The 135,941-nt window shown below is 49.8% G+C and overlaps 2 protein-coding genes, 4 long non-coding RNA genes and 1 pseudogene across 33 annotated transcripts; 3 read left to right on the top strand and 4 right to left on the bottom strand.

Moving 5' to 3' along the window:
• Nucleotides 1-14,429: 14,429 nt before the first annotated feature.
• Nucleotides 14,430-51,056, bottom strand: Adgrb2 (adhesion G protein-coupled receptor B2). 12 transcript variants are annotated; one of them, XM_013074306.3, is made up of 31 exons: nt 50,926-51,056; nt 44,243-44,283; nt 43,131-43,941; nt 30,797-30,880; nt 30,339-30,503; nt 29,012-29,176; nt 28,235-28,399; nt 27,984-28,151; nt 27,809-27,910; nt 27,596-27,702; nt 26,604-26,798; nt 26,380-26,448; nt 26,192-26,300; nt 25,518-25,845; nt 25,124-25,229; nt 24,887-24,930; nt 24,503-24,629; nt 23,996-24,099; nt 23,799-23,901; nt 22,938-23,088; nt 22,675-22,744; nt 22,167-22,233; nt 21,929-22,014; nt 21,532-21,630; nt 19,293-19,464; nt 18,853-18,948; nt 18,504-18,543; nt 17,391-18,010; nt 15,741-15,776; nt 15,376-15,474; nt 14,430-14,913 (listed from the first exon to the last, which is right to left on the bottom strand). In XM_013074306.3, exons 3-31 carry the CDS (start codon nt 43,924-43,926, stop codon nt 14,728-14,730), a joined length of 4,659 nt encoding a protein of 1,552 aa, XP_012929760.2. In that variant the 5' UTR covers nt 43,927-43,941; nt 44,243-44,283; nt 50,926-51,056; the 3' UTR covers nt 14,430-14,727. The 12 variants fall into 12 exon arrangements, with proteins under 12 accessions (XP_012929760.2, XP_021118899.2, XP_021118901.2 ...); XM_021263240.2 differs by lacking the exon at nt 44,243-44,283 and having other exon boundaries at nt 50,926-51,036; XM_021263242.2 differs by lacking the exon at nt 44,243-44,283 and having other exon boundaries at nt 15,376-15,471; nt 50,926-51,036.
• LOC147827217 (uncharacterized) lies at nt 49,876-66,126 on the top strand. 8 transcript variants are annotated; one of them, XR_015452754.1, is made up of 4 exons: nt 49,876-50,130; nt 55,115-56,414; nt 59,777-60,422; nt 65,624-66,126. It is a non-coding gene; the product is annotated as an uncharacterized LOC147827217 (long non-coding RNA). The 8 variants fall into 8 exon arrangements; XR_015452753.1 differs by lacking the exon at nt 49,876-50,130 and adding an exon at nt 51,601-54,167; XR_015452752.1 differs by lacking the exon at nt 49,876-50,130 and having other exon boundaries at nt 51,604-56,414; nt 59,777-59,885; nt 60,303-60,422.
• LOC110350436 (uncharacterized) lies at nt 60,417-73,862 on the bottom strand. Its single transcript, XR_002397018.2, has 3 exons — nt 73,551-73,862; nt 72,759-72,878; nt 60,417-61,276 (listed from the first exon to the last, which is right to left on the bottom strand). It is a non-coding gene; the product is annotated as an uncharacterized LOC110350436 (long non-coding RNA).
• On the top strand, nt 67,676-71,583 carry LOC147827216 (uncharacterized). The gene is made up of 3 exons (XR_015452758.1): nt 67,676-67,892; nt 68,835-68,979; nt 69,870-71,583. It is a non-coding gene; the product is annotated as an uncharacterized LOC147827216 (long non-coding RNA).
• A 73-nt stretch (nt 73,863-73,935) lies between the features above and the next one.
• LOC110350437 (uncharacterized) lies at nt 73,936-81,648 on the top strand. Of its 3 annotated transcripts, XR_002397019.2 has the most exons (4): nt 73,939-74,320; nt 75,240-75,367; nt 76,216-76,391; nt 81,383-81,648. It is a non-coding gene; the product is annotated as an uncharacterized LOC110350437 (long non-coding RNA). The 3 variants fall into 3 exon arrangements; XR_002397022.2 differs by lacking the exon at nt 81,383-81,648 and having other exon boundaries at nt 73,936-74,320; XR_002397020.2 differs by lacking the exons at nt 73,939-74,320; nt 81,383-81,648 and adding an exon at nt 74,623-74,703.
• Spocd1 (SPOC domain containing 1) lies at nt 75,463-102,455 on the bottom strand. 8 transcript variants are annotated; one of them, XM_087215401.1, is made up of 16 exons: nt 102,338-102,455; nt 101,692-101,895; nt 100,532-101,358; nt 86,448-86,489; nt 85,408-85,581; nt 84,816-84,873; nt 84,380-84,470; nt 83,446-83,605; nt 83,213-83,329; nt 81,684-81,854; nt 79,201-79,312; nt 78,957-79,101; nt 78,517-78,652; nt 77,905-77,994; nt 77,450-77,636; nt 75,463-76,324 (listed from the first exon to the last, which is right to left on the bottom strand). In XM_087215401.1, exons 2-16 carry the CDS (start codon nt 101,855-101,857, stop codon nt 75,645-75,647), a joined length of 3,156 nt encoding a protein of 1,051 aa, XP_087071527.1. In that variant the 5' UTR covers nt 101,858-101,895; nt 102,338-102,455; the 3' UTR covers nt 75,463-75,644. The 8 variants fall into 8 exon arrangements, with proteins under 8 accessions (XP_087071527.1, XP_087071529.1, XP_087071530.1 ...); XM_087215403.1 differs by having other exon boundaries at nt 81,684-81,809; XM_087215404.1 differs by having other exon boundaries at nt 78,957-79,312; nt 81,684-81,809; nt 100,532-100,731; nt 101,233-101,358.
• Nucleotides 102,456-106,756: 4,301 nt separating this feature from the next.
• On the bottom strand, nt 106,757-107,794 carry LOC101706137 (tetraspanin-7 pseudogene; annotated as a pseudogene).
• Nucleotides 107,795-135,941: the final 28,147 nt, after the last annotated feature.

The raw sequence follows: 135,941 nt of genomic DNA, 5'->3' as shown, positions 1-135,941 counted from the left end.
ATCCTGCCATCAGCTCTTGCCAACTCTGTAATTTGGAGATATCACTTAACTCCTCCTCTGAAAACAGAGAGAACAGCCATATCTGTTACTCAGGGTCGCTGGGAGGATTCAAGGAGATAGCAACAAAGGAGAAGTCCTCTCTTGGTGGTGACACCTAGTGAATGCTCCTGCATGCTCACATCAGAATCCCCACCCCAGGCAACTGTCCCCTGCCCAGACAGAAGAAATTCCCAGAGGGCAGAGACTAATTTCTTCCTCTTTTCCTGATTCTTGGCCACTTTCCCTGGCCTGTGTCTCACGGAGCAGAGAGGACATCTCCAACTGGCACAGGAGGGGTCTTGAGATGTAGTCCTTGTCTGCCTGGGCATCCCCAGGGGCCTCTGCCCCTTAGCATGGAGTATAGGTGAGGCAGGCATGGAGGACACCCAGGCTGGCCTGACTCCCAGCTTTCCTCCAGGCCTGTCCCACCCTAAGGAGCCCAGCCTTTCAGGGCCAGTGTTGATTTCCCAAAGCCCTGGTGACATAGTTTGTATACCTTTACCCAAGCATCAACTCAAGTCAGTCGCCTTCTGCTGTGTGACCTTGAGCCTGACCTCAAGGACTCTCTGGGCCTTAATTTATTCACCTATATGATAGGTTAGGCGAACCTTTTAGAAGACCCGAGTGCCCAAACTGCACTTAGTTATTGCAAAATGCCAATGCTGCAATTAAACCTGAAGAGTGAGGTTTCAGTTTAGAAGAAACAATTGTTATCTGATTGATGCTCAGCTGCTGGGACGACTTGGCTTGTGTGCTGATAGGGAGGGCTCTGCATTCCTATGTGGCACTCATGTCATAGGTTTGCCACCACTGACCTATAAAAATCAAATAAGAGCACAAAACAGTGGCTACTGAGTTTGAATCCCACCTCTCCTATTTACAAACTGTGGACTTTTGACAAATTACTCCTGTTCTGGAGAGAGGTTCAATTTCCTTGTTGGTGAAGTGGAATTGTCCCTACCTCACAAGGGTGTAGTGGGGGTTAGTGAGAGGTTACATGCAAAGTGCTGAGTGTGGTTCCCAGAACTCCATAAATGCCAGCTATTCCAGACACACAGTAAGTGTGTATCACCCTCACCACACAATACACACATTCTCTTGGCTCTCTTCCCTCTTCCCCTCTCTCCCTCCAAGCATGTAACTTTGAGACTGTCTTCACCTTCCCTCCCATTTGGGGTAGCTCAAGGCACAAAAGGCCCTGCTTTTGTTACTATGTCTCCCAGAGCCTGTAACAGAGCCTAGGTGCTTTATAAGTCCTTGTAGCATGAATATGGAAGTGGGAGGCCAGCTCCTTCTGACGACAGATCCCTTCCCTGAGCTGCAAAGCAAGGAGTATCCAAATTAGGCTCAGGGACATGGGAGCAGACAGGAACTCTTAGATTCTTTCTTTGCATGCAAGAGCCTCAGACAGTTGGACTCGTAAATTCTCCAAATCCTGGAATCTCTGGGTGGAGAGAAGCTTTGGCTGCTGCTCAGCTCCACCTCCTCCCAGTAGTGCCCACGCCTGGACTAGAGAGGCCTGACAACCTGGCTACCCAGACAGGATGCGGGAGAGGGCTAGGGGAAGAGAACATCCAGGGTGCAAACCCAACTTCTTCACCAAGGCAGAATGTAAAGCCAAAGGTCAGAGAGAGTCTGATCCTGGCTCTGCTACTCCCTGGCTTTGTTCTCTGAAGCAATTCTTTCACCTTTGTGAGCCATCATTTCCATATCTGTATAATGGGTGATAATAATAAGGATTAATCATGTAAAATTGTCTTGAAGATTATATGAGACAATGCACGAGATTAAGCTACACCTATAGTAAATGCTCAAGGATGTTGATTTTTCTTAACATTAGTATTTGAGAGGGTTTGTAATTTACCAAGGACTGTTGCCTGAATCTCACATACACCCTCATCTCTCATATTTCCCCTTGCCTCCCCCCATTCCACTATCTATACTTCCGATTTCACGTAATTCCAAGAGGTCAATGACATTTCTGACATAATAGTTTTTTTTCTACAAAATGACCTAAATAATAGTATGTAAAAAAAATAAAACCAACTGGCTTATCCATCAGCCTTCACCATCCAAAAAAGACCTAATCCTGTTGTGTTTGGATGAAAGAAGACAGTGGCTGGAAGATAGGAAGAAAGAGCCTAGGACTGGGGACTTGGGTTCAAGGCCAAGGTCTGCCTCTATGCATTTGGCTTTAGGTGGCTCCTTGCTCTTTGGCAACAGGGGAAGGCTGAACTTGGGGACTCTTAAGCCTCTTCTATTCCCCAAGTCTAAGAGTCTTAAACCTGTAATGTCCCAAACATGTTCTCTCCTCATGCTGGGGAAAAGTGTGAGGTGCCAGACCTGTGTGAAGCCCAGGATGCCACCCCTTCTTCCCCCACTCAGGCCTCACAGTTCACCTGGAGCTCCAGATCCATCCAAGTTTCCCATGCCACCTCAGCTGGGCCCCTCCAGGAAGGGGAGCTCTTCACACCAGCCCATCCATCCTCTTCTGTACTGGGGAGGGGAGAAAAATAGCTGCCAGAGATAGTAACTGATTTGTTCAGCTGGGACTGAACTAGGCGTAACTCCCAATATGCCACCACTGTTTCTTGAAAAAAGTTATTGTAATCATCTAGATAATGCTAAGTATGTATAGTTACTCCCCTTTTACAGATGAACGAGCCATAACTGTGTCAGCCTCAACTCGAGCTCTTTACAAGAAGTAACAGGCCCTAAAAGAAGTTAAGCAAAGGGCCTGCTAAGAGACAGAGCTGGGTCTTGAATCCAGGACTATCACAGCACACTCTGTCCTGTGCTGGGTCCCCTTCCTATTTGGAACTCAGTTTTCTCATCTGTGGAATGGGGGTGGTAGTCTTTGCTCCAGAACCTCTAAAATACCAGTCAGGAGTTCTTGTCCAAATCTAGGTCCCCACCCAGCAGCCTGGTGAGCTCCAGCGGTAGAGATGGGCCGGTGCAGACGTGACCATCCTGCCCGGGCAGGAGCACCACCACCAGACACACAAAAACAACCAAATAAATCAGGTCAAGGAACTCCTAATCCTTCCCGGCTGTGGCTGTTACCGCTCACCCGGCCCGCGAGGCAAGCGCCGCAAAGTCGGCCAAGAGGCGCCAAGCGAAGGCTGGCCATGAAGGCGGCCTCGGCCCCCGTGGGGGAGCAGGGAAGGCCCTCCCGGCGGGGTGAGCGGTAGCAGCCACAGCCTCCCTGACCCACTGCGGGATGGTCGCGTTCCGAGCCTCTGCCTATTTTTAGAGCCGGCTCTGGGCTCCGGCGCAAAGCGGGAAGGAAAGGGGGCCCAGGAGGGCACAAACGGCTGGGCAGCTCCTCCCTCTTGGGGCCCAAGCCCTAGGGCCTAATAAAAAAGGACAGAAGCGTTGGGGTTGGGGGTGTCATCCTCCTGTTCAAAAGGCCTGGCGGGTCCAGAGAGCTGGGCACGGCTCCCGGAGAAACGACCTCTGTTAAGTGGGCCCGGCAGCCTCCCGACGGTTGGTGTGTCTGCCTAGGAGACGGCAGGCCAGGTCGAGCAAGGCAGCGGCAGCAGAACTGGCTGGGGTGGAAGAGCCCAGGGAGCTGCCAGGTTCTCTGGATCCCTACCCAGCCCGGCGGCCGGCCACGCCCCCAGCCTTACCCTGACCTTGCCCTCCACTGACCACGCCCACCACTGACCACGCCTCGGGCCCCACCCGACTCCAAATGCGTGCTTCCACCTACACGTAGGCTCCGCCTCCTATGTGGTCCCGCCCCGCCCTGGCCCGCCCTACATCCTGTCCCAAGGTCCAGGGAGGTGTGGATGCAAAGGGGTGGGACGCCCTTGAGAGGAATAATACCCTCTTCTCCTGCGTGGGGTCAGGGAAGAGCATCCGGGGTTAGGGGCGGGGGGAAGATGACAGTGGCGCGGTCACTGGAAGCCTCTAAGCTGCAGGAAGTATCTGCAGGAGCCAGGCAGTCTCCGAGGCCCAGAAGCAGCCTTATATGGGAGGGCACGGGGAAACACACGTGGGACTTGGCAGAGGTCTCTAGGCCGATGCCCCAACCACAGAGTTCTGGGGGCTGAGGCCACGGTCGTGGGGAGTGGGGACAGCTGGACACACAGCCTCGTGACGAGTTCAGGAAACTGTTTGCAGAGGCCCAAGTCGCGGCCCAGACTTATAGGGGTGAAGGGCGGAGGATGGGAGGCGGAGCCTGTTCTCCCGGCACCATCTAGTGGGAAGTTTAGGAATCGGCGAGCGCAGAGGTGGGGTGGGGGAGGGGCCCAGAACCCGGAATTCTTCCTCTCCCTGGGTGTCCCTCTGGCGCCTACAGACCACCCTTCTGCCCAGTGTATTCCATCTCCGGATATGCCCCACATAGAAATGGGGGCCGTTTTGACGTCTGCCCTCCTCCCCTCAGCTCCAAGTCCTGGCCCTCCTTATGCTTATCTCTGGAACCTGCCTTCTCTCCATCCCAGTCACTGATCCCTGAAGTACCTGCTCTCTCTGCCTCTAATTTTGCTCTCTTCCTCATCCATTCTTCACAGCCACATAGTGTTTCTAATACAAATCTGGTTGTGTCACTCCTTTGACTAAAATACTTTTGTGGCTCTCATGGCCCAGATAACCTCAGTACTTAGGAGTTTCCACCACCCAGCCACACCTCTTGAAGCCTTGGCATCACTCTCAAGGGCTCTTTCTGTATTCCATCCGGTCAGGGCAGTCCTCAATTTTCATCCTTTTCCCAGCCATCTTTGTCTTCAGGCAGGGTCTGGCAGGAACTCTTCTCCTTGGGTGGTCTGTCCTGTCCCCAAGGTGTGAATTAGGTTCCCTGTCTGAGCTCCCACCAGCCCCCAGTGCACACTTGCCCTCAAAGAGCAGCCACGGCCTGGATCTTTAACTGCCCAGTCACTCTAGAGACAGGGCAACTTATTGAGACAGGAATTGCTTTGCTCCCCTGTGTTTCCCCCTCCCGCTTCCAAGCTGGTAGCCAATGCCTTTGATTTTCCCAGCCTTGAGGAACTGCACTGAGCTGAACACAAAAGCTGCTTGAAGTCTGGTGGAGCATTCTGACTTTTGAAAAAGTAACCTTCTGCAAGCAACTGTGCTAGGTGTTCCCCAGAGATGAGGAGGACAGAGAAAGGAGAGATGGCAACTGGCACACAGGGGACAGAAGTGGGGGGTCCTATGTGCAATAGTGTCTTCCCTTGATGGGTGATGGGAGCCATGGGGATGGTGGTAATGTACCTGGGGAGCTGGAGCCCAGGCCCTGGGGGACTGGCTTGTTTTCCAAAGTAGCAGGGCAATGGCAGTCACTGAATCTCCAGAAACCACATGGACTAGGACAACGGGCATCTCTGTGTGACCAGTGTGACCAAGGACAAGGAGGCACCTCCTCCATGCTTAGGTGCAGGAGGGGCCGGTAGGTCCCGCACAAGTCTAGGGAGGAGGAGGGAGGGACTTGGTAATGACTGAGAGGCTTTTCTGCCAACTCATAGGAAAGGGCTTAGAGTGAGTCTGTTTGGAGTTGGTTTACAGAGCATAGAAACAGTATTCTTGTTTGCATGCCAAGATTCCTACCCGCTACACCTGTCTGTGTACATCCCCAATACAGAGCTGTAACCTGTGTGCCTCACTCAGAACTGGATCCTCAGGGCCCAGCATGGTGCCTGGCACATAGTAAGTACTTGCTCAGAATGGATTTGTTAAATTCACTTTTCCACACAGTAGCTACAGAAATCCTTCTAAAATTCAAATCTGCTTCAGTGGCTGCCCCGTAGCCCTTGGAATAGAGTAAAATCCACACCCCTCTCATGGCCCACAAGGCCCACAGGGGTCACAGCTCACCTCCCTCACAACCTCATCTCTGCAGCCCATCCTTGCATGCTCCTCTTCAGCCGAAGCACACTATTTGCAATTCCTCAGACTTGCCGGGCTGTTTCATGCCTCTATGCCTTTTTGTAGGTAGCACCTTGAGCCTGCAGTGCCCTTTCCCCTTTCTCTGTCTGCTAGCTTTCAATTAGTCTTCAAAGCTCAGGGCGTTTCCTTCTCTTAGTCTTGCCTGACACCCTCCCCCAAGGCAGAGGAGAGCCTTCTTGCCCTGGAGCCTGCTGCTTATGCCCATGGCTGTCTTTCTCTTCTCCAAGCCCCATTTCTTAGACCTTGGGCTTCTCTGCTATAGTGAGTCCCCAGTGCCCAGCATGCCAGGTATACTGTAGGTTCTCCGTAAGTGTTTACTGTTCACTGAGCTGTAGTCTGTTCCTCTGAGGACTCATGGTATAACCATGGTATAACCCTTCTGGGCCTCAGTTTTCCTCCCTGAACAATGAGGGCATAGAACTCAATGGTTTCTAAGAGCCCTTCCTTCCCTCAGGTCAGCTTGGAAGCAATGGCATATAAAGCCTAATTTCCTTCTGTGCCCACAGGCCCCCTGAAGGCAGAACATGTTCATGCTCAGACATGCAGCTGCATACATAGCACCATGCACAGCCGCTTGGGAGCAAGCCCCTGCCTAAACAGCTGCATATGACACTCAGACAAAAGTGTATGTGGCCTTCTGGATGCAGATACTCTGTTCTCCCAGCCCCCATCTTCAGTCAGCTATTGGCCTTGACAGTGAAAAATTCAGAAACAGTCAGGTCTGCCAGTCCAGCAGTAAGTTAATATTCAAGGAATGAGCCTTCTGTAATATGCATGCCCTGAGGCTGGTGTCCTCTGGGGCTCCCCGCTTCCCAGCCTGCATGAGCAAGGCCTTCCCACCCCAGGCATAGACAGACACGGTCTGCCTGAGGCAGGGTGCTGAGACCCAAACACTTAGCTCCAGTTGCTTCCTGGATGCTCCCCTCCCAGTGTCTCCTCATTCACTCATTCATCCATCCATTCATTCAGCAATATCTATCTATTAAGTTTTTGTCATGTGCCAGGCCACAGCATATGCATCAGTAAATATGACTCTCTTGTGCCCTCAGGGGCTCTCAATCCAGTGGGGGAGACTGATGATAAGCAGGAAATAGGTGGTATAATTTTAGATCCGGAAAAATAATAGTATAGAAGGATTGGGGCTGGGGATTTAGCTCAGTGGTTTTGCCACCTCCTGCGCAAGTGCAAGGACCCAAGTTCGATCCCCGGTACCAAAAAAAAAAAAAAATACTGTAGAAGGATTACGATGATGTGATTAAAAACAAAAAAACAATTCAGGGAGGGCAAGATGTAACCAAAGCCTTTCTAGAGTGCTTTGGAGCAATAATCAAAAAATGAACCAGCCAGGGATTTAGCTCAGTGGTCCTGGCGCCTGCCTCGCAAGCACAAGGTCCCGAGTTCGATCCCCAGTACAAAAAAAAAACACTTTGGGGCCGCCTGTCTTGAAAACGCAAGGACCCGAGTTCAATCCCCAGTACCAAAAAAAAAAAGATGAACCAGCAAAATAGAAAACCAGGAAAGCCTTTCAAGTAGACTACATAGCAAATGCAAAGGCCCTGGGATGGGAGAAACCATGAAATGTGTTCAAGGAGCAGACAGGAGGCCATGTAGCTGAAGCTGTCAGCACAGGGAGAGTGACAGGAGAGTCAGAGCAGTGGGCAGAGACCAGATTATGCCTGGCCTCTTGGGCTGTCTGAGGAGCCTTAATTTCAAAGAGTTTTTGGAAGTCCTGGAAGGATAATCCGTCCCTTGCTCCAGCTCCTCAGCCTTGGGATCCTTCTTAGAAACTATGTCATTGCTGACATTGCCAGGGCTTCATCCAAGGTCCAGCACAGATAGTGACTGCCTAATGACCAAGTCAGGTTCTCCTGGCTCAAGGCTTGACTTAGTGGCTCAGAGGGGGCTACTTGGGCCACCAATGAGTCCTTGTGCAGTTCAGGATGGGGGCAGCTGGGCCAGATGAATACATGTAGATGCCCTATCCAATGAAAGGGCCTGGGTGGGGTTCCTATATAGATTTATAATAGAAATTGTGCTATTCCATGAATCATCACACTTGAACATAGGCTGGAATGGAAATTACTTCTTTTTGAATATTCAATTGCAAACTTCTGGATAAGATTTTCTTTCTGCTGACATGTGTGTGCATATGTGTTGTTGTTGCCCTGTTGGTGTCCCAAAGTGGATGGCCCATTGGGTCAGCCACTGCTAAATGTAAGGGCTCACCCAGCTGTCCCCTCAGTGACGTGATGTTGGCCAGAGGGGCACAGCCCACTATTTGGTCCACAGAGCTGACAAGAGTAAAATGGAGCTAGCCCAGCCTGGAGACTGGCCCTGCCCTCTTACAGCCTCCTTTTCATTACCCACCTGGGATCTAAGTCTCTAAGCTGGACATTTCTCCCAACCCCCTTTCCAGGACCTAGAGATAGAGCTTCATCTCATCTCAGAGTCCTCCTGTGGGTTCCACAGACATATGGTGGGCACCAAGGGAGAAGGACCCAGAAGCTGATCCTATTCAGCCCGTGGACTCTGGGTTCTGGGATCTGTCCTCACTGCTGTCTTACAGTGGTGTATCGCACATATCCCATCCTTCCTGAACTCATTAAGCCCTCAATGACAACTGCTCTATGTATGGACCTGAAGCCCCCAGCTAGGAGAAAAGTTGACCTCCCTCCCCAGGGACAGAGCTCAGGAAACTCAGAAAAAACAGGTCAGTGATTTTCAGGGGGAATAGGAAGCTGGGTAGCTCAGGGCTATACCCCCACATGTGGGCCAGTTTTCCCAAGCCAAGCCCAGGCTGAGCTATGCTGCCACTGGGTTCTGGCATCCCATCCCACCCTCAAGGCATGCAGTTAGTGGGAAGTGACAAATGAGCCTGAGGAAGTGGGAGGGGGGCTGACGATCGATGGCATTAACATGGTGCCCAAATTAAATATTGACTTTCTTGGTTGACTTTAGGGATGCCTGGATTGATGGTGGAGTCTTGCAGTGCCACCACAGGAGACAGGGACACACCAACCTGGAGCAGGACCAGTGGGAAGCTGAGGCCTGGGGGGAGTGCCTGTCCTGCTCTTGCCCACTTAGGAGCTGGGTGGGTGGGTGGTTGCAGGGAGCCTGGGGTAATGTGCCTACATCTCCATCTTGCACCAGGCAGCTTCCTCAGGGAGTCCAGAGTATGCTCCTCCCATAAGTCCTGCAATAAGAATTTGCAGAGTACCCAACACTCCCCTTGGCCCCCCTCCAAGAACCGTGGCTGCCCTGCAGCCCCACAAATAAGCAGAACTGATCTCTGTGATGTTATCCACTCCTAGGTCTCAGGACCCTGCCTCTCAGGGTGGTGGGCTGGTTATTTTTTTGATTGTCATTATGTAGGATCTGGGGGAGGGGTAAGGATATCCTCTATAGCTAACTCACCTTCAGAGCCTACAGCAGGTCCTGAGTTTTTTTCTCCTCCTTTTCAAAGCTCCATCTTAAGAACTGTCTACATTACTTTCATTTCTTCACCTTCCACTCACTTGACAGCCCACTCCAACCTGGCTTCCTGCCACATCAACAACTCTAGCCAGAACTCTCCTGAGTTCCAGCCCTGTGTGTTCAACCACCTACTTTCTACTTGAAATCTTTCCTTGACTGTTTTAGAGTTAACATGTCTGAGGCCAAATTCTCAGTTGTCTTCCCCAAAGAAGGCACTGGTGTTCTTCAGTGCCCCTAAGCCAACAGCATGGTCACCCACCCATGTCGGTGAGAAAAAAGCCCAAGAGTCACCTCCTCTCCTATGCCAAGTCCATACCATGGCTGACAGCTCTACTTACTACACACATATAGACCCCCTTCCTCCATCATAGCACCCCTCTAAAGTCGCCTTCATGTGCTCTTTACTAGTCTCTCTGAGTCTACCCTCACTCTTCAGAGACCACCCAATCCATTTCACATCCACCTAGTCATTTTTTAATATATAAATCTCATCAAGCTAATCCTCCACTCAACACCCTCCCTTGGCTTCCTCTATGCTTAAAGGACAAAATCCTCAACAGAGTCTCCCTTACTCTGGACATTTAGCATGTGTCTTGAGGATCTGAGAAGGCGTAGTCTTTCTGGAGTAGGTGTCCATGAATGAGTAAAATAAAGAATGAGAGGCACAGGCTGGGGTACTAGAAAGTCCTGACTGTGGGCCCCATGAAACTGCCAAGGTGGGCATGAGGAAGCACAGAGGAAAACAAGTCCAGCAAGGCAGGAGTCAGCAGAGTCCTGCCCCGGGTCCTCCCTCAGCCCACCAGACCACCTAATTTCCTTTTAATTGGTACCTAATGGAAGTGAATGAAACCCAATTGAGTTTTAATGTGTGCTCAAGTGCCAGCCTCAATCTGCTTCCCTTCTCTCAGGGTCTGAGGCTTTCAGTTAGGAGAGACAGGTTGTGGAGGCAGGGGCAGGAGAGGAAACACATCCTTCCCCCAGCCCTGCTGAGACAAGCCGGACACCAACTCATAGGTATCCCCAGGACCTTCTCCTACTGCACCACACCTTCTCTGTGCCCACTTGTATTCTCAGAATATCTAGATTTCAGGCTTGGGACCTTGTGACTGTTATTCCTGAAATGTTAACTTCATTGGATTAAAAAATGCCTAGCAGATTAGTAGAGCATGACCCTGGGTGTCTGAGTGGGTCTTGGAGGTGTGGACTAGGGTGCTATGTATAATCCCGTGCCTGTTCCTCCTTGGCACTGTTCCCCCATTCTGCTTCCTGGCTGCCATGAACTAAGTAGCTTTGCTCCACCATATTCTTCCATGATGCCTTGGAGCCAGCCAGCCAGGGACTGAATCTCCTAAAATCATCCATTAGATTAAACCTTTCCTCCTTTAAGTTGTGGGTCTCAGCAAGGGGAAGGTGACTGATACAGAGCTCCTTTGAGCTGGCACTGTACTAAATCACTTCCTGGGACCCTCTCTGCGGTGCATTGAGACAGGTCATGTTGAGGTACTTCCTTTTATCAGAGGACATTGAAAAGACTTGCCCAAGGGAACCACTTTTGCTCTGCCTAGAGCTGTGCTGTCCAGTGTGGCAGCCACCAGCCACAGGTGAGCATGTGCAATGTGGTGAGAAAGAATTGAGATATGAGTGTACGGAACACATACGAGAGTTCAAGGACTTAGTACAAAAAAGGACTGTAAACTATTTAGTAATGTTTTATATTGATTATATGTCAAAATGAAAATTTTAATATATTGGGTTAAATCTATTATTAAAATTAATTTCAACTTTTAAAACTTTTAAAATGTCTAAATTTAAAAAAAAATTGTATATAGTTTATGTGGTATTTTTCGGACATCCCCTAGGGGTAAGGTAAGGATGGTCTGCTCCCTCAGGACCACACAGTCTAGAAGACAAGAGAGGCTGTTGCTGACCTTGGGTGCCATCTTGCCTCCTTATTTCCTGGAAGAGAAGCCCCACTCAGGACCCCGGACAGAGTCCATTTGCGGTTCCATTTGTAAGATCGCACTGAGGCCCCGGAAGGAATAACTGCAGGAGTCAATAACACCCACAAAATGTTTCTCAGCTTTTGGGGGAGGGGCACTAGGGAGTGTTGCTGGGGATCAAAGCTAGAGCCTCCCACTTGCTAGGCAAGTGTTTTGCCACTGAGATACATCCACAGCTGCCTAGCATGTACCAGGGGAGAGATGGGGTGGGGTGGAGGGACAGAGACAGAGAGAATGAATCATCTCAAGTCATGCTCTGAATACCTGGGTAGAGATTATCAATATTCCCACTTTGCAGATGAGGAAACCGAGGCTCAGAGAGACCTGTGTATTCTGTCCTCTCATTCAATAGAGGTCTGCTGAGACCTGCTCTATGTGGCCTGGCTGCATGCATACACAGGTAGACACAGGTGATAGCTATTCTGTGTCATCAGTGTGGCAGTGGCAGTGTGCACCAAGGCTGGTGAGGCCCCAGTGAGTGCTGACTGGTGGGCTGAGCAGGGCAGTGGCCCTGCCTGATCCTGCATTTTGGAAACACTTAGGCCACTGATGAAGGGCTGGTGAATGGAAGCTGAGAAAATAAGGACAATGAGGTTAGAAACTCAAGCTCAGGCAACTGGGTGTGGGGGTATACACCTGCAACCCCAGCACCCTGGGAGGCTGAGGGAGGATTACAAATTCAAGCTCAGCCTGGATAATTTAGTGACCCTCTCTCAAAAAAGGGAGGAGGAGCTGGGATGTAGTTCAGTGTGAAAGCCCTGAGTTCAATCCCTAGTATTGGGGTGGGGGGAAGAGGGAGAAGGAGAAGGAAAGGAAGAGGGGAATAAAGGAAGAAGAAAGAGAAAAAGAAATTCAAGCCCCAGGAACAAATGGCGGGTTGTTAGAAATTGGCCCAAATGGAAGGGCTATCAGGCCAATTCATTTTACAAATAAGGAAACCCAAGTCAGACAGGATCTAATCCTGGTTCAAGGTCAAAGAGCAAGTCTGGGCTGGGACTCTGGGGTCCCTAGGGGCACAGGCTCCACCCCAGGAAAGCTCGGTCTTAAAGTGGGGGGTCTTAAAGCTGTCAGAAGTGTCTGCTGGCAGGTGAGGTTGCTAATGGAGCAGAATCAACAAGGCAGACACCCAACTTCCTACTCAAACCAGATGCAAAGGAAGAAAGTACAAGAGGGGGAGGGCAATACCACTGCAGTTCAGCCCAGCCTGTGAAGTCCACGGCTGGGAAGGAGGGGCCAAGAGCATAGGGAAAGGCACTAAGAAATCCATTAGGTGGTGGCAGGGGTGTCTTGGAGATGTGAGCCCAGCTGGGACATGGAGTGGGATCTACTGGCACAAGGTCAGGGACTGGGCTTTGTTTGTGCAAGCCTATCACCCTCCTTCTAGGAAGGAGTCCATTTCTGAAGATCTGCTCCCCCTCCCTCACTGCAGGAGCTCCTGAAGGGGCTGCCAATCACAGTGCCTAGAGCCAATCAGAGGCCTTCTTTCTTAGGAGTTTTCTAATTGAATTCAAGAGGAAAGTTTCTTCCCCTCTGGAGACAATACTGAGTAATGGGTGCTGAGAGGAGGAAGCTTGGTGGGCCCAGGGGATGAGGAATCCTGCCTAAAAGAAGGAAGCCCACACACATAGTGAACTGGGAGGGGATGGACATCATCTGAGGTGGGCCAGCCCCACATGCACACAGCTTGTGCCTAAACAGGCTGGCATTGGATTCTGCCTCTTCCAGCCACATCCCAGTATAGTCAATTATAAGCTCTGGAAGTTTGGAAAGTCACATCCCCTCGCTGAGCCTCAATCTTCTCATTTGTAAAATGCAGGAGTCACAACACCTGTCTTCCAACATCACATGAAGTAGTGCTTTGTACAACTTAAATGCTGGAGCTTCCTGAGGGAAGGGAGGTGGAGGAGTCTCCAGAGCACTGAGGGCCAGGAGCACAGACCTGGGAGGACTCTGCTTACACACCACTTCTGGCCAAGGCCCACCTCAGACAGGATTCAAATGGGACTGACAGGAAGCCTGTGCCATCAAGGGCTGCAAAACTCTGGAGAGGCCTCCACCCCTCCTCCAGACCCCTCAAGAAGGCCACTAGCTGCTGACACTCCACTCCAGCCATCTGTCCCTTTTTCCTTGACCCTCATCCGGACTCCTACATCACCTAATCCCTCCCTCAGCCCTCCAAGTAACTGAGTTATACTTCAGAGTCCCTTGGACCCTGCTAACTGTGCCCTGCTCCAGGTGCTGTCCAACTTTAGAAGAGCCATGTCACCACACTGCAAGACATTTCCACATACTGTTCCTCTGCACCCTCTTCCTGGGTACTCAGGGCTGAGCAAGTGTCTACTCACTCAAGTGTGTAAGACTGTAATCCAGCAGTGAGTCTCCAGGCCCTGCCCTCTGGCCCCAAGCCACCCTGGCTCTTCAACCCCACACCTACTGGAAGCCAGCCAGCCTGAGGCTCCTCCACAACCAGCTACTGTAGCTCCTGCAGCCTTGAGGCTCATGTGTCAAGAAGCTGACCTGAAGCTCCACCTCCAGCAAGCCTGGGTTTAAGACCCAGCTCTGCCTGACTGTGGCCTTGAGAAAGACTCTATCTCCGGCCTCATTTTCCCAACCTACAAAATGGGCAACTGAACACCTCCCAGCAAGGCGTCGTGAGGGGCTGAGGGTCACGTGTGTAAAGCTCCTGGGATACACCTGACCCCTTGTGCCTCACAGCAACCCAGTCCAGGCAGTTCTGGCCTCTGTGCCCCAGTGAATGGCAGCCACAACCATGGCAGTAACAGGGGAAAGCCAGTCATAGAGTCCCAACCCATAACCCCAACCTTCTCACCCCAGCCCATAGCGGGTCACCCAGGGAGCCAGCAGCAAAGATGAGGTCAGAGTCCAGCCAGCTCCTCCCAGTCAGGGCTGGCCTGAACCCATCACACACTCTGATGAGACCAAGTGAGGTGAACTAAGGAGATAGAGGGACAGTCAGGTCCAAGGCCGGGCCTACACCTGGAGGAAACAAACAGCTCAGCAGCCAAATCCACAGAGTGAAGTTTATTCCCAACAAAGTTCCCCTTCCCCCTCCCCAGCCCAGGACAGGGACAGACAGGCTGGGGCAAAGATGGGGCTCCAGTGGCTGAGGGGCCTTTGAGAAACAAGGAGGTACCCTGGCCCCCAGGCTACACCATGTCTGGCTCTCCCAGCCTGGCTGAGTCCTCTGTGCCTCCTGCCCAGCCCTCGGGAGGGGGAGGGGGCGCTGGCTCCCGGGTAGTTCCAAAGTGAAGTGTGAAAATAGAGAGATATATATTTCTGTGCAGTGGGCAGTCCGGTGTGGCACTCACACCTCTGTCTGGAAGTCGCCATCTGGTGGTTCTGTGGGCTCCCAGGCTGCTGCCCGGTGCAGGGTCAGCCGTTCTCGGGGCTTGGGGGGCAGTGAGCCCAGTGTCATAGATTTGAAGGTGCTCCAGCTCTGATGCCGCCGATGCTGGGACAGGCTGGGACGCTCCCCGGGGCTGGGCTTCTCCTGTGGAGAAAGCAGGAAGAGCCCGTGGCAAGGGGCAGTATCTTCTTACCCACCCACTGTTCAGGACAAACTGAGGATACCCCCAGAAGGCCAGTGTTGCCCAAAGTTATGGAGCACTCAGGGGTCAAAGTAGAGTAGAGTTCAAGTGTAGATTTGCCTGGCTCTAGTTGGGCCTCCTGACCATGCACCCATAGCGCCTTCTCACACCCTGCATAGACCAGAAAGATTGCTTGCATCCATCATGGACAACCTTTGGCGAGGCAGGCTGAGGCTGCCCAGGCAGGGTGAGAGGGCATGAATCCCTTCAACTGCCCCACCCCAGCCCAGGGGGACTCATGCAGCCTGTGCTCCATTCTCTGCCCCACCCAAGGACACACTCCAGCACTTCTACTGTCACTGGGGCCACAGGTCAGAGGTGAAACCCTGAGCTTCAGGTAGGGGCAGCCACAGAGGAGCCCTCACCTTGGCTGCAGACTGGCTGTGGTAGCGGTCGAAAGTGTGGAATTTCTGGTTGAGTTCATGGTACAGCTCCGAGTGCCGCTTCCGGGTATGCATCACCTTCTAGGAGCCACTGGACATCAGTGGAGTGCTCCCTTGGGCCAGCACCAGGGACCCATCTCCACAGCTCCTGCCTGGACCACCCAGCAGCCTGGGCCCCACCTCCCAGCCTCTGGGACAAGGCTGGCTCTCTCTCTGCCCCAGAGCCCAAGCCTGGGCAGGAGGGAGCAGTGGGAAGATCCCACAGAAACCACAGAGTCCTGGGGTCAGAGCCTGCAGTGGCCCCTCCAGGTACAGATGCTCCATCCCCTAACACACACTGCACTCACCTCAAAGTCCAGGTCTGAATATCGAAGCTTCTTCCGCTGGGAGGCAGCAAGGAGGAGGCAATGAGCAGAGGAAAGCATTTTACCACAGGCATAAGGCCCTGCAAACAGCCTGGGCCCAACCACACAAACTCATAACTCCCTGCCCCAAACTGTGCCACTGCTTCGTGTGCTGCCCATTACAATTTTGAACGTCATCCTTGACCCCTCAAACAGCTGCCATAGTTATTGCTACCTCCCACACAAGGAGCTCAGCACTGGGCCCTCCCTCAGTGGCCCAACCACGGGCAGGTGTTCACAGAACAAACCCACCATGATGTTGAGTGCACCCCTCTCCAATGCCAGCGTTGTTTTTTCTGTCTTTGTTATGCCTTCCTGTTTTTGCCATCTGTGGCAGGAGCAGGCACCAAATGTTCAAGAAACATTTTAATATAAAAACTAAACTTGTGACCCCTTTAGCTGCTAACTTAAATTTCTTTGAGAAGAAGTTAGGGAGTAGGTTTCCTTTTTTTCCCCAGTCTTTTTTTTGGGGGGCGGGCATACTGACGATTGAATGAAGCCCTTATGCATGGTTGGCAAGCACTCTACCACTGAACTACATCCCCAGCCCTTTTTTATTTCTTCTAAATTTTGAGATAGAGTCTCATTAAGTTGCCCAAGCTGGCCTGGAACTCAAGACACTCCTGTCTCAGCCTCCCAAGTAGCTGGGATTACAGGTATACACAATCACACCAGCTCAGGGGAGAAGATTTCTATGACGAACATGACCAGCCAATGGTTTCTGAGCAACAATGCTAGCCCTTTTCCCTATCCACATCCCCCTCATTCTTCCAACTAGAGTTCTAAAATGTTCTATAGGCCACTACCCATGGGCCATGGGCCATGGGCAACTGCCACTTGTTTGTTCCCAGTGATTCTCTGCATGGAGCTGGCTGGAGGGACGGGAAAACATCAACAAAAAACACCTGAGAAGGGCTACAGAGGGGCTTACAATATCTCAGGAAGAGAGGGGCTATTACCACAGGCCATAGATAGTGCTTGAGGCTGACTTCAGGATTAATAATGACTGTAACACCCAATTTTCTAGCACTTCCTACTTGCTCCACACAGAAATAAATGCCTTATATCATTCAATTAATCCTTCCAACAATCTTACAAAGACACTACTGTTATCCTCGCTTTGCACACAAGGAAACTGAGCCACAGAGAGAGTAAGTGATTTACTCAGTATCTCACTGCCAGTCAGCAGTGTCCAGAATGGAACCTGGGGTCATGTGATGCAGAGGTCCAGACCTCTGTTCTGTGGCTTCTCTAACAATTTAGTACCTTACCAGAGCCACAGTCTCCTCAAACGAGGACTCACAGTTGCCCCAAAGTAGGCATGAAAGCAAGAGTGAGGGAACTGAGAACTACACTCCCTCTGCATGAAGTCCAAGCCCATCTAAGGGATTCAGATACCCCAGGATTTCCCTGGAGCAGCCACAAGCCCCCACAGAGGGGGAAACACGCAGCATATACACCCTGGTGACTTGGGCTCAAGATGCTGCCCTGCGGAGGTTGATGGCCGTCCCTTTCTTCCTAGCTGCAGCCTGTGACTTAGACATGGTCCAGGCACACAATAAGCAGACCCCCTCCCTGTGCCCTGCCCCTCACCTCCAGAGAGCCCAGCTTCATGGTAGAGCCAGGCACTGTGCGGGGCATGGTCCGGCTGCGCTCCCCTGGCTCGGGCACTTGGCGGGCACTGGGGGTTGGCGGTGGTGGTTGGAAAGTCATCCCATAGGGGTTCTGGAGAGACCCATAGGCAGGGCCCAGCCCCAGACCCGAGTGGTCCACAGACAGGAAGCTGGGGTAGCCTTCGGTGTGGGTCAGTGCCTTGGCAGCCCGCCGGGGGGTCCCCTCGGGCCGGGCCCTGGGGGCATCCTCACCCCCTCCGCCCCCACTGCCAGGCTGCAGGCTCATAGTCCGCCGGGGCAGCACCATGTAGTCCCCCTCGGAGCCAGCCTCGGTTGGCCGCAGCCACGTGAGGTCCAGCTGCCGCAAGCCACCCTCCCCACACATGTACACAGGGTTGGTCTCCTGCGGGGGGGGTGGCTCGCCCAGCCCTGGTGAGGCTGCCATGGGCACCAGGATGTTCCCAGGCAGCGGTGAGAAGCTGAGGCCACCCTCAGGACCCACAAGGCAGGACTTGGGCTCCTCGTCCTCGTCCAGGGACAGGCGGGATAGTGTGCCCGTGATGGTGGACGGGTTGCAAGTGTTGACCTCCTTGAACAGAACTGAGGACAGGAGTGGGAGGGATGAGTGAGCTCTGAGGAGAAACAGCCCCCAGACTCCCTTGCCTGGGCTGGGCAAGTACCAAATCTGCCCTAGCACAGGAAGGGAAACTAAGTCCTGGAGAGTTGCTTGGGTGGTTGGTACTCTCACACACCAGAGGGGATAAAAGACACCTGGTTCAGAGGCCCATGGGGAGGTAGAGCTCCCACAGGGGCCTAGTGCACATCCTGACCTCTACCCTACAGCCCAAGGCTGCCAAAGGGCCCTGTTCCTCCCACACCCTGGGCAGCACCTCCCCAGGAGACAGGACAGGAAGCTGCTCCCCAGATGTATACAGTAAGTGGCCTTCACATCCTTGACCCCACCTCAGGGCTGCCTGATGTCAAAGCTGGACTCCAGCAGCCATGCCCCCATCAGGGCCTCCCATGATGGGGCCTGGGCCCCCCTTCTTGCCCATCCCTGGAGCTGCTGTCAGCTCTATCCCAGCAGACTCACCTGTTTGACAGGCCAGATCCACATCCTTTTCAAAGTCTGACTATAGGCGGAGAGGCAGAGAGCAGATGGGCAGAGGGAAGATCAGTGTATCAGGGGAAGGGGAGCTCGGGTCCCCATCCCCAGCTCTGTTCAGTCTGCCCACCAGAGGTGCTTCCAGTAGCACGCTGCCCAACAAAGCCCAGCGGGGCAGGTGGGCAGACTGAATGGGGAAAGTTCTTGCCCAATGCCACCCCACTGTCAGTGTCTGAGTGTCAATCAAACCTGGTCTCTGCCCCATGCCCCTGTTTCAGGGAAGGTGAGTGGCTTAGGGCAGGAGGAGGGGGTGGGATAATTAGGCCTCCTTACTCACCAGGATCTGCAGCTGCCCATTCTTACATGAGTCAGGGGAGTCTTCACTCTCATCGGCCCGACACACACCCATCTGGCATTTTACCACATCCTGGACCTAGGAGCAGAGGGCACTTGCTGGGCCTCAGGTCACTGCAGGCCCCCAACTGCCACTGGTTGTGTCTCCCACCCTAGGAGCCCTGGCACACAGGCAGGTGTGAAGAAAAGACATGCATCCGGTCCCAGGGAAGATGATAACACTGGGCTGGGCTGAAGGGAAGAAAGGGCCCCAGGAGGCCAAGCCAAAGCTGCCCAGATGATCAGCGTCTGGCACCCTGGGCTGCCCAGCTGGAGCCGGAAGCAGCCTGGTCAGTCCTCAGTCCCCCTGGTCCACTCAGTGGGAGAAGCCAGAGGCCTGGCAGGGTATGATGGCCAGGCAGGGGTGGGAGAGGCCCAGCCCACCTCTCGGCGCAGGAAGCAGTGCACAGCGGTGATGACAAAGCCTTGTGCAGAGTTGAAGACAGCAAAGAGGGCCTGGAAGAGGACGGAGCGGCGGTCTGTCATGGCCAGGACAGCAGACATCCAGGTGAGCGCCAGAAGGGGCAGCACTACACAGGAGCTCCAGAGTGAGGCCCTGTGACAAGAGTGGCAGAGGGTCTCTCAGAGTGACACGCTAGGGGACAGGGTGGCAGGAGCCTAGGCCTCCACTTGACCTGGGGACTGGTAGGGCCCCAAATTCCAGGACCTCAGTAGTGTCCCCAAGTAGAGAGCCATGGAAACAGAGAACAGAACTGTGGGTCAGAGCAGGGGCCAGGAGAACTAAGAGAGACAATACAGTGGGACTGAGGCAGGGACAGAGGCAACATCAGGAGACAGAGACAGAGAAGGTGGGAAGGAAGAGGGGAGAGAAGCAGAGGCAGGTAGATGCAGGCATGAGGACTGTCAGCCCCAATTTCCCCAGAATCACCTGGGGAGCTTTGTGAAATACACAGGCCAGGGCTACATCCCCAGAGATTCTACTTGGGTAGGCTGAGAGAGGAGGAAAGAAAGAGGGACAGGGAGAGAGATGACAGCCATGGTGAGAGAGAGAGTATGAGACAGAGACACCCAGACAGAAAGATTAAACAGGCAGAGCACGAGGAGGATGCCAGGGCACAAATCCTTGGGGAGAAGATGGGGCCAGCACCGGCAAGGCAGAGGCTGTCCACCTGGGTCCCCTCGGAGGAGCTGCCTGGCTCCCAGCGGCTGCTCAGAGCCCTGGGCAGCAGGGTTATAGCTAATCTGGGGGTAAAAGCTGAGGTCAGGGCCAAGCCTACACACTCCAGCCTCTTTGCCAGGGGAGAGCAGAGAAAAAAGGGACAGGTCCTGGCTTCCCGGCTGCACCCCACACACACACCTGTTACAGACACGAGGGACAGGAGGGCTGCCTCGCCCTACTGGGCCGGTGCCATACCCGGCCTACCTCTGCCCACAGCACTCGGCAGGTGGGGGGAGTCAGGCACAGCTCCAGACAGGTCAGAGATAGCTGGGGAGGCCAAGGCAGAGAGATGGGCAGGGGGGCAAGACCTGTCCTAGGAAGAGTGACTCAGGGCTTTTCACCCCCGTAGGGAGCAGGCACAGTGGTCTCTGAAGCTCTTGGAGGTGGAGCTAAGATCAAGAGAGGGTCTAATCACAGTAATAAGAGCTACCATTGATTAGTCACCAATTCTGTGCCAGGCCCTATACTGAACACTTTACATACATTATTTCAAATTGTGATCAAAACAACTTCAATAAACAGGCCTGGGGGCTAGTATCTCGATTTACAGATGAGGAAACTGGAGTGTACCCAGCTGGGCAGAAAGAAAAGAGCTGGGACACAAACCCAGCTTGGCTGACTCCAAAGCCCAAGCCTTTAACTGCTGGTTCAGCAGACACGACAGGGAGGCAGATGGCAGGGCAAGGCAGGGGGAGGTCTCCACTCCTCAGAGCTCTGCAATGACAGTGCAGGAGGCCTCCAGGGGTCCCGGAGGTGTGCGAGATAAAACTGGACCTCCACTGCTCAGGGAGGCTCAGATGGACCTGCAGCCCTGGGGGCAGGGTGGGCCCGAGCTCTTGTGGATCCGTTCTACTCTTGCATGTCTCAGTTTTAAGATTCTTGGCTTCTGGGGGGTGGGAATGGGTTCCAGTGAAGTACTTGTCTTCCTCCATGACTCTGTCTCCAATTGATTTTAAGATTCAATGCCTCTGAATTCTAAGTCTCAGGATTCTATGACAGATGATAAGTCCATGATTCACTCATTCTAACAGTCTTAGCTTCTGATTGTCTTATTCTAAGATTCTATCATTCTAATTCTAAGGTTCCATAGCTCAAGAATTCGAAAGGCCTAAGTCTCTGAGCCTCTGTAGGTTGGTGTTGTGAGGAGGAGGAGGAGGAGTCTGTGGCTGTGCCTGGATAGAACATTAGCCAGGAGCAGGGGCAGGGGTGGGAGGGATGGGTGGGCGAAGGAACCCAGCACCTTGGGGAGACACAGACAGTCGCTCCCCATCGCTCTCTGCCACCTTATCCCGAGCCTTGGAAAGTGCATGGCAGTAGGAGGGCAGGCCAAGCCCTCCAAGGCACTGGGCTGATGATATCCCTCCCTCCTCCCACCCTGGGCACTGTCCCCCCATTCCTTTGCCCCAACCCACCCCCCACCGCCCCCCAGGGGACACGACTAACATGGCGTTCCTGGCCGAGGCTGAGCTGAGCAGGGGGCTGGGGACCGCTCCACACGCTGAGCAGGGGAGGAGCAGGCTGGCCCAGGGGCACCGCTCCGACCTCAGGGGCGGCACAGACATGGGAGAAGGGGGAAACACATGGGAAGCCGGGAGACAGGGGCAGAATGAGCCCCGAGAAGGGTGGGAGGGGAGGGCAGACGAGAGAGAGAGAGCTGGGTTAGGGTGGGTGAGGGGCTGCAGCTGAGCACTCCCGGTGCCCACCTTGCCTGCACCCTTGATGCACCAAGGTTGGGGAGCCCCAGTCTGCATCATCAAGCCCTGAGTCTCCAAGAGTGCCCTCAGCCCTCCCTCCCTGCACCATTTCCCAGAAAGGCCAAGTCCCAGAGGCCTTTCCTTACCCAGCCCTCTGCTTCTTGGATTTGTCAGAGATGCCATCACGTGCCATGAGCTTGTTGAAGACAATGATTCCGATGAGCATATTCACCTGGGGGGCCAGTGGAGTGGAGTGGGAGAAGACAGGATCATGAGGTGCCCTCATCATGAAACTCCCCAGTGGGAGCTAGAGGGCAGGGAGGAGGCAGAGGGATGGAATCCCTGGGGCCACATCCCTCCCAGAACCCTGAAAGGGGCACATACCAGGACAATGACAGCTGCAGGTCCCACAAAGGCATACAGCAGGCCACCTTCCAGGGAAAGCCAGCAGCTGGGGTAGGGGGAGAAAAAGGGGTGTCAGAAACCCAGCAGGCTCCTTCCCGCCCTCAGATACCACCCCTTGATCCCCAGGGCTGCCATGCCCACATCACTAATGGAGATCCAGCCTCAATGGGGTGAGATGGAGCCATTGGCCTTTGCTGAGCCTCAGTTTCCCCTCCAACGAAAGTCAAGAACATCAGGTCCAGCTCCTGGGGCTATCATAGGAATGAAATAGGCTGACCCGAGTTCAGTGTTCTTTGAGATTACCCAATCCCAGTAGCTTCTTTTTATAGCTGGGGAAACTGAGGCTCAGAGATAGAGAGGAACTTGCCCAAAGACCTACAACAGGTATAGACCAGGATCTCAGCCAGGATCTAAGTCCTAATGCCCAAGCCAAACCCTTAACAGACTCCCTCATCCTACCCCCACCTGCCACGGGAGGCCCACGTACTAGCTGGATGTACCATATCCTTTGGTGCGGGTAAAGCCAACAGACACAGCCACCACCAGGGCGGGCAGACCTGGGGGAGTGGGGGAGCAGGAGAGCCAAAGTGAGATGGCTGCCTGTGCTCAGGGACCCCTCATTCCTCTACCCATGAGTCTAGGTGACCCTGGTGCCCAGAGAGCTGGGCCTGCGCCAGGGCCAGAACAGAGCTCCCGGCTGCCCCTGCCCCACAAAGCCCAGCAGCAGAGTCCCGAACTGGTCCTGCTCACCCCAGCCCAGGCAGAGGAAGCGCTTGCGAACGAGGCGGGTGCGCATCCGCCCAATGACAGCCAGGTAGGACTGCCAGGCCTCAGTGAGTACCCAGCAAAATGAGGACAGAAAGAAGAAGTGCAGGAAGGCAGCCGTCATGGTACATACGCCCTGCAGGGACAGGGAACCAGAGGGAGTGGCCCTGAGCAGCCGCCAGGGCAGGAGGCACTGCTTCCCACATTGGCTGCTGGGCACTGTTGCGGACAGCCGCCTACCCGAGCGCCACCCCCAACAGAGCCCTGCCAGGCACCCCCGCCTTCCTGCACCCACACACAGCACGACACAGGCCTGGTGACACGCACACAGCACTTGGCATCCAGAGAGGCGGGTAGGCAGGCCACACACACACACACACACACACACACACACACACACACGGGGCTGACAGGGAGGGGATAGACAGGAGCACCTGCCACATCATGGCCAGGCAGGCCCCACACCTGGCACTCACAGTTCCAGCACTGTGCAAAGAAGGCCAAGGGGGCATGAGGGATACAGTCGCCTGGGTCATCCACAGGCAGATGGGAAAGGAGGCCTTGCAGATATGAGGAAACCCAAAGCCACCAGCCAACATGTGTGCACCTAAGTGCTCAGCTCACACACACGGTTCACTGCTGTACACAAACACTCATCACTGATTACACCTCCCTCCCCAATGCCCTCACGGATGCCCAAACACTACTTCCACATACCCTCTCCCCAGCGTGCAGCTGGACTGTACACACACACATCCACCCCTAGGACATCCCTACAAACACACCCACCCTCACCTGCACGCACCCTCCGCCCTCCCCTCGGCACCCCCCAGAGCCTGCACCTGCCTTGCTCAGCACCCTCGATTGGCCCACAAGGATCAGAATGTTGGAAGCCAGGATGGACAGGCAGAAGTTCAGCAGGATGATGGAGCGTTCAGATTTTATGAACCTGACAGGGCACAGTGGACAGGGGCAGAGGTGCTGGCTGCCTGCCTGACCTGCAGTAGCTGGCCACCTGCTGCCCTGCCCAACATCCAACCTACCTCCAGAAGGCAGCGTAGATGGCAAGCAGCGTGAGCAGGGCCATGCAGGATACGGCACAGCCAATCACCAGGGGGACCGAGGGGGCACCTGCCAGCTCCAGGGTCTGCAGGAGATGGGTTTCTGGGCAAGGGCACAGCAGGGTGCCCAGTCTCCCTGTCTGGTGTAGACTGGCATACCCAGGTATAGAGGGCACATGATATTATTCTCACATGAGCAAGACCAAGCCAGATCCCACAAGTGGGTGCATTTTTACTCCCAGTCACACACACTCTTCCACACACAACCAGGCACACACATGTGCACGCCCACACACAATGTCCTGCAGGCAGGTGTCCTGGGTATGAGTATCATCCCAGGGGCACAGGCTTCCATGTGCAATCCTGCAAGTATGCCTCCACCGAGGCATATTAAGGATCACTCGGATGCGCAGCAATAAAGTCACAGATGGCCCCTTGCAGCCCAGGGGCTTCCTCCCTTGCCCAGCCAGGCTCCTGTCTTCCACTCACCAGGTCCTTCGGCGGCTGGGCCAGGACAGCAAAGGTAGACAGGTGCTGACACTGGCAGCGGGTGTGGGCTGCCTGGGTCTCCAAGGTCTGGCAGCTCTCAGTGTCCCAGTCCCCCGAGCTGGCATCTCTTGGGTGGGGGAGAGGTGGTGTGAACCCTGAGCCCAACTCCACAGCCCCACCAGTGCTGGCCACTGTCCAGGGACAGGTGAAATCCTGGGCAAAGCCACATCCATGAGGGGTTAGGAGGGAGCACCAGGATGTGCTCTTGATCCCTCCAGACCAAGGATGGCACCAAGGAACCCTCTGGCCACCCAGGCAGAAGACTCTTCCTGATGAGGGTTCTAGGGCTGCACCCTTCCTCATCCCGAGCTGCCCCCAACTCACGCTCTGGAGTAGTCCCAGCTGGCACAGTGGGGATCTGTGGTGCCCTGGGGAACAGAAGACACGCGTGCAGTCTAGGGTGGGGAGCTCACCACCCATGACCACCACCATCCTGCCACAGCAGCTCTTATTCCCAGGTCAAGGTTCAGCCCAGAACTGAGGACAGACCATGTCTATCGGACACACCTCTGGCCACCTAGCTGGGGTAACCTCAGTGTCCCTGCCTGGGCCCCCACTCACATTGATGATGTAGGAGAGCTCCACTGTGATAAGGGGCTCAGCTGGAGGCTGGGTGGGGGGTCGCACAGTCACTGTCATCACCCGGGAGGTAACAGCTAGTGGAGGCCTGGGGGACAGGAAATGAGGTCAGCTCCTGCCAGCAGGTGTCCAGACCAATGAGAAACTCTGAAGCTGCTTTGGATGGGTGTTGAGAGCTATTAGGGCTTCAGGCCCATGGGAAGAGCTCAGTGTGGCCCTGGACTCTGGGTGAGGTCTAGAGTGCCAAGTCCTGGATGCCAGCACAGCCTGTGGGAACTGCATGGATGTCTTTGAGAAACAACCACGTCCAGAGCCAAGTGAAGGGTCCCCGAGGGTGCAGGGCAGCAGGTGCATCACTCTGCTCAGGTGGACCCACCTGGGAGGTGGCAGGATGAGGCCCAGGGTGCGGTAGAGCACAGCACCGATCACAAAGTATGAGGAGTCATCAGGGTCTGCTGGGAGGAGACGCTGGTGCGAGTGGCCCGGACCAGGGGGCACAGTTCCTGGGCCCCTTCCTTTGCCAGGGGTGCCTGCTGCCCCAGGTGCGGCTGGATTCCCTGGGGAGGAGAGGCTGAGCACCTCCTTGGGCAGGAAGAGGCGGTCCTCTGAGTGCCGCACCCAGTCCTTCATGCCCCTGCGGCCCCGCATGGGAAACGTGATGTCACTGGACACAGCCGAGATGGGCTCTCGCTGAATGCTGATCACTGCAGTGGGAGGAGGGTGGGCAGAGTGCACAAGAGACAGGCCACAGGGGATAGACCCAAGGGAAGAGACAGACATGGGGAACACCCAGCAGGGAAGGCAGACACAGACATCGAGGGTGAAATAAACACAGGGAGGGGCACACGTACCCAGAGCCAGACAATGCAGAGATGGAGGGAAAACATGTGGAGAGAAAGATACAAGCATGGAATTAAATGCGGGAAAGAAAGGGCCCAGACACAAAAGACAGAAAACCAGGAAAAGCCCTTTGAAAACCACCCCTTGCCCACAGTGGTCAGGGCTCTGTCACCTCCAGCAACACCCGTCCCCCCCGCCGCCTCCTTGTACCCAGATTGTCCGTGACAATCAGAGAGCTCTGGAAGGCCTTGAGGGCATCGCCCACCAGGTGAATGAAGTCTTCCACGACACGAAGCAAGTGCACAGAGCCAGGGGACACCTGGGGACAGAAAGTGTGTAAAGCTGTGGGAATTCAAGGTGGGGAAGGGTCAGGAAAGAACCTGGAAGCTGGGCCTCACCTGCTGAGCATCATCCCACTTGTCCTTGTTCTCTTCATCTACCATGAAGCTCACTACCTGGAAAAAGCGCTAGGGAAAGAAAAAGTAGTTTTAGCCTGGGGGACAGGACTTCCCCACTGCACACTTGCCACCACCAGCAGCCTCTGCCTCAGGGCCTCAGCTTCCCCCTCCATTCAGTTTGGGGCCTCTCCACCCTCCTTCCTCCCAGCAGCACGGGGTGGTACCTGCACATCGTCAGCAGAGGGCACATAGGTGGCCCTTTTGAAGGTGTCAGTGACATTCCTCAGAATGTCCACAGAGAAGAGCAGGTCCCCACTATAGTAGGTGCGGCGGGCCAGTAGCTCCTGCAGGCTGCGCACCACTTGTGACATGCCTTCACCCGCTAGCATGCGCTGCCCCTTTGCCAGGTGCTCCCGGAGCTGCAGGTGACATGTGAGTCCCTGTCACTGGAGGGCCAGGTGGGAGCTGAGACCAGACCCTGACCCATCCCACTCCCATACACCCAGTGCTGGCAGCCAGGAGGACAGAGGGTGTACAAGATCAGAGAGATGCTCAAAGGGGCTCCCAGGGGAAACAGAGTTCAAGAAAGAGACTCAAAGAGAATCCTAAAAGATACTTTTAAAAGACTGCAATAGAAACACCTAGAAAAAGAAGGTGCTCAAATGTATATATCAAAGATGATAAGCCAGTATGTGGACAGGGCACCCCGTCCACCCAAAGGAGTCAGACACCTTCTAACATACAGTACACAACTACTCAGTCTCCTGTGCTCTCTCAATCACAACCTCCAAATGCAGAGACCAATCAATATCCCAAACAGTCAGAAATATGGACACATATATGCTGATACCATCCTAGCCCCATGGCAGGCCCTGGGCAGGATCCTGAGAACACAAAAATAAATTCAACTTTGCCCCTGTCTTTAAGAAGCGCCCCCAGTCTAGCATAGCACACGGACACTCAGATAAGCATTCTTGACACCTAATAACTGAGTAGCTCAGGGGGCTGTAGGAGCACAAGGGTAGGCACCACCATTAAGGGAAGATACTTGAGAGGTAGGCCTTGAGGTATGAGGAGTTTGCCAGACAAGGAGAGGCAGCAGTGGGCACAGCATATGCCAAGGCATGTGGGAATGATTAAGCCTTAAGCTTCCTCCAGCCCCTACCAAAGACTGGGACAGAGCATGTAGCACCCCAACCTGGCAGGGCACACTCACTGACAGATACAGGTAGCGGTATTCATGGGAGATGCAGCGGGCAAAGCTGGGCAGTCCCCAGTACGCCACACCCTGTGCACTGAGGAGACAGCGGCGGCTGGCAGACCCTGCAGGGGACAAGAGGGTTGGGCAAGGGAGCTGAGCTCACGTACTCCCTCCACACCTCAGGATGGAGAAGGCTGGGGGTCTGCAAGACAGTGACCTGCCCCTTACCCGTGGCATTGGGGGGGCACTTGTTGTAGATGATCTCGCCAGCCGCCGCCTTCTTCCACGTCATCAGCATCACATACTCATCCCTGCACATCTCATGGAAGGCTGCAGGTGCAGGGGAGGGGCTCAGCTGGGCTCACACACATGCCCCCTCCCCACTGGGGCAGTGCAGGCATACCTGGACACCTCTTCTCACTGCATGGCTTCACCTCCTCTCCAGTACCCTCGCAGGGGTAGCCCTGTGTACCTGAGGCCTGGCACATGCGGAAGCGGCGCTGCCAGCCTGTGTCACATGTCTTGGAGCACAGACTCCATGCATTCCATGGCCCCCACTTGCCATCAGTGGCTATGAGAGAGGGGAAGGGTGAGAGGCTACAGGTGCCCCCAAGACCAGGCTTGCCACCTGCTACCCTCACACTGAGCACTCACCAGGGCACTCGAGATTGTTGCACTCGCGGGTGTCAGTGAGGGCACCTGTGCACGTAGCCCAGGATGGGCCTGCCACACTGCACTTCCGGCTGCGCTGTTGGGTCCCATTGGCACAGGATGAGGAGCATGGGCCCCACGGACCCCATTCTAGCCACTGGCCTTCCACTGCATGGGGAGACACAAGCAGGGGTGGTCGTTGAGCAGAGCACAGGTAGATTGGCAGGGGCAGAATACCACCGGGAGACCGCAGTGCCTGCTTGGCACTTGGACCTATGCCAGGCCAGCCTCACTTTGTAGGTGCACGAAGGGGTCAGGAGTGAGCAAGCAGGTAGTCCCTGGGCCTTATCCTGCCCGCCTGTCACCAGCTCCAGGAAGACAGGACACATCTTCACTCAGCACCGAGGTGCAAGTCCTCTTCTGGCTAAGGACATGGGTCTGATCTTTGCCCACTCTTAAGCCCACCTTTGTGCTCTCTCACAGTCCAGCTGCCCAGGAGCACCAAAATGCTTTTGACAGCAGGGGCAGCCAGGGCTTATAGGAAGAGGTGCTGGCAAGTAGCCTCCTTTTGATGGGGTCACAGAGTGCCAAGCCCAATCAGGGATGGGGCTCACCTCCCACACTGGCAGGTATACTTCTCCAGTCTTCCCCATGCTTGGTCAATGTTCATGGGGCCCCCTGGGGCAGGGCTGTGGACCTGACTGTCTCCCCTGGGTCTCCCGACCCCCAACCCCACCCAGCTGGGCAGCGCCTGCCTATAAGCCCCCAGGCGCTACTGACCCGGGCAGGCGGCCATACTGCAGAGCTTAGTCTGCAACTCGGGACCCTCGCAGGCCTTGCCGCCGTGCTGGGGGGGCACGCAGGTCCGCATCCGGCTCCGAGACCCCCGCCCGCAGCTGCGGGAGCACAGGCTCCAGGACCCCCACTCCTCCCACACGCCGTGCACTGCAAGGAAGCACGTGGCCGGTGGCAGGGCAGCACCTTGGCCCTGCCCACTGCCATCGCTTGCCCATCCGCCCACCAATCAGGAGCTCCGCAACTCTGTGGCCACTCCTTATTGGCTCTGCCCTGGGGTTCTACTGCCAGGGCGATCTCTCAGTCCCCAGGACTCGGCCCTTTGAGGGAATGTGGAAGACACAGGCTTCTGGTCCCAAGTCATACAGGGCAGATCCTGTGGAGACCTGGATGAGGAGAGTAGGACCAACCCAGGAGGGCAACCAGGCATCTTCCTCTCCTGCTCTCCTGAGGGCGCAGGAAAAGACCCAAAATCCACCCCACTCTACCCTTCCCACCCCCAGACCCACAGCCTGAATCCAACATGGCAGGCCTGGAGCAAAATGCCCCTCCCAGCCCCAAGCTCACAGACACACAAATAGACAAGAATCTCTACATGGACACTGATACACTGAGCTCACATGCTGGAACACAGCTTTCCCCCAGCCCTTTGCAAGCACCTGCCACCCCAGGTATCAAGAGCCCTCCCAGGTAGACCCTGCTCTCAGTTCACAGCCAGGCACCATTATACCCTCAGGGAACAAGAATAAGACTGGCTGCCCTGCCACTCACCAGGCAGGCACATGCATTTTCTCAACAACTACATGCTTCCCTATAGAGGACCTAAGGGTCTAGGGGAGGTTCCTGGAAGAGACACAAGCCCAGATCAGGGAAGAGACTGTTGGGAAAGGCTTCATTTAAAAAGAAAAGTGGCATTCATCTTAGATCCTCAAGGACAGGCAGAATTTTAATAGGCAAGGTAGGGAAGGGAGGGTAAGACAAGAAGCAGCAAATGCAGGGAGGTGGGAAAGTTCAAGAGTGCTCATGAGGCCAGGGCTGGGAAACACAGAGGGCAATGTAGGTCAAAATGAGCCTTGTCTATCAGGACATGGGCATCAGAGGAGCGTGGTGCCGAGAACTGAGCCCAGCGGTGTGGTCAGATTCAGCTGTGTCCCTCGCCAGGCTGGCATGGTGCATGGGGCTAAGCATGGTATGAGGGACAGGCAAATTTGTTGAATGAAAGGAAGGGCCAACCAAGCATTTTTGGAAGAGTCATGTCCCAGGTAGGACCTAACCCTGCAAGCACTCGGGGCAGGGAGGAGGATGGGCCTACCTGGGCAGGTGGCTGAATTGTTGCAAGGCCGGGTCTCCCGCAGGGGCCCGCTGCACAGGGTCCCATAGGGGGAGGACACGCAGGAGCGGGTCCGCACCTGCAGACCCTGCCCACACGTCAGGGAACACACGCTCCACGGGGACCATTCCTCAGCCGCCGGGTCGCCTACGAGAAAGGGACAGTGTCGGCGGCAGCGGGCACTTCCCAGGCCCTCGATTTCATGGAGTGGAGGAGCACCACCAAGATGGGCGCAGGCATCACGAGGACCCTCCTACCCTGACCCCAAGTGGCAGGCTCTCTGAGAAGCAACCCAGCCCTGCTCACAGGCCTTATGTGGCAGAGAGATGCAACTGAGCTCCAGGACATAGACACAGACGGGCACACACCAAGCACACACGCCATCAGACGCCACACAGTCGGGCCCCCGCCACAGAGGGAGGGAGGCGGGCCCGAGTTACCTGTCTGCGCCATGTATAGCCCAGGCTCATCTGCAGACCTTGGCCACTGGGTTTTCACCTTCGGTTCCTCTTCCGGCTCCTCACCTGGAACACGGAGGTGGCGGCAGGGGCTCAGCAAAAACCAGCTCAGTCCTGCCACAGTGCCACAGAGGGCAGCCTTGCTGGTCCTCAGCCTGAGGGCTTGGAACCAACTGCAGGTGATGCAGAGAGAGCATTACATCCTGCCCTCTGCCCCCTGCCACCATTTTACAGATAAGGAAACTGAGGCTCAGAAGGCCAAACAGGACTGGCCCTCAGTCTTGCAACCACTTCTTGCTTCAGCCAGACAGGGAGACTGGAGACTGCTCATATTTTTTTATGAGCTTGGGGAAGCATCAGTGCTGAGCCTGCCCATACCTGTCTCCTTCAATCCTCTCGCCAGAAGAAAGGAGAATCTCTGTTGAGAGGGGAAGAAACTAGGACCAGAGAGAGGGAGTGACTTGGCCAACAGCACACAGCTCAATGAGCCTGAAGCTCAGGCTCTTTCCCCTCAAAGGGCTAACTCTCCATCCCACACCTGCTTCCGGGACACAGCTCATGCTGGGCCTGGGGCCAGGCCCAGGGCTAACTCTGCTTCCCAAGCAGTCCTGGACTGTGACCTGGAAGCACAGGTCAGAATGAGGCTCCTCTGAGACCTGAGGGCCTAGGCCTGGGTCTACACCCAGCAGACCCTCCTTCCACTGCCCCTGCGGCTAGGAGAGCAGCAGGTGCTCTAAGAGGCAGCTGCTGCCTCAGCCCCTGACCATGCTGAGCTCTCAGCTGCCTGGATTTATGTGTCTGGTCTAGGGCTTGACAGCTCCACCAGCCCCACAGACTTCATTCTCCCAAGCCTGCCCTGCATAGATAGGAACTGCTCCAGGCCTCTCCTTGTGAGCTCTACTTTGGATCTGGAAAGTTCCCCATGTGTTAAAGGATTGGTCCCCAGCTCAGCAACACAAGGAGGTGGTAGAAACTTTAAGTGGCAGGGCTTAGTGGAAGGTCTTCCAGTCACTGGGAGCATGCCCTTAAAGGGGATAATAGGACAACCCCTACCCTTCCTTTTCCTCTCGTTTTGTTTCTGGCCACGAAGTGATTGGGCTTCCTCCACCACACCTTCCCACTGTGATGTGCTGCCTCGCCACAGGCCCAAGAACAACAAAGCCAACTGAATATGGACCAAAACCTCCCAAACTGTGACTCAACATAAACCATCCCACTTAATAAGCTGATTATCTCAGGCATTTACTGTAGTGTGGGAGGCTGAATAACACCCTCAGAGTAGTAGTAGGAGTGAGGGGCAGACAGGAAAGCAGAGAGAGAAGGCCTGGCTGCTGGGCAGATGGGACTGAAACAGCACTGGGAAGAGGGTTCACCCATGCTGTCCCAGAATAAAGGTACTGGTTGTCCCTTCTCCCAGTTCTCCCCGATCTCTGAAAGCCGGGTCAGCCCCGAGCAGGGACCCAGAAGAGCTGCACTCCTCCTGCCCCCTGCCACCCAGCCCCAGCTCTGCACCAGAGATAGCCCTCCCTGACCTGCCCCACAGAGTGGCCACCCCAAACAAATTCACTGCCTGGCGGGCTCCGAGCTGCCCCCTCATCTCCAGTCTCATCAACTCATGGGCCTTTTCCTCCACTTTAGCCACCAGTCCCAGAGCCTGAGACACTTCATCTTGGAAACTTCACCATCTTTGAAATCTGGCACATGCTCTCTCCCACAGCAACCCTGGATCCTGACTGTGAGAACCCTGACAAGCAGTGCAGCATTGGGCAAGTCTCTTCACCTCTCTGATCCTGCCTTCTCTGGAAAGCAATATTCATAATCCTCCAACCTCAAGGACTGACGTAGGACCCTGACAGAAGGCTGTGAAGCTCTCCGCACCATGCCTGGCACGTGGAAAATGCTCAGAAGACAGTGACTCTCTGTTTTATTTTTATCATCTCTCCTCTTCTCACAACCTCCGCCCCCTGTCTCAGTTCCAAGCCGCCCTTCAGCCCCTAACACTCCTCCTTTTGAACAGCTTACATGGTCCCTCGGGCTTCACTGTGGATCTTACCTCTAACGGGCCACAGAAAAGGCTCGCTGGGCCACACCTGCCAGCTCCTCACTCCCTTTGCCCATCCCCTCTGCCACACCCGCTCAGTGTCCCCAGTCTGGAGCCTTGTGACAAGCCACCTTCTCCACGCCCACTCCCAGGCTGCTGAAGAGCCTACAGCTGTGCCAGCTGGCACCATGACAGATTCCGGGTTCCACGTGTGCTGAGTGCCCTCCTGAGCTTCCCTCCTTCCACACACCCCTCCGAGGTCACACTGGACCTCACTCATCCTCTCTCCTCAAGCCCCCATCCTCCCACACACTCAGCACGACCCCTTTCCAGAGCAAGCAGAACCTCAGATACCCGAGTACCAGCTCCCAGTCCTGCCAAGAACCTCTGCACAAACTCCACCCTGGCTGGGTCCTGCGTTGCTCCTTCGCCTTCACAAGAGGGCTCGACCACAGTCTCCTCTCTCGTCAGCCTGCAGACTGCATTCTCTCCCCTGGCAGCCCATGGACCCACTCAGGCCTCCTGCATTCTGGGGGCCTCCCCAAACCCTCCTTCCTCCTATGGCTGCTGCCCACTGGCTTCCTTCCACCAAGGCATGGTTCCCAGCTGCCACTCCACTTTCTCACCTGCCACTCACTTCTCAGCTCAGATGTCACCTGCCCTGTTGATCCACTGCAGTCTGGCTGCTGCCCACATCTTTCTGCTGAAACTGTTCTTGACAAAGTCATCAACGCCGTCTTGCGCCCACTCCGTGGACATTCCCAGGCCTCGTCTCACTTGACCCTCTGCAGCAATTGGCCCTGCTCAGCCTTTCTGCCTTGAAACCCTCCTCTCCCTGGCTCTTCTGGTTCCCTCTGACCTCTCTATAGGGCTATTCTGTCCCTACTGCCTGTCTGGTCCTTTCCTGCTGCCTCCCCCACAGGCATCCATGCTCTGTCCTATTCTCACTGCAGTGCACCAAGGCTCAGTGAATGCCCTCAAAGCCAAAATCCCCAGTCTTTATGTCCAATCCTTGCCTCTCCTGTACCCCACTGCTGTATGTCCTCCTGCTTCCTGCCTTGACTTTCAAACTTAGCGCATCCAGAATAAGATCATCAGCTCTTAACCTCCACTTGCTTGTTCCCACCTCTGCCTGGAAGATCCCTACTCAACCTTAAGAACCTCCTTCAAATGACCTCTCACGTATGAAGCCTTCCTTACCACCCATTTTTTAGCAGAGTTGGCCGCCCCCCCTCTTCTACATGCGCTTTCATCACAGATGGTTCTATCTTCTGACTGTCTGAAATTACCCCATCACCACCACTACAAGCCCTTTGAGGGAAGGCTGTACAAATGCAGGAGTCACTTGCCTGATCCCTGTGAATATCAGCACAAAGCCTGGCCCCAGGGGGGAAAAAATCAATTGATGGACAACTTGCTCCTGTCTCCTCCTACTGGGGGTCACTGGAAACAATCCCCTGCAAGGTATCCACTATCTGGTGGCAGCAGCAACCTGGCATGTCAGCCCTTATTGAAGGGACAGTAAGCAGGTTCCAGGATAGGGTCCCCAGCCCGCCACCTAAACCACCTGGCCTGAGACCCAATTATAAGTAAGCACTTGAGATGCCTTCCAACCTGCCACAGGTGCCTACAGTCCTCTCATCCCGCTCCTGTGTGATGTCTCGCCCAGGGACTGGGTCTGGACAGTGCCACCCTCCACAGCCCGGCATGCAGTAAGCCCACTGAACAAGAGATGCCCAAGCCCAGCCTGATCTGCTGTCATGGACTCCATATCTGCCCACAGCTCACCAGCCACTTGCTGCCCAGGCCTACAATATAATCAGAGGTGGGGTAGGTGTTTTTCCAAATCCACCCTATGTGAAAATCAGAACATGTCTCAGACTCAGCTTTTCGGTTCCTCTCCCTGCCTCTGGAGCTAGGCCACAAAGGGGAAGGGACAAGCCCAAGACCACACAGCCGGGCTGACACAGACCAGCTCCCCTCCATCCTCCACCCCACACCTCTCAGCAGAGGCCACATGAGAAAGCCAGTTCTCCCCAAAGGGGAAGAAGACAGATAAGACCAGGTGGCATTTACTGCAATGAACACTGACTCTGCACATGCACACAGGCTCCAGCCGGCTCTGGGCCCAGAACATGCAAACCTGCAGGGAAGCCAAGCTGGGCAGAGTCTGAGAGGACCAGAAGGGCCTGGGAAGGCTGTGAGTGCCCCCAGAACCCAGGTTGCCCACCAGAGAGCTCGGTGGGTTTGCTGGACCAGGCCTGCAGTGGTGCAGACCTGCAATCTACCAGCCTTCCCACTGGCTGCCAGTCCCAGGATAGGCAGACCTGCTGTCACCTGTGTCACCACTCCACCACCTGTGACCTCTTCTGTTTTGAATAAGGTAATGTCTATTAACCAGTTCCGGGTGTGGGTCACTGTGCACTCTCCAGCACCTTGTGTAATTCTCACTAGGACCATCCCCCCATTTCACTACGGAGGAATGAGGCTCCAAGGTCTCACACTGGGGAGAGGTGAGATTTGAACCCAGCCTTGTCTGACTCCAAAGGCTTGCTTTTTTCCACTCAACTCTACTCGCTGACAAAATGCAGCTCAGCCCGAACGCTCTTAGATTTACCTTCCCTAATGCCCAAGGCCTCCAAATCCTGTTACCCTGGTCCTTGCCTGTTTCCCTGTGTTCACATACTGTCCAATTGTTCCTTTGTACCTCTGCTCTCCCCTCCCCTCCCGTGAGCCTGAATCTCCTCTGTGGCCTCCAAAGTGATCCCTGAGGTCCCAGCTCAAGCCGCAAGATTCTCCTGCTGAGAAGCCTCAGTGGCTCCCTGCTGCTACAGCCACAGCTTAACTCTCCAGCCCCTGCTGACCTGTCCAGACCCATCTTCCCCTTTCCACTGGACAGACAGCAAAGCATGCTGCAAGGCCACGGGACCAGCGGGAAGGGCACAGACTCTGGAACTGGACAGATATGAGTTTGGTTCCCACCTCTGCCAGCCTCTTGCTGTCTGGCCCTGGGCAAATCCCCTCATCTCTCTGAGCTTCAGATTCTTCAAGTGGAAGTAAGAATAACACCTGCTACCACATAGGTCCATCGTGAGAATTAAGTGAAATAAGAGATGTGGACTGCCTGGGGCACAATAAAAAGGAGCTGTCACCCCTTCTCATTAACTCTTGAACATGCAAATGCTTTACTCTCTCCAGTGAATCTGCTAATGCTGTTCCCTCCTCTTAAAATACTCTTTCCTCCAAACCAATCTGCCAAACTCTACTTGTCAAATGCCACCTCTTCCAGGAAGCATTGCTAGGCCAACTACATAGGGTTCAGGGTTGCTGGGCCCCCTTTCTGTGGCCTAGCACCCAGATTACCTCCTACTGCAGCTATGAGTATCCTGGGTTCATCCTTCCCATGGGCTCTAGACAGGGCTTTAGTCCGGCGCCCCTCTTGTACAGAGGGCCTAAATTCTGGGCAGCCAGACATTTAAAAGACATTTAGCAAACATGGGCCAGATCTCCCTAGAGGTTCCTCCACTCCGACCAACAAGGACCACCTTCCCCTCACCCCCAGTGCTGGCGGGCAGGGTGCACATCAGTCTTTGCCACTTGAGCAGGACTATGCATACCTGCTATGCTGTGCTCCCCTGAACAGTCCAGCCCCCTCAGCCTCCTGTGGCACGAATGTGTTATAAATAACCACAATAATCACCACTTCCATGGAGAGAGCACTGCAATTTACAAACCAGTCCTCCCTTCCCAGGCCTCTGTACATCCTCCCTTAGGCTGGTCCCGGAGCCCTGAGCAGGCACCAATCCATCCTCTTGAAACATGGCTCTGCCAGTCCCCCTGTGGCTTCCCAGCCCCAGCCTGCATTTTGTACCCTATAGTTCACTGGAATCCCAAGGGCATAGTGGGAAAGGGAGGTGGCTTTGAAAATTCCAGTCTCTACCCCTATAGTCCAATGAGACCAGGTACCCAGCCAGAAAGCTAGTTCCCTTCCAATGATTCTTCTTCCCCACGCTGCTGACCTGTACATCTAGCCTCCCACCTAAGCTGGCAGGGTCACTGCCACATCCCTCATGTGGCCAGAAGCTCCTGGAGAGCAGGGACCAAGTCTGACTCACCCTGTCTCCTCCACGATGCCCAGTTTCTTGTTGTCTTCAAGCCCCTGACTAACAGGATGAGGTCCCCATGTCTTGGGACAGCGACCAAAGCCCTGTCCCCAGGGGATGTAGCTCAGTGGCGTCTTGCCTGCCTCACAAGCACAAGGTCCTGAATTCAATCCCCCATGCCAAAAAAAAAAAAAAAAAAAAACAAAACAACCCCCTGGCCCCACTTCCCTCCGCTGGGGCTGACATCTGGCAATTCGACCCTTTATAGCTCCTACCCTGGCATGTTTTGCACCTCCATGCCTTCCACAGGCTACTTCCTCTGCCTCTGAAGCCCTTTTACAAAAGGCTTTTCCAAAGTGTGGGGTGGGGTGGCTCACAAATATGCCATGAAGTAAACCTAGGCTGAGGAAGTTAACTCCCTCCTGGGTTTCTCTAATTATTATTATTATTATTATTATTATTATTATTATTATTATTATTATTATTATTTTGGTGGTACTAGGTATTGAACCCAGGACCTCTGCACTGAACTACATTCCCAACCCTTCTTTATTTATTTATGTATTTATTTTGTACCGGGGATTGAACTCAGGACCTTGCACTTGCCAGGCAGGCGGCAGCACCACTGAGCTAAATCTCCGGCCCAACCCTTTTTATTTTAAGATGAAGTCTCTTTAAAGTGCCCAGGCTGGGCTCAAACCTGAGATCCTCCTGCCTCAGCCTACCAGAGTGTTGGGATTACAGGCATATGCTGGCATGCCCAGCTTCATGGGTCTCTTAACTGAGGTGACAATTTTCTAATTTGTCTGGGATAGCCAGGTTCGTGCCTGTTGTCCTGATGTCATTAATAGTGTTTACCTTGTCCTCTTTATAACCTCAAAAGTGTCCCAGTTTAGATGACAAGTTATATGGTCACTTTGTTTCTAATCCTTCCAGCTGCACGAAAGGTAAAGTCTTTGAACAGTTCTAGACTTTCACACATCCCCACCCAGTGGTGATTTCTCTTTCTAACAAAGGGCGAGACAGGAGGTGCACTGAACTAGAACTTAATAACGTTACTTTGTTTTCACTGTGGTTATTTGTGTAATTGTCTTCTATTTTAGATAAGTGATACTCTTTCCATTTATGATATGAAACTTCTTTTTAATATATTAAACTTAAAAAGCAATTCAACTTAAAGAGAAATTTCACAGGCTAGTGAATTCCTATTCATTCCTCAAACCCCAACTCAGAATCACCTTCTTTACACCACCTTCCTACTCCTTTGTGCTTTGATCCTCCACTCTTCCTCATCCCTCGATACTCCTCCCATCACATGCACATTTGTGAATATCACACTAACTTATGAGCACACAGAAACAATTTTTTCTTTTTCTTTTTCTTTCCCTCTATTTTTTTTTTTTTTTTTTGAGGGGAGAGTTACTGGGAATCAAACCCAGAACCTTCACACTGAGCTACATGTCCAACCCTTTCTTAATATTTTTATTTTGAACCGGGGATTTAGCTCAGTGGTTTCGCCACCTGCTGTGCAAGCGCAAGGACCTGAGTTCGATCCCTGGTACCAAAAACAAAACAAAACAAAACAAATATTTTTATTTTGAGACAGGGTCTCTCTTACATCACTAAATTGCCCAGACTGGGTTCAAACTTGTGATCCTCCTGTCTCAGACTCCCAGAGTGCTAGGATTACAAGTGTGTGCCATCATGCCCAGCACAGCAACTAGTTATTAGGGGGTCTACAAGGTATCAGTGCTATGGTTTGGATATGGTTTGAGTCCCCCAAGGCTCCATGTGTTGATAGTTAACCCCCACTGTGAGCCATGAAGAGGATGGAAACTTAATCTGACTATGGCGGAGTTCAGAGGTAGGGCCTTTGGAGGGTGACTGGGATTAGATAAAATCATCACGGTGGAGTCCTATGGTTGAATCTTGGTGGCTTTATTGCAGGGGAGGTGCTGCTCCCTGTCTCCTGCCATGTGATGCCCCACACCGCCTAGGACTCTGCCAACAAGAAAGCTATCACCAGATGCACACCCTTGACCTTGGAACAGAACTGTGAGCCAAAATAAAACACTTTCTTTTAAAACTTACCCAGTCTGTGGTATTGTATTATTAGCAACAAAAAACGGACTAAGGCAGCCAGGCACTGCGCTGAGCACTCACCCACATTCCCTCACTTAATCCTCCCCGTCACCCCGAGGGACAGATCTAACTATCCCCACTTTACAGGTGACAAAATGGCAGGGAAGTAACTTGTCCATGGCCACATAGTCAGTGGTAGGGTCAGGAACTGAACCCAAGGTTGGGCCACTTCAGCCTGTGGCCTTGACCACCACTGTGCACTCGTGGTCACTGTGCCACACCACAGGGCACAAAATGCACTTCACTGGCCTCTGATCTCACTCAGTCAGACCCAGCCTGGGACTTGGCATAGATTCCACACTGATAAAGAATGAGCACACGCTGCGGGAAGGGGCTGGGACTCAGTGCCTGCTGAGAGGTCTGGGAGAGCCAGAGCTGCACTCCCCACCCCTGATAGGACACACAGTGCTCGAATGCCACACATCTGGGCTGGCAGGACCTTTCAGGAAATACCACTGCCACCTTGTGCTAGGGCTCCCCCATGCTGCCCTGAGAGAGGGCCTCCCCACCATCACAGCCCCAGCCAGGCAGGTGGGACCCTGCTTCCGGCCACCAGACCAGGCTGGCCAGCAGAGAACAGCAGGCCTGTTTGAGTGCCAAGAGGGGCAAGGCCACTCTCAGGCCTGGGCTGGTGCATCAAGGGGTGGGGCTTGAGTGTGCTGAGGATGAGGCAGCTCTGGAAAACCAAGGCAAAGGGCATTCAAGGCAAGAGGGCAGCCCAAGCAGAGGCAGAGGGTGTGAAAGCAGGGCCTTGGAGACAGGGAGGAGTATCAGGTGGAAGGGCAGGAAAGAACTAGGCGGAAGACTGAGAAAAGCACAGGAGCTGGGGTCCAGGATGGGGCATGAACACCTGTTTGAGGAGCTTCAGCAGAGCTGGGGAGTCTCAAGGCATTGGATCAGGAAGCAAACACAAAAAACTGGGGGTCCTGGGACCCCATAAGGGGTAGCATCTTGTCCAATCACCACAAGAGCAGAGGCAGCATGGGGGTCTGAACCCACTCCCATCTCCCAGGAGACCCATGCTCTCCTGAAGGCCACAGCTCAAGAATGAAGCCTGGCTAACGGGGAACCAGGGCTGGCACGTCAGGTGGGAGACTGCTCCTGAGGGGTAAGGGGAAGGCAGAGGAGGGAAGGGGTCACTTGTGGGGGCCCTTTCTCCCAAGTGCCACGCTGCACAGCCATTCCCATGGACAGTGCCTCCCCTCGACTGGAGGGTCAGTGGGTAGGAACTGCAGGCTGGTAGGCTGCCCTCAGAAGCCAGGCTCTCCAGCTGGTGCTACCTCTCCCACCCGCCTTCCAGCATCGGCCTCAGCCAGCCTCCGTGCCAGTCTTCCACCGAGCTCCTTCCTGCCTGCCTTCTCTTTCTTCCTCTCCCCACACTTAACAGATTGTGGCAGCAAGATGGCACAAATTTATGGCTCAACTCACCAAAAATAACAAGAGATCTATCAAAGGCAGTTTGCGTGAAATTAACAGACGCCTGTACCCTCTTGTCAAATGCACTCAGCTCTGAGGCACCCCACTCGGGCACTGCCCAGCAGAACCCCCAGCCTCTTTGCTCCTCCAGTACTAACCCCAGCCCACTCTGGTTGGTCTTGGGACACCACTCAGGTTGTCCCAGAGAAAGTGAACCCAGCTTTTCTACTGCAGTACCTGGTAGAGGGGCTGAGATGAAGGTATCACTCTGCCTGTGCACCACTGTTCCTAGGATACTCCCTCTCTACCTGTCAGCTCCATGTGCCAGGCCACTGACCCACCGCCCTGTGTGAGGCAGGCATGGGGGTGTCCAGGGGATCCAAGGACCTGGTGAAAGTGATGCTGACCCAGAGTGCTTAGAGACCTGAAGATGCCTCCAACTCACAGACTCATGTGGAACGAACTGAGTCATGTGCCCGCTGTCTCTCGCATCAGAAAGGTTAGGCAGGAGGGAGGAGGTGGCAGAGCAGAAAAGCCTCCTGCCTACCAGGGGAGAGGAAGGGGCTATGCCAGCCAGCTCCAGGTACCAGTGTGCCATGTGAGCTCACTTATGCCAGCTGATGCCACAATGCTCCATGCCAGCTCCCCACGGTGGCCTTCCCGACAGAGCAACCACATGGAGTCATGCCAAGTAGGACCAGGGACAAAAGTAGAGGTCAGGCTTGGGAAGAGCTAGGAGCTTAGGGCAGGGCTCCCTTTTCAGAAAGGGCACCAGGCCTCAGGACCAAGAAGAACCAGGCATCCAGTCTCCATCCATCTCCAGGCTCAACCTGTGGAGGCTCTGATGATGGTGCCCTTCCTGTCACCAGCCCTCTCTGACCCCGAAGACATCCCAGCTACCAACCAGCTTCCGGCTTCCACCATGCCCAGCTGGCTGCTCCTGGCTCTGTGCTCCACATGGCAGCCTGCCCAGCCAGTGCCCGCCCATGAGGACAGAACCTTGCTCCATCCACTGCAGACCACTGGGCCGATGGACGACACGGAAAGCCAGACAAAAGAACCTGCCCGCAGCTAAGCAGAATGGGGGAGGCTCTCACAGAGTGGCAGGCAGTGGCAGCCACGAAGGAAGAACCATAAACCTCCTGATATACGCCTGGTGCTCTCCGCTGATGTTCGACAAAGAAGCAAAATTCAATTTCCTCCTGCAGGCACTAAATCCCAGGCCAGCCTCCAGGGCCTGTAACCTGCCCACGGTCTGGCTGTCACTCGGATGGCTTCATCGACTGCTGTTAGAGGCCAAGCTGGCCTTGGACAGAGGCCACAGCAAGGCCACTGGGCATTCATGGTGGAGGGGCATGATGCCAGATATTTCATGGGGGTGGCCAAGAAGGGCCCCTCCAAATCACTGGGAGAGGCCATTGCCATTGCCCCTCTAGCTAATTCAGGAAGATCTCCCCATTTTACAGATGCCCTTATTATTCAATGAACAGTCAAGGCAGTGCCCACCTCTAGCCTCCAAAGCAGAGAGAAGACAGGTCATATCCCTCAGTCCTCTCACAATCCTCACATGAGCCCCTGCCACCGTGTAAGTAGTCAATGAGACCCAGATGACTGTATCCTCCTTTGTCTAAAGGTAGCACGTTTCCCAAATGAAGAAACTGAGGCCCAGAGAGGGCAGTGGCCTCCCTACATGGGGACCAGCTCCCAGACTGCCTCTCTCCTATCCCCATGTCCTTGGCCCCTGTTTGCTGCCAGGCCTCCTGGCCAGTCTCTGGCCCAGCACTGTTCAGTGGGCACACAGGGTCCAGCCAAAGAGCCTGGGGCCTTGAAGTCGCAGGAACCTGGTCAGCGGAAGGTAGCCATGGCTGTGGCTGTGGAAGCTGGGGTGAGTGCACAGCAGGCAGGACTCAAGGGCTTACGGAGCTTTTGCCCAGTCAGCAGGAAGCTCCGGCAGCTGGCAGCCTCAGTCCCAGAAGACATAGCCCCAGAGCGGGGGTAGGATGCAGGGAGCTGGGCCAGCTCAGCCCTCCCAGGCAGCCTCAAAGCTCAGGCCTCTTCACCCAGGAACACTCTTCCTTGCCTACTTCTGCCCTGACCCTAGGGCACTGCCAAGAGTCACTGATCCATCTGGGCAGGAACATATCTCTGCTCCATGCTCACTCCAGCCTGCAGGCAAACTTGTCAACATGCAGTGCCAGGGCCTGCCACAGCCACTCCCAGCGAGAGGCCTTTGTGCGCTGTTCCATCTGCCTGGAATGCCCTCGCCACTCTTTTGGCTTGTGTCACTCCCATTTGCCCTTCGGGTCTCAGTTCTTGCACCACTCCCTTTAGGAAGTCACCCTGGCTGCCCAGCGGGGACGCCTTCTGTGGTTTACATATCACTCTGCATTGTCCCATCTGTAGCCCATTCATCCACCCAGACTGCACACTCTGGAATTCCAGAGTGAGGCCTGAGCCCAATCCATTTCAATGACCCCATCATTTAGACAAGACTGAGCAAAGAGGTGACATCTGTGAATAACTACACCTTTGTGTTAGGATCTTCTGGGATGGACACCATGAGACACCCCCAGCCCCCTAGACACCCCATCCCACCAGGGCCCTGCTCACTCACCATATCTCATCTCAGTGGTGAAGAGGTCATTGCTGCTCCCAGAGTGCAAATCAGCCTCGGCAGGCGGGGCTGGGCCCCCGGGCACCAAGGCATTGGACAAGGTGTGGTCACCAGGAGGACCCGGCAATGTGGTGGCAGGACCGGCCCCCGCCTCCCCAGGGCAGCTGCAGCCTGGCTGGGCAAAGCCACAGGCCCTGCCTGCAGCACGGCCACACTCCTCACTCCAGCGGCAGAGCACACCACAGGTGAACTGGCTGGAGTTGTTGTTGTTGATGAGCAAGACCTCAACAAAGCGGAAGGCTAGGGCCGAAGGTGCCAGCAGGCGTGGGGCCTCCGAGGGCTCAGCTGACAGGCATAGCTGCACAAAGTTCTTGTCAAAGTGCAGGAAGGTGAAGGGGCCTGAGCTGCTGCACAGCTCCAACCCCGCTGCTGCTGCCTCCTCTTCCTCTGTCTGCCCCACCTCTGACTCTGTCTGGGCCCCGGCCTCCTCAGGGCTTGGCCGCAGGCAGGTGAAGTTGACCAGGTAGTGGTCCAGGGGCAGTAGGCGAGGGGCAAAGTGGGCGCACACCTGCTCCTGGCGGTTGAAGCGCAGATAGAGGGAGTACTTGGTGGGATCGGGGTTCTCCAGGGTCCAGGAGCAACCCGAGGCGATGGTAGGAAAGAGGTCCTGCAGGGAAAAGGCCCCGTAGAGCACGCCGGAGGCCAGGGCAGAGCAGGCACTGGGAGCAGGGTCGAAGGCGGTGGCCAGGCGCAGGGACAGAATCACAGACAGTAAGAGGGGACAGGCTGGGGTCATCCTATGTCCCTTGCCCTGTGGAGAGAGACAGAAGTCAGCAGGCCTCCACATAGCCAGAATGGGCTCTGAACCTCCTGGGCCAGCTGCAGGTAGTGAGCCTCTTAAGACTGTGCTCTTTGTTTTCAGACAGGGTCTCCCAATGTAGTTCAGGCTGGCCTTGAACTCACTATGTAGCCCAGGCTGACCTAGAACTTGTGGTGATCCCTCTGCCTCAACCTCCCAAGTGCTGGGATTACAAAAGACTGTGCTCTTTTAAATCACTCAGGCCCACCTGTGTGATCTTAGACAATAGACAACTAAGCCTCAGTTTCCTTACCTATAAAATGAAGCAATGTCAGTATCTGTCTCACAAGTTTCCTACAAGGGTAAAATGAGACAAGTGAGGGAAATGGCTCAGGAGAAGGCTTGGAAATTTCTAAGCCCTTCATTTCTAAGGGCTTTAGTTGCTGTCGCTATCATTCTATGGTTCCCCTATTCAGCTCATCAGCTACCAGCATCTGGGCTTGATGTTCAGATCCAGCTTCATCCCCACCACCCCACCTTTATTCTCCATAACTGTTGCTCTCAGTCACTGTGTGTCATGATCAGCTGTGAGGAGTGTCATGTGTGATCCAGCAGTAATAGTCAAAATGGTGATGTTTGACAATGATTTGCTTTTTTATAAATCACAGCAATTCAAGGTTATTCCCAGAACAATGTCATTTTCACTTGCTTCACTGAGCGGGAGAGAAAGGGGTGGAGTTACAGCCAGTGTGCCAGGGACTGTGCTCAACTCAGCCATGCCCACTTTGGGAGGGAGAGCACTGCTAGTGTGAATGTCATACTGTGTATCACTGCAGGGGATTTCCTGGTTGGAACAAGAAGCACCAGGCAATGGGATGGTGGGCTTGAACCCCAGTTCAGCCAACCACCTACTGGCAAGGTGAGCCTCATAAACCTCAGCTTCTTCATCTGCAAAATGGGCATGGTAATTCCGCTCTTACCTCCCTCTTCCCCTTCCCCTCCATGGGATTATCCTTCAAGTCCTGACGCCAGGGCCACTAGGCCACCATGACTTCTATCCTTCCCCCAGAGCACATCTCATGATCCAAAGAGTAGGACCAGTTTGTCACCTACTTTCCCACAAAGTGCTGCCAAGCTGAGCTCCTAGCAGGTGTGAATGTGCCTCAGGCACTGGGGGGCACCTAGGACCCAAGCCTCACCCTGATTCAGAGCTGCAGGTGCTCCTCCCCCTCACCAAAACAGGGCAGAACCACGGCTCACAGCAACCCAGACTCTGCCAACTGCCCCAAGAAACAAGAGCCTGGTGTAAGGTCTGGATCACTCCCCCACTTCTGGTCCTACCCTTCAAGAGATCTACTGGCCTCCCTTCTCCATGCCACAGCTCACACTCCTGGGTTGGCTCATGGAGCCCAGCCCTTCCACATTCAAGAAAAGATGAGACTGGGAGCAGGGAAGCCTCCTGTTCAAGATTACATTGGAATGGCCCAGATGGGACTGGAATTGAGAACTGGAGACTCTAGTCCATGATCCTTGAGGCTAAGGGCCTCCTGCTCCTTCCCTTTGCTTGTTTCTCAGGCCTGAACCCAGAGAAACAAATGAACAAGGTATTCACCTGGGAGCTGAATTACAAATATAGGGGCATTCACAGGTGTGGCAAGATTTTCCCAAGATACAGCTGCTCTCTGGGGACAGATTTCCCCTTGACTGTTCTAAATAGTGTGGGGGGATTAGAATCTGAGTGTTCCAGCCTCGGATGCAGCATTCACGGCTCCCCTAACTGCCCCACATTCCACAGTTCCACTTGTTGCACCTCTGAGCCAGGCCTTCGTTAAAAGCAAGCACCTGCCCCTCCCAGGCCACCCAAGGAGTAGGAGCATGGTGAGAAAGTCCAGCTCAGTGCAGGCCCACTTCCTGGGGAGGAGCTGCCCACCCTCCTCCAAGACCACTGGATGCTGTGTTTCCTCCCCACCCCCCTGTCAGAGCTGAAAAAAGGACTCAGACTCATGGCCTTCCCTACCTGTCCCAAACTGTTCATCCTGCCCAGCCTGCTGCGGCACCAGCGAAGCCAGCATCTGATAATGAGTGACATCCAATCCCCCCCGCTGCCCCCAATTATTTTTAAGCAGGCTGCAAAATTCAGGCCATGACTGTAGCTCAGCAGAGGAGCGGTGGGGGCTCATTATAACTGGCCTTCCCTCCCCCACTTAGAATAGGGCAGGGAACACCCCCACAGACACCTCAGCAGATGTAGATCTGAACATCCTTGTACCCTGAAGATACACACACAAATGCATGCATGCACAGATGAGCATATAGACAGGCATTCACAGGTGTTCTGCATATGAATAGATATACATGTACACAGATCGGTGAAAACCACAGAAATGTGATCATGCAGCGTGTATGCATAGTGTGTGTATTCAGACAGGGATGCATTCACATGCACACAATGTAGAGTCAGACATTTGCATACATACACAGAAATACACATGTATTCCCAACTGTGAGCAAACACAGGTGTTTGGCCCTACGAGGTTCAGCACATGGCAGCCAAGTGTCAGGCAGGATCTATCCTGTTTGTTGCCCCTTCCCTCACCAAGGCTGGTGGTACAGACCCAGGATCCCAGATCCTGTGCCTCTATCGCTCCCAATCTATCAAGAAGTGCTAGCTCCACATCATTCAGAGCCTCAGCCTGCCTTCTCTAGAACTTAGACACCTGTAAATGCTACTCAAACTCCCTCATCCATTCAGTCTCCTTCTGACACCTTCACACCCCTTCTGGGATTTCACCCTGGGTTTGTATGCCCCTCACTGCTTCTGCTGCAACATATTCCCTTTGGGAGTTCCTCTTTATGTCACTTCTCACCCCTTAGGCAAAGATCCAATTCCAAGTTGGGACACAGCTACTGATTCATTAAAGGCTCTCCTGGGTTTGTGTGGCCAAGGCCTGTCCTGATCCAGAGCCCTTTCCCTGTGCTATCCCTGGAAGGGGACTTAGAAGGATCCTTGCCTCACAGGGAGCCACAGTAGTTATTAGCCACAAGTAACCACTCCAAGCCTCAGTTTCCCTCTCTTTGGAATGAAGACCATGATTTCTACCCTCAGGATGGCATACACTTCTCACTTGGCCTCCAGATGAGTTCCCAGCACAGAGCTGGGCCCACTGCAAGCTTTAGTCTCCCCTCCCTTTTTTCTGAATCTCACAAAAGCTCCCTTTTAGCCTGCTGAGGTCCAGGTCACTACCTCTGGGAACACTCTTTGGGCTGAATGGTAAGTGTGGCTTTGTCACCTCTGAGCCACGAACCCCTCCACTGCACCAGAGCTAGAAAGGAGAGGCAGAACTCAAGGATGAGGAAGAACTTCCTGGGTCTGAGGCGGCTGGCAAAAGGCCTCTTCCCCCAGGACCCCTCTGGGCTGAAATGGGTGAGGAACTGCCTGGAGCAACCTCAGTCTCAGGAACCCTGTCCTCGGCCTGAGCCCCTCTCCCCAGCAAACCCAGCAAATCCCTCTCTGCTCAGGTACACTCAGGTCCCCTTCCTCTCAGACCCCACAGGCCTGCCCAGCTCGGGCTCTGCTTCTGCAGGGAAAGGCATCCCCTGGAAAGGCCAAGACCAGGATAGGTTGGGCGGGAGTGTGAGCTGGGGCCAGTGCTGTCTCCGGGATCCCCAGGTTTGACTTCTGTCTGCCAGGCCAACGGTGAGCAGGGTCGCTGCGGGGAGGGGATTGACGGGGCGGGGGCTCCCGAGAAGGGGAGAGGGCGCGGCAACAAGCACTTCCGTCGCGTTTATCCACCTGACAGCTCCAATTCCTTCGCCTGTCACTCACCCTCCGCCTCCCGGGGCGCTTGCTGCCCGGTGAACCCCCGCAGCTACGCAGGCAGGGACCCCCACCTGGGGCCTCTGGGTCCCCTGCCCGTGCAGTGACCGGGGGTCAGAGTGCTGGGGGACCCCTCTCCCCGACCTGTGGTACCCTGGGAGGCGTACACCCTCTATCCTGCTTGGGAGCTGGTGGGCGGGACCCGGGGCTAGCGCTCCCACCCACCACCGGTCCAGGCTCTCTCTGACTGGCCGAAAGCGTCACTCAGTGACACTATGGGGGGGGGGGGGGTCTCTGTTTCGAAAGGAGGCTCCGGAGGCCTCCTGCACACCCTACGGATGCAAAGGCGGGCAAGACCCAAAGAGGACGAGTGGTGGCTGCTGGCCCCGGGGACGGTGCCGCGCGCGCGACAGGGGAGGGGGCGGTGACTCAGCCGCCCTCCACCAGCCTCCCCGGAACTTTGCAGCAGCTGGAGCCACCGTTGCTACAGGAACCAAAAGCTTTTGTTCCCCAATGTCAGAGCTGCCCGGGGGGCTGCTGACTGGGAGGCTGCCTTTCCTCCGTGGGACCTAGGATGCACCACACTGCCCAGACCTTCCTGAGTACTTCCAGCTGTGCAGAGCCCCATGGGTTCTTGTTCTTTCCCTGCCTTCCTCCACTGCCCTTCATTGAGTCACTCGAGCCAAAGCCAGGTTTTTCAGACTCCTTGGGCTCACACACTAGGTTGCCCCTAACTCTGACCTGCATCGATAACTGCCCTGGAAAGTTCCTGATGGTGACTGATCTCCTGGAGAGAGAGAGAAAGAGGCTCCTCTGTGCCTCAGTCACTGATTTCTCACGTGGGCCCCCCCTAAGCAGCAGCCTGCCTTTGGGGTCCCTGGCTTGGTTATCTTCTCTGTACTGAGCCCACCTCCCCAGACTCTCCACTTGCACCTAGACCTCAGAGACCTTCACTGGGCGTCCATGGTTGCACCTGTGGTCAGAGCTGATTCTAAGAGGCCCAGTGGGATGCTGAAGAATCCATGAGAGGAGGGGAAACTGACAGTCACAGGCTCCAGAGACCTATGGGAGGGAGTAGAGCTGTCTTTATTATCCTGGAGGTTGGAGTGAAGCCACTAGAACCTGTTTTGCATGTCTTCTCTGGGATTAGAAGTGGAGTAGAGAGGGGCCTGACCTTGGCTTTGAAGAGAAACAGCACAACTCACCTATCAATGAGCATTGGTAGGTGCCAAACACTATAGAACCATCTCATTTTATTCTCCCAACAACTGTATAAGGCAGTGATCATTTTACAGAGGATCAGTTGAGGCTCAGAAAGGTTAAATAGCTTGTCCAGGTCACACACCTTTTGAAGCCAGGTCACTAGGCCAACTGCTGAATTCCTAACTACTTTAGCTTCAATACCTGGAGGCTAAGAAAGAAGACAGGAAGCAAAGACCAGCTGGAATCTCCCTTTGTGTTATAGAAATGCCCACCATGCACCCCCCCACACACTAGACCTGTCCCTTTCTGAGATATGGTGAGGGAGGGGACAGAACAAGGGAGGAAGACCAGGAGAGGAGGCTGAAAAGAAAAAGGGGGAAGATCACTTCTGTCAGTCTTGGTCCCTCAGCTCCCCCCCGACCATCACTAGAGCACACCCTGTGCAGCATCCACACTGAACCTTGCCCTGTGGCAGTGCAGGGGACACTCCCCAGGTGTCTGTTCTGTCCCTGGGTGAGGTGGATTCCCCCTCAGCTTACTCCATGCCCAAGCCACAAAGATCCGCTTTTACCCTACTCCCTACAGGGGAGGGTTGGGGTACACAGAGGCTCCCTGGGGACACCTGCCTAAGCCCAGACAAACCCAACAACAATGCGTCCTGAAGCCAAAGGGCCAGCTCAGCCACTCCATGTCTGCTCCTTAAAGGGCTCCTGACTTGCTGTTGGGATGAGCCCTCCCACCTGCCTCAACCCCAGAACATAGAGGCTGAAAACACTGGAGTGTCTGGTCAGGCTAGCACGAGGGGGCACCCAGCCTCGCTCCCACCTCCTCTCCCCAGGGACTTCCCAGCGCCAGTCCTGCAGCCATTGCTAATGTTTGGGCTGCAGAAACCTGGGGTTGCCCGCGGGAGAAGGGGCGGTGGTCCCAGGCTGCAGGCAGGGGGCGCCAGAGGATGCCCAGGGGCCCGGCAGGCAGCTGGCAAGGCGGGCAAGCGGGCGGCATCTCTCGGCCCGGGCGCCCCTCCCCCCGCGGGCAACAAACCCGCCGCATGCTCTGCATTGGCCGTGGCCGCAGAGGACCACCCGTGGCTGTGCCCTCGGACCGAGCCGACTGCGGGAGTGGCCACCAACTTCACAGCCTACCACCCCCGAAATCATGCCTGCCCCTGGGGCTGCAGGAGGGTGAGCCTGGTGCCCGGCTCCATGCCCAGTGGTGGGAGGAGAGGCTGAGTGATCTGGCCAGAGATGAACACGGGAGTCAGGGATGCGGGTCTAGCGGAGATCCTGGCCAGAGGGAGGGGGCTTGGGGAAGACAAGGGGGACACGGCCCATATTCCAGGCTGGGGGGAGGGGACTTGCAGCAGAGATTGGCGAGGGAAGGCTGTACTCTGGGGCAGATATGGGGGAGGGGGCGCTTGGGGCAGAAATAGAGGGGGCACATGGTCGGGGTACAGGCGCTGAGGAGGGCAGAAACAGACGGATAGAGATAGGAGACTCCGGCAGAGACGAAGTGCCGGAGAGGACCAAGGGTCCGGCACCCAGACAAGGAGGCGAGACACAGTTGAGCTGCAGGTTGGCGAGAGGGGCTCTCTATTCAAGGGGAGGGGGCACTGCTGGATCCGGACTGAGACTGGGAAAGACTGGAGACAGCGACTGGGGACGGTCTAGGACAGGATTCTAAAGATGGGGGACTTTAACACAGACGGTAAGAGGGGGTCGGTCCAGGCGCGGGGGCGGGGGGGGGCGGGAATGCCGAAAAGGGACTCATCAGAGATGAAGGGGGTCTCGGCCCCAGGCTTGGGAGTTCCCAAAAAGACGAGGGTGGGTGAGCGCTGGACCTACTCGGGTCGGGCAGGGGGAGAATTCAGCAGAGATGGGCTCGGAGAGCGCCCCGAGTGCGGGCTGGTGCGGAAACTCGGGACCGCGCCGGGAGGGCTCGGCGCGGGGCTGGGGCTGGGTCTGGGGCCGAACACTTACCTGGGCGCCGTCAGCAGCAGGAGCGGGGGCCGGCGCTGGCGGAGGCGGCCACAGGGCGCAAGTTTGCCATCCCTAAGGCGGGGGCCGGGCCGGACGCAGGGCAGCTCGCTGCAGCCGCGCAGAGGGCCGAGGCTCCCGCTCCGTGGAGCGGCGAGTGCAGAAAAGGCGCCGCGGAGCAGCGCGGGGCGGGCGGGCGGTCGGGCGGGCGCCGGGCCGGGCGCGGGCGCGGGCTTCTGCCGCCGCCTCCTCGCCACGCCGCCCCCCGCTCCCCCGCCCCGAGCACCTCCCGCGCTGCGCGCCGCCTCCTATTCGCGGGCGGCGGCCGCAGCCCCAGGCTCTGAGCGCCGGTGCCGCATCCTCCTCGGTCTCCGAGCGTCGCCGCTGTCACCGCCGCTGCCGCCGAACCGGATTCCTCCGGCCGCTCCGGCCGCTGCCCGCAACGCGCGCCGGGCCGAGTGACGGCCGAGGCGGGACGCGGCGCCTGCGCGGGCTGGGCCCGGGAGGGGGCGCGCGCCGGGACGGGCGCGAGGAGCCGCGGGAGAAGGGTGGTGGTGGGGGGGGGGGGACGCGCGCCGCCTCCTGTTAAAGGGGGAGCAGCGCCAGCCTAGCCAAGCGCGCCCTCCCCCTCTCCTCCCCGGGCCTCAGGCGCCGGCGCGGGAGAAGCCCCGGGTAAGCCCCCACCCCGCTTGTGGCTTCCAGGACCGCCGAGTGAGGCGATTCGCGACGCCCCTCCAGCGATACCCCAAGCCAGAAGCATCTCGCGCAGCCAGGGTCTCCCGGGCTCTGGAGACTGAAGCCTGCCCCGTGTGCATTGCTTATTGCATGTCCCTGTGCATGCAGGTGCCACTTATGTGCTCTGAACTTTGCATATGCATACAGGTGCCCTACGTGTACACTGCAATGTTGCCTGGCTCATGTGTGCAAGTGCTACACACATGCACAGAGTATTAATATGTGCTTGGGTCCTGAATGCATGCAGCTTGTTCCTGTATGTAGAGATGCTATATGTGTATAAGCTCACAGGTACCACGTATGTGCTGAGTACTATGGGTAACTATTATGTAGGAGCCACATATGTACTGCAGTGTATCATGTTTGGTGCATAATGTGATGTAAACGCTGCAACATTGCATGTCCCTAGGCACGGGGATGCTACACGTGTACAGTGTGTTACATGTTTTCCTGAGTTCCTATCTATTCCCACAAGTGCCTTTCCCTGTGCCAGGGGCGCCCCCATGTTGCATCTGTTTGTGTGGAAGCTCAGAGATGTACAGACCCACCCCTTCCCCATTCTGGCACTGTGCCCAGGAACAGTTGGGTGGGGCCTGGGCCCACATGGCTCAAGCGATACCCAGGGAGATGCCCATGGCTCAGGGTCCTGGTCAGGTGGTTTGTGGCCTGGGCCTGTTGCCACCTGGAAGGTGGGCAGACTGGGGACACACCATCACAGCCAAAACATGTAGGTTAATCCAATGGCTCTGGTCAGAGAAGAAGCCAGCAGGGGGCAGCTTTTCATTGAGGGTGGGATGCTTTCAGGGCCTACTTTTGGAAAGCTGTCTACTGTGAGGGGCCAAATCCTGTATGCGCAAGGAAGTCCTCAGTCCACATAGGCCCTACCCCACCTTTACATTGATATTTCTTGAGTTTTATCACCCTAGAGATGGAGACAAAATGAGAAGAACTCACCTATTCCCAGGGGCAGACCAGGGAGAGGCAAAGAGAACCACCCCGTTCCTTCCCTCTGTCCCTCCCCCTCTGCAGTCGCAGTGACATTTGTTGTGAGTGATTGTGAGAGATTATCGACTTTAATGGAAGGAGGTAATAAGGGGTGATGAAGGAATCTCACCTGTCACCTTAAGGGAATTTATGAGGCTGTGTGAAGCAGGGAGGAGGGCTGGGCGGACACTTTCCCTTTCCCTCCAGGAGCCCAAAGAGGCCAGAGCTTTGGGCCTAGCACAGCCAGGCAGGGCTCTTAGATTCTGGCTGGGCACCCTCAAATACACCCTGGCATCTCTGGATTTGAAGGCTCAGCCACCACTGTGAATTCTGAGCCAGGCAGGCCTTGCCATCTGTGAAATGTGCTGAGAACTACCCTGGTACAGGGGGAGATCTTGGGCCCCTGCTTCCTTGGGCACTGTGAAAGGCAATGGAGTTGCTGGGATTTCAGCCTCAAAGAGGAGGGTAAAAGAGGGGAGATGGTCAGAACACAGGTTGCCTACAAAGGGTGAAGGACAAACCCTTAGAAGGCTCCAGGACCTGTGATCCACAGCTCTAGCCCCTTCCTCTCCTACAGGGAGACTGCCTCCCTCTTTATGAATATTCATGAGTATTTGTATACTAGAGACCCAGAGCCTAGAGAAGCCCAGGCAGGTCTCTTGCAGATGTGATGCAGCTGGATCCCTAAGGCCCTCTTCCAGCTGGGTGGGGGGTGATGGCAGGGGCTGGCTCCAGAAAGATGGCAGCATTTTTGCTTCTCTGTTCCTTGGTAGCCTTCTGACTTCTTGACCCCATTCATTTAGCCACAGAGTATTAATTAGCCACAATAATGTATGCCCTAGGAAAGACAGGTAGTAGGACACAGTGGGGTACCCTAGCCCCTGGAGGCTCACAAGGCAGGCTGGGGAGGACAGAACGAGAAGGCTTACATAGGAGCAAGCTGGACTAGAGCAGGCCTCTGGAAGGCTCTCTCTGGAGGTACCTCCCTGCATCAGGGCTTCCCCACCTCTCTTTCCAGGAGCCCCTGCCCTTCCAGACTCACTGGTGATAATGCTGCCTGCCCGCCCGGGAGGACTTGGAGTAATTACAAATCATTTCCATATTCAAATCCAGCTGGTTGAAGAGAAATTACTTCTCTGAACAGCCCAGGCGGGGGTGGGAAGAACAAGTCTTAGCCCCAGGAGGGGCCTGCAGGGAACCTGGGGCAGAGATTGGGTATGGGAAGGGGTGTCAGCCAAGCTTGAGCACACAGGACTCAGGCAGAGCAGAGGGACATACCCTGGTACCCTCACACACTGGAAAAAGGACAGTGACCCCAGCCCTACAGCCCCATTGGGACCCCCTCTGGAACCACTGATGGGATAGAAGGGGCCAATACCTAAGGGGAACTAGAGGCCAGGCTGCATACCCTGCTCTCACTCGGCCTCGCTCTGTGACCTTGAGGAAGTCCCTTGAGCTTTCTGGGACTGTTTCCTGATCTGCGAAAGGGTGTAACTATCTCAACCTGGCCTCCCAGAAGATAAAAGGTATGGATCTGCAAGGGATATGCCCTGGGAAGAGGCCTCAAAAATAACAATCATATTATAAATTAATATTTTTGTTAACAGTAACAACCACCAGTGGCTCAGCTGGGAACAGCAGAACTGGCAAAGCCTGAGCCAGTGGGGCGGCTTATAAGCGGATGGTGGGTCAAGGAGGAAGCGCCCCTGGCCTCACCCACCTGGCCTCAGCCTAGCCTCCCGCTGGGCTAGCGCTGTTATGCTTCGTTGCCCTTTAAACAGATGAGAAAATGTTCTTCTTCTCTTCCAATGATTTATTTGGCCCAGAGCCTAGGCAGGTTTCTTTCCAGCCTGAGGGACCTAGGAGTGCCCCTCCCTCAGCCTCTGACCACCATTGCCACTGAGCCAAGCACTCCAGGGCCACCCAAAGCTCTGGGGCAAGATCTCCTTCCAGCCTCACACTCATCACCAAGACACCCAAATATATGTGACAGTCTTCTCACCAAGATCAGCCCTGGAGCTCATATGACCAATACCTCACCTCTCTGCATGTCATGGATCCTGGAGAGCTATCCTAGAAAGGGTGCCCTCTGCACCTACAGGAAGTCCTGCACTTCTAGTTTCCTCCTTCCTACTGCAGATACCAAGTAGGCTAGGAGCCTGGGGCAGTCCAGGCCGGGTGCTTGTCATTTTCTTGGTGCTATAGGCTGGAGAGAAAAGGGAAGATTAGTTGATCCCTAGCCAAATCTTCCTAGAGGGTGAGTCTGGTTTGTGTGCAGCCCATTTGGGCAATGCCTACATTCTCTGGCCCTCGCCCCTAAGGTAGAAGATGAAGAAGCCCTTTGGGTTCCTGAGTGATCCTCATATATCTCATACTGAAGGGTGAACACAAATATTTATAGAGTGTGGCACCAACAAGGTTCCTTTTATTAATTCATTCAACAAATATTTATTGAGTGTTTCTTGTGTTCTAGGCACTGGGATTCAGTCCATCAGCAAGTTCATCAGGTTGCTTCTACCTCCAAAAATATCCCTGATCTAGCCACTCTTCACTCTTCATGCTCACTGCCAACCCCAGAGGCCAAGTCATCACTGTCCAGTGCTTGGAGTCTCCCTGATTTAATTCCTGGGCTCCCACTCCTACCTCCTCCACCCTAATCCACTCTCCTGGAGCCCACGGAGGCATCTCTTTCTAGTGAAAATCAGAATGCCTCTTCTTAAGCCCTCTGCGGCGTCTCACTATTCCAGGACTGTGGCCTCCCAGGCCCTGCATGCTCTAGCCCCTACCAGCCTCTCCCGACCCACCTCCACACCCCTACACCCACCCACACTCTGTCCAAGTGAGTTGCTTAGTTATCCTTCTGTTCTTGGAAAACTCCAAAGCCCCAACCCTTCCCCTAGCAATCCCCACTGCTGACTGCTCCTCAATGGGAAGGGCTCAGTCCAATATCACCTCCTCTAGGAAGCCTCCTCTGACATCCCTGTGCCCACCCCACCATCTCATGGCCCTACTGTATTTTCTTGATAGTACTCATTACTCTGAAAACAGATTATTTATTTGTACATACGTCACCTATTTTCCCCCGGACGGTGAGTTCCAGGAGGGCAAGGACTTGTTCATCTATTCTAGTTGGACCCTCTAGTAGTAACAAAGAGAGTATATTACAAATATAGATAATGCTTGTTGAGCAACTGAATGGTGAAAGGGCAAATAGAAACCCTGCCCTCACAGAGCTTTCAGTCTGTGACCCTTAATCTATGCTTACCACTAAAACAGTGTTTCAGTTTCCCGTGTGATGAACCAGAAAGATTTTAGGCTCCCGGATCACAATGATCTGGATCCCTCACTCACCATGTGACCGTAAGCCTCAGTTTTCTCTTCTTTGAAATGGAAAAATGAACCCAACTTAGCAGAGCTGATGTGAGTCACAGAGATGACAAAGGCTATGGCCAGGGAGGTGTCATCTGTGTCAAAATAGGTACCTTTCAGACTTACTCAATGCTGAGGGCTGTTCCAGGTTCTAGGGACAGGGAGATGACTCAGAATTGGGGCCCTGAACTTGATCCCTTCTCAGAGCCACCCACAAAGGAGAGGAGGTTCTCAGTGGGAGCTCGGTCTACTGAGACCATTGCTGAGAAGGGCACACCGAGCCACTGCAGGAGCCACTTTCCTGGTCCTACTGGTGTGACCAGGACAGTGTGGATGTGGCAGAGAAACTGAATCTGGACCACCTCCCCTTATTTGGACTCTCCTTTTCCTCATCTGCCCTCCAGGTATGTGTAAACAGATCTGAGCACACATCTGGGTGTATAGATAACCCATGTCCACACAGCAACACAGCCCTGAAGCACAGACTTGTCTAAGGATGTAAATAATCATACACAACCCAAGAACATAAGTCCCCATTTTTCTGGCCCAGGCAACAACTGTCTGGCTTAGGTAACAGTCCTATCACCTCCTGCTTTAGGCTGGGGTCACACACAACCCTTCACAGAAGGTGGCAGCCCACAACTGCCTTCTGAGGTCTAATTCTACACTCCCCTGCTGCAGGCCTTGAGGACAGGCACCCTGGAAGCCACTCCAGTCACCAATGACAGCCCCACACCCTGTGTCCACCCCCTGAAGCCAGTGGACATGCAGCATATAGAGGGCCTGTGAAGAGCTGCTCCAGCTTCCTGCTAGGGGGAGAGGCAAGAGAACCCTCAGGAAGGGGCTGGGACACTCCACAGGTGTGAGGTACACTGGCACTGGAAGGCCAGTGCATTGTGGTCATCTGGAATATCCCAGGTCCTCTCCCCGCTGGGCTCTGTGCCACCTGGATCCTGCTGAACTGGGCTCGTGCCAAGCAGGACACAATGAGCAGAGCAGACAGCGTGGGGTAACCTAGAGATTAGGGAGACCAGCTCACACTGTGGACCTGACACTGTGCCTGCTGCTTTTCACTTCTTGCTAAGATTAGCCCTCTGAACAACCCTAAATTTGGCATGGTCACCCCCATTTCTCAGATGAGGAAACTGTTTTAGAGAGAGGCAGATACAGGCTCTGTGCCTCAGTAGACCAGGCAAGACCCTCCCCAGTCCTGCCCCGTATACATCCGAGTCCTCCTTACTACCCGCCCCCCCCAGAGGACAGACCAAGCACTGGCCGTGGAAAACAATTTACTTGGGGATTAGAGCTGATCTTCCAGAGAAGACCAGCTCCCTCAGGGTGAGAGATCTGGGCGGTTTGACTCCCAGGGCTTGGCCCTGCAATAAGAGGCTGAGACTGAGCACCCAGATTTGGGGGAGGCAACCAGCATCACTGAGGGTGTTGGGAAGGCCAAGGGATATCCACATGTGTCCCGGGCAGGCACAGCTGCACTCCTTGCTGACACTCCCCAAAGGATACCCGTCCATCTTGCTTGGACTTACACAATCACACCTGGCAGGAAAGCAGGGCCTGCTGGGTGAGGAGTGGGCCTTCTGGCTCACTGTCAACCCTATGAACTCTGACTTCAAGGGGCTCCAGGCTTGGTGCCAGGCCTGTGGATGGAGGGTAATGGGGTATTGTGGTTGGAGGGGGGCCCTGGAGTGCCTGGCTGAGCAAGTGTTCTGCGTGTTAGAGTGGGAGTGAGTGGGGCTGAGCTCGGGTACACGAGTGGGTGGTTGTGTGCGTCAATGTGTAGGGGGAGAATCTGTGTGTGTGTGTATGGTGTGCCTGTGAGCAGGTTTTGTGTGTATCTGCCTAGGCCTTGTACGTCAGAAGCCTGGACCCGGCTCTGGGATCTCTGTTGTGTGTGTGTGTTTCCAGAGCTGTGGAATTTTTATGTATTTCTTCTTCTGTTTGTGTGCATGCAGGGTGTAGAGTACATACATGTGTGTGACGCTGGAGTTTGTGCAGTCATTTGGCATCTGGGGGAATGGGAAGTGTGCTGACAGGGCAGGGTTTGCATGTCATTGCAGTTTGTGTGCAGCCAGAGTGTGGTCTTTCCTTGTGTTCAGTTTAAGCCTCTGTGTGTGTGTGTGTGTGTGTGTGTGTGTGTGTGTGTGTGCAGTACGTGTCTTTGCCAGCCTCTGGTGTGTGTCATGTGTGCTTGCAGGTGCCAGCAGGTCCTCAGCTCCCAGTGGAGTCTGAGTATGACACTATTTGGTATGTGTCCATAGGTGGTCCTGTCCCAGATGAGAGGCATGGATCAGTGTGTTTGTGCGTGTGCACACGCGCGCGCTCACGCAGATCTGCAAGGGTGGCCTTGTGATTCTTGTCTCCAGGGACTTATGGAACTAACTTTCAGGAAGCCCTCATGCCCTCCATTGCCAACCAGTGTGGCCAGCTCCACCTGCCTTCCTGGCAAACCCGTCCTGAGGGAACCCTGAGGCTGCAGGACACTGGGTCAGGTCAAGGTCATGTCGTGGGGAGGACAGGGACTCTATCTCCTATGGTCTCCCACACGGCTTCTGGCTCACATAGGTCCACACTGCCTAGGCTGCCAGCATCTTGAGCCCTGCCGGGTTTTCCCTGGAATGAATTTTAATTTCCGCTTGCTGGGGCAGGCAGGGCACAGTGAGCTTCCAGCTGGTGGTGGAGGCAGCTGCAGGGGCTGCCAGGCCTCTGTCAAAGAGTGACGGAGGGGAGCACAGATTTGAATTTCAAAGGTAGCCCCGGCTGCAAGTGAGTCTGTGTTGTGTAAATGTGTGTACCGCTTGTGTGTCTGTGGATGCGTACCTGAGAGTGTGGCATGTGTTTGGTTGAGTGGGTTTTGTGATTGAGCTTCTGTGAGGCCATGTGCAAGCCCTTGCATGGGCCGTGTCAATGTGCTTGAGAGTTCAGAGGTGACCACCACCACAGGAATGCCTGAGCTGTCAGTGTCTGGCCGTGCTCCTGGTAAGCGTTTGCGTCTGCAAGTGTGTATTTTAGGGCAAATGAGCCTATGTGTGCATGTCTGTATCTTTGTGTGACCATGTTCCAGGCCCTGCATGTGTCCGTGTGCTCACCGCCCATGTCATATCAGCGGCATCCGCAGGGGTGTGAAGGTGTGTCGATGTGTCTGTGCAGGTGTGTGGGTGAGCGCTGGCATCTCGGTGTATCTGTGTGTGGGTGAGGAACTGTAGGGACCAGTCTGTACCAGCATATCTATGCTTTTATTTGTGTTCCGTTGCTGTGTGTCTTTGAGTACGTCAGTGCGCTTGTGTGCTCTACTGTCTGTGTCACTGTGTATCTCTGTGAGTGTGCCTGTGAGGGCCGGTGTGTCTCTGTGCATGGCTATGGGGATGAGTCTGTGAGTGTGTGATAGGGAAATAGGGAATGGAAGCATAGGTCCAAATGGGCAGAGCAAGCCTTGCCCCATGCTTTGTGCCAGCACAGCCTCTGTCCTGTCTGGGTTCCCGGAGGGGGTGAGGGGACCACACGCTCCTCACAGGGACTGGGGCAACAACCCACGGGCACTCAATGGGCTCTCAGGAGCCAATGGCCGGAGAGGATGGGCCATTATCAGAGTGGCACTAGCTCTACCACCTTGCTTATCTGTTTTGAGCAACAGGCCTTTGCGGTCTTGTGGCAGTGCTAGGACTAGCTAGAGCACAGGCAGGGCTGCCAGTCTGGAGGCAGTGGTGTCGGTGAACAAGCCCATCACACACATGCCCCAACTTAACATTTCCAGGCTTTCCTGATGTCCCCAGGAGTCTGGGACGGGCCCTGACATTGGCTCAGGGGGAAGGCCTGCCAATGCACACTCAGGAGTGTACATACACACGGACCCAGAGACCCAGGCAAGTTTGTGTGTAGACCCTCATGCTCACTTTAACAACCTCACCCCTCCCTGGGTCTTGGACCCTGTGGAGTGAATAGGCTAAGGCTCAGAAGTCCCAGAGCACAGGGGCATCCTTGAGTCACTTGATGTCCCCTCTGCGGTCATGCCCTAAACTGGGACTCGGGGACTCAGAGGTGGTTCACCCACATCCCATCTCCCAGAAGTACTCACACAAAGAGGTGAGGCAGACTCCAAATCCAGCCTTTCCATGAGGTTCCATCTCACAGCCAGAGGTAGGCAAAGGCCAGGGCAAACTCTTTGTGGGGACCCCGCAGAGACCCGGCTGGGCACAGGGAGGTGATGTCAGGATGTCCAAAGGACAATAAAGGAGGAACTAGTGAGGGAATGATGATCTCATGGCTTCCTTCCCTGCCAGATTAGAAGACTTTCGAGAAGGGTGGACACTGAGGCCTCCCAGAACAGCTCAGCAGGAGGCCCAGCACCAAGATCTGCTCCAAAAACATGGAAGGAAGGAAGGAAGGAAGGAAAAGAGAAGGTAAGGAAGGGGAGAAAGAAGAGTGGGGGAGGGAGAGAGAGGAGAGAGAGGAGAAGGGAAGGAGGCAAAAAATGCAGGACCACTTAAGAAGTGAGGGAGCAGCTAGGCATGGTGGCATACACCTTGCAATCCCAACACCCTGGGAGGCTGAGGCAGAAGGATCGCAAGTGAGAGCCCAGCCTGAGCAACTTAGTGACTTAGTGGGATCCTGTCTCTAAATGAAAAATAAAAATGGCTGGGGATGTAGTTCAGTGTGAAAACCCTAGGTTCAATCCCCAGTACTACACACACACATAGTGAGGGAGCACTAGATAGAAGGGGTAGAATAGTGTACAGGGCTCCTCTGTCTGTCTGTCTGTCTGTCTCTCGCTCTCTCTGGCTGTCTCTGTCCCTGTGTGTGTGTGTGTGTGTGTTTGTGTATGTGAGAGAGAGAGAGAGAGAGAGAGAGAGAGAGAGAGAGAAACTGTGTTTGGAGAAGGCTGTGTGAAGCAGGAGGTCAGGCTAGAAATACATCACTAAGGACCTTGTAAGGAAAACCAGAGGCGGGTTTTATTTTGAAAGCAAAAGTTAGATCTATAAAGGGTTTTGGACAGGGAAGCATCATAGTCAAGTTTAAGAAACAACTGGGGCAAATGGAAGGTGCATCTGAGGAGAAAGGGACTGGTCACAGGCTTATTTGTTCGAGAAGTATTTATTGAGAGCTTACCACAAATGTCCAGCACTGAGTGAGGCAAGCAGATACACTCTCAGACACCAAGGAAGGTCTAAAACCTGGGGACATACCTGCTGTGCTTATGCGGCGTTTACCTTCAGGTGGCACAGGGCAGACAGAGCAGCATCCATGCACACAATGCCTGTATTAAGTGCAAAGAAGGAAAATGGTGTCAGGTAAGGGGCAGGAGCAACAGAGGAGAATGCGGGCTGTTTCAGAGACTGTGGTCAAGCAAGATGTCTTTGAGAAGGTGACGTCTGAGCAGACACCTGAGGGAGGCAAGGGATATTTGGAGGAAGAGCTGTCCAAATAGGGAAATTGCAAGTGCAAAGGCCCTGAGGGGAAGCATGCCATTTACTCAGATGGGGAGACTTGTGGGAAGTCGATGAGTTCTATTTTGGACTTGCTGCACTGAGATGCCTCCAGGGCATCCAGAGACAGTGACCAGGAAACAGGAACAATTTGGGTAAAGACAGGGATTAAAGCAAATGGAAGCCTGGGAACTGATGCAGAGGATAACTGTGGGGATCAGAGCATGAGCAACCTGAGGTACAAGAGTTAATTCTGGTGAGACTGGCTGCTAGGGATGGGGAGTGAAGGGGTGGGGACTAAACTGACATCTCCAGAATGAGAAAGAGAGAGACTGAGAGACTATGTTGATAGACCAGACACCAGCTATGTTGATAGAGCCCCTTTCTAGGTGGCTTCCCATGGTCCCACTGCCCATGCCCTCTAGGCCGTCAGAGCTAAGCTGTCCACTACCAGTGCTTCCTTCCTCTACCTGAGGCTGGATCTCAGGTCATTCCATACCTCACTCTCGGCTGTTCTCAAACCTGGGGGGCAGGAAAGCTCCAATGAAGAATCTGGAGGCCAGGACCCCAGACTTCCCACATGCCCTCTGAGCCTCTTTCTCCTGGCATTGGGATTTGGAGGGACAACATCTAAGCATGACCATCTGGTGCTAGCTTGATCAGATTCTCCAGGGCTACTTCACCACATCCAGATGGGTTCAGTGCTGGTACCTCCTTGGCAACTGGCTTGGGGAAGGAGATGTCACCCTGATTAGCAGCATTTGCCAATTCCCATGGTGTAAATCCTCCCATGATAACCAGTTTAGAGTGTGACGTCAACTGGCTAGCACAAGTCCTAAACATTTAACAAGCAGTTCCCCCAAGTTGGGATGAACCAGCTCTAGTACCTTCTCCTGACCCTTTCCCGAGAGACAGGTTGGGAAAGAGGACCTGCCTGTCAGCTGGAGAAGGAGAAGAGCTAGGCTTTCCAGCCCCATCTTGCCTCTCAACACCTAGGTCACTCCCCAGAGAGAAACTCTCTGAGCCTTTGTCCCCATTGCTCCCTGGCTCTAACCACGTGCCAGCCTGCCTCGGCCTTCTACTCACTGCATTTTCTACTCAAAAGAGCTGGTACCAACCCCTCACCCCTACTTTCCCTGCCTCCTTTCTTTAGAAACAGATGCCAGAAAGCCATAGACCATGCCACCTTGACCCAGATGACCTGAATGTGTGGCCCAATTCTGCCACCAGTTTCTAAGACATGTCCTTAGTTTCCCCATCTGTGAGATGGGCAGCAAGAATGAGCCTCTCCAGCAGTGCTTTTGGCTGTGAGATCCTGCAATTTCTGTCACTTCCTGCCTCAGCCCTGATGGCAGCTCAGGGCCTCCTCTCTCAGACACATTTCCCCAGCCTCCTAGACCCTCCCTGCTCCTGCGGCCCCCCACTGCCTTTGGCTCCCCAGGCTCCCGGATAAGGGGCCCAACTAATTACATTAGGATTTCATGCCAATTAACAAACAATTACACGGGCAAATTGGTGCCTAATTTGGAGCAATAACAACAGCTCCATTGGCCAGGAAAGATAGCTGCAGACAAGACTGTTCACCCAGCCTGGCCCTGTTGCGGCCCCTGGACGATGGGAGCCAGTTCTTGGCCCTGTCCTGGGCTCACAACTGCAGTTCTTTAAGCAACTTAAAGGATCTTTAAGCAACTGTTTATGCTGATTACATGGTAGAAGAAAAAGGCAGAGAATGGAAGTGGGAGCAGAGGGAGCCAGGACATCCCAGGCTGGCTTCACGGAGGGAGTGGGAAGGACTCAGGGAGGCATAGAGAGAAGGGAAGATGGTACATGAGGGGCAGTAACGAATGTAAACAAAGGCTCGAATGCTGACATGAGACACATGAGCTGAAAGCTGATGGAGAAACCAGTAGGGCCAGGGTACTGGCTGGTGGGCTACAGAGGTTTGGAAGGACAAACTGGGACTGTTATTCCAGGGGATTTAACATTCCTCTGGAGGCCTTGGGAGCCACTGAAGGTTCTTGGAGAGAGGAGAAGGCAGTGCTCAGACTTATCTTCGATTCCTATCTTGGATCACTCACAACCACAATCCCACCTTTAGTTTGCCATGGGGTTTCATCTACTTTCCCCTCTTAACGTAGCAGCTGCCAATCCTGTCCTCAAACCATTTCTTGTCCATATTTTTTTTTCCAAGTGATCACCCTAAGGCACAAATCCATCCACATTCCTCCTTTGCTTAAATCCTCTATGGCTCCCCAGTGCCATCAGAATAATGCTGCAGCTCCCACCTCAGCATCCCTGCCAGCACTGTCTGGCACCTGGGGACCTCCTAGCTTTTGCTCTCTCCCCACCTGCACACGTGCTCATGGGACTGCACACCATTTACAGAATGCTCTAGGTTCCTGCACACCTCCACCCTGACAGTGCCGTTCCCCCAACCTGGATTCCTCTCCCAACACCACTGTTTGTTACCACATGCATCCTCCCAGACCCCAGCCCGCAGACTCCTTCCTCTGGGGAACAGGTCCCTGCAGCAGCGCTTGTGCATCAGGCACCGTCTGTCCCCTCTCCCCACCCCAGACTTGGAGCTGCTCAGGGCCTGGGTCACTCCACAGCTCCTTCACCCAGCACTGAAAGTGAAAGAAGACAAAGGGATGGGATACAAGCATTTTCCCTGACGACAGTGGGGAAACTGAGGCAGGGATCCAGAGAAAGATTCATAATCTGGTGAATGCATCTCTCCAAAGGGAGAGCTGGGTTAGCCTAGCCCCCTGCCTGCTGAAGCCCAGACCTGCCTTCCCCACCAAGCCCGAAACAGCCATCTCTGCCCACCCTCACCCAGGTGTGTTCCTCTCTTCATTTAAAAATGCAGCACAGAAAACAGCCACAGCTAAAGATCCCCCAAAAGTAATAGCAGCCCTCCTGAGGGCAGTGGTAGAGCCAATGAGCTGCAGCATGAAAGATTGTGGGCAGGCTCAAGGAGGGACCTCCTGGGTCAGCACCAGGTGCTCCCTAAAGGAGCAACCACTGAGGAAGGGCAGGGGGCTTGGTGGTACCAAGGGAGGCCAGGTTGGAGCCCAGACCCGCCCAGAGGCAGAGGGATGACCTGGCTGACTTTCCCAGGAGCTGGAGTTCTCACTTCGGGGGTGCTTACTCCTTCTCAAGCCCCATCAGTCATGTTAATTACCGAGAAAAAGCCGATTTCTCCTCATTCCCAGACTCCAAGCGACAGTATCATTAGGCTGCTAATGTGTGGAGAAATTGTGCGTGTCTGTCTTGGAACATGTCCTGATCCAGAATGGGTAAGGGCGCCCCAGGCAGGGGCTGGTCTCCAAGATGCTGCCTGTGACAGAGAGCCAATCTCTGGAAGAAATGCTGTGCCAATCGGCAGAGGTGGTCTCCCTCTCTGTTCAGTGGGCATCAACGATGATAATTAAATCACACCAGCCGATGGCATGGATAAACAGTTCACAGCATGCAAAGCTTGCCCGATAGGAACAGAGCTGCTCTCAGACTTATACAAGGACTCAGACCCTCTTGGCTCTGCTAAACTTAAACTCTGGCCTTGAACTCTGCCGCAGCCCTTTCCAGTCTTGCCTGTACCCTTTTCTCTGAGCTCCTGCCCACCTCTGAATCAAGAGACATCTGAGCACCATCTTACCTCTGGGAGGGAGGAACTGGCTATTTCTTCCCTGAGCAAGGCCAAGTCTCTGCAGTCAAGAAGAATGCAACCTCCCAGCCCCAGAATAATAGCCACTGCTCCAGCCCTTTACATGCGTCTTCACACCCTTAACCATTTAATCCTCAATCCAACCCACTTAAGACACAAAGAAACTGAGGCCCAGAGAGGTGAGGTCATCTATCCAAGTTCAAGTCTCAGAGCTAAGCCAACCCAGATCTTCCCAATGCCAAAACTCAGGCTGAAGACAGTCCTCGGCTAATCCACCCAGCACTCCAGGAACATTCTCTTTCTAGCTTCTGTCCTCAAGAGCTAAGGTGGGTGAGGCAGAGGCAGGATGTACAGATATAATTATAGCTCATTGTGATCCATGCGTGGCACAAAGAGGAGTACAAAAGGTTTATCCTCACCAGTAATCAGCGAAATGCAAATTAAAACAACAATACAATACTGTTTTTACCTGTTGAAATTAATAGGAATTTTTGTTTTGTTTTGTTTTTAGACAGTACCAGCATTGATGAAAATTGAAATCTGGGCCACTCTGACTCTGTTGATGGAAGGGAAAATTAGAACAACTTTTCTGGAAAACCACTGAGCGGTGGTGTCAAGAGCTTTAAAAACAGACAGACCCTCTGGTCCCATTCATCTACTTTTAGGAACTCAATCCAAGAAATAACCAAAGACGCCAAAAAAGACCCATGTACAAGGATGCTTATTACTGTTATTTATAACTGTGAAAAATCCCAACCAACATAAATGTCTAGCAATGGAGGGCTGGTTAAATAAATTATGATACATCCATATATAAGAATGTTATGTAAACATTAAATGTCATGTTCTTGAAGAATTTTTAATAACCTGGGGAAATACCATTTTATAAGTAAAGCACAACAGAAAACAAAACCGTCCATCTAGGATGGTCTTGATTGTATAAAGAAAACATTTAATCAATTCATGTAAAGAAAGTCTGGAAGGAAATAAATGAGAGTTAATCTGAGAAGATTATGGGTGATTTTTTTGTTTGTTTCAGCATACTTCTTTATTTCTTACAAATCTACAATTTTTCAGGAAAAATTTATTAGAAATACATGCAACCTGGGAGCTGGGCATGGGAGAATCAAAAGTTTGAGACCAGCCTGGGCAACTTAGTGAGACCCTGTCTCAAAATAAAAAATAAAAAGGGATGGAGATGTAGCTCAGAGGTAGAGAGCCTGCCTAGAATGTGTGAGGCCCTGGTTTTAATCCCCAGTACCAAGACAAAGCAAAAGAAATACACTTGATGTACACACATGGAAGGGAAGTTCAGGATGTCAGTAGAACAGAGGCTCCTCACCCAGCTTGGGAGCAGTGCCATCCAGGAAGGCGTCCTGTCCCAGATGATGCCTGCATTAGCCCCAGGGTGAGTAAGCTTTGACCAGAGGAGGGAAAATTAGTGTTCTAGGCCAGAAAAGTTATGTCCAAAGGCAAGAGAGATACCGGCGCCTCCTGGAAATCCTCAGTCGCCAGAGATGCAGAGACCGGACAAGGGAAGGCCTGGAGGACCCAGCTAAGGAGCCCAGTGTTGAAGGTCCTAAGCAGCGGTGTGATGGGAACCCACTGCTTCTGAAAGATCCCTGTGGCTACAGAAGGCGGGGGATGTAGGGGATGGGGTGAGGCAAGACCATGGAACCCAGAAACCAGCAGGGCGGCCATTTGGGTGAGAGAGAGGTTGGCTAGGTCTGGGCCGAGGTGGCTGAGAGGAGGAGAGGAGGGGCCGCTCGAGCAATGATTACGAACAGATTTGACAGCACTTGTGATTAACTGGAGAGGGGAGGCAGCCTGGGGGAGGGGAGGTGAAAGTGACTATAGACACGGGCAGACTCAGGCACTCAGAGGTTTCCACTGCACGCTTCCAGAAGTGCTTCCTCCCCCACCACCTCCAAATGGGCAGATTTGGGTTGGTCTGACATTTGACCATACTCCTGGGAGAAGCTGAACCCTTCACCGTACCCTGGCCGTCCTCTGATTCACCCCTGCACCTCTGTGCCCTCTTTCCCTCAGCATTGGCAAGCTGCAGCCCTGGAAAGCAAGCACAGTGTGGGGTGAGAAAAAGGCCACAGAGATGAGGGGTGTGGGGAGAGGCATGCCCAGGGGGGCCGGAGCTGAGTCCCTCCCTGACACAGACACACACTGCCACACATGCGCAAGGACATGGAGACCACAAGCACCCACAGGGCCTTGGAAAACCAAGTCACAGGCACTGATGGGCACCCCAGGACACAGCCGGACACACAGTCACACGCCCCACAGCCACACAGTCAGCTCCAGCCTGGGTCTCACACACAGGCCATTGTGCTCTGCCGGAATCCCGAAGGTCCTCCCGCCTGCGCTACCCCCAGCCCCACACCCCCTCCTCCTCCCTCCAGCAGGACAGGACAGAGGGCTGGCTGGCAGAGGGGCCAGCACAGGGACCTGCAGCCAAATGGGGCAGCCCAGCCAGGAGGGAGGCCTCTGAGAAGGGGTTGCCACGGCAACAGGCTCCTGCAGAACCAACCAGAGGCTTAGATTCTCAGCTCTTATTTTTAGAAGTTGGGGCCTGGACTGGTTGCCCGAGGGCACAGATGCCAGCCGGAACCCCGAGGGCTTTGGGTGGACACTGCCCACCCTGGGCTTCTTCTGAAGGACTCTTCCTTCTCCAAGGTCATGGCCAGAGGAGGGCCATGGATTCCCTCTGTCTTCACACTGACCGTGGGCCTTCTACTAGCAGCACCCTTCCCCCTCCAGGTCCCAGGGTGAGGACCCAGTCCACTGTCCCACCGCACTGCAGCCTGTTGTTGGCTGTGATTCAATGTATAGTGTCAGGGAGTGAAGGGGTGGAGGTGGAGCCCAATTTGTACAGTGCTATGTGTGAGGCTGAGTGCAGTTGTGTAAGGAGTGTTTTTGTTATGTGTCAGAGCTGCTGTCCACCTCTGCCTGTGTGTGTACACATGTGTGCATGTTTGAGTTTCCTCTTCCACAGGCGCCAAACCCGGGGAAGACACCACCCTTAACTTCCTCCCCAGCCTGGATCTCTCAGAAATGGGGGGGAGGGGCAGAGATCTCAGGCTGGAAAGATGGTGGCCTTAGTGTCCTGCCTTGTCTAAACACTTCCTGTATCTTAGCAGACAGCTCCTGAGTTGGGCAGGAGGGTGGTGGCAAGACAGGCAGGCCCAGGCAGACCCAGGTAGACAGAGCCAGAGTGAGAGGAATCAAGAAGCTGGAGCAAGCTGACTTTACAGTGACTCCTCCAGCTGCTGGGGATTTCTCTGTTAATCTGGGACTGCTCTGTTTGCATCTCATTTGCCTCCATTTGCATAACAAGGGCCTGGCTGGCACCAGAGATCGAAATTCCTGGCCTGGGTAATTATGTGAAAAAGTCTCTGGAGACTGAACAGGAATCCTGGGGTCCCCAAAGCAGAAACTGGGAACTGCAGAAGGTCCCATTCAAACCCCAGAGACCCACTTCTTCATTAACCCCTGGTGCAGGAAGGTGGGGGACAGCTGAGAATGGAGTGGGAAGGGTGAAAAGATTAGGAATCAAGTCATCTTGCAAGCCCTCCACCCCTGGCACCCAGCATGGAGCTGGGTGCAAAGTACTCCTGTAGGTGGCAATGGCCTGAACTTAGTAAGGTCCAAGCTGGGTTGGGGGGACACAGGGAACTCAGCCACCTCTGGCTCTCCCCACCCCCCCGTAGGAGAGATTGTCTGGCTACAATGACTGGGATCCTATCCTAGACCTTAGAATTCACCAGCTCCAGGACTCTCAGATCTGGGACACAGAAAACTCAGCTCTGGACCCCGTACTTCAGATGACACAACTTTGGCCCTCTTCTGTATGAGGTGAGGAATTACAAGGTCCAAAGGGCCGCTAGGTTGTGTCTGTCTGGAGCTCCAGCCCCTTTTAGACCATACCTCAACCCAGGACCCTAGAATTTACTGCCCAAACAGTACTTAGACAGCTGCCAGGGCCTATGCAACCAGCCCTTTTCCCACCTCATAAGGTGGCAGTTTTCCACTACTGTGGACCAAGTGGGGACTGGAGTGCTGGAGTGTCCACAGACAGGTGTACAGGGCCCTGAGGCTGCAGGATGGAGCCCGGGGTAGAACAGGAAGGAGAATGGGTAGAAGGGTAGAAGCCTCCTCTAGTAATCTTGCCCTTGGCAATTTAAACATTTGGGGTGGCTCTGACAAACTGTTTGACCTTGGGCAAGTTAACCTCCCTGTGCCCCCAAGTGGGGTTAATAATAGTAGCTGCCTCCTAGAGTTGTTATGAGAATGTATTGAGTTAATTCACATAAAGCACTTAGAACAGTGCCTGGCACAAAGTAAGAGCATGTGTAAGTGTTAGCTATTATTATCTATCATCCTGGGGTTTGGCATTTTTCCCTTTAGTGGTAGAAGCATTTTCTTTTTCATTTTGAGAAACTGAGGAAGAAGTAGGGTCTGGGGACACCCCTCATACCCCACCTGATCTCTAAGCCCAACCCCCCTTTTCTCCTTCCCCAGCAGCTGTACCTTGAGACCAGGATCCAGGAGGTCAGCCAGGCACTGGAAGGAATGTAATGATTTATTCATTGTCCTTATTGGTTGAATAAATGAGTAGCAAAGATTAAAGGAATAAAACCAAGCCTGGATGGACTGAACAGGACCACCTGACAGGCAGATGTTTTGACTGTAGGACCTTCAAATGCATCTCTCCCTGACCATCACTTCTTTCTGTCTGTTCTCAGGTGGGGAGTGTGGCTGGCCAAGTTCTCTGCAAGTTCATCCTGAATGGGGGAGTGGCTCATCCCTGTGTGATTAAAGGGAGAGTGTCCACTTGTGTCCCAGGTCCTTTTGTGTCTCATACATGACTGTGTGTGCAGCAGTGTCTCTTGTGTTCTAGCACAGAACCTCCTCCCTGTCCAAGTGAGGGGCCCTGGGGCAGGCCCCATCATGGTCTGGGGCAGGGGGGTGGGGGAGACGTTGGCAAGCTTTATTACCTCCTCATTTACACACCCGCCCCCTCTGGCAGAGCCAGGCCTCAATGAACCTGACTGCCTGTCAGCCTCTGGGTTGGCAATGATGGAGAGCTCTCTTGGGGGCCACCAGCCTCCACCATCTGGCCAGGCTGGTGCTGGGGAGATGGGGTGCCTGTCAGAGGATGCCATGGGTATGTGGGCAGGTAGAAGTGTAGTAGGTGTGTGTGATTGTGTGCTGAGCCTGTGGCTCATCTGAGTGGCACTCATGTGTTTGTATTCATGATGGTCTATGTTTATGTGTCTGCATGACTGTCCTGTGGTCTGGGGTCTCTGAGTATGATGCTGTGTACCCCAGATTGGGGGCCTTTGGTCTAGGGCTTTTCCATGGAAAGCTCTGGGTAGGGGCAAGGGTGTTCTGTGAATTCCTGGTTCATCTCTCAGTCAGGAGAGATTAACCTTCAGGTGTCTTTCTGTAGAGGGGCTGAGAGTCCCTATTTGGGAAACCAAGTCAACCGAGACATACTAAAGCATCCTTGACTGTCCTCAGCCCCCATTGCCTGGAGGTAAACTCTGGTTTCAGGCATCATCAGAATTCCTGGGTTCCCCAGGGAAGCAGCCCCCTCACCAGCCCCAGCACTGAGACAAGAAGAATGCAAAGCCACCCAGACACAGGCGCTGACACAGCATCATGCATGAATCAGAGACCCCCATGTGTAGTCACAGACCCACCAGATACAAGCACACATACACATTCTCAACCACACACCCATGTGGCTATACATTTATATAGGCACATGAATGCTTACACAAGGAACATACTCATACATTGATAAGACACAGTCTTGCAAGGATGCACATGCTTAGAGTCACATGCATACAGGCAGACATGGTTACATATGTGTTTGCATCCATCCTATCCCTTTCGAGTCTCCTCCTGTCCTCCCTCCAGCTGCCTCGAGCCAGTGTTCTGCTGCACTCTTCACCCACTATAGAGGACCCTTCCAAAGGTAAGCATTAAAGAAGGGCAAATGTCATATGCATACCTGTACGATCCCTTGAGTACGAAGCAGGGTATGTCTACATGTTTTAGTTTGTATATGTGACACTATGTGTCTAGCAGTCAGTGTGGCTCTAGTTCTGTGTAAAAGATGGAACGATCTCTTTGGAACACTGTGGGTATGGGTATTTTTCTGTGCATGTCTGTGCATATTTCTGGAAGGATGTGTGTGTGTGTATACTTCTGTGTGTAAATTTGTGACAGTGGGAGATTTCTGTATCTGTGTAACTGCATCTTCTGAGCCACCTCCCTTGTGTACCTGTGTACGCATGTCTATGTGTGCATTTGCATATCTGTCCCTGTTCCATGTGTACACACCTCTGTGGCCGAGGCCCCACAGGCTGGTCTGGCTGGCTGTACCATCAGTAGAGGCTGTGGGCTGGGGTGGGGCCAGGTGAGACTGGACTGAATCCCCTGGCCATTGACAGTCATATTTACAGAGCTCTGAGCAGGACATAATTGCTTCTATTAATCTTTCTCCGGTTGTTAATTGCTCACTTATCGGGTTGTGTATTATGCCGACTGTTGCTCTTAATTCTCCTCCATAGCTGCAGGTGTTTGCTGCCTTATTAACTGTTAATCGGCACGGCTAGGGATACAGACTTAATTGGCCCCCAGAGTGGGACACAGGCGGGCCAACTGGGCACGGCTAGACTCTCAGCCCGTCCCTAGAACTCTCACCTGTGGAGCACAGGTGGCTGCAGGGAATGGGCTGGCCTACTGCCAACAGATAGCAGGCCTACATACAGCAGTTACAGTGACAACTGCAAGGTATGTCCCCTATACAGTCCTACCTCCTCCCAGGAGCCAACCAACCAATCAGAACCCAGCTCCTATAGCCCCTCTCCATCACCAACAACCTTCTATCCAGGATAGAAGCCAGTCTCATTTATTTTAATTATCTGAACCTAATTGACAAAAACACCAACACATAATGGAACTGGTTTTTGCCCTTTACCACTTTTTCTGCCTCAGGGCTCTTAAGGTTACAGAGATATTGGGAGAAAGGAGGACAGGAAGGAGCCTCCACTAAAGCAGTAAGGGTAGAAGTTAGATCCAGTAATGACTTCCAAGCCTTTGAGGAGGCTATTTGGCAGTTGGAGTCCAAACAAGCTTCCAGGAGGAAGTTCTACTGCTCCATCTCAGCCCCACTTCTGCCTGCACAGCCCCACTTCGCTGCTTCGCTGCAGCAGTAAAAAAGGTTCTTTATACTGAGTTTACTCCCCCCTCCCATATATGTTGCAGCAGAGAAGTCTCAAGTGTCCATAATGGGGAAACTGAGGGCCAGAAAGGGCAAGAGAGTGACCCCAGGGTTCCCCAGTCCTCTTTGGCAAAGGCTCAGACACACTACAAAGTTTCTGCTCTCTGCCTTTCCCAGGGCCCTGTTCCATCCTAAACATCTCACTCCTGGAGGGTTTTTTCTCAGCTACCACCTCTCACCCATGACAGGCTCCAGGGCCTTTTGGGCTGAGAATGTAAGGTTTCTGGAAACAGTGGGTTCCATGAAAGAGACAAAGCTGTGTGTGTGTGTGTGTGTGTGTGTGTGTGTGTGTGTGTGTGTGTACTGTGGGGGGGTGTGGGCGGGTCCATGCTGCACCAACCTGGCTTCCAGTCTCCAAGAAGGACAAACAGGCAAACTAAGAGTCCTCATCCTGTGCCTGGAATGAAGTCTGCCCTGACTTCCAGAAGTTCTTCCTTGTGTCTAGTTGTCCTGTCTGGAGCTGCAAAGGAAGTTGATTTGCTTTAACTAGGTTCTGAGCCAGGGATTTAGCTCCGTGGTTCTGGCGCCTGCCTTGCAAGTGCAAGGTCCAGAGTTCGATCCCCGGTACAAAAAAAACCCAAACAAACAAAAACCAGGTTCTGAGAGGAACTGGGCTCTATGAGGGAGTGAAGGGGGAGCAACCATTGAGTGGTTACTTTGTGCCAGAAACACCAATAAGCTGTGTAAAAGTGGCATCCCATTTAACCTTTACACAACCTAGTGAGTTAGGGATTTGTGTCCCCACTAATGAGAAGGAAACTGAACCACAGGGAGGGGCATTAACTTAAAGCCACAGAGCCAGGAAAGGGTAGAATTGGTATTTCCCCAAGACTTGGAATTATTTAGGGAGCTGTATTTCTGTTTGGGATCCCTGGGTGAATTCATGCTAATGGTTCAGTAAGAGAACTTGGAGATCAGGAACTGGTGGTCACTATCACAGCCCATCTACCCAATCCAAATCTGGGAACACTGATAAGTAAAACACTCACGCATGCACAGCCCACAAGATCATCAGGCAGGATAGTAGCAAAGCAAAATGAACTATCAGGGATAGTTGCCCAAATAAGTTCCGGCCCCTCCTCTATGTTAATGACATGCAGATATATGTAAATTTGCAAAGCAACACTCAAACCTTTGGGAGCAATGGGGTGACAGAGGAGCAGTTGCCATGGAAATCCAAAAGCGACCCCACGATCCGCACCAGCAGGCGCATAGACACATGCACAAAGACCCAGGGTTCCTCGCTCTGACGCCCAGAGCATCACGGAGTGCCAGAGGGTGTGAACCGGAAGGACCCTCAGAGACTGCGTCCAGCCGAAGGACGCTGACACCGCGGAGAAGCAGCAGCGGGGAGCGCAACGTCACGATCCTGGCCGGCCCGCGGCGCCAGCTACTAAACCCTTCCGGTAGCGGTCTACTCCAGCTCCGGCCTAGCAACGCGAGCCCAGCCCAGAGTTGCATAGCAACATCCCTAGAGCCTAGCAACCGCCGGTCACGCCCCCTAGCAACGTCACGCCTAAGCTTTGCTCCAGGTCCTTACCAAAAGAGACAGGCAAGGGGCTTGTGGACGAAGGCTAGCATGTGAGTGGGGGCGTGCGGCTCAGCTCCCGCTTCTAGTCAGGCCGCAGGATTTCGCGGTCCACCCAGAGCCCTCTCCCCGAGAACGAAGCGTTAAAGGACTGCGTTAACATCCCCATTTACAGAGGGGCAAACTGAACTCAGAAAGGAAGGCCCACCCCCAGTAGCCACAGCTTGTTCTTCCCTGTATTCCCTGGAGGGAAGCAAACGCTCCGTCTCCCCGGGAGCAACCCCGGGCCTTGAGAGGAGGGATGTATTGCCGTCTTCCCGCCCCGACTGCGTAAGGAAAACCACCCAAGTTGCGAACTCCAAATCAAGCCGCAGGTTTGCATAGTAATTTGCGTTATTTGCATACCGCGCGGTGGCTGTGCGTTTCCTTGCCCCTCCAAACCAGAAAAGTTCCCGAAGGGGCCCCGCTCCCTTCTGGGGTTCACCCAACCAACTCCTTCTCCCTGCCCCCACCTGCACTCCACCCTCACCACTCTGCCAACCCTTCCTAAATTCCCTCACTCCGCCCCCAGCTCGGCCTCGGTCCTGCCAGCCCTGACCTCCATCCCAAGGCTGAGGGCCCCCTCTGCTGTCGGCTGCGGGTAGGGCAGCGCAGAGCTCGTGCGTTAGAGAAGAGGGGCTCCCATAAACGGCCGTTGCCCTTCTCAGTCCAAGAGGGTCTAGAGTGAAGTTCACACACGGGTGGACTCGGAGAAAATGTGAGCAGAGGGGACACCCCGCCAGGCTCTGGGGTGAAGAGTGGTGTCCTGCCAGGGTTCTCTCCCCTTAGCCAGGCCTGCTTCCTCGCTCTGGGCTATCTAGCCAGGGCCAGCTCACCCCAGTTCAGTCCCCAGCCTCAGCTCGTTGGAGGGGCCCATCTCGAGACACCTTGCATTTGCAGCGTCTGCGAGGAGCTCGCCCAGGACCAAGGCCAAGCTGCATCTTCCAACCCTAGTATCAGCCTCCAACACCCAAGGCCTAGACCCTTGCCTTTCTCCACTACCTTTCTGGGAGCTGACAAGAGAAAGAAGTCACCCTCAACAGAGATCTACACCCAGACATGCAATCAGACATACACAGATAACCACACATGCACACACAGGAAATAGGGGGATGTTTTGTGCTATCATCCTGTTGATGGGGGAAGGTCTTGATACTTAGAAGTTTTAAAAACCACTGCACCTTGTCTTCTGTTTGCTCCCTAGCAATCTCTAAGTGTCTATCCCCCTGAACCCACTTCTCTCCCTCTCCACAGCCTGGTCCTGCCTGCTCTCCCATCACCTATCCTTCCGCTCAGTTCAGAATATTTGGGAAATGCTTCCAGATGCTCTCATGGCAACAGCTGTGCTCTAGGGCACAGTGATGGTTTGAGACCAGTGACTGGTAAGGCCACACATCTGTACACAAAAAATTCCCAGAGACCCTAAACCCTTTGGCTGGGATTACAGTCTCTCCTAGTCATCCAGCAGATGCAACCCTAACTTCGCCAAATTCTTTATTAAACCAAAAACCAACAGCAAACAGACTACAGAACAGGAAACAAACAGGCCAGACAGAAAGCTGACCCTTCCCTCCCGCCACCCTCTCCCTCTGCCCCCATCTCTCCCTGGTTCAGCACTAGAGAGGGAATCAAAACCCCTGTTCTAATGGATAACCAGGGTCAGGCCTTTCTAGGAAAGGGACACTTTGTGCCAACTGCAGGGCCCGAAGAGGGGTGAGGGGCTGGCTCAGGGATCTCTGGAGCTGCAGGGGACTGGTAGAGCAGGCCGTGAGTCCCTGGGGCTGCAGGGGGCTGAGGAAATGCTGTAGGGGGTGGGAGAAGGGGATCCTGGCCTGAGGGCCTCAGTGAGGCTTGGAGTTGTTGACTCATGGTCACCAAGGAGCTGAGATGGTGGAGTAGGACCTCGTGGGGGCAAGAAGCCCTGTGGACCTGGTGGCCATAACCAAAGCCATTGGCAGCTGGCATTACTAAATAGGGATGTTGGGGCTGGTACCAGCCTGGTTCTGGGGGCTGTTTCCCTTGGCTGTGACTCTGCCAGGTTTCAGCCTCTTCCCATGGTTTCCCCCGGCCTCTGGGGAACTTCTGCCAAGCACAAACTTCCCCTGGAGATAGGCTGCCCTTGTCCTGGCTCTGCTGCAGGGCATCCCCTTGGGGAAGATGGCCTTTTAGGGCCACATCTGGCTTCCTGTACACTGGCTGGTAGTATCTCATCTCCACTTTCTTCTTGAAGGAGACTATCTTTTGAACCTTCCCCCGAGTGCTGGACACAGCTGTCTTTGGAAGCCCTTCTTTGGGAAGAAGCACAGCCAGCAACAGGCTCGAGTGAGCAGTTTCCAGACCTGAGGAAAGAAGGAGGGAGAGACCCATGGACTGGTGGGAAGACAACAGAACCCCCAAAGCTGCACTGTATCTGCCACAGTCTGGAGTTTAGATCTCAAGCAGAGCTTCCTAGCAGTGAGCAGGGACCCATGGGAGGCTGGGAAAGCGGGAGGGTGAGCCTGTCTGGGAAGATTTAGTTCCAGGGAGATCAAGGTTGTTCTGGCTGATGGTGGGGCATGGACGGATTGATCCCAAGGCTCTATGGATTCAAAGTCTTCCTTGTTCCAGGACACGCAGTCCAGAAAGGCCAAGCAATTTGTACCACAAAGGTAGAGTTGACCCCTGAGTCCCCAGCCCTCCTCCCCATGGTGCCTTCCCTGGAGTAATAACTACACAGAGGCCAGACTTCACCCAGCACAGCTTTGGTGAAACACCTGTCCCTCCTGTCATTAGTGACATTTTCAATTTGGGGGTCTTATCTCTGTTCAGCTGCCCCTGGGTCAAATGTGGCTGCCCCAAAGGTTCTATTCAGCAGTGTCTAACTGGACAGGCAGTGTCAAGAGCCAGTTTCTGGAGCCAGGATGCCGGGGTATGAAGCTGGCTCTGCTACTGACTGGCTGTATGACTTTGGGCAAGTCATTTGCCTTTTCCCTACCTCAGTTTCCTTATCTGTGAAATAGAGAATCTAAGAGCACTCTTCTGATAGGGCTATTTTGAGACTAAAAAGAATTCATCTAGGCAAAGAGTCTGACTGCACATGCTTAGCATGTATGAGGCCCTAAGTTCAATGCCCATCACTGAAAAAAGAGAAGGAGGAAGAGAAGAGGAAGAAAAAGAAGGCTTCATCTAGGTAAAGCTTTTCAAACAATGGCTGGCACATCATAAGCAACATTCAAGTATGAGCTATGATTATTTTGCCAGCACTAAGGATCAAACCCAGGACCACATGTACACACACCAGGCATGCGCTCTTCACTAAGCCACACCCCTAGCCTGAGCTATTACTGTTCTCTTTGTTCCATCTGCATGTGGCAGGTGTTCCCTTCTGCGATGTGCCTGTCTCTGCTGAGGCAACTATGTCAACAGTGCCCAATCTGCTCAGCAAGTCAGGGGAGGCAGGTGTGCTGCAGACACTGGGCACTCACCTGGGCCACCCAGATGGCGCAGTCTGGTGGGCAGTGGCTGGAAAGCAGGCAGGGGCAGCAGGACCACCCCCATGTGCTGCAGAGAGGCCAGTCCATGGCACTGCTTGTTGTTGAGGTAGGAGTAGAGTAAGTGGCAGTTCTCAGTGTCCTGAGCACCCTGGGGACACAGTCTGACCACAGAGACATCCTGCAGGCAGAGGAGAAGAGCAGCTGAGAGCGATGGTCCTCTCTGTCTGCAGACATCTAAACCTCTGAGAACCCTGTAGGAACTGTCCCCATTTCCCAGTGGAGGAAGCAGAGGGACATCCCCAGGTCACTCAGTGAGTCTGCAGCCACACTGGGAACTAGACTTGGATTTCCCAAACCAGCCTTGTGCACCAGGGATTGAGAGGGAGAGAGCGAGGCGGGAGGATCAGGAGCCAGGTGAAGAGGGGTACCCAAGAGCAGGCAGTTACCTTGGCCTCAGCTGGAGTGATGCTGGTCAGAAGGTCCCAGACAGTGGTAGGGGGGATGCGACCTGCTGAGCGAATCACCTGGGGCAGAGCCTGGGGGCAGGTGGGATGGCCTCAGACCCCAGCTCCCCACCTTTTTAGGCAAACTCATCCCCAGACACCTGGAAGGCCAAAGCCTGAAGCAAAGAAGATGGCTAGGTAGTTTTGGACCCCTCAGTGGCTGCCTAGAGAACTCTAACCACTCCAGAGGCCCATGGCCTGTCCTGACCAATCTCCTACATCTTCTCAAAAGCCCCCACTCCATCTGCTAACCTGCCACCCTCATCCAACATTTTAGCTCATCATTCAGTCATTTAACAATAACTTCTAAAACTCTCCCCTGGGCCAGAGAGGCACCAGATGTCTCTCCTGTGCCCTTCTTGCTTTAAGGTGCTTCATCTTCTGTGTCTCCACAGAAATGGAGCTGGCATCTCATTTGTCCTGATTCCTAGCACAAGCCCAGGCCCAGAGAGGGCAGAGTGAGTAACAGAATACATGGGTGAATGAGCAAGTAGGCTGTTGAGGAGCTCACTAGGGAGCATGTGAGGGAGCCTCTGGAGGGCAGGGCAGGCAAACCTGGATGAGCCGACAGCTGCGTCCTGAGACCAGCTGGGCCCTAGCCCGGAAGTGCTTGATGGTAAACATGTCCAGTGCCCCCTCCCAGAGAGGTGGGCTGGGCAGAGCCTTTGTGGACCCAGCAGACATCTGGTACCTAGAGGGAGAGACAGATGGACAGGGTTAACTAGTGTGGGTCATCAGGACCACCCAGCACCTCCTTCCTTTCCAGAGCAGGTGCTGTGTCCCCACTGCAAGGACCAACACTGGTCCAAGTATGGACTCAGGCAGGGAGGAATTGAGATGATCTGCTCTATTGTACACATGGGGAAACTGAGGCAGAAAGGCTTGCCCACGGCCACATAGGAAGAAATGCCCCTGCTGTGTATGTCTGCTGCCCCAGCTGGTGGACTCCCCCACCCAGCCTGTAGGGTTGCCACCTCCCAGCTCCAGCCCCACACCTGTCCTGGGGCTCCGTGGGAGGTGTCTCCCTGGCTCTGGACAACTCTGGAGAGGACACAGGAGCTGGGCTTGGGGCTCTCTGGAAGGCACTCTCCCCGCTGTTCCTGGAGGCTCTGGAGAAGCCTGGCAGCTCACTCAAAGACTCTGCAAACAACAGAGGCAGGAGCTGAAGCAGGCAGGCAGAGGTGGAAGCTACCCCAGGCCTTGAAGCAGGGCCCCTCACTACTCCCACATCCCTCACACCTGCGCAAATGAGGCAGTCTGGGTCTAGGAAGTGGCAATCGTGCTGTTCGGTGATGTCCTTCAGCAGGGCAGGCAGGGCCTGTGGGCTGCAGTCTCCAGACACCACAGGTCCCTGCAAGGCAGAGGAGCAGAAAGAGAAAAATAGGAAGGGGACTGGGAAGTCAGTGAGAGGGAGCCTCCGTCGGTAGGGAGCCTCAGGGTGTGGTTTATTTTATTTTCCTAAGTAACATTTTTATCACAAAATACTATGAACTTGTAAAAAACTGGAAAATACAAAAAATTTAAAAAATCATCCCTTGTTACACCATTCAGACAACTGTTGATGTTCTGGGGATTCCTTTATAATCGTTTTTCTATATACAGGGTTGGGAGGGGTCCTTTTGCCAAAATAGCTGGGGCCAAATATTCAACTTTGATCCTTATTCTCTCCATTAATTGTAGCAGAGGCCTTTGCCACATTATTTAGCCCCTGGTGGCACCACCCATGGGTGGAGTGTCGATGTCACTTCTGTCACCTCTGGGTCATTTCTGGGTTTTCACTCTTTTTTTTTTTTTTTTTTTTTGGTACCAGGGATCGAACTCGGGTTCTTGCACTTGTGCAGCAGGCAGTGAAACCACTGAGCTAAATCCCCAGCCCCTGGGTTTTCACTCTTATGACTAAAATTTGAGGACATCTGTGCACAGAAAATATTTTCCTAAATTTTACATTCTTTCCTTGGGTCAAGTTCTCGGAAGCAGATGACAGAATCAGAGAGAATGATCATTTTAAAGACCCTTGGTAGTCAGGCATGGTGATGCACACCTGTAATCCCAGCATCCTGGGAGTCAGCGCCAAGAGGATTGAAAGTGTGAGCCCATCCTGGGCAGTCTATCAACTTACTGAGAACTTGTCTCAAAAAATAAAAGCAGGGGACTGGGGATTTAGCTCAGTGGTTTCACTGCCTGCTGCACAAGCACAAGGACCTGAGTTCGATCCCTGGTACCAAAAAATAAAAATAAAAAATAAAAAAATAAAAACAGGGCTGGAGATGAGCTCAGTGCAAAGGCCCTGGGTTCAAGCTCCAGTACCCCCACCCCAAACACCACAAAGACTCAATGTCTGGGACCAAATCACTTTTCCCCTCATAACAGAAATAGATATAAACACACACACACACACACACACACACACACGCACACACACTGCTCTTTAGGAAGCTTTAAGAAGATTCTGAAACTCTAGCCTCGCCTTATAACCACCTCAAAAGCAGAGCAGTGCCACAGCACAGGCTGTGGAGTGAGACAGCCCAGGTTCAAATCTCAGCTCGAGCACCGCACACCATGTGACCCTGAGCCGATGGCTTCCAGTTCCTCCTCCCAGAAACAGCACAGGGATAGCCCTCACCATGTAGGTCACTGCATGGTTTGAATGAGGTGCTTTGGTAAAGGGACACACAGCAGGTGTCCAATACAGAGTAAAGACTGCTACTGAGTGTCATTTTCCTTCCCTTGTGCCACCTCCTCTCTTTCTTCCTCTCTCTTAGGGCTGAGAGCTTCTCTTTCAGTGTTCCCAGCTCCACCCCTACACTGACACTTGGTGTATTCAGGAAATTTGGCTTTGTTGGGGAGCAGCCACACCCCCTTAGGACACTGCTCTGCACAGAGAGCAGTTCTCCTTGGCCTGAATATCGGGTGGGAGGTGTGGGGAGCAGGCAGTTTTGTCATGTTCACTGCCATTTCCCCAGTCCCTATCCCCAGCAGGTGCTCCATAAATATGTACTGAGTGCACAAGTAAGGGTGAAGGGGCCTGTCTTGCACCCCTCTCCCTGGACACACAGCTGATTAGAGCCAAGTGACATGTAACCCATGGAACACCCAAACCAAGCCAGAGTGGCCTTCTTCTGAGAATGACTAAAGTGAGCCAAGGGGAAGCTCTAGGCCTCTTGTTAGATTCTGGGGCTGCTGGGCCACCATGTCAGGCTCTGTGGAAGATGGAGCCCGGGGCAGAAAGGCACAGGATGTGCACAAAGGTGGAGCCCATTCCTGGGGACAAGAGGGGCCTAGACTCTGGGCCCTCCTCTAGAAGCTAGGGCAAGTTCCAGGAGGCCCTCTGGCCCGACTGGCCTGGGTGCTGGGTGGCTCCTTGCCCAGCCCAGCTCCAGTCCACCAAATACAGCAAGTCTCTTCCTTACATCTGGAAAAGTCTCTGCCTGGAGTATTGTGGCTCCCCTGCTTCCCAGTCACAGACCAGGCGGAAGCTAAGCTGAAGTTGGGGTGACTGCAGAAATAGGCCTTTGTGCCACTTGAGTGCAGCCTTGGAGTTGGACCAGGAGGAGGGTGACCAGTGTGAAGAAGGTATGGAGAGACCCAGGCTGTCCCTGCTTTACCGTAAACAAGGTGGGTCTTACAGCAGACAGGTGACTTGCCCACAGCCACAGTTAGTGGGATGAGGAGAAGGGTCCTTACACATGGGTCCTGCCAACACCAGCTCAGGCCCTGCTTACCACCAGGTCTTCCAGGGTCAGCATCTGGTCTGTGTCCCGCAGAATCTCCACCTCGCCTTTGTGGGTCAGTTTGGAGGTCGGAAGTCTGTGTAGCTCCTTCTGTTGCTGTGCAATGATCTCTAGTCCCTGAAGAGGCCGGCTCAGCAGGGTTAGGGTGGTCTCTGGCTGGCCCTAAAGGCCCAGGAGCCCCTTTTTACCTGGTGGGCCCTTTGCTGGTCTCCCTCCCACATTGGCCACCCCCTGCCTCTATGCATGCTTCTGCTGCTCCTCTCACCTGGAAAGCTGGCCACTCTCAGCCCTGCCTCTCTAGATTCAACTCATTCACCCTTCAGCTCAAAGCCAGCCTCCTCCAGGAAGCCTTCCTGGACTTTGCTTTCCCCTGCAAGTCAATTCTGTCTCTGATCACACCTTCCCAAAGACTTAGAAGGTAGTATGGCCTTGGGCCAGGACTCTGTACCTTAAGCCTCAGTTTATCTGTTCATTGATGATTACATTAAGAGCATCATATCAAACAGCACATGCAGAGGCCCTGGCCTAGACTGAGGCTCATAGTAAATCCTAGCCGTGATTCTCATTCTTGATCAATGTCACCCTGCCTGATATGTTTCTCAAAGGCTCACCTCTCCTTTTCTAACAGTCCCAGAGGAAAGGGTCCTACTTCCCTGGCAGCTCAGCTTCAAGGGTGGGACCTGTGCAGTCACACAGAGCCCTGAACTTAGTAGGGGCCATGCTTGGTTTAATGCTTTGCTGTCATCACCTTGAAATTCTTCATGGTTGTTGAACAAAGGGCCCCACATTTTCATGCTGCATTGGCCCTGACAAATCACCTAGCTGGTCCTGCCCCTTGGCCCCACACAGCGCCCAGACAGAAGCTCAGCCACAAGTGGATAGATTCACCTAATGGGCTCTGGTTAGGAATGCTGATCAGCACAGTGTCTTCTGGACCAGCACCTCAGCACCCTGCCCTGTCCCAGGGCCTCAGCCCTTGATCAGGAGGGCCCCAACAAGCAACGGGTCAACCTCCTCCAGAGCTGGCTCAGCCCACACTCTCCTTATCCCCCAGAGTTCCCAGGGTGTCCCAGCCTGGGATACCAGGAAGGTGTGCACCTTTTTCCAAGGCTTCAGAGGCTGGAAGGAGAGGGAGAGGGGCACTTGGAGACTTCCCAGCCTGGACTCCGGACTCTAGAGCAGTGGTGCCCAACCTATGGCATGTGTGCTGCAGCAGGCTGTGTCACTGAAAGCTTTGAAAGTTTTGCCATCGCTGCCACCATTACCAAGCTGGCTCCACAGAAAGCCAAGTGCACCACTTTTGCAGAGCCCTGTCCCAGTGCCTCACACTCCTACCTCTTTTCCTACTTTTCTACCAGGAAGGTCTCCAACTCTCTCCCTGTCTGCCTTCTCTCCTCAGTTCTGTTTCTCTGCCTGGTACTTTCCTGCCTCTCCATCTATCTTCTACTCTGCTCTCTCTCTCCCACCCTTGGGCTACCCTCTCCTTCCATCTTGCTGTGCCCCAGCTCCACACAGCTCACCCTCTTCTCCTCCTGGTCCCGCCAGCGGGCCAGCTCCTGGGGGGCCAGCTGGACTGAGTTCATCCGCACCAGGTCATGAGGGGTGACGTCTCCATGAACCACTTTGAGAAACAGGTCCTGCAGGGACAGGGGGCAGAGGCCACGCACAACACGCTGAATGCTCCCACCCCAGCATCCTGCCAGCACTTGGCATCCTGAAGGGAGAGCCTGGCCCGGGCCAAAGCCTCACTCACTGGGTTCCTGGGGTCACGAAGGTTGAAGAGCAGGCTGCGATACTTGATTTTGTACCGGCAGCTGGTGCCCTGTGTGAGGTCAAAGAGGGCAGCCTCGATGCCAGCAGCGATGCCCTCCACCACCTCCTCACTCAGCCCCAGGTCAGGAAGCTCCTGAACACTGTGGGGACAAGGGCAGGGCTAAGGGAACTAAACGCCTGTGGTTATCCAGGCACTTAGCCCCAGGGGAAGACGTGTGGGTGGGAACAGGATCTGGGCCAACTCACTTCTGTGATGGGCATTTTCCTACAGGGGCCTGTTTAGTCTCACCCACCTCTGTGAGGAAGAAACATGGCCATTCTCCCTTCATAGGAGGCTGAGACTGAGGAGACCAGAGCCTTGCCCAGGGCCCCATGACCAGTGGCAAAGCAGGATTCAAATCCAGATCCCTCGGCCCAGGCCCATGCTCTGTCCCTGGCCCCTGGAGCCGGGGAATGTGTAGAGGGGAGGAAGCAGGGTAAGGCATCAGCAGGGGAGGAGGATGGAGGCAACCCTGAATCCGCCACCGATTTGCCATGTGGCCTCTGCAAAGTCATGCCCTCACTGAGCCTTGGTCCCACCATCAGTAAAGGAGAGCTCTCAGCTTTGATCTCTCAGACGTTCCCGGCACAGACTTTAATTGTGCCTGGAAGCATCTGCTCAGTGACATCTACAGGACCTGAGCAGACACTGAGAGCTGCAGTAGCTAAAGGGAAAGCAAGATCTTGAAGCCAGAGACACTCAGGTTCAAATGTTAGCTCCCCACCAGCTGGCTGTGTGGGCCAGCACGACCTCTGAGCTACGGAGTGGGGTTAGTCACACATACAGAAGCCCTTAGTGTGTGGCCTAACCCAAGAGGCGGCAGCCAGCAGGGCAGCCTGTCAGAACAATGGGGAAGTGGGGAGCAAGGCCTTACCGACTCCACAGCGCCTCCCACAGGGCACGGACCACAGTGACCCGTATGTCAAGATCCAGGGCTATTATCTCCTCTCCAAATTGAAGCTGAGCTGTAGGGAGAGAGACTTAGGTGCTCCTGGGGGTTCCAAGGGCATGAAAAGGGGCAGACTTGGGCTGAGGCAGACAAGCAAGGGGTTCCCCCATAGGTTTGGGAGTTGAGCCCAGCCAATCAGCAACCCCCACTCCCTTGGGGAAGGACTTTAGGCCGATGAGGAAGGGAACAAAAGAATTCCAGCAGGGTCTGGGGATTTAGCTCAGTGGTGCCGCTGACTGCCTTGCAACTGCAAGGTCCCAAGTTCGATCCCCAATACCAAGAAAAAAAAAAAAAGAATTCCAGCAGGGGCCACCTGGCCCCTGAATCCTCCCACTTCCAGTAGCCTTCTCCAGAGCCTCACCTGAGTTCTTTGCCACCTCTAGAAGAGGCTCCCCTTTCACAGCCTCCTCTAGGCCACCCTAGAGGGAGAGGGGAGGAGCTGAGGCCCAGCCTGTGGCTCAGGGGACATCACTTGCTGCCTGCTCCTGCCTAATCCCTGACCCACACTGCAGATATGGGGGCTATGTGGCAGAAACAGCCACACTCACCCCTGGACACTCAGCTACAGAGGAGGGGACCCTGAGGGGGCAAGAAACAGTTTTTCAGAGGAAGGAGGTGCCAGAGAGGCCTCCAGAGTTCATGCTTTCCCTCCTGTAGAAGACAGACAAGACTCCTGGGGCAGCAGGACACGCTGGTTGCCTAGGATTGAAGACCTGTGACTGTGGCCTCTCTGAATGCACTATCTTCCCTTCTCCACCCAGCTCCCGCATTCAGATGAAGAGCACACAGCTGGACCAGCCAGGCAGATGGAGGCTAATCCCGTCCCTGGCTATTCTGTGTGACCCTGAACAAGCAATAGCCATCTCTCTGGCCTCAGTGAGATCTCTGTGAATCAGGGGGATCGTTCCAGGAGGATTAAGCATGTCACCTGTGTAAGGAAGCTGGCTATGTACCTGGCCTGCAGCAGGGCCCTGAGCCACAGGCCTTTTTCTGGTTCTGGGCTTCTGGGAAGGTGACGTTGAGCTGATCTCCAAGTTCTCCAGAGACTCCAGCTGGGACGGCTGCTGTCCACTTGCCTGGCCATGGCTGATGGCCCCCAGCAGCTGGATCGCTGCCTCAGAACCCAGCTGCAGGGAGACAGCACTTCAGAACCTGCCCCGCAGAGCTGGCCTCACCAGCCACTGTAAGCTCTGTGAGAACATAGAATGCACCTGCCTTGGTCTCCACTGTCTTCCCAAAGTCTCCAAAAGGCCTGGCACTTAAAGGGTTCAATAAATGTCTGCTGATTGCTTCTGTCCCAGGAAAAGAACTGTCGCATTCTTTCCTTCTCCTTTTCCCCTCCAATCCCTGGCACATTCACAGTTGACCAGGCCCTGCTCTAGGACTCTTCTCACCTTTCTTCTGACCAGAGATGTATCTTGCTGGGATTCACCTTCTCCTCCTCAAAACTCAGTCATGCCCCTTTCAAGGTCTAAGGCTGCTGATCACTTCTTTCTTGCTCCTGAGAGAAATCCCTCCGTGACCACTTAAGATGCGGAACCCATTGTGATCTTTTAATGAGCTACGGAATCTATTCTGCCTCCCTTTTTACTATGGCTGCTAGGAAGCTCAATATTAATTTTGGACTAAGAAGTTGTGTATTTCCAGGATTGGTAGAAAGTAAGAGACTGTTAGAATGAGATTTTCCATCTCCTTCTCCTTTTTGTTGTTTAGGCTTTTATTTCATTTTAAGCATGTTCTTTTAATTTATTTGCAAACTACAGATGTTATTTTCAAGGCAAGTGTGTCTAAAAACTAACCCTTGAATGATCATAGAATGGTCAGGTTGCAAAGTATGGGGGAAACTAAACATCTAAGCTTGAGCATCACAGAGGAAGGGGAGTACTGAGCTGCACAAGAGAGGGGCAGGCCAGAGGAAAGTCTGTTTCGCCCACCCCCCACACCTGAGCAAAGGGGAGAAGAGGGACAATAGTAAAAAAAAGTAAAAACCTACGTAACACACATGCTTCACCCCACAGGGCATTTTTACTGCCTCCTGGGAGAGAAACAGGATGTAGAGATTAGACTCTAAAGGACCCTGTGGCCCCCCACCCCAGCAGGGAATTCACAGGAAGACACTGTTTTTGAAAGGATGTACCGCATTCCCTGGGTTGGCATTTCTAGCAAAAAGGCTGGGCACAATCCAATGTCCATTAAAAGGGGAACAGTTAATAAATGGTGACACAACACACTATAAATTTAATGTGGCTGTTCAAAAGGGTGAGGGAGTCACAGTAAAAATTATCTTCTACTAGGGCTTCTAAAGTAGCCGGTCCTGGAGGAGGCATATCATACTGGATCTTATTAAGGTTCAGAACAACACCAGGAGGATGTATTTTTTCTATCCTACCACTTTACAAACGAGGACACTGAGGCTCAGAGGGGCCCTGAAAAGTCCTATAGCTACTAAGCTGCACAGCTAGTGTTAGAACCTAGTTCTATCTGACTCCAAGGTCCCACCACACAACCACTAAGCTAGGTGCAGATGTGAAAAGATGTGTGAAAAAATGTCAGTGTATTACTGAGAGAGAAAAAAAAAAAGGTTATGGAACAATGTTGCATAAGCCCATTTATGTAAATATATATTTATAGATGCATAATGGAAGTTACCTCTGGGGAATGAAATTCCAGGGAGACTTTCATTATCTACATGTACATACTTGGATATTTATGTTATTCAAAATGAGCATGTATTTCTTCTATAATCAGAAACATACTTTTTATTAAAAGGCAAGTGCAGAACAGTATGTGTAGTATGCTACCTTTTGCATTGAAGAGAGAATGAATTTTTAAATTTGTGTTTGCTTGAATACACATAAAAAAATCTCTGGAAGTATCCACAGAACCTAATCACCTGCTGCCAGCAGGGAAGGGCCTGGGTGCTGGGAGGGAGCTTTTCACTTTTTTTTTAACCATAGGAATGAATCAGCCTTTCAAAAAAGTAATTGAGAATGAGGGAGAATAAAATGAAAACAGGAGACATCTGGGGAAAGAGGAACAGAAAAGATATTAAGACCAGCCCTTCACAGTTTAAAGCCTTTTGCTCAGCCCTGTCCTCAAGGGTCCCCAACATCAGTGTTAGGCTCAAAACAACAGGCAGCAGAATAAGCAAAGACTTTAGATGCCGGATGTATCCGGCCAGAATACAAAATATGCACGTATAATATATTTAAAGGAATAATAGGAGCCAAACACATGAAAGGTAAAAGGCTCCCCTCCACCCCCCAAGAAAAGACAGATTTGGTTGGGAACCAAAAAAAACTTCTGGAAATAAAAAATATAAGCATAATTAAAATGAAAAACTCTATATATAGGTTTAATAGCATATTAGACACAGCTGAAACAAATTAGTGAGCTAGAAGATAGATTTAAAGACATTATACAGAATTTGGATACACAGAATGATGCAAAGATAAGAGTGAAAGTGAAAGAGACTAATTAATCTAAGTAAAGTTCCAGAAGGAGAGAGGAGCAAAAATGGGGCAGAAGAAGTATCTGAAGATATATGTCTAAGAATTTTCCAGAACTGAAAAAAGACAACAATTCACAGATTCAAAAAGTTCGGTGAATCTCAAGCAGGAAAAATAAAAGGAAATCCACACCCAGACACACCCACACCAATGACAAGGCAATGCTAAAAGCACCAAGAGAAAATTTAATAGAACTTTAACCTAAAATGTTCTATTATTGTGAGTGCTTTACCTATTCATTTAATACTCACCACAACTTTATGAAGTAGGCAGTGGTACTGCCCACATTTGACAGAAGAGAAATTGAGCCACAGAGAGGTGCACTGCCTTGCCCAAAATCACCCAGCTAGCAAACCAAGGGGCTAGGATTTAAATCCAGGCAGTCTGATACTAGAGAGCACACCTTTAACTTCTGGGCTGGAATGCAATCCACTAAAAGACATGGCGTCTATAAAAGGTTGGCAATTAGGCTAACAGCTAACATTTCAAGGGTAGTAATGAAAAGTAAAACATAATGGAATACTATTTTTAACCTGCTTAAAGAAAATAACTCAATTGTAGACTCAGGCAAAATATTCTGGAAGAATAAGGATACTGTGGAGAAAAACAAAAAAAGCTGTTGTTCTTGGTAAATTCTACTCAATAAACAAAATGCTAAAGGATTAATTTGAGGCAGAAGAAAAATGATCTCACTTAAAAAGCTGAGAAAGGGCCGGGGATTTAGCTCAGTGGTTTCACCGCCTGCTGCGCAAGCACAAGGACCCAAGTTCGATCCCCGGTACCTAAATAAATAAATAAATAAATAAAATAAAAAGCTGAGATGGAATGAGGAATGCTGAGCAAAGAAAATGATAAATATATTAAATCTAAACAAAGATTATGATAACAGTGTGCAACTTCTGGGACTAAAAAAATAAGGACCAGTTCTACTTGTCAACAATAGTACATAAATCGAGATGGTACATGCTTGGAATTAAAGCATTCCAAGCTCCATATGTCATTTCAGAGGATGACAAAGATTTTAACTTTATTCATTTTAAAATTTCTAAGAGAATCAACAAAAGGATATTCCACAGGACATAGAAAACTTCTAAACTATCAGAAGAATAAAAAGGAAGAAAAATACTCAACTTTAAAGGAAGCAATAAAAAGGGGAAGAATACAGAAATGCAGGTCATAAAAACACAAATTAAGATGGTAGAAATACGGCTGGGCATTGTGGCACCTGCCTATAATCTCAACAATCTGGAAGACCAAAGCAGGAGGATCACAGATTTGAGCCCAGCTTGAACAACTTAGCAAAACACTGTTTTTAAACAAACAACAAAAGGTAAGAGATGTAGCTCAACCTCTAGGGTGGTTAAAAAATAAAAAAAGATGGTAGGAACAAATGCAAATAAATCAGCAGCTACATGAAACTTAAATGAACTAATACTTCAGATAAATAGAAAAATTACCAATCTTTAAAGAAAGAAAAAACAATTATAAAGATCTACTTCTAAAACAATATAATACAAAAAGAAGTTAAAAGAAAAAGTGGAATAATGGGTGAACAAGAATATATCACTCAAAATAAAGCTTTGTAACTATATTAATATCAGATAAAACAAACCTTGAGGCAAAAATAACTAGAAGCAAAGACCTCAAAACATAAGGATAAGCAGTTTCATCAGGAAGCTATAACATCTCAAAACTTATAAGAATCTAGTAACAGGGGCTGGGGATTTAGCTCAGTGGTTCAGCCACCTTCCTCGAAAGCGCAAGGTCCTGAGTTCGATCCCCAGTACCAAAAAAAAAAAAAAAAATCTAGTAATAGAATCTCAAAAACTGTAAAGGAAAAATTGACAGAACTACAAAAATTTGAAGACAAATTCACCATTGTAAAAGCATATACTGTATCTTTTTGTTTTTCCCTTCTTTCCTTCCTTCCTTCCTCTCTTTTTCTTGAGATGTAGTCTTTCTATGTTGCCCAGACTAGCCTTAAACTCCTGGCTTCAAGCAATCCCTCCTATTATACAGATATAGAATAGCTATTAATCTAGCTGACAAAATAATTAGTAAGGATAAAAAGACTTAACAAAAATAACATTAATATGTGTACACATATATGATACCACTCCTCTAACAACCAGAGAAAACATATTCTTTTCAAGTATACACGTAACATCTATGAAAACTTAGCACAGTGTAGGTGATAAAGCAAATATTAACAAATTTCAAAAGTCTTTAATATTTTTTACTGCCCAGTAGAAATGTAACATAATATTCTTTAAGGCAAGTAAAATTAATTTTATATTTTCTTTAACTAAATATATCTAAAATACTATAATTTCAATATGTAATCAATTTAAGAAACTATTAAGATCTTTTTACCTTTTTTGGTAGTAAGTCTTTGAAATCCAGTGTGTACCTTACTTTTATGTACATCTCAGCATAGACTAGCCAAATTTCAAATGCTCAATGGACACAAATGGTGAGTGGCACTATATTAGAAAACTCCTAAGAAGACCACCTTCTCTGACCACAGTTAGAAAGCAATAACAACAGCAAACAAATAAGCTTGGAAATGAAGATATACACTTTAAGTAACACAGAGATCAAAGAAAAATCTTTTTTTTTTTTTTTTTTGGTACTGGGGATCGAACTCAGGTCCTTGTGATTGCGCAGCAGGCAGCGAAAACACTGAGCTAAATCCCCGGCCCTATTAAGAAAAATCTTAATGAAAATTATAAAATATTGAGATGAATAATGATAAGAAAGAGTATATTAAAATCTGTGGGTGCAGCAAGAGCAATATTTAAAGGCTCATTTGCAGTTTGAATCAATTTTATTAGAAGGAAAAAAGAAAATTAGTGAAGCAAGCATCATTTTTAAATTATCATAAAATAACAGAATAACTTGAAAGAAAGACAACATTGAAAACAAACATAAAATGGAAAAGACCAGTAAAACCAAAAATTTGTTCTCTGAAAAAAGCAATTCTCTAGCAAGACTGATTAAGGGAAAGAGAGATGGTACAAATGGAGACAGTGTTTGGAATGAGTAATGTATGAATGCACATAGATTAAAAAGACTAGAGGAGGCCAAGGCAGGAGAATCACAAGTTCAAGGCCAACGTGGGCAACTTAGTGAGATCTTGTCTCAATAGAAAATGTTTGTTAAAGGGCTGGGGATGTATAGCTATTGCTTAGCTTGTGCAAGACCCTGGGTTCAATTCTCAGTACAGCAAACACACAAAAAAGAAAAGAGAATATTGTAAAATATTTTATGCCAATAAATTTGAAAATGCAGCTAAATATCTAGGAAAATATAAACTTACTAAAATTGACTCAAGAAAAAAATAAACCTATAACCATAATATAAACTGAGTCAGTAGAAAGGAAATGCCTTCCTAGAAGAAAACACTAGTCCAGAATTTTTTTTTTTTTTTTTTGGTACCAGGGATCAATCAAACTCGGGTCCTTAGCTTGCGAGGCAGGTGGCGGAACCACTGAGCTAAATCCCCGGCTTGTACTCCAGAATTTTTAAAAACCAATAATGCTCCCAAATATCCAAAGACCAAACAATTCTAACCTCAGACAAATCATTCCAGAGAACAGAAGAGAAAACAATCTGCAGCTCATTCTGTGAGACTAGCAAAACCTCACAAGGTTAATTTGAGAACAGATCGTTTCAGGCCTGTTAACTCACCAAGTGAAAGACAAAAATTACAAAGTATTATCAACATGAATTCAGAAAAAAAAAACAAAAAACACTCCCAAGCTGAGTTTGTTCCAGGAAGGCAAGACTGTCTTAACATAAAAAAAAAAAACCTCATTACATTTACTACATTAATAAATTAGAGGGTAAAAATCATATTATCTAAAAAAATGGATGAAAACATATTTCATAAAATGTGCTGTGCAATCAGAATAATTAGCAAACCAGGAACATAAGAAAGCTTTCTTAACCTGATAAAGAGCATCAATAGAAAAACATAGCAGGCATCATGCTCATGGTGAAATAACCAAAGTTTCTTTAAAATCCAGAGCAAGTTAAGGGAGCCTGCTATCACCACTTCTACTTAATGTTACACTGACTGTTTTAAAAAGCAGACTAAGGATGAGGAGGTAGAAATATAAAGAATTGGAAAGGAAATAACAAAATTGTCATTTGTCTATGTAAAAATCAAACTGTTGTTTGTCTACATGTGATTGTCTACACAGAAGGCAAAGTCCTAATAGGTACATTATATGAATTAATAGAAGAGTTCAGCAAGATTTCTGGATACAAAATCAATAAGCAAAAATCAATTGTGTTTTTTATATGCCACCAACAGCTATGAACTGCAATTTTTCAAAGTTACCATTTTATAAAAAAAACAAAAAATATAAAGTGGTACAATCAGACATTATGTGCTTCTCCTGGAAAGAATACACCACCACCTACAAAGTTGCTTGAGCCAAAAAATTGAATCCAATTCTAATTATCCCTCTAGATTCAACCACCAATTTAATAGGAAGTACAGATGACAGACAATTATGTTTATGCCACAGGGATGTAATAAACTATAGAGCAAACAACCTCCTTTCTGCAGATTTCTAGGAAAAAATAAGATGTGGAGGCAAACTCTGGACTAAAGGAGAAATAAAAAACATATCAACCAACTGTATTGTATGGCCCTCATTTGGATCCTGACATTTAAAGACGAACTATTAAAATAGCTTAAGATCTTTATGAGATTATTAGAAATTTGGATAGTGAATGAATATTTGGTGATATTAAGAGACTACTGTCAACTTTTTGGCAAGATAACACAGGATGGCTGGTAAAAAGGAGTTAATTCCAGGGACCAGCAATGATTTTCTGTAGAGAGCCAGGAGAAAGTATCTTAGGCTTGCCAGTGACTAAGATTCTCTCCCCAACCAAACTCTATCAAGGCTCTTCTGAGCCCTCCTCAGGATTAGTCCTAACCTTTGCCCATAAAGATTTGAACAAACGTTAATATAGTTTTTAAGCACTCAAGGCCATATCCCTAAAATGACCTTCAACCAGTAGTGGTGAACCTATGGCATGCGTGCCGCAGTGGGCTGTTTGTATCATTGAAAGCTCTAAAAGGTTTACCATTACTGCCCTAGACTCTCATAAAGCACCTGTCTTAACTTAGGGCTGCCCCAAAACATCCTGTTGGTTCTCACCAACACTACAGGAGTCCCTATGGGATGACAGAATCTGAACTTTGACATCTGTCAACTACCAGACAAAACTGGCCTAAGCACATTTCTATTGACTAACTGTAATTTTTTCACTTTGCTGACTCTACCAACTCCTTGTTTGTCCCCACCCCTGATTCCACCTTCTTTCTTTAAAATGTCCAGGTACATCTGTACAAACAGAAGCTGAATTCAGTTGACACTACACTGTTTTCCCTACTGCAATAGTTACTGGTGATTAAAATCTGTCCTTACCACTTTAGCACCTGGCTTTGTTGATCTTTGACACTAGCTATATGATCTCTATCACAACTACCTAACTCTGCCATTGTACCATGAATTTGGCTGTAGATAATATGTACAAATACAGTCCTTCTTACTTACAAAACCAGGTGAGAGGTGAGGTAGCCAACCCACGGGTCATAATTTGCCAGCTCTCACTTGCACTTCTGTCTACTTTTACATATATCAGAAATTTCCCATAATAAAAAAGGCATATGTAGATATAAGTATTGGATTTAGGAATAAATCTGGAAAAGATGTGCAAGAATTTTATGGAGAAAATATAAAGCTGTATTGAAAGACATTAAAGAAAATAAAAATAAATACAGGAATATACTATATGGATTGGAAGACTCAATATTATATACATGTTAGTTCTCCTCAAATAGACTTAAAGGTTTAATATATCTCAAATCAAAATCCCGCTAGGTTTGTGTGTGTGTGTGTGTGTGCGCGCGTGTGTGTATGTGTGTGTGTGTATGCATATGCATATGTGTGTAAACTGACAAGCTGGTTATATTTATGTGAAAGAGCAAAAGAATGTAAGAGTGAAGCTCTTCCTGAATACAATAAAATTGAGAGACTTGTCTTATCAGATCTTAATAACTGTTAATAAGCTACTAAAATAAAGATGTGTAATCAGCAAAGAGGTAGACAATTTGAATGAGTATAGGGAGACCAGATCTATCCCCACATATATGGGATCTTGATTTATGACAGAGCTGGGATTGCATGAGTGGGAGAGAAAGACAGAATGTTGTTGGAAGAATTGTGTATCCATGTAAAATCTTTAAGTAGTTTCCTCCCCAAACTCATTCACAAAAATCAATCCCAGGTAGATTATAGACCTAAATGTGAAAGGCAAAACACAACATATGAGAACATCTTGAGATAGGAAATTAATTTTTAACTATATTAAATAATAATACAAACTATAAATGAAATAACTGATAAATTGAAATTTTTGAGATAGTAAGAATTCCTTTTGCAATTTCACTTCTGAGTATATGCAAAGGAAGAACCGAAAGCAGGCACTTGAGCAGATATTTGCTTGGTAATGTTCTTCTCAGCATTAATTCACAATAGTCAAAGGGTGAAATGCCCATTGAAAGATGAACGGATAAACAATATGTGGTACATACACACAATAGAATGTTATTCTGATACATTATGCTAAGTGAAATAAGCCAGTCACAAAAGAACAATTATTGAACGATCCCACTTATATGAGATACCTAGAACAGTCAAATTCACAGAGACAGAAAGTAAAATTGTGGTTGCCAGGGCCTGGGGGGAAACAGGAATGAAGAGTTACTGGTAAGAAAGTTCAGAGATTCAGTTTGGGAAGATGAAACAATTATGGACAGGGACGCTAATGCCACTTACACAGTGGTACCTCCATACTTGTCATTAATTGGTTCCAGGAGGCACAATGAGTACCAAACACATTGTTTTTTGTCTTTTGGGTTTTTTGGTTTTTTGAGACAAGGTCTCACTATATAGTTCATACTGGCCTTGAATTCCCTATGTAGTCCAGGCAATCCTCCTGCTGCCTCAACCTCCTGAGTGCTAGGGTAACAGGTGTGCGCCACCACACTCAGCCCCCAAAAATTGTTTTGACTGGAAAGGGTAACAAGTTATGAAGTAATCAACACTGAAAATCTCTAGCTTGTGTGGTGAGTACTAAACAAAGGACAAGTACCAGGACAAAATTTTCACTTCAAAATGTGTCAGGTACCAAATTTGAAGAGTTTGAAATATGAATATACTTAAGGCCAATTTTAACATTTAAAAATTGTTAAAATGATAAATTTACATTATATGTATATTACCACATTAAAAATAAGAATTTCTGCTCACCGATGAACACTAGAAGAAAAGCAAAATTATGAGCTATACTCTGGGGAAAAATATATCCAAAACATATAACTGAAAAGAAGTAGTATTCAGAATATATAAAGAGCTTCTAATAATCAATAAGAAGTTAAACAAGAACAAAAAGATCCTTTTTGGCAAAAGAACAAGAATCCCAAACAAGCATGAAAAGATTCTGCTTAGTAATGAGGAAATAAAATTAAAACGATATTGAGATGCTATAGACTATCTCTACTTTGGCAAAAATTGCACTCTGCCAGTATCAAGTGTTGGTGAAGGTCCAGGGTCACTGGAGCAATTAAACACTGCAGGTGGGGATGTAAATTATTTCAATCACTTTGGGAAATACCTGGCACAAAGTAAAATTGAAGATGTGGTACCCTATGACCTAGAAATTCCACCACTCCAGAGACTATTTCCTGGATATATTCTTCCCTATATATATCATAAAGCATGTACCAACCTCTTCATAGCAGCATCATGTGTAGTAGGAAAAAAACTGCAAACAATCCAAATGTCCATATGGAGTCAAAAATAAATTAAGGCACATTCATGCAATGGGATACCCACTGCTAACACTTAGGGTCTGTGTGATCTCAAGAAAATTACTTAATCTCTCTGTGCTTTGGTTTTCTCATCCATAAGATAGGGATAATACCAGAATCCACCTCATATGCTGATGCAAGGAACATGACCACTGTTCAAGTATCTTCTAAAAAATAAAAATTATAAAAAAGAATCTTCTAAGCCGGGTATGCTGGCACATGTCTGTAATCTAAGCACTTGGGTGGCTGAGACAGGAGGATTGTCATGAATTCAAGGCCAGCCTAAACTAGATAGTGAGACCCTGTTTTAAAAAAAAACAGGGCCAGGGATTTAGCTCAGTGGTTTCACTGTCTGCTGTGCAAGTGCAAGGACCTGAGTTCGATCCCCGGTACAAAAAAAAAAAAAAATATATATATATATATACACACACACACACATATACACATATATGTATATATATAAAACTTCTAACAGTACCTGGGAACACTCTATAAAGCTCTCTCTATAAATGTTGATGTTTATAAGGTTCCTTGGCTCATGCCTTGTAGAGATTCTCCTGATACTTGACCAACACTGCAATCTCTCCACTTCCATTCAAGCAATGTTGTCCCTGCCAATCTCTTTCACCTTATTCCTCCCATCTTAACCTCACCCTACCTATTCCTGTAACACTCCAAGCTGTTTCCTGCCTCAGTACCTTTGCACATATACTGCCTCTTCTTAGTATGCCCTTCCTACCTTCTCTGTCTGCTGAACGTCTACTTCCTTTGCCTGAACCAGCTCAGAACCCCTTTCTCTGCTCCACTCTGCTCTCTAGCTAGGCATTCACAGTCCTCTGGACTTCAGTTTGCATTTTGACATTCTGGTTACTGTCTCATTCCACTAAACTGTGGTCTCCTTACAGGAGCCCTCTCTCCTTATTCAACAAATTACAATAAAGTCCCATATATATTCAAACCCTGTAGGCAGGCCTTTGGCAGCGTGGCTAAGGGTACAGACTCTGGAGTCAGACAGTCCCAGAGTCCAAATCCTGGCTCCACTTCTTACTTGCCATGTGACCCTGAGTGAATCCCTAATCTCTGAATGTCAGTTTTCTTAAACAGTAAAATGGGAGTATTAACACTGACTTGTCATGCTCTTATAAGGATAAAATGAGATAATATATGAGAAGCTCCTGGAATGTGGTAAGAACTCTAATAAAAAGAGCTTTCTTTTTCCCTCTGGTTCTGGGGATCAAACCCAAAGCCTCAAGCACCACACACACACACACACACACACACACACACACACGCACGCACGCGTGTGCGCGCGCGCGCTCTGCTACTGGACTACACCCTCAGCCCAAAGAGTTATTCTTATTCTGTCCAACCGCTGGAAAGACTGGCTCCTGCCTCACGCAGCTCCTGACACCATGCAGCTGCAGACAGAACACCTCTGGCCAGAAGAGACGAGTACCTCCCTGGTTGCGATGGGCAGACTGAGGTCAGAACAGGGAGCACTGCCAGAGCTGCCCTCCCCACCCTACTACCTCATCCACTGAGCAGCTCCTGACCTCCCTGACCACTCTGGGGCTCAGGACAGAAAAGAAAGTGACTTCCTGACTCCTGTCCTATATCCCTTGCAAGAGTCTCAATTTCAAGCCAGAATACAATACAACCAAAATCTCTTATAGACCCCAGTAGTCCTGGAGCCCAGTGGATGTTCCCCATTTCACAGAGGAATCACCTAGGAGTCAGAAAGCAACATCTCTCATTGAACTCATCTGCCTGCCCCTGCTTCCAGCCAAGCTGCTTCCAAGGGAACACACTGGGGCCCTAAAAGGAACTCCGGACCAGCTGGGCACTGTGCCCACGCTTGCCCACACCTACTCAGCCTTGTCCTCAACCACCTGCCCGCCCGTCCCTGTCACAGCTCAGCCTCAATTCTTCTCCCCACAGCTGGCACTGGTCACCATGGCAACGGGCTGTTTGGGAAGCAGTGGGATGATAGGTTGTGCCTCAGAGCCAAGGATGGGTCCTGGAGGAGAGAATGACTGTGGGCCGCTTCAGGTCACGCCAGGCAGGACCTGGCTCCACCTCCACACCCCAACACCCCAACACCCCACCCCAATGTTGCAGACCCAGAATCCCAATTCTGGACTTCTGGTCCAAATTAAACACCTGCAGTGGGGAGAAAACATGTGTACCAGGATGTCTGCCCCAGCATCACTCCCAGCAGGACAAAATCACACATGTCCATAACAGGTAACATGTTATAGCATCTTCCTTGTACCATGCATGGCGCTAAATGCCAAACATGTGTCAATTTATTTCATCTTCACCATCACCCCATGAGGGAAGGAGCTAGAATGCCTACGTTTTGCAGATGAGGGAATTATGCCTGGAGAGGTGAAGGCACTTGCCTAGGTCATTAGATAGTGGCAAAGCCAGGACCAGACGCCAGCCCATCCGCCTCAGAGGCTCTGCTCTCTACACTACAGTGGCTGGAAACATGAAGAGGAAGTCCCAGCCCATCCTCTCATCCTGACAGCGCCTGTGGCTGTGACAAATATGTCTATAGGCAACTATGACGCAGGGTTCAGGAAAAGCAAGAATTCAGCAGAACAATGTGTACCAACTTGGGAAGATCCTGAAATACTATAGAGCTTAAAAAACAAAGTACAAGCCCCAGAACAATAGGCCATAGTGTAAGCCTATTCATATATAAAAAGGCTCAATGTGCAGATGTTTGTGTCTGTGCAGAAGTTCATAAAAAGGGCACTGGAAGGACACAAGCCATGAACACTGGTTATCTCCAGGAGAAGGGCAATATGCCCAGGAGGCACTTAAAGGATCTTTCTCACTCTTTGATGATAAAAAATTAATTATGAGCAAAGCCTAGTGATCCACACCTGTAAACCTAGCACTCTGGGTGGCTGAGGCAGGAAGATCACAAGTTCAAGCTCAACCCAGGCACCCTAGCAAGATCCTGTCTAAAAGTAAAAAATAAGAGATGTAAGGGTAATCTGGCTTGACGACATCTATCACCCCACTGATTGCCAAGGTTGATTTGGCTGATCTGGCTGGCTAGGCAGGTGTCTGCTCCCTCCATCATGGCTCCATGTGCATTCCTCCTGAAGCTGTGCATTCTGTGGACGAGGACAACCTTCCTTAATAGATGAGGACCATTTCCTTGGCCAAAGGTACACAAGCGGCTGCCCTCCTCCACTAGGACCTCCAAACAAGTTCTCAAAATAAAAAATTAAAAAGGGATGGGGATGTAGCTCAGCGCAAAGACCCTGGGTTCAATCCCCAGTACTACCAAAAAAAAAAAAAGAAGAAGGGTTTTTAATTTTTTAAAAAAGTAATCATAAAACGATACATATGCTCCCAATTCTACATTTTAAATATACATATTTATATACACATACACATAGGAAAAAGATGGAAGAAAGAGCCTGTACCAAAATGCCTACAGGAGTTAGTGCTGAATGGTGGCATTATGGGGATGTTTATCTTGTCCTTATCTTCTACGATATATGCATGTGACTTTTTAAAGATTAATGCTTTTGAGCAACGTTTACAAAGACAATGCAACAGCATTCCTATATAAGGAGTACAAATAGTGATAAACACACAGGAAGCTCATTGGTTCCTACCTTAATTCCACTTATCGGCTACTTGGCCTTCACCAGTCATTTCACTTCTTGGAGCCTCAGTGTCCACACCAGGGAAATGGGTACATACCAACAGCACCTACCTCCTAGAGCTATTACAAAGACTGAAGCCAAGATGCTCAGTATAGTACCAGCACATGGGAGGCATGCTAGATGCTCTCTCCACTGCGCAGGTGATGCGGAAGATGCATATGCAGCATAGGAAGTCTCAAGACAGACTGCCTGGGTTTGTGTGTTGGCTGTCGCTTGTGGATCTGTTACCTTACCTCCCTGGCCTTCATGTGAAGATTATACCCAAAACATCTGGCATATAATATGCATTACACAAATGTGAAAAAAATTCAACTATGTGGAAAATATTCACCAACAATACACTGTGCCATCCTCCACCTTTGGTGCATAAACATGTTAGATGTGATTAACAAAATTATTCACATCATAAGTAAAAGAGCAACAGAAAGGGAAGCAGTAGGGATGGGGAACATGGCCAGGCACTCATTCTGAAGCTGGGTGAGCCTGGAGAAGCTTGTTAACTTCACTGAGCCTCAGTTTCCCCTTTTAAGTCAATTGCTAACATTAAAGGAAAAGCAAATTTAACAAATTAAGCAACATACCTTGTGCTTATGCCATGCTAGGCACATTACTTTACACCATAATCTCATTTAATCCTCCAAATAACCCCATTAAACTGGCATTAATATTTCCTTTTTTTACAGATGAGGAAACTTAAAGAGGTTAAAAAATATCCCAGGATATTCAGCTAGGAAGTGGGCAAAGGCAAAATTTGAACCCAGGACTCACTGGCTCCAAAACATAATTGGCCCCTCACAAGAATTCAATAAATGTAGTTTATTTTCTCTTTCCTGACTTGGTGGGCATCAGTTTACACAAAATAAGTGTGACAGACAATGTTCATCAAGAGTCTAGCTAGCTTAGCTCTATTAAATTCCACCGCCAGGCATAGAGTTGAAACTGGTGGCCTCACCCTTTTTGTCCCAGACTCTTAGACTCAACTTACCAATCTGGGGCAGGCTTCTGGGCTGGCTTCCACTGGCTCACCCTGGCAGGTGCTGTTCCAACTTTCATCTGTGGGCTGCTCTTGGCCACAGGACGCTGGGTCCCTCCTTAGCTTCTTAGTACACTTGTCTCTTTTCTGCCATGCAATTGCGCCTGTGCAGGCCTTGCTGGCAGTGGCCTCCGGGGAGGAGCTGAGGCTGCCTAAGGGCTCAGGGGAGCAGGCATGAGTGTCAGAGGGCACAGCAAGGCCTCGCCCCAGGTTCTCCCTGGACACCAGCTGGGCCTTGACCTCTGGCCCCAGCTGGCTATGTGGAGCAGCAAGACCTTCCTCACTGCCAGCCCCCACCACATGCTCCACTTCCTGATGTTCTTCGGAAGCCCATCCTGGCACTCCCAGGCACAGTGTAGTGTACTGCAAGGAGTCCTGTGTGGCTGGCCTTTCGGACTCTTCTGCACAGAGACTGCCGGGCCTGAGGGTGCTCCCTGCCTGGGCAGCAGGCAAGTATTCAAACCCAGCAGCCCCTGAGGCACATCCTGCCTGACTTCTACCTGGATCTCTGGGCCTTCTGTCCTCCTGACACAGACGCCTGCAGGGGCCTCCCAAGGACACCAGGTTGGCACCTCCGAGGGGGCCTTCCAAAGACTGGCTGTCCCCACCAGGGCTCTGGTCAAGCCACAAGACACCACCAGCCCTCTGCTCACCTTTGGAACAGGACTCAGACTTCCTGCTTTTCCTTCTTGCCCTCACAGGGGCTGGGCCTGGTGAGGATGGCAGGTTCCATTCTAGGGACCCTTCTTCATTGAAAGTGGAGCTTCTTTTCTCGCCACCTGGAGCACGGATTCCTTGGTCTCCCACCTCCCTGGGCCTGGGGCAGCTGGCCAGTTCCACTCCTGCTGGCCACTCCACACCCACCTGTGCTGTCTTAGGGAGACCTGGCAAAGTGCTACAAAGATTCCTGAGGTATCTGGTAGTTAAGATGTCTCACAGGGAGACTTGGAGCCTCTTAGAGCACCCAGTGCTCCCTTGAGCAGGCCCCAGGGGCAGCTGGCTGGGGCCCTGCCCCACAGCCTGCAGCTCTAACCCCCCCCCCCCCCCCCCCCCGCCGAGGCTGCCCCCAGCAGCAAACCCAGCCTGCAGGCTGACACCTGGATGGGACTCACCCCTGCGGACTCTCTTCCTGATCAGAGCCCGACCCTGGGCCTCTGATTCCATACCTGGCGTGGAGCTGCCTCCTACCATGACCTCCTGGAAAAGTCCACATCTATGTCGGGAAGGGAAAACAGCATCTTCTCTGCTGGAGCTCCCCACAGCCCCCTCCTGGGACATGCCTGTCCACCTGCCAGGGCCAAAAGCAGAACGCAGACCTGTGTGGAGGCAGACACAGGAGACCTTAGGACGAGGGGCCTGACCAGCCAGCCTGCCTAGGACATCAGTGGTACGTGGTTGCCCAGGGTGAGGGGATAGAGGCCCACCTCCAACCAGGCTGTGGCTCAGCGGCCTGTAAGGTCTTCCCTGAGGGCTGACATTTTTGTTTAAAAGGGAGATAACAGTTACTATTTATTACCTACTGGTTTATATACATTATTTCATTTCATGCCGGCAGATTCAAAGATGTTAAGTGATTCACCCAAGAACACACAGGAAGTGGAAGAACCAGGGTTATCTCCCAAACCCAAAGCCCAGCTCGAAACCACTCTATGTGGAGCAAACACTAAACAGGCTCATGCCCTCCATTCCACTCCTCTCATTTCCATGCTGATAGAAACCTCACCCAGGGAAGCTAGGCCTGGCCGCAGCTTTTCTCACCTGGGTCTCCACCGCCCTCCTGCTCTGGGCTCGACCTAGAGGGGCCTATTCACGTGATGCGGGGCAGAGGGGCCTCGGTGAGGAGGGGCGGAGTCCCTGGTGTTACGCAAAAGGCGGTTCTCTTGGGGTGCTAACTTTCCGTTCCCAGCAGAGGGCGCTCTAGCCATCGCGGGGGCTTCCCGGAGGAGGTGCCAATCACTCCGGAATCTGGTACTCGCTGGCAAGGGGCCTTGAATGCCTGAGAGGTTAAACTGGATCCTATGGCGGTGGCAGTGGTGGTGGTTGGTGGCGGTGGCGGCGGCGGTGGAGGCGGACGCGGGGTGGGAGAGCTGCCTGAGCCCCTAGGGGAAAGTCATAATCAAACCTAGATTTTTTTGTCTAATTTCTTTTAATATTATTTTTATTTCAAATATAATTCATGTGGATGGAAATACACATCAAACCTAATTAGAAAGATTAGAAATAAAAACTTTTAAATTTCCTCTTATTTCTCAACCCTCCGACTCTGGGAAACAACTGCTTTTTAACAGTGTCCTTTGTCCCGTTAGTTTGCTTGATTTCATAACTGACTACTATACTCATATTTCTTTGGTTTATACTTTTTAACGGTATCGACTTCTGAGATGATTTTATTAACCACCCTTTCCCCCTTTCTCTTTCCAGTTTTTCTCTTTTTTATATTTATATTTCTAGTTTTTCAGTGATTACTGTTATCACTTAGAATAATCTTACGTGTTTCTTCTTTAGCTTGATCTGTTGATTCTCCCAGGTGTGAAATGAATAATTTCCTTTGACTTTTGCATCGGCAAGGTTTATAGCATTTTTTCTACCCTATTAGTTCAGGTTGCCATAGCTGCCCTGTAGTTTGATTCCTAACACTGAAAACCAAATGACTTGCACAGCATTAGGATTCTAGGAATACTTTCACTGTGGACCCCAGGATCTGGCTTGCCCGAGGGAGGTAGGAACAGAATTCCCAGCAGTAACCCTGTGCCTGTGAGGCCATGAGAACCCCCCGGGTCGATGGAACAGTGCACTGCCATTGGCCTGGTTGAACTAGACCAATACGGATGTATCTCAATTTAATGTTGAAATGTTTTAAAGTAAGATAATACTAATAAGGAAAACTGAGTGTAGAGTGTATGGAAACTTTTCCCATTCATCTTCACATTTTTTTCCTGTAAATATAAAAGCCATTCTAAAAACTAGAGTTTATTACAGAATAAATAAGGCACTGTTGGATAATCCATGCCTGAAACTGTCATGATCTGGCTGTCAGGATCACAAATGAGGTAAGAGTTGAGATTTGACTGTAATTACTGCTCAGAGGAAATCATTGTTTTAGTGGGAAGACCGTCCACTATGGGATGTTCTGGTCCCAGGGCAGACCCATGACCCAGCTAAGACCCAGTGAACTGAGCCATTCTGGCCCATTTGGACCATGGAATCCCCGACACCTGGGCAAGAAAGGGGGAGTTATTAGTGTCATTTCACCTGGTGTGGAGATAAAAGGACAGTAATAGCTAATACTTTACGAGGTGATGCTTCGGGCCAGGAGCTGTTCTAAATGCTTTACTTGTATTTGCCTATATTCGTTTATGTGCTTAAATTCTCACACCAAGTCTATGAGGCCAATACCTCATTATTATCCTTATCTTACAGATGAGAAAATTGGCACAGAGAAATTAAATAACTTGTCTAAGGTTAGTAAGTATTGGCTTTGGAACCCAGCCAAGGGCTGGGGATGTGGCTCAGTCGTAGAATATTTGTCTAGCAAGGCCCTGGGTTCAATCCCCAACACCACAAGAAAAGATAGAACCCAGCCAATCCCTCTGTCCAGTCCCTCTCTCTCTTGATATAGTACTCTAAATCTTCTAGTCATAAGAAATAATCAAAGGAAGTATTTTCCCAGATTTTAGCCCAGTGCCATTCACCCAGTTGTCAGCTATTTGTTCTGATGACTCATGACAGCATCTGTGCTGCATCCCTAGGTCCCAGGCATGGTGGTGCATGCCTGTAATCCAAGCACTGGAGAGGCTGAGGCAGGAGGATCACAAATTCAAAATCACCTGTGCTACATAGAGTTCTAGGCCGGTCTGACTACAGAGCGAGACCCTGTCTCAAAAAAAACCAAAAACAAACACACAACCTCTATTATATCAAAGTTATATCCCCCCTTGTAATTCCTAGCATTATTCACTTATGCATGCTTCCTCTCTCTCTCTCTCTCTCTCTCTCTCTCTCTCGCTCTTGGGGTTAGGGTTTTTTTGCTTTTTTAATCTCTTTTATTGTTGTCGTTACATTTTCTGTTTCATTATCTTCTGTTCTTACCTTTCTCATTTACTTCTTCTACTTCCTTTGGTTTACTCTTGTTATTTTAATTCTTTCTTGACCTGAGTGAAATATCAGCTTGTTTAGAAAACTCCTTCTCATTTATAATTAATTATCTTAATGCTATAGATTCTTCTCTAAGTACTTCTTCAGCTATCCTATAAGCCTCGAACAATAATGGAAATGCTCTTATTGTCATTCAACTATAAATATTTTATAATTTTCAACATAATTTACTTTATAATCCCTGGATAATTTAGAAGTTTGTGTGTGTTTAACTTTCAGATAAATTTTTAAATTTAAATTTTAAAATTTAATAATGATTAGATAAAAAGGGTCTATATATATAATGTTGATTTTTAAGAAGTATGTAAGATTTTTCAGAAGTATTTGTGATTCGATATATTGTCAGTCATTGTTACTGTTTGTTGCGTGCTTGGAAAATAATGTAAACTATCAGTTTCATGTTGTAAGCTTTTCTTGCTCTCTATATTAACTTGAGCTTTATATTATGTTTTTCAAATTTGCAGTAATCAACAGTAACTTGAATCTATAGTAATCAGTGTTCAATACAGAAAAAAGAAACAATTCCAGGTATTCTAAGCAGAATGGGATTTAATAGAGGGCACTGAGTATTTCCAAAAGCAGGAGTGAACACTGAGGTGCAGAAGTGGACTCTGGGCGAGGCCTGTGGAAGCTGCTGCTGAAATTATGCTTAAAATACACGGTGGTGGTGACAACACAAAGGTACAGACACGCGCCACTACTCCACACACAACCCTGAGGACCAGACCTTGATGCTAAAAATCGGATGCTCTGGATTGTGCTAGGGACCAGTAACAACCTAAGGAAAATAACAGCGGTCTCCCCGCACATCTGCCCTTCAGATCTTGGCCAGGGGCACTAAGTGGGGGAAGCGAATCCACAGCTACAACCTTGAGTCTCTGGGAACCTGGGAAATAGCTTCCACTACCCCTCCTCACTGGAGGATGGCGAATGGATGTGAGTGAGACACTCTTCGGTAGTCTCTGGTATTATAAACTATTTTCCATCTACTTGAACTATCAATTCTCAGTGGTATGTTTTTATTTTTTGTAATTGCTCTATTTATTAATACATACATCACAAATGTTCACAATGTCAATGCATTTTGTTGCCATGCTAGACAGAGGTATTATTTTTGAAGGTCTCTAAAAAATATTTGAACTTTCTCCCCAATTCATACTCATTTTTAAATTGATCTAATGAGGTCTTCAAGTCTGTCATGTCAATGCCACACACACACACACACACACACACACACATACAAAAGACAGAAAGAAGCAAAATAACACAATAGCAGTTTACTAGGGAAGACCAAAAATAATATCATGGCCTTCGTGGCCAACACAGGTTTGTAACAGGATTATACAGGGTTCAACTGAGAGGCAGAGATGCACCAAACTGTTTTTATATAACCTGGGCACAGAACAATAATGAGAAAGGAGGCCTCCTAATCCTCAACAACAATTTCCATCACACATGATGTGCGCTTTTGTCCCTCATGAACAATTACTGATATGTTTCTTTACGTGTCCTCGGCTGCCTAAAGAAGGTAAGAAAGAGCCTTTGAAGAGAAAACCAAACCAAATGCAATTAGGCCAAAAGAAATGTAAGTATCTTCCGCTTAGCTATGTAAAGGTGTGAGGCATTTATCCACCACAAGGGGGGCAAACAGGAGGACGCCATACCACATGAAGAGCGCAGGGACTAGTGACAGTGTGATAACCTGTCACCTACTTTAGCTGCAGTTGGACCCAGGACACTGCAGGAGCTGGCACACGCACAACCCCGGGGAACCTGGCTACCCTTTGGCACAATTCAGCTTCCCAAGATGGCACAGGGTGTGGGCTGAAAGGTGGGGCAGAGACTGGGTAGAAGTGTATCTTGCGTACGAAGTGGGGGTGGGTACTGGGAGCAGGGCTATTATGCACTGTGCTCACACACTGTGTGGAAGTCTTTTCAGAGATCTCTGCGGTTCCTTTCTAAGACAGGCCTCTTTTTTTCCATCATTCTTGAAAGACATCTTACACCATTGATTCCCATGTCTCTGAATCTGGACCCTTTTAGTTAACTTTGGTGGCAGCCATAGTCAGATTGTGTAGATTCTGGACATTATAACTGTTTTTGTGCATGCATAACCTGGTGGGGGAGGGCCATGCTCCAGGAAGTAGAGCCTGGTCCTCCAGTTGGTGTAGTTCAGCTCAGGCTGCTCACATGTGGCCCACTGCTGGCTCCTTGCCCTTGTAGTTCTGCATGGCATCCATGTAAGTCCTGAGCAGGGTGCCCTTGATCTCATGATGGAACACAAGCCCTGAAATGCCAGCTTTGAGCTCAGCCAGGGACTCCAGGGACAGGAATGGCGCATACAGGTTTAGCTACCACGGCACATAGCCAAGCACCCAAGCAGGCCAAATACAACAGTGATGCCAATTCTGATGAGCACGGAAGGAACATTTGTGGAGTTTTCAGCAATAAGGGAGACATAGGTGCCCAGGGTAAGTTTCCCCCAGATTACAACAGCCAACCAAATCAGTCCAGTGATTCAGAAGCTGGAGGAGTGAATGAGGAGGATTTTGAGACAGGTTATCACAGGCTTGGTCTCTTTTCTCCTCAATGCTGCCACTCTGCAGAGCTCCAGCCATGGTGGCAGGCATTCAGGGGTGTGCTTTTAAATCTCACATTATGATTGTCGACTTGTCCATTTTTTTCCTTTATGTCTATAAATTCATGCTTTATATATCTCAAAGCACCTTTTTAGAAGCGTTCAAACTCATAAATTACTATATCTTTTTTTGTAAATTGTCATTTTCTTCTGCCAAATATTACTTTTCCTTCTTGTTCCTGTTCTTTAATTTTAGTTTTTATGATGTGAACATTGGCACACTGTTTCCTTTTGGTCAGTATTTACCTTATATAAATGTTGTCCTTTTATTTTTGAGCTATTATGTATAATTTTGCTTCTCACTGGGTCTCTGGTAAATGGCATATACTGTAGACAGATGTTAGAAATCCAACCAGAGCCTCTCACCCTTCCATCTGTGTGTGTAGCCGATTCCTATTGTGACCACTGATGTACCTGGGCATGTTTTGCCATTAGTTTTCACACTTTCTTCTTATGGCAAATTTTCTCCCCTTCCTTTGTGCTCCTTTTTACCTTCTTCAGATCTATCGATTTATACCAATCCCCTTTATTTGGGGGACCAAGTTGTAAGTTATGTTTCCTTATTTTTAATTTTAACAGTTACCCTTACCTTTATAACCTATGTATTTTTAATCTATATTTCTCCAAGAAAGTTAAAATTGTCATTTTTGTTCTTCTCGTAAGACAATTCCCTTAGCATGCTTTCATTTCCTATCCTCCAGACATTCACTGTACCCCTTTGTTATTTCAGTTTTGCCTTTTTCCTTTGTTTTAGCTGACATTGAATTATCCTTTAATTTTTGGCAGTTAATATTTATTTTGTTTATCACCAGGATTTATCTCTTATTTTGCTCTCAATTGCTTCTTGCATTAATCTCCTTCCATGGAAAAGGCAAAGCTAGAGATAGTGTGTGTGGGAGGCTACAGACCTGATCCAAGTATCAGGTAGTTTCTTTAGTAAATATTTAGCGAACATTTACTCTGAGTCTGGACTTTTTTATATATTGTCTCATTTAATCTTCATATCAACGCGCTAAGGTCCACATCACAGTTCGCTTTCTGCAGAGGAGGAAAGCTGAGGTTCAAATAGGTGACTTGCCTGGGTTCAGGCTGCTGGGGAGAAGCAGAGCTAATGTCCAACCTCAAGTCCAACTCCATTCCAAGTCTCTGCTCTTGACTTTATTCCCATAAAAGCAGAAACCAGACAGACCCTGTGTCTTAGTCATCTCTCCCTGTCCAGGATAAAGTACCTGACATACACAAGTTAAAGGAGGAAAGGTTTATTTCAGCTCATGGTTTTAGAGGTTTCAGTCCACGGTTAGCTGACTCCAGGTAGAAACATCATGGCAGAAGGGCCTGGCAGAGGAAATCGGCTTGCTTCATGCCAGATGGGAAGCAGAGAGCAGGGGAAGAGCCAGGGGGAAAAGGAGGAGCCAGAGACAAAAGTTCACCCCCAGGGACCTGCATCCTCCTATCACTCTTCTTCCCTCCTACTTGCACATTCGGCTATAGACTCATTAATAGATGAATCCATTAGTGAAACTAGTGACCCTATGATCTAATCACCTTCCAAAAGCCCCACTGCTGAGCACATGAGACTTTGAGGGGAACTTTTTTATCTAAACCATAGTATCTTTTGGGCTACTCTATTCATAGTGCCTAAGTGGTGACTATCATTCAGCAAATACACACACACACACACACACACACACACACAGAGGCAGAAAGGTAGGGAACAATGGCAAAGCCTCATGGAACCCAAGGAAAGTGTTTTCCCTAATAAATCACTTATTTTGAAATAATTTTAGGCTCACAAAATGTTTGCAAATATGTATAAGAAGTTCCATATACCCCTTACATACCTTTCCCCATTGCTAACATCTTATATTTCCATGGTACATTTGTCACAATTAAGAAACCAACACTTGTACATGACTATCCATTCAGCTCCAGTCTTGACTTGAATTTCAGTTTCCCCTTCATGTCCCCTTTCTATTCAGGCTCCAGGGCAAGGGCACCATGATTATCTTAGCTATCCCCTTTCCTTAGCCTCCTTGGTCTGAACAACCTCAATCATTCCTTGTTTTTTCATGACCTTGACAGTTTTGAGGAGGACAAGTTAGGTGTTTTGTAGTGTCTCTCAACTGGGGTTTCTCTGATTTTTTCCCCTCCTGATTAAACTGATCTTAGGGGTTTTTAGAAAAAATACCACAGAGGGGAAGTGCTTTCTGTCACATCCTCTGGGGGCATGTGACAGTTTCAGGCAATATTAACCTTCGCCACTTAGAGGAGAGTGTTTTTCCAGTCTTCTCCACTGCAGTTTCTATTTTAAGAGTTTTAAAATGGAGAGAGGTAATGTTTTCAAAGGATATTTCAAAGTGTCACACTGTGATTTTAAGCATAGGAAAGGAATGGAAGGAAATGCACCAAAATGCTAACAGTTGCTTCTTTCCCTCTTTTTGGCTTTTCTGTATTTTTTTCTTGCTCTACAAAGAATACATACGACTTGAGCTTTCTTGTAAGTTTATAAAAGCTGTGCATAGTATCACCTCCATTTTACAAACAATACATGCAGACATTTATTCATAGAAAAATTTATAAGGCATTCATTAAATTTGATAGTTTGGGGCTGGGGATTTAGCTCAGTGGTGCTGCCACCTGCCTCGCAAGTGCAAGGTCCTGAGTTCGATCCCCAGTACAAAAAAAATTTTTTTGATAGTTTGGAGTTATCTCTAGGTAGTAATTTTTATTTTTTCTTTGTGATTTTATTAATTTTTCACTTTTCATTTTTTATTAGACTGAAAGTACATAGGATTAATTAGATTTATCACAATCTTTGGGTCTATAGTACACATTCTCAGTGTTGACCCATACAAGACCTTCCTTAAATTGTTTATTAATGTATGTATTTATGTATTTGTCTTAATAATATAAAAAATATCCATGGAACCACTGCCCAGGATTAAAAATAAAATACCGATAAGAACTTATATCTACTAAAATGACCCTTCTCACTTTTATTCACCGAAACTGACCCCTAATTTGAATCCTGTGTTCACTGATCTTTTGCTTTCCTTCTCATGTAGTTTTATAATTTCTATCTCTGTTTCCCAAAAGAACAGATATATGTTTTACTATTATGCAGCTTTCATTTAAAGGTACTATGTTGACTACATGGGATTTACTTTCATCACTCAAAATCTGATTGATAAATTCCATCCATATTGCCACATTGCATTCCTTCTGACTGTTGTACAATATTCCATTGTATGTTACTCTAGAATTTATGTGTCCATTTTCTTTAGGGTTGTCTGGATTATTTCCAGGTTTTGTGCTGATAGGAACATTCTAGTCTCCTGATGTGTGTGATAAGGGTTTCTTGTATACAGAGATAGGAATGAAATTGATGGATCCCATTTGGCTTAGTTTGGGTCCCCCTAGAGCAGAGCTGGAGATGAAGATGAAGATGCAGATAGTTTATCTGAGGAGTCATCACAGGAAGCAGGAGTGAAGTAGCAGGGAGAGTGAGAGAGGGAAGAGATCAAAGTCAAGTCTGGGGAGGAGGGGGATTTGAGTACCAGAATTGGGGGCCTGAAGGACAGACAACCAGGGTCTTTATCTGAGCTCCATTAGACAAGCAGATCCCTGGAATGCTGACTTGTCCACACTTCCTGGGTGGGCTTGGGTTGAATTCCCACCCTCAGTCCCAAAGAAATGTGCAGCTTGTGCTGAGGTGGAACCGGTGGGGTCAGGAGAGCTGCACCTGTGGCTTAAACCACAGGAGAGCTGAGAGGAGGTGACACTGGCACCAGAGGTCATAGGATAAATGGATGATCAATTTACTAATGCACAGCTGTTCCTGAGTAGTTGTGCCAATTTATGCTCCCCTCAGCCGTGTAGAGAAGACCTATGAATCCATATCCTCTGGGACACATGGTATTGTCAGGCTCTGTAATGACCAATTTTTGACTCTTGGTTGCTTCTTTCTTTTTCTTCTCTCTCTCTCTCTCTCTCTCTCTCTCTCTCTCTCTCTCTCTCTCTCTCTCTCTCTCTCCTTTCCTGCAGTAAGCATATATTTTTTCCGCATTTCCTTTAAATTCATAAATAGAAATAAATTTTACTTTTTCAAGTAATTTCTGTGGAGTATCAATTGCTACAGAAGAGCCTGGAACTATGACTAAGAAAGGAACCATTGTGAAGCCCCAGGTTATGGGTGACTCTGGGGGAAGTGACTGGGTGGGGGTAAAACTTCAAGGATAAGGACAACAGGGAGCCACAGAAGAGACTGAGAAAGAGGGTTGGAGAAGGCTGTAGGGCCATGGAAAGGTTATTTCCAGGAAAGGGAGAACTGAGTTATACCCAAATGGGAAGGAACCAAGGACAGAGAGGATGGAGATGCTTCCCAGGTCCCTCTTGGGCTGAAGGACACATGTGTTGTCACCAACCTCATGAACTGGAAAAACCAAAAGCAGAAGTTTGAAGCTCCAGGCAAGAAGCTCTGGAGCACAGTTCCATGTCCTCAGGTTCAGTCGCCCCAAAAGATAGACACTGCAGGTGCCACTATCCCTCTGACCTTTGGAGACTCCTGTAGACACTATTGCTCCTTTGCACTCAGGGTCATGCCTTTTGCCAGTGGATACTGCCAGCCCTGAAGGTGCAGATCGCTGTCACATCTGCTGGACACTGACTTCTGTAGAGCCTTCCAGAGATGCCACTTGCAATGTGGCTGTACTTTTTTGTCCTGGGCTACAGCTGCAGGAACCAGATTCCTTGAGCCTCTGGACTCCAAGCAGCTGAAAAGATGGCCAGATGCTCCTCAGCTTGTGATCCTCATCCTACAGGGGAAGGGACTGACACTGCAGGTAGAAAACTAGAGCTGTGGGTGCTGCAGGTGGATATGCTTGTGCCTATGACAAGTGGCTCTTTTCTGAGGCTGCCAGGTGCTGCTGACACCCTGACAAAAGCTGCTGATGGACGCACATGATATCAACATGACATTACTGTCGGTGCCCACTTGGATCACCTGGCTGAGATAATGTTGGTCAGGTTTCTCCACTGTAAGGGTTGCTCATCCCCCACCCACAGCACTTTCCATATGGAACTCTTTGGGAAGAAGTTATTGTCCACAGACCACACTTAAAGCAGTGGGGATTTATGCACCCCCTCCTTTCGATTGAAGAATCTACATAAATTATTTGGAATTTTGCATGGGGGATCTGTCCCTTCTTAATCATTTATTCCCCATTTATTCAGTCATTTATATCAGTATGAAATCATGGATGCTTATTTTATGCTTAAATTATAATCTAATGGTAATTTATTTTATTGCTCAGACAATTCCAGATTTGGCCATTGGGCATTCTTTTAGTTGGCTCCTGTATCTCTGACATTTTGACACATATCCGGCAGTGTGTGTGTGTTGTGTGTGTGGTGTATTTCCTGCCTCCTTGGAAACCTTTGACCCCCCAGTGTCAGTTGTGAATGCAGTTGAGACTAAGACTGACCCTTTCCTTCTGACCCCCAACCTTTTGGTACTGGATCACAGAGTTGCTGGGCACTGTGGACTTTCAACCCTTCCCTTTACCGCCTCCCCCAGCCACTGCCCTCAGAAACAGTGCCCTTTCCCCTGCTGGAGTCCATCCTCCAGCTAGGCCCCAGAAAAGCTTCGTAACCAGAGTGATGAAACTGCCACCCTCTGAGTGTGTGAATGAACTTATTTAAAGGATAAAACAGAACAAACTCTGCCTCTCAATTGCCTTTGTATATGTGCTGCTGAAGCGAGCACTCTCCATTGCCTTTGAAACCTATCTTATTTTCTGCATTCCTGGACTTCAGATAAATGTCCTGTTGCCTGAGATTTTCTATTACACACTCCCCCACCCGGACTCAGCCAGGCTCAGACTCCAGTCATTTGATCACGCAAAGCATTAACTTCCTCATCTGCAAAGGAGGGACAATTATACCCTCCAAATAGCTACCAATTGGATGAGCACCTGCTACAGGTATCAATTGGTAGCTTCTGAAAAGCACCTAACATGGTGCCCAACGCACATGGTAGGTGCTTCATCAATGGCTGTCTTATGACTAGCTGCAAGCTAAACTTCTCCTCAGTCTCTCCTTCAAATCCATTCACTCAAAAGCTCAAACACTGGCTCTTTTGTTCACAATCTTTCCACAATTTAGAAACTCCTTTGGATTTATGATCTTTTGGAAGCTTCTCCTGATCTATGCCCCAGCCTCATCTTTCTTGTCTCTCAAATCCCACTAGACTATTCACTGTTCCCCAATGGGCCTTGCATGTCCCACCTCCTTGCCTTTGCCTGTGCTGTCCCTTCCTCCTGCCATGCCCCTCCAGCCTTCCTCCATCTGGGGACTCCAAGGCTCAGGCTTCTGCCTCAGTGAGACATTTCCCAGCCAGATAGCTGGAGCTACTACTTCCCTCCTGTGTGGCAGCACCTTCCTAGACTTGTGTGCTGTCTGGGCTACCCCAACCCCTCACCAACCAGGCTGTTCAGGGGTCAGAGTCATGATTTTTTAGAGTGTGTGGTAAGGAAGACAGGACACAGACTTGGAGGCCCGCAGACCTGAATGGGATCTTCATTTAGATCATGATTCTGCAGCTCTGCAGCTTAACAGCTGTGTGACCTCAAGCAAGTGCTCTAAACTCTTTGAGCTTCATTTTCCTTATTTATAAAATGATGGTGATTATAGCAGCTACTTTATAGGAATATTGTGAAGACTGATGCAGATAAACCATGTGAAGCACTCCACGTAATGCCTTGCACACAAAAAGTGCTTAATAAATGATCCCTTTCTCTCTTCTTAATATCAGACAGCCAGGAGTTGCCTGCTCTGCCAGGCTCCAATTATTGATGGACTCAAAGCTAAAAATAGAGCCACAGCCTTGGGAGCAGGTCCTTCCAGAATGGGAAATTGATGCCCTTGGTCCTGGGATGAGGAAGGAACCTGCTTCTCCCTCCAGGGACCTCTCAGAGACACACAGATCTCGACTTTTCCGGCCTCTCTCCCATTGATGTCCAGGCAGATGAGCTCTCAGGGCTAGGACAATGCAATCCACACTCTGGCTTCTGTCCCAGCTCTGCCATGCACTAGCTGTGTGACCTTGGGCAGGCAATCTGCTCCCCTGAGGATTATTACTACTCCCCAGCCTGGGACACTGACAACGTTAATAACATTGTTTGTAATAGCAGACAAGGGATACTCGCAGAGGCCCTGAGGCCATTCACCAGCTCTGGGACTCTGGCTGATTATGTCCCAGCCAGGCTCTCTGAGTCTCAGTTTCCGAATCCCTGAAATAAGTTCAGTATCCTTGACAAACAAAGCTGCTGTGAAGATTCAGGGAGGCTGTGGGCTGCAGCCACTGACAGCAGCAACTCCTGAAGGGAACCTGACCTAACCAGCAGTTCATCTCTCCATCCGAGAGCACAGGGAGCAGAGACAGAAATTTATTTTAGCTGCTTGTAGCTATTGATCCACTAGTCTTGGAAAATGCAGAGAAAAATATCCAACAGAAAAACACCTTGCATCTTGGCCACTAACACACTGGCCCCGCCAGTGGATAAACCACTTCGTTTCAATCGAATTCCCTGCCATTGGCTCGGTGCTCCTGGCAAGTTGTTTTGTCTCCCAGGACAAGATGGTGATTTAATTAAAGCAGATCCTGAATTGTGGCCAGAAGCCCCTGTTTTCCTTTCTGCAGCTAATCTTCATGGTGATGTGAAAGGGCATAAATCTGGCTCCCAGGGGTACTGAGGAGGACAAGCTGGGACCAGACAGCTCCAACCTCAGGACCACAGCCTTCAGTTGTCTCTACCCATCCCTTCTTCCTGGGACAGGCACATCAGACTCCAGTCCCCAGCCCCTCACTCATTTCTGACCCTGCAATGGATACAGAATTACAGGACAATAACATTTATACAAACACACAATCCCATCTCACTACATGCCTCAAGGAGGGAGGAAAGTACAGAAGTCCCAGTAAGAGGTCAAGAGCTTTGGCATAGGCACCAGGTGCAGTTCTTCACAGCCACCTGCAGCCTGTGCACTTGACAAGGAAAGAAGAAATCCATGTTATGCTCAGGATGAGCATAAAAGAAGACTGAGTGATCAGCTGAGGATGTGAGCAGCCCCCAAAGGACTGATCCCACCAGGCAGGACTGTCACTCTGGCAGGATCCAACCAGGGTTGAGAATAAGTGGCTCTGTAGTCTCACTGTCCTGAATTTGGATCCCAGCTATACCACTGCCTGACCCAGGCAGGCTCTTAACCTTTCACACAGTAGTTTCCTCATTCCATACATTTCTTTGTTTGTATACTTCATATTCTTGCTGGAAGACCATACAGTCCAATCTGGCTAGTTTAAGAAGGAAGAGAATTCATTGGAGATGTTAGAGAAACAGGCTCTAAATGCAGCTTTGGGAGCCTCTCCAACATGCACACTGTGCAGTTGAACTCGTGAGAGAGCTGCTGTTGTCACTGATGCCAGAGCCACATTGCTTTGCCTCCCATCCAGGCCAGCAACAAAGGCAGCTACATGCACACACTGCACAGGTCCCAACTGGTATCTCAGTTGGAGGAAGCTAGGTCACTGACAGCATTCTAGCTGCAAGGGAGGCTGGTTTGGCTTTGGAAAGGAGAGACTCAAGTCAGCAGGAGTAACCAAAATGTAGGAAGAATTTTAAAACTGTTGAACAATAAAGAATGACAAATGTTCAGTATGTCTTCCTTCTTGTCTCCCCCAATTAAAAAATAAACACCATGCAGGCAGGTATTTTGAATGTTTTATGCACCATTGTTTCCCCAGCACCTAGCATGTGTCAGGGATGAATGCAGAGATGACTAACCCATGGGTAATGATAGAGTCACCTGTATTTTGAGGCTACTGGCTAAATGACAGTCTCTCAAGGGCCTGTATCTCTATGCCTTCAGGAAGCTGTTCCTTCCATACAGAATGCCAATTCCTCCACCAGCACTCGCTTGATGGTGAAGCTGTCTTCATCTTTCAGTTCTCAGCTTGCATTCACTTCCTCCTGGAGGCCTTTCTTATTGCACAGCTCCACCCACCACTGTCACCACTGTCACACTCTTGCACTTGGGAGCTGGTTGATGGCTAAGAAAGCCAGCTCTGAAGTCCAACTGCCTGATATCAAATGCTATTGGGGCCAGGGATTTAGCTCGGTGGTTCTACTGCCTGCCTTGCAAGCGCAAGGTCACGAGTTCAATTCCCGGTATCAAAAATAAATAAATAAATAAAAACTAGTTAATATCAAATGCTATTGGCTTCAGCTCTTACTAGCTGTTGGAGCTTAGGTAAGCCATGTAACCATTCTGAGGCTAGTTCTCCCCATCTACAAAATGGGAATAAATAAAAATAGTAACTGAGTCACAGGGTAACAGTGCAATGAGTTTCAGGTCTGTTTCCTCAACCTCAGGCCTTCTGGAAATCAGGAATTGGGGTGCCTCTTACTCCCAGTATCTCTTCCTGCACCTGCCATATAGACTGGATGTTCACCAATGTTTGTTGGATAAACTCAATCATGGTAAGTACAAATGCAAAGATGGAAATGTAAAACATTTTAAGTCTGTATGACAGAAAAATGATTAAAATCAAAATGTACCCAGGAGTAGGGGGAAATGGCTAATGTCTATGTTATGCATAGATTCCACACGCATCAACAGAAAATACCTGAGTTGCTAAGAGCTATCTGTACAAAGGTCATGAGCAGGCAATTCAAGTGAGAAGATAGAAGTTGTAAGCCAACATGTGTAGGGAACAGGGGAAGGGGACGTTACCAGAACCTCTGCAGTGAGTCCTGGTCTCCTGTGAGCCACGGCAGCACACGGCGAATTACAGGAAAGGTAGACAAATGAGACTGAGAAGAAGCTGAGCTTTGGGGCTGATCAGTGCTGCTCTGGGCAGCAAAGACAAAGACCCCCTAGCTTGCAGCACCTTTTATTCAGTACATGGGGAAACAAATGTAACAAATGAAATGTAGAGTTCATACTTCACATTGGGATAAACAAGGTGTAACAAAACAAACATGGAAGAATAGTCAAGCTTCCACAGAAGAAATACAAATGAGATACAAATGAAAGCATCAATAACAGAGAACACAGAATTCAACACAGAATTATTTATAACACTAAAAAGTGTCCAAGAACAGAAGAATGGTTACATAAATAATGATATATTGGTTCAATGGCTTGGTGTTCCACCATTAAATAATTATGAAACTGTTGAAACAAGTGCCTCGGTATTGTAAGTTTATAAGCAGACTGCAAAGTTAAATTTAAAGCATGATCACAATGTGCAAAATGTTCATCAGCACTTGATGAAAGCTTGGCAGGAAATACGAGGAAATGAACATAGTTGCCTTGATAAAAAAGAGAAACTACTGAGTGCCCCACCATATGCCAGACTCTATGCCTAGGGCTCTCACACACTTCATCTCATTTAATTTCCCACTTCCTCCCAAATCCCTAGTAGGTCAGGGTTGTTTGCCTCTACAGATAAGGCAGCTAAGGCATAGAGGGGACAATAAAACCTGCCCAAGGTGGCACAGCCAGTAATTGGCAGAGAAAGATGCCAATCCTGGTATGTTGGACTCCAAGTCCAGTGCTCTTTCCAACACATCGGATGTCTAAGATGAATGGAATCCAGGTAGCTTTTCTTGCTTTTCATACATTGCCTTTAAATGTAATTTGCATAATTAAAACTCAGGGGTAGGGACTGAGGAGTGAACCCAGAGTCTCACACGTTTTAGGCAAGTACTGTACCACTGACCTACATCCCAAGCCCGTTTAAAACATAATTTAAAGAAATATCAAAGCAAACTCTAAAAAGCAGTTTAGTTAGACCCTGTTCTTCCAGAAAGCTCCATGAGCCACAGCTCCACCCTGCCACTGGCCAGTGCACATAGTTTTGCCCAAACAATACCAGGAAACTGCCTTGTGTATCTTCTGCTCCTCTTCATTGGTTTAAAATCCACAGACAGGCATCTGGCATTTATTTCCTCCACTGTCCTTACCAAGACTCTTTTTTCAGACAAGGCTGCCCCAGGAACTTATGGGGATCCCAGGACTATTGTCAGTATTTCAAAAAGTCAACTGGAAATCCTAGCACGTCCTGGCTGAGGCAGGAGGATCACCATGAGTTTGAGGCCAGCATGGGCTACACAGTGAGTTCAAGGCCAGTCTGAAATACATAGTGAGCCCTGTATCAGAAAAATAAAAGTCAACTGAGAATTGGGCTTTGATCCCAAACATGGTCTTGTGGGCTGATGAAGTGGCCAGCATTACTCCCTGGATGGAATTAGAACTCCATGTGTCCTGAGCTTCCACCAGGAAGAAGGCAACAGCATCTTGGAGTAATCAGCAGCATTGCTGAGCCTCCCTGGGGAGTCAGGGAGGTCACCTGGGGGAGATGACTTTTTCAGCTGAACTCTAGAGGATGGGTAGGAGTCAGCCAGCAAAGAGCAGAAGGAAGAGGGAGCACATAAGTAAAGCCCTGAAGCAGGAAATGAAATGGAACAGGTCACTGTGAGCAGTGTGGAGTGCATTGAAAATGAGGCCAGAGAGGTCAACAGAGGCCCATCTGGAAGAGATGAGAAGCCACGATGGAGACAATGGGAAGCCATGAAGGAAAGCAAAAGACGAAGAAGAGAATTTACATCTCAGAGCAAGATATCAAGATGGAAGGGAAAAATAAAATCAAATAAAATAAAAGATGGAAGGGTCCTTGCAAGAGAAATAGATCACTAGGATACAGGCCAGTATCAGGACCTTGGACCTGTTTGGGTTTCACGAAGCAGAGGAGTTGAAGCTGAATTCGGAGTCACACAGAGACGCCTGAGGCTTGCAGAGGAGAGGGTTGTGAAAGCCCTCTGCTCATTAGCTGTGCAGAAGGAAAGACTAAAAGCACTCATCCACAGCCCAGAGCCATGAGATAAATTCTGCTATCCTAAAACAGCTCTGGCCTCTCCCAGCACCAACCTTTTGCCAACTGCTGGCCCAGCAAAAATTTGCTTCATTTGAACACTAGGGATCAACAATGAACCACCTCAAGATCTGCACACAGATACAAGGAACACAAAGAGGGCAAGGACGAGACAAAAAATAAAAAGAGGAACCAGCCAAACAAAAATAACACTTACCAGAATAAAAACAAAGCAAAGCAAAAATAAAACAAAAAACCTCAACGAAGCATTTATTCCTTCACACCAAGAGCACAGAGGAAAGATCAAAGAGCTCATGGAGAGAATAGCAAGATAACTAAAGGAAGTAAAACATAAACTACCGGGGTTCAGAAAAAAGCGGAAGGAAAATAACCATATCACAGAAATGAAAGTCAAAGTGAAAGTACCACAAAGTAAAACAGACGGTGGAAACACAATAAGAGACAGAGGAGATGGAAATGAGGAAAGTGAGGAAAGGAAATGGAAAATTTTAAAGTTTAAATAACAAGAGAACAAAATGACTGCTCTGATTTGGGTGTGGTTTGAGGCCCATGAGCTGAAGGCTTGGTCCCAGCATGATAGTGTTGGGGTGGTAGAAGATGGGGCATGGTAGGAGGTAATTAGGTGACTGGGCACCATCCTTGGATTAATGTAGATATAATGGGGCAAGATTTGTTCCTATGGAGAAGGGGTCATCATAGGGGAGCCTGGCACTGCCCCCAACCCCAAACCTTTTTACACAGTTCACCATGCTTGCACACACTCCAACAGTTGAGATCTCATTTACAATGAGGTCTTCACCAGAGAGCTGAGCAGGTGCCAGGGCCATGCTCTTGAATCTCTACAACTGTGAGCTAAGTAAACCCCTTTTCTTTATAAAGTATCCAGCCTCCAGTATTTTGTTATAGCAACACAAAATGGACAAAGACAATGACATATAGGGACCATGCCATAGTTTGAATATAGTTAGTTCACCCAAATTCATACAGGAGTTTAATCCTCAGGGCTATATGTTAATGGTACTAAGACGGTGGAAATTTAATCTGACTGGTGTTTAGAGGTGGGGTATTGGAAAATGATTAGCTTAGGTCAAGAGGGTGGGGTCCCCATGATTGAATCCTGGTGGATTTACAGAAAGAGACTACATGGACGCAGAGGTATATATGTGTTCCCAACATGATGCCATACAGCCTAAGGGGAACCTTGTCAGAACTTGTGCCATGCTGTTTGGACCTTGTGCCTCCAGATCTGTGAACTAAAAAACCCTCTTTTGTTTCTTATAAAGTAGTCTGCATCAGGTATTCCATTATAGTAATGAAAAGCTGCCTAATACAGACCATATACACATAAGGAGTCTCTGAAGAAGTAAAGAAAAACAATGTCATCCAACCCATATTTAAAGACATAATTTAAGAAAATGTTTTAGAAAAAATGGGAGACTGATTGAAACATTAATGAGACCCAGGAAAACTGATCAATACCAAAATATATTCTAATAAAAATATATCAGTTTGTAATGTTAAGAAGAATCCTTTTGGCAACTAGACAAACAGAAATGAATCAAGGGGGAAAATATCAGGCTGGCCTCTGGCTTCTTCCTGGCAGCTTCTGGTACCAGCATACAATAGAAAAACACCTACAAAATTATCAAGGAAAGACAGTATGAGTCAAGAATTTTATTTTCAGCCAAACAGTTGTTTTAGTATAAAATCAAAAGACAAATTTTTGAGCTTGTGTGGGAAGTTTAGAGGCTGAGGCAAAGCACGGTCTGGCTCTGTTGGAAGAACAATGTTTTTTCCTTATGTGACCTAGAGTTTTAGTCAAAGATTCATGATGTATTTGTGCAACAGATAATTAAAGACCCAAGTGTGTGTTGAGCCCTGTGTCTGGGACTATAAAAGTCTTATACCAGGGCCAGGGATGTAGCTCAGTGATGCAGTGCCTGCCTGGCAAGCATGAGGCCCTGAGCTTGATCTCTGATACCAAAAAAGAAAGAAAAGAATAGTCTTATACCAAATGCTCCAGAGGTTGAGAGGGAAGAAGAGATGAGCTGGCCTATGAAAGAAGAAGAGTTGATAAGAGGAAGAGCAAGGAAAGAGCATGTGCCAAAATAGGGGCAAGAGGCCTTGAACAGGTATTCTAACACGGAAGTTATCACTGGAGCCAGGTATAGTGGCACACACCTGTAATCCCACACTATGGGAGGCTGAGACAGGAGGATTGCAAGTTCAAGTCCAGGCTGGGGAAAGTAGTGACATAATGAGACCCTGTCTCAAAATAAAAAAGGGTTGAGGTTATAGCTCAGTGCAAAGGCCCTGGCTTCAATCTCAGGTACCACAAAAGAGGACAAGAAGAAAGAGAAGGAGGAGAAAAGAAAAAAGAAAAAAACATATCACTGTGCATAGTGACACACATCTGTCATCCCAGCTACTCAGGATGATCACAAGTTCAAGGCCAGCTTAGATAATGTATCAAGACACTGTCTCAAAATAAAAAATAAAGAAAGGACTTAGGATGTAACTCAGTGGTAGACCACTTGCCTAACATTCATAAGACCTTGGGTTCAATCCCCAGGACCCAGCCCAAAAAAAGTTAGGGTATCATCAAGGATGTGACCTGGAATGTCCCAATGTTTGGAATGAGTTGGTGTCATGGTTTAGATCCAGGATGTCCCCCAGGTAGGTGACATGGAAGGTGTGTCTCCCTCCCTGGCTCCCCTCCCTCTCGGCTTCCTGGCCACCATGACACAAGCACCTCTTCCTCTGTAGCGCCCTTCTCCTATGTCATTTCTGCCTTGGAGCCAGCTGGCCATGGACTGAAAGTAGGACCAAAATAAACCTCTCCTCTTTTAAATGGCAGATGTCAGGAATGGGGTCCCAGCAACAAAAAAATGATTAAGATAGTGGGTGAGCCCAGAAGACCAGAGTTTAAGAAACAGTGGGAGGGCTCAAATGCCAGACTTTCCAAAGACTTAGACTTTACTGCAAGGCCATGTAGCCATGGAATGATTAAAGCATGAAAATGACCATTTTGTTGCAAAAATAAAAGGTTCAGAGGTTTTGTGATGATTCAGGCTTCATCATTCCCACATTGGCTTAACTAGCAGTCATACTTAATGTTGCACCTCAGCATCGTTCTCTACAGTCAGGGACAAGGCCAGCCTGCCCACTATCACTACTTCTGTTCAGTGTCATATTAGAAGTTCCTGCCAACACAAAATAACAAGAAAAGCAAAGAGCTTAAGAATTATTGTGACCATCTGAATATTTTTCATTGCTGAGTCAAGTAGCATTCTTGTTTATTTCCTTCCTTATGTTTTTCCTGGAATTTTTAGTGGTCTTTCTTTTGTTCTTATACAATTTACCTTTATTGTCAAGGCCAGGATCTTCCAACAACTCAGCGAGGTCACTATTCTTATTCCCATTCGAAAGATGGAGAAAGAGGCTTGAAGGTGTCAGCAAAGTCCATGGGCAACACATAGTGGAGCTGGGGTTCTTATCTGTCTCATGGGATGATTTTGTCAACCCTGTACAAAGAGATGAAGTCCATGTCAGGGTCAGGAAGACAGAAATGCGGTGGATCTGTCTCACTGATTCAAGTCTCACCAAGTTCACAGGGAGAATGATGCAGGAATTCCTAAATGGCCCCTAATTGAAAATTCTAGCAGGCAATGCATCCAGGGCCAGCCACGCTGGCCCATGTTCAACTCCCTAAAGGGCCTAAGCAACCTCCATGCAGCCTCAGGACTTTTGCACATTGGCCCTTGGTCTAGAATGCCCTTCTCTGCTCTTCCCACGGGCTGGCTCCTCCTCATCTACATCTTTCCCCTCCTCAGAGAGCCTGGCCAGGCTTCCCTGCTTCCTTGGGTTGTTGAAGGTTTTGTTACCAAGTCAGGCTTTCACCTCCCCTGGAGAGGATGCTTCATGGATGCTTCAGGCCTCATGCAATTGGGGTATCATCCCACTGGGTCACCAGATTGCTCCATTCCTGTGGGGCTCTGAGCCCAGGCATTAACAGATGCCATCCCTGCCCTCTGAAGAAACACATAAAATGAAGCAAGTTCCATGTTATTCTGTACCTGGAAGCAGAGGGCTTCCTTCTAAGTTCAAGAGAGATTCTTTCAAGGAGAAAAATTATCTCACTCATTTCTCGAAACCCCAAAGCTAATCATCTATTTAGTGGATGAATTTCTTGAGCACCATCCTGGCCCCAGCATGTGCTTACCAGGGTGTAATACCAGGGCAGGTGCTTCATGCATCAGGATGCCATCCCCAGGGAAAGTGGGGGCCCAGATCCCACCTGTTTGCCGAGCTGCGGACTTGAAGAACCATGTCTGCCCAGGGTGCCTTTCTCTAATCCTTTGGAAGCATGGTGGGCTCACAGAAGCTCTGCACATGAATAAACTCAGCCTGCATGGTCTCTGCTCACATGGAGTTAGCAGTCTAGTGGGAGATGAACAAAGACGCAATTATACATATCATAGAAGTCACCCTTATTTGCTGGTGAGGACACCAGGTTTCTGAGAAAAATTAATTTAGTGAATAGCAGGGTCTTTTGGTTCCAAAGCCACAGTCCACTCTGCAGCACAAAAAAAGGCATTTTAGCTACATCAGCTTAGTGTTGCACATAAGCCCAGCTCTCCAGAGTCTCAGTTTCTCCCTCTTTCTGACCCCTTCAATGACAAACCTAAGGTCCTGAAGGCTGCACTCAGTTCAATGACTCTCCCTTTTGCTGCCAAACCTCAAGCTCTGATCTGACTCCTGCTGTTTGTGCTTCCTGTCCCAGGTGGCTATTAGAGCCAGTCATGCCAGGAGCTGCCCTGGGGAGAGGCCTGTGCCAAGGCCCTTCACTGACACTGATGGACTGAAGTAGATTTCTTAGCACAAGTTAGGCAGCAGGTGAGAAGTCATAGAGACTTCAGCCACCCCACACCTATCCCCAGGCAACAGCGTGTAAACCTGGGGTAAGGTGTGGAGCTTGAGGCAGGGAACTGAATGAGGAAGTTAGCTGGCTTTAAACCTAGAATGGAGGTTAGGCTGGCTCAGGGGGGGCTGGGGGGGGCCAGACTATAAGCTAATAAGGTTCCATTCCCAGGGAGAGCTGAAACCGGCACACCTAGGAATCAGCTGACATGAATAAAATTATACAACTTTATGAAAGTCATAAAAGGAGATCTGAGTAAAGGGGGAGACATTCCATGTTCCTTGATGGGAAGACTCAGGACTGTAAAGATGTAAGTTCCTTCCAAAGTAATCTATAAATTTAATGCAATTCCAATGAAAATATCAAAGGCATCTTTTATGGAATTTGACAAGCTGCTTCTCAATTTAATCCAGAAGGAAAAAATACAAAGAAAATACACAAGAATAGAATATCCAAGAAATAGAGTACTTTTTGCTGTATTAAAATATACATAGTATAATATTTACCATTTTAACCATTTTTAAGTGCACAATTCTGCACTGTTAAGTACATTCATAATATTGTGGGTTTTTTGTTTTGTTTTGTTTGGTACCGGGGATCGAACTTGGGCCCTTGCGCTTGCGCAGCAGGCAGCCGAAACCACTGAGCTAAATCCCCGGCCAAGTACATTCATAATATTGTGTAATCATCATTATCATCCACCTCCGGAACTTTCTCATCATCCTTTTACAGAATTTTCACCCCCAGGGAAATTCTTTCCAGGTTTGTGGTGTCCTGCATAAAGAATTGCACAACACACACAGACAAAGTAGCAGGGATGTACATTTATTGAAAGAGGAAAAGAAGTACACTCAGCAGAGCATAGTAGGCTGGTGAATATACTCACTGGCCATGAAGAAAAGGAAAGAGCCTTCTGTATCTGGAATTCCAAGATAGTTTCTCCCTCAAGCAAATAAGCCATTACGGACAGTTGTCCTATCAAAAACTCACAGAGGCCGGGGATTTAGCTCAGTGGTTCTACCACCTGCCTCACAAGCGCAAGGTCCTGAGTTCAATCTCTGGTACCCGCCCCCCCAAAAACCTCACTTGGCCTGGTGCCAGAGTTAAACTGTCCTATAAAAGACTTGCTTGGTTTCCTGGCAGATACAATAAATGAAAAATTGAAAATAGAACTGTTACCAGGTTCTGGGGTTCTGTAGACTCCTTCCAGGTTCTTGGTGTCCTGAACAAAGAATTTCTTAAGATGTGCGAAAAAGGTAGTAAGGTTTTACTACCTTAAAAGAAGTCCACTCTGCAGACTGAGAGTGGGCCACTGAGAGAGCTCACAGTGTCCACGAGGTTAATCTATATCACTCATTCTTTAGGTTGATGCCCCTGTCTCATCAGCTGAGATCTTCTTGATTTTGTGCCAGAAGAACTGAAGATAGCACTTTCTGATTGGCACCAGGTGCAGACCTTGGAAACTGTAACCTGTGCATGTGTCCTGAATCTCCATGATTGACAAGTCATGCCCACTTGCTCAGCCAGTTGGCCATGCCCTAATCTCCTGCCTCAGCACTTTTATGATTGGTTCTTCACATAATGCTCAGAACCGCAGTCATCTTGGAGTCTGTGTTCTGCACACATGCCCTGAGTCTCATGATCTTGACAGATTATGTGTTATTGTTTAACCTGTTTTGCCCCAATCCTAATCTCCCATCTCATCCTAGTCTGAAATTCTGTACCTATTATATAATAACTCCTCATTTCCCACTCTCCTACCAGAAAAATAGTTTAAATGAGTAAAAACTAGAGGAACAGGTAAGCCAGCAATAAAATACCTTATAAAACAAGATAATAAATTCTATCATCTATCTATCTGTCATGAGTGAAACATTTCAAATCCAAGTAAAAAATGAACTATCTAATAATTTGCATTAGAAGAAATGGCCTTCCAATTTGGAAAATATAAAATTTGAAATCTACCTCATAATAGACAACCATACAAAGTTCCTTTGATTGAAAGAAACAAATGTAAAAAACAAAACTTCATAAAAGCATTAGAAGAAAAGCCAGAAAGAGGGATAGATTTGACTACATAAAACAGTTAACTTCTGAATAAGAGAAGACTGAACAAAGTTAAAAAACAAGTAACAGACTGGGAAAACAAACCTACCACAGACATACTGAACACAACAAGAACAAATCTTGAAATAATGATGATTTTGCTTTCATTTTCTCTGTTTCCTCACATCAATCAGAGGTTCCACTTTACCTCCAGGAGAATTAGTACTTTTATAGCAAAAATATAAAAAGAGAGAAACAATCGATGTTTAGATGTCATTGTTTTTGTAACTTCCCAGATAGTCTACTGAAGCCCACATCAGAAACCACACTTTTGAAAGGGAAAGTCTTTGATTTACAAGAGACTGCTTTTGCTGAAAGAAGAAAATATTCTGGAAAATCAAAAGGGAAGGTCCTGAAGGAGGCTAGAGGTAAAATTTGTGCCTTAACTATAAATTGAAAAGGACTTGTGAAGATCCAGACTGTGCATCCCTGGGGCAGTAATTGGAATCATGAGGCTGGGAGACAGAAAGGAAGTGGGAGTGAGGCATGACCTTGGAAAAGGTCAAGGGGATCAGGAGTAGGGAAACAGACCTGCAGGACTGTGACTGGGGGTGAGAGCAGTGCCCAGAGATAGCTGAGCCCCTCCATCACCACTCGAGTTTCCTAGGGCCTTCACCGGCAGATCCTCTGTGACCACTCACATATACCAGCAGGCCACCCTGGCTGAAGAGTCCCATTAACTATTTTAGCTCTTTGCTGAATGACTAGAGCCTTCACTGTCAGCTACCTGGAGGGGTTAAGCAGGAGTGATGACCACCCATGTCCTGAGACTTTACTGGGGAGCCCCACCTGCACTTACCTATTAATGCAGTCCCCTTCCATATGGCTCAGTTCAGCCCTCAGCCACTCACACAATGAGTGGGATCTTTCTTTTTTGCAGTACTAGGGACTGAACCCAGGGCCTTCACACTGAGGTAAAGTATCAGACTTTTTTTTTTTTAATTTTCTGTTTTGAGACAGTCTTACTAATTCCCTAGGTTACCCAGGCTGGGCTCAAATCTGCAATCCAACTGCCTCAGCCTTCTTGAGCACTAGGAGTATAGACATGTATGGCCATAACCAGCTGAAGGTGGAATCTTTGACACCCACAGAGGGAACAGTAGTATGAAAGTGAAGAGCCCCTCCAACCTATATATGCATAAAACTAGATCATGATAAAAATCTTCCCTGACTAAATAGCTTCACAATGAATAGAGAACTCCTACAAATCAACAAAAAGAGACCCACAATCCAATAGAAAAGTGGGCAAAAGATATGAAAAAGAAAATTCACAGAAGAGGGCCAGGGATTTAGCTCAGCAGTTCTGCTGCCTGCCTTGCAAGCGCAAGGACCCAAGTTTGATCCCCAGTACCAAAAGGAAAGAAAGAAAGAAAGAAAGAAAGAAAGAAAGAAAGAAAGAAAGAAAGAAAGAAAGAAAGAAAATTCACAGAAGAAATACAAACATCTAATAAGAATATGAAATGATGATAAGTGTCAGTTTTAATTACCAAAGTGCAAATTAAAACAAAAAGGTAGGATTGAGGGTGTAAGTCAATGGTAGAACACTTCCCTGGCATGTGTGAAATCCTTGGATTCAATTCCCAGCACTGGGGGGAGGGTGTGTGTGGGGGTGCTCTCTCACATCCCACTGGTAAAAGTACTCATCAGTGAAGCCTGTATAAAGGACAATTTGCCAATCCCATAGAAATTGTACATCTTTAAACTCTGCAATTTCACTTCAACCAAAATGACCAACTAAGAGATGGCTAGGGAAAACATGGAAAAGGGATCTGTTTGTAGAGTTGTTTGCCATACCATTGTTATAGTGAAAAACTGGGTAACAGAGATTGGATTTGGAAGAAGTAAAAACATGGAGCAATGGAGGTCAGAAAGCATGGTAGAGGCAGACACAGGGCCAGAGATGAATAAATCAGTTCAGAGGCAGGAGAGACCTAGATAGGGCTGGAAAGGCAAGAGGGAGACATTGAAGCAGATGGGGGAAAAGAGAAAAGTGATATGTAGAGAGCCAGAGACAAGAGGGGAAAGAGACAGAGACAAAGATGAGGCAGGAGCCTAAAAGAGTCCAGGACAAAGACTGGATACCTGCTGGGTGAATGGAGAGGCCCAGTCCCATGATACACCCACCAGCACCTCAGCACTCCCATCAGCCCCTTGGCAACCCCACAAAGACCGCAGGCCCAGGTGCCTGCCCCAGGCACCTGCCCCAGGCAGCTGAAGAGAAGGAAGCCCAGTCCCCAACCCCATTGTACCATCTCAGAGTCAGAAAGCTCAGAAACCACCAGTGCCTGCTCAAACAGCCTTGGCATGATCAAACTTGGATGTTCACAGAGCCCAAGTCTGTGAGGAAGACATGGGTTGAGCCCAACAGAAACACTCTGAGAATTACTGAGTACTTCTGAGAGCCAGGCAGGACTATGAAGAGCTTTTATTACCAGAAAGAGGGTCCCATGGGGGTTTTTTTTTTCCAGGTTATTTGTGTCCTCAACAAAGATTTAGATTAGACAGACCAAAAACTCAGGGAAAGTGTACATTTACTGAAGGCAAAAAAGAAGTCCACTCTGCAAAGTGAGAGTGGCCAGTAAAAAGGCTCACTGCAGCCTGAGGATAAGGGGAAGGAGTCTTTTGTATCAAAAATTCCCCAGTTATCTCTTTTTTTTTTTTTTAATGTAAAAAGGCATTGAAAATTTTGTCCTACCAAACACTTATTTGGCATCACACCATGTGTAAACTGTCCACTAAAAAACTAGTTCGGTTTCCTGTTGCACTTAAATGAAGGATCAAAATCTTTTGATAGTCCCACATTCAGGGGAGATGAGAAATCTTCATGAGTGAGGAGTTGCTGGGATTGATGGAGGATGTTATGGTTTACATCTAGATGTCTCCCCAAAGCCTCATGTGCTCATAGGTGGGGCTTTGGGGAAGTGACTGGATCATGGGTGTGTGATGCTTATCACTAGATTAGTCCACTGATGGGTTTATAACTGGGTGTGAGGTGAACCCTGGTGGGAAGAGGTGAATCACTGTGGGTGTGACTATCCTGCCTCCTCCCTTGATCCTGCTCTGCTTCCTGCTTACCCTGCCATGAGCTGTTTCTCCTCTGCCATGCCTCTCTGCTATGCCACCCTTCCTCAGAGCCTGCTGACTATAGGGTGAAACCTCTACAAACTGTGAGCCAAAATAAACCTCTCCTCCTTTAACATGTGGGTGTCTGGGATTTTGTCCCAGCAATGAGAAAGTAACTAAGAGGACAAGTACAAATTCAGGGAATATAGCCTGAAGCCAAGAAGAAAGAATCTGGATTAGTTTGTTAAATATGCATGAGCCAAAAATACAAAGGAGGATTAGGAGGGCCAACACAGGTATGAAAGTTCTGTAAGGCTCTAGATCCAGCCCCTGAGAAATCTGAGAAGAAAACTGAGCCAGGTTTCTTGACTGAGGTTATTATTGAGATTGTCATAGACCTAAACTAGATGTTTTAGTTTGTTGAAATTTGTTTTTGTCTTTTGAAAATTATTTATCTAAAAACAGCAAGTCTCACTGAGCATTGTACAAGTTCCCCCTGTTTTTACCAAAAGGAGGATGAGTGCTCACCTGTTTTGTAAAAATACCTCAGGCAGGGAATTTTAAACTTTCTTGTTGAGCCTTTATGCCCTCGACTGTTGCCTTCCATGACTGCTGGATCACCAGGGGCAAGTTTCAAATGGAGGTGTGAGCAGTCTAAGTGCCCATTGACCTGAAGAGCCCCACAGGTTCGAGGATGGGGTTATTGGTTCATAAGACCATAAATGTCTTGGGAGGGTCAGCTGGGGCCATTTGAGGGATCTCTCAAACCTGGCCTGGGTAAGGGACTGTTCTAGGTAGGAGCCCAGATTGGAGATAGACCCAGAAGTTGGAAAGTTAGAAGAACTAGACATTGGGAAGGCAGTGACCATTGTACATTTCTCCTTACAGGAAAAAGGCAAAGGATAGTATAAGGAATCTCCACAGAGGAAGCAGAGTTCAATGTTTAGAAGAGAAATGGGCATGGACTTTCTTACAACCAGGTAGCTTTGTGGGAGCATGGCAGTTCTGTGTCAGGTGGGGATGTGCTAGGTTTACACAGGTGCCATGAGCTTACAGAAGCAGGTCTAGTACTCAGAAACCATTTGTCTATACAAGTGGGAGGGTCTTTGGTGATGTGAGGTATTTTGGGGTTACCACAAAGGTAACTTGGAAAAGAAAATCTCTCAACCAGCAGCTTAGAATAGGAGTGGAGAAAACTGGTGGACTCCTTCAAGACCCAGAACAGCTGAGGAACAGGATATTAATTGCCCCAGTAGGAAGTTAGGATTGAGTAAGTGACCCCATATCCAAAAGAAAAGTAAATTGCTTAAGTGCAATATCCAGAGTTACCCAAGGCTTTTTCAAGGCGATGGGGATGTCCTTGTGAGGGGCCCACATGGGTTGTCTCTGGCACTGTGAGTCAGTGAATTCCTGGCATTCTTCCCTGACCACCATGGTGGCAGGTGACCTTGTCCCTTTCTAGGAATAAGGGCAGTCCTTTCTCCAGTACCAAGGGTCACCTATATCCTGATAGGCTCATCAACGACTCGGTGACCCTGGAGAGCATTCTTTAGCCTAGTGCCCCAATTGTTAACATTTAAAGGATCCAGACTTACTCTCATTTCCCCTTGGGTTCTCTCAGTTCCTTGTAGAACTATGGGCCTTACTGTGGGCCTGATCAATGAGGGCCACCATGATCTTGGTGTTCCTCTTTTCTTTAATTGACTCTCTCATTTGCCCTCCTCTCGGTCACAGTTGTTAAAGACCATGGAAGCCAAATTAACCAATTGACTCATCCCCATCTGTGAGCCCTGTTGGAGTTTTTGGAGCTTCCTCCTAATGTCTGGAACTGATTGGCTGATAAAATTTTGGCCCAGGATCATTTGGTCCTCTCTGGACTCAGGGTTTAGATGTTAAGTTTCCTGAGCCCAATAGTAAATGAAGCTGGATCTAGGATGAGGTGGGCTCAGGAGGTTGTCTTGACCTCCTGGGGTCTCTGATGGCATGGATTGATGAGGTAGTAGCTCTTTAAAGAAAGGGACTGACAAGAGGAGGTCTGCAGTAGCATCAGTTCCCAAGGAGGGACTAACTGAGTAGCAGGGTGGCAACAGTCAGGCTTTTGGTATAGGGCCATGAAGGATTGGACACAGGGCACTTCTGACCACTTTCCTTATCTTTTGCACAAGAGGTCTAGTTGGGATATAGTGTTATAATTTAGGCTGCCTTTTGGAGGCCATGTCTCTTGTTTCCCAAGCTTATACACAGACCAAATCATATTACAAAGAAATATAAGGGGTTTTTTCTGAGTATTTGAGGTTAGAACTCATCTCAGTATCCAAGCAGGAAGTCTCGTGGAATGGATGAGGCATTCCCCGTGATGGGTCTGTGGGCAACAGGAGCAAGAATTAGGTTGTAGAACCCTGACAGGGTGTTCTCTGGGTCATTTCCTGACCTGTGCCCCCTCACCCCCAAGAATCCTCTGGTAAAACAGAACACCTTGGGACTTTAGCATCAGGTACTCTGACCTTAGGTGGGCACCAGTGCCACTTCCTTTGGACTTGAAAATCCCCTTGGAACACAGACCATTTCTCAAGACAAGGAGCCTGGGGCTGGGTTGCCAGTGTTAGTGGGATGTCCTTAGCCAATTACAGATCACCAAACATCACAATTTTCTTGTCCTGGGAGGGTAAGAAAAAGGGAATTTTTTTTTTTTTGGTCAATTCCAAAAGGGAATTAGTATTTCTCCCCTGAGAGGCCTCAATAAAGTCAACTTCTATTTTAAAGAAGTTGCCTTTGTAGGCTATCCTGGGGCAACTGGGCTTGCCAGGCAAAAAAAGGGAAAGGGGAGTGAATGGATGGTTGGGTATTGGGCCACCACCAGGTTCAGACAGTAATGGTGGACAATAAAGAAGGGCCACTGCTGAGAACCAGACTACTGAAAGGAGTTGGGACCTGGGGACTTGTGATTGATGATTTGAGATGCTATAGCCTCTTTGGCTGCATGTTAGGAACAAGGAGGTTTAGAAGGAAAAGATCTTAGGCCTAACCAAACCAACAAGAGCAAAATCTTAGAATAATCAAACATATATTCTTTCTTTTCTGTCCTACTTACTGATTTCCTTTTGTAACAAGCCTATGCCTCTTGGATTTTAAAATGCCCCTAGTACACTTTTTTATTCCTTTGGTCTCAGAGTTAATTTATAGATGTTTATATTCCAATTAGGACTGGCTGAGCAACAGACTTACAAATGACCTTGAGTAGCATCCTTATCTTACCCAGAGCAGAAAGCAGCAGAAGAGCAATTTAACCCTGTAATTGCAGTTTAAGAACAATCCCAATGCACAAGAAGTGTTTCTCAATTAGACAAAAATACCAATTCAAATTTGAATCCAAAAGTAAATTTACCAATCAGCCAAGATGTTCCTCAGTGGGCTCTTGTTAATCCTTGAAGGTTGCCAGGAGGGCTCGTTTCCTCCCTGGTTACCATAGTCCTGGAGAAATGCTTCTGCTTTCTGTTTTATGTGGAACAATTCTGAAGAGTTTTCCTTAGGGTTTCTCAGAGGGGTCCCAGTGGGACTGACCAGTTGCCCACAGTGGTAACTGGCTCAGGGAACACCCCATTGGAGTGATCATTTGTCTTGAAGAATGTCCCATAATCAGGATCTGTCTACTTGCTTCTTTGTGGTGTCATTTATCTTGTTCCTCCTTCCCCTGTATTCCTGGCAACTAGAAATCATTCTGAGGTCTGGCTTTCAGGCAAAGTGCCATAGCAGGCAATGCTGTTGCCATGCCGTATCCCTTTGGCCCATCCTGGAGGCCGCCAGCAAACATGCTGTCCCAGTACCTTTTGTATTCTGCCACCTGAAAAGAGCTGAGGAGTTAATAGCCTGGAGCAGCCTTCTACCGGAGCTGAATGGAAACTGAGGGCTAAAACCTCAGCCTCCTTGCCTTTCTAGAGGAAGATTCTGACATGTTCTGCTTAGGAAGTCACTAGAGAAACTGAGTCCCAGTTGCCTACATATTTAACACATTGAATAATTCATTCTGTGTTGGCCTTCTTCTTTCCCTGCCTCACTTACCTTCTCCCTTAAGGATGATTCCTGGGATTATCTCCAGATAAACCACATATACCCAAATCCTTCTCTTAGGATCTGATTTTTTAGGGAGATCAAAACCATGGTAGATGTTGTATAAGTGGGGCTGTGCTCTTTCCAACATTGCAGGGAACACACACAGTGATACTCAGACTGATCAATGGGCTAAGGTGATAACAACCTGGTCCTTCCATTATGAAATTCCCCATCAACCCTTCATATTAATCATTTCACCCATTGGTGATTATTGCTTGAATCCATTATTTTATTAAAAGATATAAAAATAGATCCCGAGTTCGATCCCTGGTACAAAAAAAAAAAAAAAGATATAAAGGGGTGGGGGTTTTTTTAGTCCTATCGATCCTTTCACGTTTATTAGTTGGGCTTTTTAATAAAGAACTTTCCCTCATGAACAGGGGCTTTAGGTTGAGATGAAATAGTAGAAAGATGACAGGATAAAGGCCTGATTCTTTCCTTTTCGCTGCTAATTCTCAGGACAAGGAATTGTGCTCTAGTTACCTCTAATAGAATTTAATGATACTTGATTTGGGGCTTTTTTCTCTTTCCACTCTGCCTCTATCAGTATAAACTAATGAGCATTTATATATTCAGTGTATTTCAATAAATCTCAGTCGTTATTCTTTCATCTTTAGCCAGCAGACATCTCTTTTTGTTGGCTCCTGTGTCCTTCAGACGTGATCCTATTACTCTTTGACAATGTCCTTCTCTCTCTAGCCCAACAGGATGTTCCAGGCCCATGTTGTCTATTTCCTGCCCCACACTTGGAATCAGCCATTTCTCCAAGGAGACCTGGGCCCTGCTTGTGGAGTACACACTCTGATCCCTAGCTGTGCTTGCTGATAGAGGGTTAGTGTTGCCTCTAGACTTTCTCAGTGGACAGAACAGGCAAATGCATGCTTTTGAACAGGAGAAACAAAAGGATTATGAGTTTCTGTCAATCTTTCTAATTCAAATATAACCTTTCAGGGTTTTTGTTTAATCTCTTTGATCTTACCCTCATATCTTTTCTCTCATACACTGACAATCTTAGATTCTAACATTAACATAATTACTTATTTGCATTATACTGTGATTTTTATAAAATAGTTTCAAAAGTAACCTCAATATATTTTTTAACTAACAATAAGACTTTCAAAGGAAGTTTTAAGATTTCTTTGAAGCTTTTTTTTTTTTTGCTCCTTTAAAGTATATTTCTTTAAGTGTATATAGTCAATATGCTGTTAGGTAAAGCCACTTGGAATAATTTTCACTGAGTGCTTATATTAGCAACTTGATATACATTTAAAGTTCTTCATTTCAGATTGTTTTCAAATTTTAGTAACTGCCTTTCCCTCTTTTCCTTTTGATATAATGTTATTTTTTGGATGTGTTAAATATTTATGTGATTCCCAAGTCAAAACCACATAAAAGTAGGTATCTACAGAATGTCATTTCTATCCTTGTCCCTCTACCTTGTTTCTTCCCAACAGTAATTCATTTTTATTGGATTTTGCTTTTTTATCCTTCTAGTGTTTCTTTTTGCAAATATAAATAAATTTGTATACATATTTATGCCCCATTGTTACACCAAAGATAGCATGTTAGGTGTTCAGTTTTATACCTTGTGTTTTTCATTTAACAATGTGTCCCAGGATAGTTCCGTTGCAGTGCTTTCTATGTCGCCTTTTGCTCTGGATACCATTCCACTGTGTGAATAAACCACAGCTTATCCAGTTAATCTCCTAATGATGGACGTTTGAATTCTTTCCAATATTTTGCTATTTCAAATAATACCACAAAGAATGGCCTTGTGCATAAATCATTTCAGTATTTTTTTTAGTGTATCTTTAGGTTACAATCGTAGAAGAGGGATTAGTGAGACAAAGAGTAAATGTATAAGTAATCATTTTTTAAAGATATTTACAATTTCTCTCTAAGAGTCATGCAATTTGCATTCCCACTGACAACTGTTTTCCAGCCATGCACTCAGTAAGCACATATTGCACACCAACTGTGTGTCAGGCACGTGTTTGCTAAGGAAACAACAGTGGAAAAGATAAACATGGTCCTTTCAGTCAGGAGCTTATAAGTCTATTGAAGAAGTGAAAGTGAACAGATAATCACACAAGTAATCATTTATACATATTAAGAAATATTGAGTCTATAGGGATTTACAGTAAGAAGCCTTAAGCTGACTTGGAGGTCAGGAAGACCTAAGCTGAAATATAATGAACAAGCAAGAATTAGCTAGAAAAATGGGTGGGGAAAAGTACTTAGATCAAAGAGGAAATCAAACTAGAATTTAAAAATCCAATTAATAAAAAGACTAACACTTTATTTATTTATTTATTTATTTATTTTGGTACCAGGCATCAAACTCAGGACCTTGTGCTTGGGAGGCAGGTGGCAGAACCACTGAGCTAAATCCCCAACCAAGACTAACACTTTA

The sequence above is a fragment of the Heterocephalus glaber genome, unplaced genomic scaffold (assembly GCF_053883595.1).
Source record: "Heterocephalus glaber isolate CG9 unplaced genomic scaffold, H.glaber_assembly_v1.0 deba00001452, whole genome shotgun sequence".
NCBI lineage: Eukaryota > Metazoa > Chordata > Mammalia > Rodentia > Bathyergidae > Heterocephalus > Heterocephalus glaber.
The sequence above is the reverse complement of the archived record's forward strand: the minus strand, read 5'-3'. Positions and strand labels throughout refer to the sequence as shown.

Coding starts and splice junctions, on each gene's coding strand:
- Adgrb2 (XM_013074306.3), bottom strand. CDS start 43,926: ATGACCCCAGCCTGTCCCCTCTTACTGTCTGTGATTCTGTCCCTGCGC. Junction 24,100..24,502: donor CCCAGCCGCCGAAGGACCTG/GTGAGTGGAAGA, acceptor CATCTCCTGCAG/ACCCTGGAGCTGGCAGGTGC. Junction 23,902..23,995: donor ATCTACGCTGCCTTCTGGAG/GTAGGTTGGATG, acceptor GTGCCCTGTCAG/GTTCATAAAATCTGAACGCT.
- Spocd1 (XM_087215399.1), bottom strand. CDS start 101,857: ATGTCCCAGGAGGGGGCTGTGGGGAGCTCCAGCAGAGAAGATGCTGTT. Junction 86,490..100,531: donor CAGAAGCCTGCCCCAGATTG/GTAAGTTGAGTC, acceptor TTTCTCTCCCAG/GAGGCAGTAAAAATGCCCTG. Junction 77,637..77,904: donor TCACTCCAGCTGAGGCCAAG/GTAACTGCCTGC, acceptor CTCTGCCTGCAG/GATGTCTCTGTGGTCAGACT.